The sequence below is a fragment of the Symphalangus syndactylus genome, chromosome 24, assembly GCF_028878055.3.
Source record: "Symphalangus syndactylus isolate Jambi chromosome 24, NHGRI_mSymSyn1-v2.1_pri, whole genome shotgun sequence".
In the NCBI taxonomy this organism is placed as follows: domain Eukaryota; kingdom Metazoa; phylum Chordata; class Mammalia; order Primates; family Hylobatidae; genus Symphalangus; species Symphalangus syndactylus.
Genome location: NC_072446.2, coordinates 26631274 through 26766693, shown reverse-complemented (window position 1 = coordinate 26766693; position 135420 = coordinate 26631274). Strand labels below are relative to the sequence as shown.

At 49.7% G+C, this 135420-nt stretch overlaps 12 protein-coding genes across 40 annotated transcripts in view; 6 read left to right on the top strand and 6 right to left on the bottom strand.

The window, feature by feature from the left end:
* Positions 1 to 7437, bottom strand: part of WFDC3 (WAP four-disulfide core domain 3) — an 18689-nt gene extending 11252 nt beyond the window's left edge. Inside the window, 6 exon segments of the mRNA XM_063634230.1 lie at positions 3519 to 3641; positions 3644 to 3664; positions 4626 to 4754; positions 5590 to 5678; positions 6585 to 6683; positions 7334 to 7437. Coding sequence (XP_063490300.1) covers positions 3519 to 3641; positions 3644 to 3664; positions 4626 to 4754; positions 5590 to 5678; positions 6585 to 6604 — 382 coding nt within the window. The 5' untranslated portion in view covers positions 6605 to 6683; positions 7334 to 7437.
* A 109-nt stretch (positions 7438 to 7546) lies between these two features.
* On the top strand, positions 7547 to 28417 carry DNTTIP1 (deoxynucleotidyltransferase terminal interacting protein 1). The gene is made up of 13 exons (XM_055265757.2): positions 7547 to 7736; positions 8311 to 8381; positions 9552 to 9648; positions 11594 to 11692; positions 17576 to 17644; positions 17905 to 17961; positions 18503 to 18561; positions 19834 to 19879; positions 21646 to 21704; positions 21806 to 21866; positions 26134 to 26205; positions 27875 to 27930; positions 28047 to 28417. Exons 1-13 carry the CDS (start codon positions 7632 to 7634, stop codon positions 28183 to 28185), a joined length of 990 nt encoding a protein of 329 aa, XP_055121732.1. The 5' UTR covers positions 7547 to 7631; the 3' UTR covers positions 28186 to 28417.
* Positions 28418 to 29543: 1126 nt separating this feature from the next.
* On the top strand, positions 29544 to 33981 carry UBE2C (ubiquitin conjugating enzyme E2 C). 6 transcript variants are annotated; one of them, XM_055266055.2, is made up of 6 exons: positions 29544 to 29784; positions 30422 to 30449; positions 31598 to 31684; positions 32446 to 32650; positions 32759 to 32818; positions 33740 to 33981. In XM_055266055.2, exons 1-6 carry the CDS (start codon positions 29684 to 29686, stop codon positions 33796 to 33798), a joined length of 540 nt encoding a protein of 179 aa, XP_055122030.1. In that variant the 5' UTR covers positions 29544 to 29683; the 3' UTR covers positions 33799 to 33981. The 6 variants fall into 6 exon arrangements, with proteins under 6 accessions (XP_055122030.1, XP_055122031.1, XP_055122033.1 ...); XM_055266056.2 differs by lacking the exon at positions 32446 to 32650 and adding an exon at positions 32295 to 32445 and having other exon boundaries at positions 29588 to 29784; XM_055266058.2 differs by lacking the exons at positions 31598 to 31684; positions 32446 to 32650 and adding an exon at positions 32295 to 32445 and having other exon boundaries at positions 29589 to 29784.
* A 6703-nt stretch (positions 33982 to 40684) lies between these two features.
* TNNC2 (troponin C2, fast skeletal type) lies at positions 40685 to 52436 on the bottom strand. Of its 2 annotated transcripts, XM_055265568.2 has the most exons (7): positions 52295 to 52436; positions 51346 to 51418; positions 42258 to 42309; positions 41979 to 42122; positions 41776 to 41890; positions 41475 to 41611; positions 40685 to 40850 (listed from the first exon to the last, which is right to left on the bottom strand). In XM_055265568.2, exons 3-7 carry the CDS (start codon positions 42265 to 42267, stop codon positions 40819 to 40821), a joined length of 438 nt encoding a protein of 145 aa, XP_055121543.1. In that variant the 5' UTR covers positions 42268 to 42309; positions 51346 to 51418; positions 52295 to 52436; the 3' UTR covers positions 40685 to 40818. The 2 variants fall into 2 exon arrangements, with proteins under 2 accessions (XP_055121543.1, XP_055121542.1); XM_055265567.2 differs by lacking the exons at positions 51346 to 51418; positions 52295 to 52436 and adding an exon at positions 44704 to 44771.
* On the top strand, positions 51662 to 60631 carry SNX21 (sorting nexin family member 21). 6 transcript variants are annotated; one of them, XM_055265564.2, is made up of 5 exons: positions 51796 to 52024; positions 52300 to 52567; positions 53056 to 53213; positions 58212 to 58222; positions 58404 to 60631. In XM_055265564.2, exons 1-5 carry the CDS (start codon positions 52004 to 52006, stop codon positions 58420 to 58422), a joined length of 477 nt encoding a protein of 158 aa, XP_055121539.1. In that variant the 5' UTR covers positions 51796 to 52003; the 3' UTR covers positions 58423 to 60631. The 6 variants fall into 6 exon arrangements, with proteins under 6 accessions (XP_055121538.1, XP_055121539.1, XP_055121536.1 ...); XM_055265563.2 differs by lacking the exons at positions 58212 to 58222; positions 58404 to 60631 and adding an exon at positions 56059 to 56162 and having other exon boundaries at positions 51662 to 52024; XM_055265561.2 differs by lacking the exon at positions 58212 to 58222 and having other exon boundaries at positions 51797 to 52024; positions 58404 to 59489.
* ACOT8 (acyl-CoA thioesterase 8) lies at positions 59486 to 77767 on the bottom strand. Of its 4 annotated transcripts, none has more exons than XM_055265566.2 (6): positions 77533 to 77767; positions 75465 to 75598; positions 66614 to 66839; positions 62022 to 62179; positions 61290 to 61484; positions 59486 to 59721 (listed from the first exon to the last, which is right to left on the bottom strand). In XM_055265566.2, exons 1-6 carry the CDS (start codon positions 77658 to 77660, stop codon positions 59603 to 59605), a joined length of 960 nt encoding a protein of 319 aa, XP_055121541.2. In that variant the 5' UTR covers positions 77661 to 77767; the 3' UTR covers positions 59486 to 59602. The 4 variants fall into 4 exon arrangements, with proteins under 4 accessions (XP_055121541.2, XP_063490298.1, XP_063490299.1 ...); XM_063634228.1 differs by having other exon boundaries at positions 59486 to 61161; positions 77533 to 77753; XM_063634229.1 differs by lacking the exon at positions 75465 to 75598 and having other exon boundaries at positions 77533 to 77761.
* A 150-nt stretch (positions 77768 to 77917) lies between these two features.
* ZSWIM3 (zinc finger SWIM-type containing 3) lies at positions 77918 to 100435 on the top strand. Of its 2 annotated transcripts, none has more exons than XM_055265265.2 (2): positions 77918 to 78325; positions 98016 to 100435. In XM_055265265.2, the coding sequence occupies exons 1-2, from the start codon at positions 78171 to 78173 to the stop codon at positions 99949 to 99951; spliced, it is 2091 nt and encodes a 696-aa protein (XP_055121240.1). In that variant the 5' UTR covers positions 77918 to 78170; the 3' UTR covers positions 99952 to 100435. The 2 variants fall into 2 exon arrangements, with proteins under 2 accessions (XP_055121240.1, XP_055121241.1); XM_055265266.2 differs by lacking the exon at positions 77918 to 78325 and adding an exon at positions 93446 to 93801.
* A 2328-nt stretch (positions 100436 to 102763) lies between these two features.
* ZSWIM1 (zinc finger SWIM-type containing 1) lies at positions 102764 to 107221 on the top strand. Of its 4 annotated transcripts, none has more exons than XM_055265278.2 (2): positions 102764 to 102862; positions 104505 to 107221. In XM_055265278.2, the coding sequence occupies exon 2, from the start codon at positions 104564 to 104566 to the stop codon at positions 106019 to 106021; it is 1458 nt and encodes a 485-aa protein (XP_055121253.1). In that variant the 5' UTR covers positions 102764 to 102862; positions 104505 to 104563; the 3' UTR covers positions 106022 to 107221. The 4 variants fall into 4 exon arrangements, with proteins under 4 accessions (XP_055121253.1, XP_055121250.1, XP_055121252.1 ...); XM_055265275.2 differs by lacking the exon at positions 102764 to 102862 and adding an exon at positions 102875 to 103091; XM_055265277.2 differs by lacking the exon at positions 102764 to 102862 and adding an exon at positions 102892 to 102934.
* Positions 106232 to 110645, bottom strand: SPATA25 (spermatogenesis associated 25). 2 transcript variants are annotated; one of them, XM_063634159.1, is made up of 2 exons: positions 110556 to 110645; positions 106232 to 109130 (listed from the first exon to the last, which is right to left on the bottom strand). In XM_063634159.1, exons 1-2 carry the CDS (start codon positions 110584 to 110586, stop codon positions 108586 to 108588), a joined length of 576 nt encoding a protein of 191 aa, XP_063490229.1. In that variant the 5' UTR covers positions 110587 to 110645; the 3' UTR covers positions 106232 to 108585. The 2 variants fall into 2 exon arrangements, with proteins under 2 accessions (XP_063490229.1, XP_055121257.1); XM_055265282.2 differs by lacking the exon at positions 110556 to 110645 and adding an exon at positions 109520 to 110507.
* NEURL2 (neuralized E3 ubiquitin protein ligase 2) lies at positions 110626 to 116284 on the bottom strand. Of its 2 annotated transcripts, XM_055265281.2 has the most exons (3): positions 116174 to 116284; positions 112511 to 114028; positions 110626 to 110871 (listed from the first exon to the last, which is right to left on the bottom strand). In XM_055265281.2, the coding sequence occupies exons 2-3, from the start codon at positions 113250 to 113252 to the stop codon at positions 110828 to 110830; spliced, it is 786 nt and encodes a 261-aa protein (XP_055121256.1). In that variant the 5' UTR covers positions 113253 to 114028; positions 116174 to 116284; the 3' UTR covers positions 110626 to 110827. The 2 variants fall into 2 exon arrangements, with proteins under 2 accessions (XP_055121256.1, XP_055121255.1); XM_055265280.2 differs by lacking the exon at positions 116174 to 116284 and having other exon boundaries at positions 110626 to 110857; positions 112511 to 113252.
* CTSA (cathepsin A) lies at positions 113546 to 121381 on the top strand. 2 transcript variants are annotated; one of them, XM_055265273.2, is made up of 15 exons: positions 113546 to 113640; positions 113830 to 114011; positions 114164 to 114275; positions 114521 to 114571; positions 114655 to 114741; positions 114980 to 115135; positions 115470 to 115561; positions 116234 to 116318; positions 116907 to 116998; positions 117079 to 117157; positions 117250 to 117389; positions 119525 to 119600; positions 120277 to 120366; positions 120565 to 120669; positions 120924 to 121381. In XM_055265273.2, the coding sequence occupies exons 1-15, from the start codon at positions 113587 to 113589 to the stop codon at positions 121005 to 121007; spliced, it is 1485 nt and encodes a 494-aa protein (XP_055121248.1). In that variant the 5' UTR covers positions 113546 to 113586; the 3' UTR covers positions 121008 to 121381. The 2 variants fall into 2 exon arrangements, with proteins under 2 accessions (XP_055121248.1, XP_055121249.1); XM_055265274.2 differs by lacking the exon at positions 114521 to 114571.
* Positions 121317 to 135147, bottom strand: PLTP (phospholipid transfer protein). 8 transcript variants are annotated; one of them, XM_055265268.2, is made up of 16 exons: positions 134558 to 135147; positions 133831 to 133941; positions 133634 to 133733; positions 132445 to 132573; positions 132032 to 132187; positions 130373 to 130436; positions 130224 to 130287; positions 128830 to 128921; positions 127508 to 127684; positions 127365 to 127424; positions 124990 to 125154; positions 124816 to 124883; positions 122399 to 122441; positions 122184 to 122247; positions 122024 to 122100; positions 121317 to 121624 (listed from the first exon to the last, which is right to left on the bottom strand). In XM_055265268.2, exons 2-16 carry the CDS (start codon positions 133928 to 133930, stop codon positions 121502 to 121504), a joined length of 1482 nt encoding a protein of 493 aa, XP_055121243.1. In that variant the 5' UTR covers positions 133931 to 133941; positions 134558 to 135147; the 3' UTR covers positions 121317 to 121501. The 8 variants fall into 8 exon arrangements, with proteins under 8 accessions (XP_055121243.1, XP_063490228.1, XP_055121245.1 ...); XM_063634158.1 differs by having other exon boundaries at positions 122184 to 122232; positions 134558 to 134699; XM_055265270.2 differs by lacking the exon at positions 132032 to 132187 and having other exon boundaries at positions 134558 to 134699.
* Positions 135148 to 135420: the final 273 nt, after the last annotated feature.

Sequence of the window (135420 nt, the reverse complement as noted above, 5' to 3'; positions counted from 1 at the left end):
AATACTTGCCCGGCCGGGCGCGGTGGCTCACGCTTGTAATCCCAGCATTTTGGGAGGCCGAGGCGGGCGGATCACGAGGTCAGGAGATCGAGACCACGGTGAAACTCCGTCTCTACTAAAAAAATACAAAAACTTAGCCGGGCGTGGTGGTGGGCGCCTGTAGTCCCAGCTACTCGGAGAGGCTGAGGCAGGAGAATGGCGTGAACCTGGGAGGCGGAGCTTGCAGTGAGCCGAGATTGCGCCACTGCACTCCAGCCTGGGCGACAGAGCGAGACTCCGTCTCAAAAAAAAAAAAAAAAAAAAATACTTGCCCAGGGACCTGCTGGCCAGTGACTGGCAAACCTCAGGCTTGAACCCAGGACTCTGACAACCCAAACCTAGGATTTTCCACTCTAACATGCCACCACATGCACTCAGATGAGAGAATGGTTCCAGTTCCTTTAGAAAACATAATGAGAGACATTCAAAACAGCAGAGAAGAAAATAAAATACCTAGGCATAAATTTATGGAGAAATATTTTAACACTATAAAACACCCTGAAATATGCAAAATACACTTGATCAACTGGGAAGACATAGGATTCAACATAGGCCAGGCTCATGCCTGTAATCCCAGCATTTTGGGAGCCAAGGTAGGCAGATCACCTGAGGTCAGGAGTTCGAGATCAGCCTGGCCAACATGGCAAAACCCCATCTTTTCTAAAAATATAAAAATTAGCTGAGCATGGTGGCACACGCCTGTAATCCCAGCTACTCAGGAGGCTGAGGCACAAGAATTACTTGAATGTGGGAGTGGAGGTTGCAGTGAGCCAAGATCATGCCACTGCACTCCAGACTGGGCGACAGCCTGTCTCAAAAAAAAAAAAAATGAACATTTCAGAACCATAAAACAGGGTAAGAAAAAAAAAATTCAACATTATAATAACAGCAGTTCTCCCTAAGCTAATTTAATTTATATATCTAACATCACTCCAGTGAACATAGTCTTGGTATTTGGGAATGATGGAAGAAAAATAGATAATATTATAATAAAATATATTTGGAAGCACAAATAAGCAAAAGTAGCCATGAAAATCGTGAAACAAGAGGAAAATAGGAAGGGGTTAGACACAGAAGACATGCCATCAATTTCTAATATGTTTTAGGGGCCTCTCAAGGGAATGGAGAAGGAATAGAGCAGAGACCCCTGTCACTTCTACCTCCAAATTTTCTCAACTATGTCACCTTTCTCCATCCCCGCTGCTACCTCCCTAGTCTCACTGGTCTACATCCTCATCTGCCTTCATTCTCTCCCTCCCATTTCTACTCTAACTGTACTAGCTTTCTTTCCATTTCTCAAATGTGGCAAGCTCCTAGTCATCTTAAGACCTCTGCATGTGCTTCTCTCTCTTCCTGGAATGTCCATCGCACCCTTCACCTGGCTAACTTCAACTCCTCCTCCAAGTTGCAGCTTAAATGTCACTCCAGACATGCCATCCTCAACCACCCAATCCAATGTGAGTTCTCGGCCAGGCACGGTGGCTCACGCCAGCCTTTGGGAGGCCGAGGCAGGTGGATCACTTGAGGCCAGGAGTGTGAGACCAACCCAGCCAACATGGTGAGACCCCGTCTCTCCTAAAAATACAAAAATTAGCCAGGTGGGTTGGCATGTGCCTATAATCCCAGATACTTGGGAAGCTGAGGCAGGAGAATTGCTTGAGCCCAGAAGGTAGGTGGAGGTTGTAGTGAATCAAGATCGTGCCACTGCACTCCAGCCTGAGCAACAGAGCAAGACTCTGTCAAAAAAATAAAAATAAGGCCGGGCGCGGTGGCTCACGCTTGTAATCCCAGCACTTTAGGAGGCCGAGGCGGGCGGATCACGAGATCAGGAGATCGAGACCACAGTGAAACCCCGTCTCTACTAAAAACACAAAAAAAATTAGCCGGGCGTGGTGGCGGGCGCCTGTAGTCCCAGCTACTCGGAGAGGCTGAGGCAGGAGAATGGCATGAACCCGGGAGGCAGAGCTTGCAGTGAGCGGAGATCGCACCACTGCACTCCAGCCTGGGTGACAGAGCGAGACTCCGTCTCAAAAAAAAAAAAAAAAATAAAATAAATAAATAAATAAATAAAAATAAAAATAAAAGTGAGTTCCCCACTTTACTCTGTCTCTCAGCACCCTTCAATTTTCTTTCCCTGTCCTTATCAGAGTTTGAAATTATATATTTATTTACATGCTTGTTTGTTAAACCTCTTTCTCTCCCACGAGACTATGAGCTCCATGAAGGCAGGCATGGGATCTACCGTATTTTCCACAATATACCGAGAGCCCGTCACTGGATGTCGCACAGTACATATTCGATAAATACTTGTTGAAGAAATGAATGTATAAATTGATAATTAGGTCACTGGGACTCTGCAAAAGGGAGAATGAATCTCTTTCAAATACCTCTCTACCACGACCAGAATGAAAAAGAATCTGTTTTCCACAGGAGACGGCCCCGCCGTGTGTGTACACAGGGAACATAAGAATCTCAGGAGCAGGCCGGGTGTGGTGGCTCACGCCTGTAATCCCAGCACTTTGGGAGGCTGAGGTGGGTGGATCACGAGGTCAGGAGATCGAGACCATCCTGGCTAACATGACGAAAACCCGTCTCTACTAAAAATACAAAAAATTAGCCAGGTGTGGTCGCACATGCCTGTAGTCCCAGCTACTAGGGAGGCTGAGGCAGGAGAATCGCTTGAACCTGGGAGGCAGAGGGTTGCAGTGAGCCAAGATCACACCACTGCACTCTAGCCTGGGAGATAGAGCGAGACTCCATCTCAAAAAAAAAAAAAAAAAGAATCTCAGGAGCAAATGAGTGGGGAAATGTGTGTGCTGCCTTCCATAAGCATCAAGATTCTCTTTTTTTTTTTTCTATCTCTGCAGATTCTCAGGATAAGATTTTTAACAGAGAATATCGCAACTGATTATGGGAACTGGGAACTACCCAATGGTTTTCCTTTTTTTTTTTTTTTTTTTGAGACAGAGTCTCGCTCTTACAGGCTGGAGTGCAGTGGCACGATCATGGCCCACTGCAGGCTCCACCTTCTGGGTTCACACCATTCTCCTGCATCAGCCTCCCAAGTAGCTGAGACTACAGGCACCCACCACCACGCCCAGCTAATCTTTTTGTATAGGGAGACGGAGTTTCGCCGTGTTAGCCAGGATGGTCTCTATCTCCTGACCTCGTGATCCGCCCACCTTGGCCTCCCAAAATGCTGGGATTCCAGGCGTGAGCCACCACGCCAGGCTACTCAACCGTTTTCAAAGCAGTCTGCAAATGAGGGTAAGTCGAGGCTGCCCTTCTGGCACCCTCCCTCTGCCTGCCCAGGCCACATACCACAAATGATTATGGTTTGTGCACCCTTTGTATATCTTTTTTTTTTTAAGTTATCAGAATATAGCAGCAAAGTAAAACCAACAAGCTGATGTGTGCATATCTGAGAAATAAACAAGCAGACCAAACACACCATGAGGTGTGGGGACAGCGTTTCTTACCCAGCTTCTGTTTAGAGATTGGGACTACACAGCTCTTGTTGCAGCCAAGCGTGCAGCATTTCTTTACACCTGGACATGTCTCATCAGTGATGAACCTTTTCAAACAGAATTGTTTCCGAATACCCTAGGGCAATCTCTTTTCCTCCCTATAGCAAAAAGGGAGACAGCCAAAGAAAAGAGAAAATAGGCTGAGCGCCATGGCTCACACCTGTAATCCCAGCACTTCGGGTGGCCAAGGCGGGTGGATCACCTGAGGTCAGGAGTTCGAGAACAGCCTGGCCAACATGGAGAAACCCCGTCTCTACTAAAAATACAAAATTAGTCGGGGGTGGCGGCACATGCCTGTAAATCCCAGCTACTTGGGAGGCTGAGGCAGGAGAATCACTTGAACCTGGGAGGCAGAGGTTGCGGTGAGCCAAGATCACACCACTGCACTCCAGTCTGAGCAACAAGAGCGAAACTCCGTCTCAAAAAAAAAAAAAAAAAAAAAAAAAGAGAGAGAGAGAGAAAATAGTGCCTGGTAACACCCATGGGCACAGCAGAAGGGAAAAACAGAAAAAGGAAGCCCTGAGATTCATTTAAGCTTCTCGACCCTGGTGCTAAGACAAAGAGACAATAATAACAACAATAGTAATAGCAAATATTTACTGTAACATTTACTGATGTTTACCTTGTGCCATGAACATCTCATTTGATCCTCACAATTATCCCCATTTTATAGATGAGGAAATTGAGGCTAAAAGCTTAAGATTTATGAAGAGCTAAGGCTTAAGGCTTAAAAAGGTCTGCTTGGCTCTAGGGTCTACTCTCTTAATCATTATCTTACACAGGCTTCCGTTTACAACTCTTCCTCCAGCCTTCACAGGAACTTTGAGTCCAAAGTAAAAGACACAGATAATCAATGGTGTGTTCTTTCCTGATGGAAGGCAAACAACTGGGGACACTGAATAATTAAAAGAGGAGGGACCCTAAAAGAGTAAAGAAGAAGTACTCTAGGCAAGGGAGACTTCAAGAGGCAACCTAGAAGGTGGGAAGCTCCCTACTTCCATCTATCCCAGAGGCAATGTCAGAAAGTATGCCCAGATTTTGCCCCTTATGCAGACATACCCTTAGGAATGTCTCGGCAGATCCGACCACAGCCTGTGGTGCAGCACTTCTGCCCAGCCGGACACAATTCATCGCCCTGGCATAGCTCTTTGCATGAGTTCTTATCAGGAAAGCATTCTCCCTCTTTTGCTGCAAAAGATACCATGTGAGTTTGGTGTAACTAGCCAGGCCTCAGAAATGGGGAATGGACCTTCAGCCCCTCCAGGCATTTCTATCCAAAATATTTCTGCACCACTGCACTCTAGCCTGGGTGACAGAATGAGACCCTGTCTCTTAAAAACAAAAAAAAATTCTGGTTGGGCACGATGGCTCTCGCCTGTAATCCCAGCACTTTGGGAGGCCGAGGTGGGTGGATCACGAGGTCAGGAGATCGAGATCATCCTGGCTAACACAGTGAAACCCCGTCTCTACTAAAAATACAAAAAGTTAGCCGGGCGTGGCGGCGGGCACCTGTAGTCTCAGCTACTCCGGAGGCTGAGGTGGGAGAATGGCGTGAACCTGGGAGGCAGAGCTTGCAGTGAGCTGAGATCACGCCACTGCACCCCAGCCTGGGTGACAGAGCGAGACTCCATCTCAAAAAAAAAAAAAAAATTCTGCAACCACCTTCCCCTCCTAATACACAAATACTAACATACATCCACCACTACTAAAGGAGCAGCCATACTTCAGGTAACGAGAGAGAAAGGCTGGGATGATCCTATTCTCATTTAATGAGTTCTAGGGAAAAGCTAGAACCTCTAGTAAGCCCAACTGGAAGTCCTATCTCCTTGTCCAGAGAGTGTAAAGAAAGCCAGGAAGAACGACCCAGGCCATCCTGAGAATCTATTCATCCAGTCCTATCCTATGGAGATGATCATCTCCACTTACAAGCAACCCTTGCTCTGGGAGAAAGCAGGGGATGACTTCTCCTGTCCTCTAGTCACTTTCTGTTACTGTTGGCCAGGGATCCCAAATGATAGCTCACCATGTTCTCCTGCAGTTATCCAGGATTCCAGGGACCCAAGAGCAAGAAGTGCCTTCAGAAGAAAGAGGCAGCTTAACATCATGATGATGCTGAGAGTTGGGACGAGAGCTCAGTTCAGGCTAGAGGTGTACACCTTGCCCAGAGTATCAGCTGAGGTATGGGCAGGACTAGGGATGGCCCCAAACCCAGTCCCAAAACCTTCCCTTTCACAATACTCCCCAATAATATCTTCTCCTGACAAGAAGAAGAGGGATTGGCTGCTGGAGTGTGGGAAAATTCCTGGCACTACCAAAGGGGACATGTGATGGGAGGATCAAACTCTGTAAGCAATATACACAATATTCCTGGATGATGAGAAACCTAGTGGGTGGCTGGAAAAATGGAGGGATGGCCATTGGAAAAAGAATCAAAGAGAGCCCTAAAGGGCAGTGGAAGGACATGGCTTCAGCCCAAATGATAGAGGGAGGGATTCACGACACTACTTAATAGCCAAAGCTAATAACATAACAAAGCATAATAAAATTGTGGCTCCTGTTCATCCTAACTATCAAATAGGCCAAGGCGGGCAGATCACCTGAGGTCAGGAGTTCAAGACCAGCCTGGCCAACATGGTGAAACCCTGTCTCTACTAAAAATACAAAAATCAGCTGGGCATGCTGGTGCATGCCTGTAATCCCAGCTACTTGGGAGGCTGAGGCAGGAGAATAGCTTGAATCCAGCAGGCAGAGGTTGCAGTGAGTGGAGATCGTGCCACTGCACTCCAGCTTGGGTAACAGAGTGAGACTCTGTCTCAAAAAAAAGAGAGAAAATAAACTATCAAAAACCTACAGAAAAGCAGCAGTTGAGTTTGTTAAGAACTAATGAAAAGCACCAAACACCTACATCTTTGTCCCTCTAACCCACACAGGCCATTCTTGGACTGTATGAAGGCTAGCTGGCAGAACCCAAGAGAAGTTGCTATGTATGACTCAAATAGTCTGCCCACATATACCTACTTTATTTCTTTTTTCTCCATTTCTTTTTTTCTTTATCTGTCCTGGTCATGTCTTTGGTTAGCTGTGATACCTAATGGTGTCCACTGGCACTGCTTAGTCCTATGGGCAGGTACAAGGTAAAACCTCCTTAATAGGACCAAAAAGTTTGGAGCCAGGAAGTTGCCCTTATTGTTAGAAGGCTGATGTTGGCTCATGGAGATAATTAACATTTGATGATGACCTCATATGTGCCTAATATGCTTTTTTTTTTTTTTTTTTGACAGAGTCTCCCTCTGTCCCCCAGGCTGGAATGCAGTGGCGCGATCTCGGCATAATTAACATTTGATGATGACCTACCATGCGCCTAATATGCTTTTTTTTTTGAGACAGTCTCCCTCTGTCGCCCAGGCTGGAGTGCAGTGGCGTGATCTTGGCTCACTGCAACCTCTGCCTCCTGGGTTCAAGAGATTCTCCTGCCTCAGCCTCCCGAGTAGCTGGGCGAGGCGCCCACCACCACGCCCGGCTAATTTTTATATTTTTAGTAGAGACGGGGTTTCGCCATGTTGGCCAGGCTGGTCTCGAACCCCTAATGGCAAATGATCCTCCCGCCTCGGCCTCCCAGAGTGCTGGGATTACAGGCGTGAGCCACCGCCCCTGGCCGAGCATATTAAAATCTAGCTTTCAAAAACTGAACTGCAGGCGCCGCTGTTCCAAACGCTTCCCTCTGCTCCCCAACCCCAGCCTACAGAAACCTGGTCCCCTCCTCCTACCCCGCAGTCATCCCCAGGCCTTGGCCCAGCGGGAAACATCCCGTGACTGAACCGCCACTGAACACCCACACTCCACAATCGAGGCGCAGCCCTCCCGAGAGGAAGCCCCAACGACCTCCACCTACAAGGTCTCTAAGTGTGACTGTCCTGGGCGAGGCGCCGCGGTTCGGTTCCCATGGTAACCCCGCAGCTCCAGCGTCGTGCTTCCGGGCGGACGAGCAGCGCGCTCCAGTGACGTCACGGCGCCACTTTCCGGCCGGTGACAGAGTCCAGCGGAGTTGTGGGGGCCGGGGGCGCCATGGGAGCCACTGGCGACGCCGAGCAGCCGCGGGGACCCAGCGGGGCCGAGCGGGGCGGCTTGGAGCTGGGGGATGCGGGCGCAGCGGGGCAGCTGGTTCTTACGGTGAGGGCGCGCCCGGTGAGGTCTGGGCTTGGGCCGGGCACGGCCTTCGGGCTCCTGGTACCCTGGCCCGCGGGCGAGAGAACGCGGCGGCTGGGGCTGCAGAGGGGGTTGGCGTTTTCGCAGCCCGACGACCTGGATTTAAATTCTGGTGCCGCCCTCCTAGCTAGGTGACGTGGGCCATTCCTGTCAACCCCCTGAGTCCCAGGATCCTCTTCTATAAAATGGAAATGATTAGTACCTGTCTCATAAAAGTTGTTGTGGGATGGGAAGATAAAGGCGGGTACAGCGCCCAGGACATCACCTGACACAGAGTTGACCCTCGGTAAACACTGCTTCCCTTCCTCCTGCGGCGCCAGAAGGCAGGGTCGGGACTTTTAAGGCAGGAAACTTCCTCAGTTCATCTTTGGTGGAGGAGGCCTTACAACTATTGTCGTCCCCCGATACCCCAAGGCGGGAGAGATGGTGACGGATCTGAGAAGCAGGGATGTCCAGGTTTAACTTCATACCCACCCTCCCCTCCACCCCACCCCAGTGTCACAGGCCGCAGTGACATTTGTTCCCTTGGTCCCCACAGAACCCTTGGAACATAATGATAAAGCACCGGCAGGTGCAGCGGAGGGGCCGCCGCTCACAGATGACAACAAGGTAAGGCTGGCCCTGCATGGGACTTATATCCCAGCCACTGGCTTGCATGGCAGCTTGGGATCCCCAGTGCACAAGGCTATGGAGACCTACCGCCGGTAGAAAGAGCACAGGACTGAAAAAGAGGAGACTCCGATTCTGTAACTCTGTGTGATCTTGAGCTAGTCAAGTCACTTTCTTCTCTGAACTCACGTACAAAATGGGGAAGGGCACAGGAGATGGGTTGTGGAATAAACAATACCTAAGATCCCTCACATTCACTGGCTCTGTGGTTGAGGGCTCTAAAGAGGTCAGTTAGCATGGAGTGTAAGAGAACAGGCTCTGGAGTGAGACAACTGTGTTCTCATGCAGACTATGATGAGCCCGTTTTCTCAGCTATAAAGAGGGATTAATAGTATGCATGTCAGGGAAGGGAGAGAGCACAAGGTGGGCCTTTGGGATGCTGGTAGTGGTGAAATGGATGTTCACTATAATTACTCATTAAAGTGTATAGACTTTTCTGTATAAGTATTATATTTCATAAAAACACTTTGGGCCGGGCGCGGTGGCTCACGCCTGTAATCCCAGCACTTTGGGAGGCTGAGGTGGGCGGATCACCTGAGGTCGGACTTCAAGAACAGCCTGACCAACATGGGGAAACCCCGTCTCTACCAAAAATACAAAAAATTGGCCGGACGCAGTGGCTCACGCCTGTAATCCTAGCACTTTGGGAGTCTGAGGCAGGCAGATCACCTGAGGTTGGGAGACCAGCCTGACCAAAATGGAGAAACCTGGTCTCTACTAAAAATACAAAAATTAGCTGGGCGTGGTGGTGCACACCTGTAATCCCAGTTACTCAGGAGGCTGAGGCAGGAGAATTGCTTGAACCCGGGAGGCAGAGGTTGCAGTGAGCCAAAACCACGCCACTGCACTCCAGCCCGGGCAACAGAGTGAGACTCCGTCTCAAAAAAACAAAAACAAAAAAAAACTTTGAAAATAATACGCATTTCATAGAGTTATTATGAGAAAGAAAGTCATGCCTCTGTGATTTGCACAAAATCTGAGCACGTAGCTAGTTTTCAATAAAAGCTGTCTATTACTGTTGAAGAATTCTATGTCCATAATTGACTGGGGAGGCTGGGAAAGAATATGTTTGGGACATGCCCCCTCACCCTGTCTCCCTCCTGAATGCAGTTTCACAGATCCTGCCATCTCCATGGATCTCCTCCGAGCTGTCCTGCAGCCTAGCATCAACGAGGAGATCCAGACTGTCTTCAACAAGTACATGAAGGTGAGAGGGACACAGGATAAAAAATAACAGGGGAGAGACTCATAAGGAGCCCAGTCTTTCCCTGCATCACCAGTCTGTCTCCTTCCTACACACAGATATCTAAAGTTTTCCTTTTTTGTTGTTGTTTTTTTTGTTTTGTTTTGTGTTTTTGAGACAGAGTCTCACTCTGTCACCCAGGCTGGAGTGTAGTGGCACAATATCGATTCACCACAACCTCCACTTCCCGGGTTCCAGCGATTCTTGTGCCTCAGCCTCCCTAGTGGCTGGGATTACAGGTGCCCACCACCTTGTGTGGCTAATTTTTGTATTTTTAGTAGAGACGGGGTTTCACCGTTGGCCAGGCTGGTCTCGAACTCCTGACCTCAAATGATTTGCCTGCCTTGGCCTCCCAAAGTGCTGGGATTATAGGTGTGAGCCAGGGCACCTGGCCAGTTTTCGAATTTTTAATCCCCCAAGAATTTTATTCCCTCCTTGAGGGTAATTCAAATATCTTTTTTTTTTTAATCTGCCCTTGTCACTCACGTATTTTTTTTTTGTTGACCTCTTGTAAGGATGAAGTGACTTAAATGTACTGTGCTGAGCACTGTGCTTAGGACATAACAAGTGTCCAATAGGTCGGGTGCGGTGGCTCACGCTTGTAATCCCAGCACTTTGGGAGGCCGAGGCGGGCGGATCACGAGGTCAGGAGATCGAGACCATCCTGGCTAACACAGTGAAACCCCGTCTCTACTAAAAATACAAAAAAAAATTAGCCGGGCATGGTGGCGGGCGCCTGTAGTCCCAGCTACTCGGAGAGGCTGAGGCAGGAGAATGGCGTGAACCCGGGAGGCGGAGCTTGCAGTGAGCCGAGATTGCGCCACTGCACTCCAGCCTGGACGACAGAACGAGACTCCGTCTCAAAAAAAAAAAAGTGTCCAGTAAGTATTTTTATTAGTTGTTTAATAGTATCACCATTATTGGGGCCATGCACAGTGGCTCACAACTGCAACCCCAGCACTTTGGGAGGCTGAGGCAGGATCACTTGAGGCCAGGAGTTTGAGACCAGCCTGGGCAACATAGTGGGACCTCATCTGTACTAAAAAAAAAAAAATTTTTTTTTTTTTTTTTTTTTTTTGAGACAGAGTCTCACTCTGTCACCAGGCTGGAGTGCAGTGGCACGGTCTTGGCTCACTGCAACCTCCCCCTCCTGGGTTCAAGCAATTCTCTGCCCCAGCCTCCCAAGTAGCTGGGATTACAGGCATCTGCCACCACACCTGGCTAATTTTTTTTTTTTTTTTTTTTTTTTTGGAGACAGAATCTCGCTGTCGCCCAGGCTGGAGTGCAATGGCGCGATCTCGGCTCACTGCAGGCTCCGCCCCCTGGGGTTCACGCCATTCTCCTGCCTCAGCCTCCTGAGTAGCTGGGACTACAGGCGCCCGCCACCTCGCCCGGCTAATTTTTTTGTATTTTTAGTAGAGACGGGGTTTCACTGTGTTAGCCAGGATGGTCTCGATCTCCTGACCTCATGATCCGCCTGCCTCGGCCTCCCAAAGTGCTGGGATTACAGGCGTGAGCCACCGCACCCAGCCTACACCCGGCTAATTTTTTGTATTTTTAGTAGAGACGGGGTTTCACCGTGTTAGCCAGGATGGTCTCGATCTCGCCCACCTCGGCCTCCCAAAGTGCTGGGATTACAGGCGTGAGCCACCGTGCCTGGCCTGATTTTTGGCACTGTTTACACCTCAGTCTGTAGGGCACCTCCACGATTATATCCTTAAGAGGGGGAATAAAGGGAGGAGGTTGAGCCTGAAATGTGAATCTAAATCTGGCTGATCCCAAAGCCTTGCTCATAATCACTTTTCCCTTCTGTATGAGGCTAGGATAAAACCTTATTTTATATTCAGTTTCCTTCAGGTTGATGCACATTAACAGGACTCTGACCTTGTCCTCTGTTGTGCTCCCCTAGTTCTTCCAGAAGGCAGCACTGAACGTGCGAGACAATGTTGGGGAAGAGGTGGACGCAGAGCAGCTGATCCAGGAAGCCTGTCGGAGCTGCCTGGAGCAGGTGAGACCAAAGGGGACAAGAGATGCAGGCACAAGGTTTAACTCTCAAGCCTCTGATAAGAAATGTAATCTTAAGCCGGATGTGGTGGCTCACACATGTAATCCCAGGACTGTGGGAGGCCAAGGTGGGCAGATCACTCAAGGCCAGGAGTTTGAGACCAGCTTGGGCAACATGGCTAAACCCCATCTCTACAAACAATACGAAAATTAGCTGGGCATGGTGGCGCACGCCTATAATCCTAGCTGCTTGGGAGCCATAGGCACAAGAATCTCTTGAACCCGGGAGACGGAGGTTACAGTGAGCCGAGATGGCACCACTACACTCCAGCCTGGGTGAAAGGGCAAGACTGTCTCAAAAACAAACAAAAAAAAGAAATGTGATCTTGTCATCAGTGGTATTTTGGGGAATGCCCAGCAAGCCACATATCGAGATAGGCTTGAGGCTGTTGCTGACAGGGAAGGGAAGGGAAGTAGCTACTATATGTCAGGTACCAGGGTAAATGCATTATTTTTTTATGTCTCAGAAGAAACCATGTACAGAAGATATCTTTTAATTACTATTTTACAGATGAAGAAATTGTGGCTTAGCAAACTCATAGAAGCAGAGAGTAGAATCGCAGTAGCTGGAGGGGAGAAGTGGGGGGATGTTAATCAAAGGGTACAAACTTTCAGTTATAAGACGAACAAGTTCTGGGCAATCTGATGTACAGCATGGTGACTATAGTTTATTGTTTACTTGAAATTTGCTAAGACCGTAGATCTTAAGTGTCCACACACACAAAATGGTAGTGGTGGATGTGTTGATTGATTTCATTGTGGTAATCATTTCACTATGTATATGTATGTCAATTCATCACATTGTACACCTTGAATATATACCATTTGTGTTTATCCATTATACATCAATAGAGCTAGAAAAACATTTTTAAAAGCAAAGCAAAAAAAAAAAAAAAGAGAAAGAAATGGCTTAAGACACACAATAATTAGAATAGCTAAGATCTGTCTTACCCCTGCGGGTACTTGGTGGATCAAGTTATCACGGCCCCATTTGGTATCATGGGGATGAGCATCCTGCTGCCTCCCTGCCTCTCTGGTGTGGTCAGGAGGCGTGACATCAGGTCTATAAATGACTGTTCCCAAGACAGTAGAGAACCTGTTTACATGTGTCAGCTGCTGTTAGTAGGAGGAATTGTTGCCATCACCATTTTATAGGGAGACATCAGGAAAGGTCGCCAATAGTCGCTGGCTCACTTTCTCACCTCCCATTCATTCTGTTCACTTTGTTTTCGCTTCAGTTCCCACTACTTCACTGGAACCCCTCTTGTCGGGGTCACTAGTAACTTCCGTGTTGTCAAACCCTCTGGTCCCTAACTCTCCTCAACCTACTCAGCTTCTCAGTGACATCTGTCACAGTGGATCATTTCGTGTTTCTTGGAACGCTCCTCTATTGGCTTGAGTGCCTTGACTTTGCTCCAACCTCATTGCCTACTCTTCTCCCTCACCCCCGCCTCTAACTTGGTGCCTTCCCAAGTTCAGTCCTCAAACCCCTTCTTTTTCATGGCTCACTGTTTTCATAGGTGTTTTCATCTAGTCCTGTGGCTTGGAAGCCAATTCAGCTGCTCATAATTCACACATTTATATCTCAGTCCAGAGTTACATTCACCATTACCCAGTTCCACAGCAGCCAGCTTCTCACAGCAGCCAGACTGATCTCTTAAAGATGAATTAGATCATGTCGCTCCCCATTTTAAAAACCCTTCAGTGACTTTCTTGTTGCAGGGAGAATAAAGTCTTAATGCCTTACCATGATCCTGCTGGGAAAACTGGCTAGCCATATGTAGAAAGCCAAAACTGGATCCCTTCCTTACACCTTATACAAAAATTAATTCAAGATGGATTAAAGACTTAAATGTTAGACCTAAAACCATAAAAACCCTAGAAGAAAACCTAGGCAATACCATTCAGGACATAGGCATGGGCAAGGACTTCATGTCTAAAACACCAAAAGCAATGGCAACAAAAGCCAGAATTGACAAATGGGATCTAATTAAACCAAAGAGCTTCTGCACAGCAAAAGAAACTACCATCAGAGTAAACAGGCAACCTACAGAATGGGAGAAAATTTTTGAATCTACTCATCTGACAAAGGGCTAATACCCAGAATATACAATGGACTCAAACAAATTTACAAGAAAAAAACAAACAACCCCATCAACAAGTGGGCAAAGGACATGAACAGACACTCCTCAAAAGAAGACATTTATGCAGCCAAAAGACACATGAAAAAATGCTCATCATCACTGGCCATCAGAGAAATGCAAATCAAAACCACAATGAGATACCATCTTACACCAGTTAGAATGGTGATCATTAAAAAGTCAGGAAACAACAGGTGCTGGAGAGGATGTGGAGAAATAGGAACACTTTTACACTGTTGGTGGGACTGTAAACTAGTTCAACCATTGTGGAAGTCAGTGTGGAGATTCCTCAGGGATCTAGAACTAGAAATACCATTTGACCCAGCCATCCCATTACTGGGTATATACCCAAAGGACTATAAATCATGCTGCTATAAAGACACATGCACACGTATGTTTATTGAGGCACTATTCACAATAGCAAAGACTTGGAACCAAGCCAAATGTCCAACAATGATAGACTGGATTAAGAAAATGTGGCACATATACACCATGGAATACTATGCAGCCATAAAAAAGGATGAGTTCATGTCCTTTGTAGGGACATGGATGAAGCTGGAAACCATCATTTTCAGCAAACTAACACAAGAACAGAAAACCAAACATTGCATGTTCTCACTCATAGGTGGGAGTTGAACAGTGGGAACACATGGACACAGGAAGGGGAATATCAGACACCGGGGCCTGTTGTGGGGTGGGGGAAGGGGGGAGGGATAGCATTAGGAGATATACCTACTGTTAAATGACGGGTTAATGGGTGCAGCACACCAACATGCACATGTATACATATGTAACAAACCTGCACGTTGTGCACATGTACCGTAAAACTTAAAGTGTAATAAAAAAAAAATGCCTTACCATGACCCACAGAGCCCACCCTTGACTGGCTTCTGCCTGCTTCTTTAACTTCATTTCATCTCACCTCTTTTTTAATGACTATACTCTGGCCATTCTGAACTCCTTTCTGCTCCTCCAGCACAAGCTTAGGCCATTTCACTTGCTGTTCTTAGTACCTGAAGTACTCTACCCTTAACCCTGTAAAGCCGGCTCCTTCTTTTCTTCAGATCTTAGTTTAAATATCAGAGAGGTCTTCCCCTCACACTCCTACCTCTGCTAAAATCTTGAGCTTTACAAGAGTTGAGGCCTAATCTTGTTCACCACTGTATTCCCAGCCCTGGAATATGACTCTTAGTATATGTACAGAGTTTGCTGAATTATTGAGTAAATGAAGGAACAAACAAATGATAAATGAACAAACAAGCTTCCTGCTCTAATAGAACTTAACAGCCTACTTAAGCAGACAGGTATGAATTAGATTACCAACAAATGTATGCATAATTACACATTGAGACTTGATTACCCTTCAGTGAAAACGGACAAAGTTTGGAGGAGGAGAACATGAATCCAGTTATGGATTAGCAGCTTTGAGCCATCCAAGCATAGACATGGGGCAGACTATATGGTATATAAGTCTAGAGCTAAGAGGATAACCTTTTGTCTACAGCTGAATTATGGAGTTACGGGTTATAGATATTAATTGAAGCTGTGAGGTGAGAGCAGATAGAATATGTAATGAGAGAGGATAGAGGGAAAAGAACCAGATTGAGGAGGAAAAGCCAGCAAAGAAGGCTAAGAAAGAATGGCCAGAGAAGTAGAAGGGCAAGTGTGGCCACAGGAGCCTGTAGAAAAGAGTGTTTCCAGAAGGGGGAGCCCTCAGCACTGTCAAATGCCACCGGCAGAGGTCAGGTGAACCCAATTCTCCACCTGCTGCAATGTTCCTGCACATGCACCATCTGCCCTCTGCCCATTCCATCCTTTTCTTCCTCAAATGAGCCAGGTGTTCCCACCTTTGAGCTTCTGCACTCCTCCCTGCTGCTGAAACACTTCTGCCCAGCTTTTTTTTACAGCGTCCTTCACATCTCAACCTCAGAGGCCACCTTCTCACCAAGGCCTTCCCTGGCCATTCCCTCAAAGTAGCCCTCCCCCTCTGGTGGTTCTCTGTCACATCTGCCTGGGTTTTTTCTTTTTTTCTCACAGCATCTATCATGATCCACAGTTACCTTGTTTGTTTCTGTGCGTATTATCCAGATCACCCACAAACTATAAGCTCCACAAGAGCTTGTCCTAGTTACTGCTGTGTCCACAGCACTTAGGTCCTAGGTACTCAATATTTATTAAAAGAAAAACAGCAGGCCAGGCGCACTGGCTCACGCCTGTAATCCCAACACTTTGGGAGGCTGAGGCAGGCAGATCACGAGGTCAGAAGTTTGAGACTAGCCTGGGCCAGGCGCGGTGGCTCAAGCCTCTAATCCCAGCACTTTGGGAGGCCGAGGCGGGTGGATCACGAGGTCAGGAGATCGAGACCATCCTGGCTAACACAGTGAAACCCCGTCTCTACTAAAAAATACAAAAAATTAGCCGGGCGTGTTGGCGGGCGCCTGTGGTCCCAGCTACTCGGGAGGCTGAGGCAGGAGAATGGCGTGAACCCAGGAGGTGGAGGTTGTGGTGAGCCGAGATCGCGCCACTGCACTCCAGCCTGGGGTACAGAGAAAGACTCCGTCTCAAAAAAAAGAAGTTTGAGACTAGCCTGGCCAACGTGATAAAACCCCATCTCTACTAAAAATACAAAAAAAAAAAAAATTAGCTGGGCGTGGTGGCATGCCTGTAATCCCAGCTACTCAGGAGGCAGAGGCAGGAGAACTGCTTGAACCTGGGAGGCAGAGATTGCAGTCAGCCAAGATCGCAGCACTGTACTCCAGTCTGGGCAACAGAGCGAGATTCCATCTCAAAAAAAAAAAAAAGAAAAACAGCAGCTTACTGAGGAATATGTGTTATACTAATGTATTTAGTTTGAAAAAACATATAGTATGTATTTACATGGGAAAAGCAAGGAAGAATTTACATTGAAACATTAACAGTAGTTTAATGAGATTCCAGGTTTTTCTTATTTTGCTTTTTTACATTTTTAAATTTTTTCAGCTATGATCATTCAAGTTTTTTAAAAAATAGATATCTGTTTCTATGCATATAAATATATATATATATGTGGCTGGGCGTGGTGGCTCATGCCTGTAATCGCAGCACTTTGGGAGGCCAAGGCAGGTGGATCACCTGAGGTTAAGAGTACGAGACCAGCCTGACCAACATGGTGAAACCCCGTTTCCAATAAAAATACAAAAATTAGCCAGGCGTGGTGGCACATACCTGTATTCCCAGCTACTCGGGAGGCTGAGGCAGGAGAATCGCTTGAACCCAGGAGGCAGAGGTTGCAGTGAGCTGAGATAGCACCACTGCACTCCAGCCTGGGCGACGAGAGTGAAACTCCATCTCCAAAAAAAAAAAAAAAAAAAAAAATATATATATATATATATTTGGGAAGTGGGCAGATCACTTGAGGTCAGGAGTTCAAGACCAGCCTGTCCAACATGGTGAAATCCTATCTCTTCTAAAAATACAAAAATTAGATGGGTATGGTGGCGCACCCCTGTAGTCCCAGCTACTTTGGAGGCTGAGGCATGAGAATCACTTGAACCCAGGAGACGGAGGTTGCAGTGAGCCAAGATGGTGCTGCTGCACTCAGCCTGAGCAACAGAGGGAGACTCTGTCTCAAAAAAAAAAAGGAAGTAGGTAGGGTGTGCTTACCCACCAAAATAGTGACTGGTAACACTTGGTCTTTTTCCCTTCAGGCTAAACTGCTATTTTCAGATGGAGAAAAAGTAATACCCAGATTGACCCATGAGCTTCCAGGAATAAAGGTCAGAGTCACTGTATTCTGGGGTATTGGAGCAGGAGGTCCTTCAGGCTGGGAGGCAAGTGAAATATGTGGGCCCTGGAGGTTTCATGTACTTCCATTTGTAGGACCAGGTCCACAGAGCATCATGCTGGATGGGCTTCTTTGGCCTGGGTCAGAGCGGGGCTGGAGAGCTGTAGTCCAGGGCTCTGTCTTCTGCAACTCCAGAGGACCTGTAGCTCCCAGGCACTGGCCTTCCACTGACTCCCTTCCCTTTTCTTTTAGCGTGGCCGTCAGGCAGAAGAAGAATGTGCCCATCGAGGAAGCCCCCTTCCTAAAAAGGTAAACCATTTCTTGTTTTGTTTTCTGGCTGAAAAAAGGCTTGTCAGGCCAGGTGTGGTGGCTCACACCTGTAATCCCAACACTTTGGGAGGCCAAGCGGGGAGGATCACTTGGGCTCAGGAGTTTTGAGACCAGTCTGGGTAACATAGTGAGACCCTGTCTCTAAAATAAAAAAAAAAATTAGGCAGGCATGCTGGCACATTTCTGTCGTCCTAGCTACATGAGAGGCTGCAGTGGGAGAATCACTTGAGCCCAGGAGTTCAAGGCTATAGTGAGCCATGATCATGCCACTGCACTCCAGGCTGAGTAACAGAGTAACACCCTGTCTCTCAAAAAAGGCTTTTCACTCCACAAGGTACTGGGCTTCCTCAAAGCCCTTTTGAGCCTTCCTAGGTATGCAAGGCAATTTTTCTCCCTGTCCCTGTCAAACATAATTTGATCTCTTTGGAAAACCATCTCTGCCAAGTGACCCTGGACCTGCCAGTGGGGTATGGGGAGTAACCACAGGGTCAGACCTCTGACAGCTGTTTTTTTGTGGCAGAGGAAAGGACGGCCTCCTGGACACATCCTGTCAAGCGACCGGGCAGCCGCCGGCATGGTGTGAGTAGGGACCAACAGTGTGGTGAGAGCATAGGGGAGCAGACAGAGAGAGGGGCCCTGAAGGAAAAGAGGCCAGGGTTCTGTGCCTGTCAAAATCAGACCCATCAGCTTAAGTCATCGTGGAGGGGGGTTACCCTGGTTTGAGGGGTGAGGAAGGAGGGTAGTGAGGAGGAAATTGTTTTACCCCCTGAACAGTTTGGCCCAGCTTGATTAAACTCCAGAAGTTTGTCATTGTTAGTATATATTGGATGCTTATAACTGGTCTAAATACGTTACATACTTTACCTTTTAATCTTTATAGCCACCCTCTAAAGAAGATATCATTAATTTTTCAGATAAAGAACAGACTCAGAATTACTTGCCTAATGTCATATAGTTAACATTGCCTCCAAGATGGTCATTTTCAAATATATATATTTTTTAAGACTTAACTTTTTTTTTTAGAGCAGTTTTAGGTTCACAGCAAAATTGAGAGGAAGGTACAGATGTATCCCATATACTCCCTGACCCTACACATGCACAGCCTCCCCCATTATCAACATCAGGCACCAGAGTGGTACATTTGTTACATTTGATGAGCCTACTTTGACGCGTCTTGATCCTCAGAGTGCAAGTTTCCATGAGGGTTCACTCTTGGTGTTGTACATAAACTTAGACAAATGCATAGTGACAGGCATCCACCATTCTAGTATCACACCGAGTGCTTCCAGTGCCCTAAAAATCCTCTGTGTTCTGCCTGTTCATCCCTCCTTCCCCCTCAACCCACCCCCCAGCACCACTTTTTAAAAAAATTCTGAAGCAGCAGAATCTTTCTCAAACAAAACTTTACATGGGAGCCCAGTATTTAAATCAAATAAAGCCACACTGGTCTGGTTCAGGGGCGTGGGGTTAGTTTGGAACAGCTGGCTTAGCAGATGGAATAGTATTAACTGTCATACCTTAGATGTGTCTCCTACACAAAACAGTTTTATTCCTCACAAACACAAGACAGGTAGGGCAGTTGCTGTTTTTGTCTCTTTTGACAGATTAGAAAACTGCCACTCGGAGGTTCTTGGAGTTGCTCATGCCACTATGTAAGAGCAGAGCTAGGCTAGAATGGCTTCTAGTCTAGTGCTTTTTTCCCTTTGTTCCTCCCCTAATGTGTCATCACAAAGGAGGATGTCCGGGGCTAAAGTGAGAGTGTGTGAGGAACTCCTACCACCACCAGCAAGCCAGCATTTAGTCCTAGGTCTCACCTTGGAGAATTCACCTTTATTCTTTCCTTCCAAGCAGATGGAAACCAAAATCCTGTGAACCAATTCGCCGAGAAGGCCCTAAGGTATGATTATGTGAGCATGGCAGAGATCACGATCCTAGGAGATAATACCACTATCTCTAGGACCCACCATGAGGGAAAGGGGCAGGGGGCGAAGGGTGCATGCACACCATTCCAGAGCCATCTCCCCCTCTCCACCTCCAGCCACACTGGCCTCAGAGAGGATCCTGTGTAGGAATTGGAGTTAGAGGCAAAACAGAGAGGGCTTGAGTCTTTGCTGAAGCCTTCTCCTTATAGGAGCTAGTGGTCACTAATACTGATTCAATACTTAGTATGTAATGGGCAGTGCCCTAAATCTTTTGTGTAGACTATCTCATTTAATCTTTATAACAAACTTATGAGATCAATTCTGTGAACCATTCTATAAATGAGGCGTTTCCTTTTCTGCCAGCTTCCCTGTGGTCATAAATTATTTTATTCAGTTGTCTTATACACTTAATGTACTTAAGACTTGCCCAAAGTCACATAACTCGTAAGTAATCAAGCTGAGTCTCAAACCCAAGACCCGCTGACACCAGAGTCTGTGCTCTCAACCATTAGCCTCTGTTGCCTCCCTCTCTCTCCTGAGTTCTTCCTCAGCAGTGACTTATATAAATGGATGTTCCCCAGAATTCTCTCCTTGGCCCACTTCTCCATCTAAAGTAACTCTCTGGATAATCTAAATCATATACTCTTCTGGTTTCAGGGACCACCATGTTCTAAAACTCCCATACCTCTTTGTCCATCCCATGCCTCTCTTTCTACTTTAAAACTTGTGTATCTTACTATCTGCTTGACCACTCTGCTGGATGTTTCATAGGCATTTCAGATTCAGTATATCCAAACATGAAATTAGAATCTTTCCTCACAGCCCTTCTTTACATTCTTTATCTTAATCATCTTTGCCTCCTCCATCCTCTTCCTCACCTCCCTACATCCAGTCAAGTCCTGGACAATTCTTCCTCTTAAATATGTTGCAGTTCCTACTTCCTTCTCTTCATCCTTACTGCTGCCCTAGCTCAGGCCCTTAGCAGCTTTCCAGTGCTTTATCACAGCAGCCTCTAAACTGCTCTCCCTGCCTATAGTCTTGCCCCTTCAAATCCATTATCTACATTGCTAGAAAACTCAGGTATCTTTAAAGTAAATCTGACTCTCACTCCTTGTTTAGAGGCCTTCAGCGATTCTCCATTGCCTACAGAAGAAATAAAATACAGTCCCCTGAACATAACCTCCTAAGACCTCCAACTCCTCTGTGTTTCTCTCTCTAGCCCCATCAGTTGCCACTCCCTAATTTGTACTCTCTCTGTTAGCAGCACAGAATTACTAGTAGTTTCTCCAGCAGGCCAAGCTGCCTCTCACCTGTCTTTGCTCATGCTGCCCCCTGTCTGGAATGCCCTTGTTCCTGACCCCCTTTACCCCAACTTGTGCTCACCCTTTCAGAATTAACTTGGGAAATGCCTCTCTAAGGAAGCCTTCCTGGCTGTACCCTCCCCTCGGCAGCCCTTAGACCCTGCACTCACTTGTGTCATTGCCTCATTGCATAATGGTGTAATTATCTGTACATATGTCGGTGGCATCCTAGAAAACAGAGACTGTATCTTACTCATCTCTTTATCCTCAGTATCTAGCACAGACAGGGCCTAGCATATTGTGAGTACTCAGTGTCTTGGGTAAACTGTTGATTAAATAATAGACAAGGGAAGGGTTAGAAAAGGGCAGGGGGAGGAGTGTTTCTGTCCTACCCATCAGATTAAATTTCACCCTCACCAGCTTCTCTATTTTTTGCACAGTGGGACCCAGCTCGCCTGAATGAATCTACTACCTTTGTGTTGGGATCTCGAGCCAACAAGTAAGTTTAAGAGCTTTGGCACTGATTGAGGAAACAGCTCAGGAGTTCACTAGTAGGACTACACTTTCTGGAATCTTGACCACTTGGCTTTTACTTTTCAGAGCCCTGGGGATGGGGGGCACCAGAGGAAGAATCTACATCAAGCACCCACACCTCTTTAAGGTAGGTGACTGCTGGGAGGAAAGCAGGCCATTGCATTGGGAGTAGACTGGGAACTCCACTCAGCACAGAGAAGCTTAGAACAAACACTGATCTTGGAGTTGGGACATCTGGGTTCTAGTTGCGCCTCTGCCATTCACCTTTACCTTTCATGATTTACTCAACACCTCTGTGCCTCAGTAATAACAGCTACTTTGCCTGCATGTTTATTGGGTGCCAAACACAGTTTTAAATACCATACTTATATTATCTTAAAAAATAAGTTTTGCCATCCTTATTTCACAAATTTGAAACAATCAGAGGTTGAGAAAGGCTGAGTGACTTGCCCACAGTTATTCAGCTAGAAGTGGTGAGTCAGGATTCAAACCCAGGTCTGTCCTCACCAAAGCCTGAGCTCTTAACCACTACCATATTTGGTTGTCTGTAAATTAGAGTTTGGGCCAGACGCGTGAGCTCACGCTTGTAATCCTAGCACTTTGGGAGGCCAAGGCGGGCGGATCGCCTGAAGTCAGGAGTTCGAGACCAGCCTGACCAACATGAAGAAACCCTGTCTCTACTAAAAATACAAAATTAGCTAGGCATGGTGGCTCATGCCTATAATTCCAGCTACTCGGGAGGCTGAGGCAGGAGAATCGCTTGAACCCAGGAGGCGGAGGTTGTGGTGAGCCGAGATCACACTGCCCTCACATTTGCATTTTAAAATAACTCTGGGGCCGGGCACAGTGGCTCACGCCTGTAATCCCAGCACTTTGGGAGGCCGAGGCGGGCGGATCACCTGAAGTCGGGAGTTCGAGACCAGCCTGACCAACATGGAGAAACCCTGTCTCTACTAAAAATACAAAAATTAGCTGGGCATGATGGTGCGTGCCTGTTATCTCAGCTATTCGGGAGGCTGAGGCAGGAGAATTGCTTAAACCCGGGAGGCGGAGGTTGCAGTGAGCCAAGATCACACCATTGCACTCCAGCCTGGGCGACAGAGCAAAACTCCATCTCAAAAAAAAAAAAAAATAGAGTTTGGAGCAAGGCAGGGTCCTGTGCCTTTTCAAAGAGGGTACTCCTTTCCTGAGAGCAGCTATGTTTTGGTCCCCACTGTTTGAAGGAATAATGGAGGAAATCATAAACTCACTCACCCTCTTAGATGATTTTGTATTTTATCAGTTACGAGAGCATCGAAGTAGATTGAAGAATAGCAGTGCATATGTGTTCCACGCATGGTTTTTTGCACTTATACGTAAGGCTTGGCACCTCTTACTAGAACTGCACAGCCCTGTGGGATCCCAGAATCACGGGCTTTCTCTACCACATTCTGTGCAAGTTTTCAAGTTCTTTGAAAGGCATACCTGCTCACGCTTCTTCTCCAGTCTGATATCCTCGAGTCCCAACACTTAAACAGTTTGCCCAGTGGCTCCTTCGTTTTCCGCTCTTAGTGTCGTCACTCTTGCTATTCCCATTACCCGGGTGGCCTTTCTCTCCCACCCTTATCTGCCTGACTGTTCTTTAAGATCCACGTCCTCCAACAGCTTTGTTTGTATCATCCTCAAAATCAATATGCCCTTGGACCTACTTTGAATTCCCACTTCAGTGTGGTTTAAAGTATGGCTTCAGGCCTGGTTCCATTAGTTTACTAGCTGCATGAACTTGAACAAATGGCTCCACATTTCTTTTTCTTTTTTCTTTTTTTTAACTAGCTCAAGTCTGGGAATTGATCCACATTTCTGAGTCTGTTTTTGTCCTGTATAAAATGAGAATAGTGATAGACCAACCATTTTTTTTTTTTCTGAGACGGAGTCTTGCTCTGTCACCCAGGCTGGAATGCAGTGGCGCAATCTCAGCTCACCGCAACCTCCACCTCCCAGGTTCAAGCAATTCTCTGCCTCAGCCTCCTGAGTAGCTGGGATTACAGGTGCCCACCACCACACCCGGCTAATTTTTGTATTTTTAGTAGAGATGGGGTTTCACCATCTTGGCCAGGCTGGTCTCAAAACTCCTGACCTCGTGATCCACCCTCCTTGGCCTCCCAAAGTGCTGGGATTACAGACGTGAGCCACGGCGCCCAGCCCTAGATCAACCTTTTAAGGTTAACTAACAGAGACTGTAGTAAAGCACTCAGCATAAGGCCTGGCACATAGTAAGGGCTCAATAAGTGTTAATCATTATTAGCATAGTTTCCCAATTCTAAAATCCACCATTTGTAATAAACTCCCAACCCACACTCTCATTACCAGTGGTTATTACTTCTCATTGTAATCTTTCCAGTCCAATAACTGGAAGGAAAATTCTTTTGTTGTTTCACTTTACAATTCTTTTTTTTTTTTCTTTAAATGGGACAGAGTGTCCCTCTGTCACCCAGGCTGCAGTGCTGTAGCACGATCTCGGCACACTGCAACCTCCATCTCCCAGGTTCAAGCAATTCTTCTGACTCAGCCTCCCGAGTAGCTGGGATTACAGGCACCCACCACCACGCCCAGCTAATTTTTATATTTTTAGTAGAGATGAGTTTTCACCATGTTGGCCAGGCTGGTCTCAAACTCCTGAGCTCAGATGATCCACAGCCTCAGCCTCCCAAAGTGCTGGGATTATAGACATGAGCCACTGCACCTGGCCCAACTTTACAATTCTCTATTAGTGATTATAAGTATCTTTTCAGTCATTTAGGATCTATTTGTATTTCTTCTGTAAGCTGCCTGTTATATCTTTTGCCCATTTTTCTGTCCTTCAGAAGGCATTATTCAAATTCTTTTCCTTTTTTAAACGTTTTGATTATAGAAATAATACATAAACCTATTCCCGTTGTAAAAAGATTCAGACGATACACAGGAGGTAGTAGAGAGCAAAACAGTTTCTCAGCCAGGTGCAGTGACTCATGCCTGTAATCCCAGCACTTTGGGAGCCCAAGGAGGGTGGGTCACCTGAGGTCAGGAGTTCAAGACCAGCCTGGCCAACATGGCGAAACCCCATCCCTACTAAAAGTACAAAAATTAGCCAGGCATGGTGGTGCACTCCTGTAGTCCTAGCTACTCTACTCGGGAGGCTGAGGCAGGAGAATTGCCTAAACCCAGGAGGCAGAGGTTGCAGTGAGCCGAGATCACACCACTGCACTCCAACCTGGGCGACAGAGCGATACTCCATCTCAAAAAAATATATATCAGTTTCTCTTCACTCCTCGATTTTTTTTTTTAAGGCGCTTAAATTCTGGTTTCTAGGCGCCCAACCTAGAAACCAGAATTTAAGCCTTATTTGGGCTGAGCACAGTGGCTCATACCTGTAATCCCAACACTTTGGGAGACTGAGTGGGTGGATCAGTTGAGGCCAGGAGTTCAAAACCAGCCTGACCAACATGGCAAAACCCCATCTCTACTAAAAATACAAAAATCAGCTGAGTGTGTTGGCACATGCCTGTAATCCCAGATACTCAAGGCTGAAGCAGAAGAATAGCTTGAACCCAGGAGGCAGAGGTTGCGGTGAGCCAAGATCATGCCACTGCACTCTAGCCTGAACAACAGAGTGAGACTTCATCTCAATAAATAAACAGCCAGACGCGGGGGTTCACGCCTATAATCCCAGCACTTTGGGAGCCCAAGGTGGGCAGATCACCTGAGGTCGGGAGTTCAAGACCAGCCTGAACAACATGGAGAAACCCCGTCTCTACTAAAAATACAAAATTAGCCGGGCGTGGTGGCGCATGCCTGTAGTGCCAGCTACTTGGGAGGCTGAAGCAGGAGAATCACTTGAACCCAGGAAGTGGAGGTTGCGATGAACCAAGATCATGCCATTGCACTCCAGTCTGGGCAACAAGAGTGAAACTCCGTCTCAATCAATCAATAAACCAACCAACCTTATTTGTAACTCCAAAACCGAGTTCTTAACCATGATGCTATTATGCGTCCGACAGTACATGAGGTGTCCTGATTTTTGTTTTATTATGGTCACCATAATAATTACAGATGTTATAAGTCACCTCCAATCATTTTTTAAAAGAGGAAGCTCTAAAATAATAGTTATCAGTCCCACCAGTTGCCCGGGGTGCTTTGTTTTGAGAAGGGGGTGGAGATTGGGAGTATACTAAGTCTCTGGGAATTGGGTCCCATGGTCTGCCCTTTGGGCTTGGCTCAGCTTTCTCTGAAGAGATTAGCGAGCCCTCTAAATCCACCACGCTAGGAGACAAGGACTTTTGGTAAGAACTGCTCAACTGGCCAAGAGTATGCTTTGGGACCAAATGAGAATAGCCCCTTACCCGAGGCTAATTCTCTTACAACTTCATCCCTTACAGTATGCAGCTGACCCCCAGGACAAGCACTGGCTGGCTGAGCAGCATCACATGCGGGCAACAGGGGGCAAGATGGTAAGCACTATTCATTTGTGCCACTGCCAGTGACCCACCCCACCTGGGAACCAGGATTTTGGCTGTGGGTGACAGCCTACCTCCAAATCTGACTCCCAAAGCCTGACCAATGTGTGAGAAGAGAGACTTATAAGGCCTATTTCTTCATGCTGAAAAGCAAATTGTAATCTTCAGGTTCCCTTCCCTATCCCTAGGTCTCCCTTCCGCCCCCTCACACTTTCACCTCATGCCTCCAAGATCACATATTTGGATATTATTAGCTGTCCATGGGAATAGCAGTTATAAGACACACAGTACTACTTTTCCCCACTACTGCACCCACTGATAGATTTCACTCATTGATCACTCTTCCACCAGACACAGCTATAGAATCTTTTCTCAACACGGTACTCGAGGCAGCAACCCTTGTCAGTAGGAGTTAGCAATGAAATGTGTTTGCATACCTGGCAGCCTCTTCCAGATTTACCTCTACTTAAAGAGTTCTCAGATCATATGAAACAGCAACCTTAGGAAAATCATCATTGCATGTGTTCAAAAACTATTGCTGAGGGCTTTGTCCATCACACACAATGTCCCCCACCTGAGGACTCACTCACTCCCACCACAGGTACTGCTCCTTTTAGAATCTAAGTGCCTTACAAACTGATATGCCATCTCCTTTCTGGCAGTGAGAACTACCTTTTATTTTATTTTACTACTCTATTTATGCCTATGCTTTACTTCAAAAAAGATTTCAGGTAAGCTCCATGTACATAAAATGCAACATTACATAAATAAGAAATAGATGGTAGGGGATGGGGGCAGGACCTAAAATTAAGCCACCAGTAAAACTAGTTCTTGAAAACAAAAAAAAAAAAGTGTTTTTTATATTGCTGACCTGGGAGACCTGTGCACTTCTACAGATGTTGGCAAATTCAGCTGTAGGCCCCACTCATGGACACCTGATCTGTTATGGTTCATAGTGCCCATAAGATGTAGACAAATTACTCAAGGAATACACAATTATTCCTGACCCTAACATTAGAAAGTCTCCCACAGAAGACCTATGTGTTAAGTTCACAAAAGGGCCCTCACCCACTGTAGACCAAGGCATTGTGACAAAGCATTTCTACAGGCCCCAGTACAATACAGGCCAATTACTAGACAGCAGAGCAGTTTATCATGTTTTCCATTTTGCCACAAAGTTCAAAACCAAGTTATCTTTGTCCTCAGAGGGAGCACATGGTTTCCTCTTCCTGATTTCCTGTTTCCATGTATATTTTGCTGGCTTTCTTGCCATTTTGTTATAACCCACCTTGGGTCCTTTCGTACACTTGATCTTAACCAAAAGGCGTAGGAGCAATGGTGGATCCCTTTTATTTATTTATTTATTTATTTTTAATTTTCACCACACCATTCAAGAGAGAAATGGGTCCTTTTTTAAAAGAGAAGGCTATAAATAAGTCACCAGTCCCTACTCTCCCATCCATGAAGCATCTACTTTAGTAAAAGATTATCTCAAGGAACCATTCCCATCCCTCCCCACTTACTCTTCCGTACTAAATTGTAAACCGCATCCCCCGCTTCCACCTAGTAGCAGGCCTTACATTAAGCAGATGTTTAATCAAGTGTTACTGAGTTGGAGTGAAATGAATCAGGCAATGACCACTCTCCCTTGCTCCTGCCTCAGGCCTACCTCCTCATCGAGGAGGACATCCGGGACCTTGCGGCCAGTGATGACTACAGGTAAAACCAGTGGGTCTCCTGCCCCTTCTCCTCTCCCTTCCTCAAAGTAGCCCCTAGAATGAGGCAGGGCCTACATACTCACTTCCCCCAACTTCTCTCTTCAATGTCTGTTAAAGAGGATGCCTGGATCTGAAGCTAGAGGAATTGAAATCCTTTGTCCTACCCTCCTGGATGGTGGAGAAGATGAGAAAGTATATGGAGACACTACGGACAGAGAATGAGCATCGTGCTGTTGAAGCACCTCCACAGACCTGAGGCCGGGTCCCCTGGCCACACTTGGCAGCCCTCCCCCAAAGCCCTCTTCCTCACATGGCTGAGGCCACCGCTGGGACTGCTCCTAGATGGATCTCAGCGGCATTAAGCTGTGCCTGAGCGAGTTTGTAGTGACTTACTGCACAGCACCCCCAGACTAGCATGTGATTCTATATTTGTAAAGTTATTGGGATAAGAAACAATTAAACAGTTTGTAATAAACACAGATGGTGAACCTGCTGTGCCCTCTACCTTGCGGGAGTTGACAGAACATCAAGGGCTCTAGAAGTGGGTGTAGGAAAAAAGGACGAGATAACCCTCACCCATAACAGTATAGAGCCAGGCTTGATGAGACCAACCTGGGAGCACCATGTACCTTGCCCGTCTTCCCTTTGCCTTTTTGTAGTTTCCTTACCCAGCTAATGTAAGGACATGGCAGAATGCAATGGAGTTTGATGACAGATCATATGAAAAATAGAGTTGGCTTTTATTGCTCCCATTTTACAGGTTAAGATACTAAAGGACCCACCCCAAGGTCACACACTACCCACTGGGGAGGTAGGATATACAGGATATGAACCTGTGTTGTTGGGGTTTTTGTTTGTTTGAAGACAGTCTTGCTCTGTTGCCCAGGCTAGAGTGCAGCCTCTGGCTCAAGCGATTCTCCAGCCTCAGCCTCGCCAGCAGCTAGGACTACAGGCTCGTGCCACCACACCAGCCTTTTTTTTTTTTTTTTTTTTTTTTTCTTTTTTAAGTACAGACAGGGCTCCCTATCTTGTTGCTCAAGCTGGTCTCGAACTCCTGGGTTCAAGCAATTCTCCTGCCTGGGCCTTCCAAAGTGTTTGGGGTTACAGACGTGAGCCACTGCGCCCGGCCTGAACCAATGTTGTCTTTTTTTTTTTTTCTGTTATCTCTGCGGAGATGTATGAACCTATGTTTTCTAATAGGGAGTCTGCTGCTCTGGCCATCAGCCTTTAGTTTTTCCCCTCGCTGGAATTTTCAGATACTTAGGACGCAGCAAAGGTGCCCAGACGATTATAATGGGGGGAGAGTACCAGTGCTGCAGGATTGGAGGTACTCCCTGCCCGAGGAAAATCGAATCAAGGCTGGGCGTGCCGGGTGTTCCCACGCGGAGTAACGCGTGTAGCCTTAAGGAGGGGGTTCATCCCATGTAGACGTTTTCTTGGCCCTTTAATGGTTAGCGTTTTCCAAAGGCCACCAATCCGCTACGGATTCGTTAGTTAATGGCAGCCTCGTCTACCAGTCGGCTGTCAGAAGCGGGATCCTGCCGCCCAATAGCGGTGCGTCAGTGGGTAGGTCTAGCAGTGGCGCAGCAACAGAGCGCTCCGGAGCGTCCCATTGGCTGGATCAAACCCAAGCGAACCGCTGATTGGTCGACGCTCCCAGAGGGTTACAATTCAAACGCGGGCGGGCGGGCCCCGCAGCCCTGCAGTTGCAGTCGTGTTCTCCGAGTTCCTGTCTCTCTGCCAACGCCGCCCGGATGGCTTCCCAAAACCGCGACCCAGCCGCCACTAGCGTCGCCGCCGCCCGTAAAGGAGCTGAGCCGAGCGGGGGCGCCGCCCGGGGTCCCGTGGGCAAAAGGTGAGTGATGCGGCGTACCACTCGCCGGGCCTGCTATGCCCTAGGCATTGGTACCCAGAGCAAAGATTTCTAGGACCCCCCCCGCCGCCACCTCCTGGAGCAGGAGATCTGCGGGTGCAGGAGAACACGCCAGGAGCTCGGGGCCTGGCATTCCCCTGGGCATGGGTGCCGAGGGCGGAGACTTCCGGGACTCCCACCTCCTTGCGCGGGTGAGATTTGAGAGATGGGGGACACGCCAGGAGCTCAAACCGCTCTTTGAGACTCTCCCGAAGGAGAATGGGAGGGTAGGGGCGCTGCCAGGCTCCTTCCCGGGTGGGCCTAGATGAAGACGCACAAGGACCCTCGTGACTTGGCAGTGACAAGGGAAGGGAGAAGTTGAGTCGGGCAAGGAAGAGACGCCAAAGCCTGGGGAATTAAGAACATGCCAGAATCATCCCGAGAGAGTCTGAAATTAGGGAGGGTGAGGACTCGCTAGGATCGTCCTGTGGATCTGGTGAGTGTACCCTGAGCTGAGCCTGACCTTGGTGATGTAGGGCGCCTCCATGACGGCTCCCCCTGAGATTCAGGTGGGAGAAGATGCACCATGGAGGCCTGGCCCATCCAGACTCCCAGATAACCCCGAATACTCTTTTTGCAGGCTACAGCAGGAGCTGATGACCCTCATGGTGAGTGACTAAGTGCCCAGAACCCCAGCCTTCCATCCAATTTTCAGTAGCCTCCTTTCTTCCGTCAGCTTTTTTGCTAGACATAGGGGTAAAATATAAATGTAATTTGCTCCCTCCTGGGAAGAAGTTCATACACCCCACCTACACCATTTCTACCAGCAGTCCCTCCTCCCAATTCCATCCCCCAACACGAAGTTATCTCTAAAACACTTCCCTGAAGTCATACAAGACCCTCCCTGTCCAGTGTGTCCCTACTTCCTAGCCCCAACCAAGCTTTACCCACACCCAACTCCACACCCTTCTTGGTATTTCTAGCCTATGAATTTGGTTGCTTTATTTTGGATCAGAGTGATGAGATTAAGGGGAGGCTGGGCGAGGTAGCTCACACCTTATAATCCCAACACTTTGGGGGGCTAAGGTGGGCGGATCACTTGAGGTCAGGAGTTCGAGACCAGCCTGGCCAACATTGCAAAACCCCGTCTCTATTAAAAATATAAAAATTATCCAGGCATGGTGGTGCATGCCTGTAATTTCAGCTACTCGGGAGGCTGAGGCACGAGAATCATTTGAACCGTGGAGACAGAGGTTGCGGTGGCAAGCGCACCACTGCACTCCAGCCTGGGCGACAGAGAGAGTGTGTGTGTGTGTCTGTCTGTCTCTCTCTCTCTCTCTCTCCCTCTCTCCCCAAGACAGAGGTTGCGGTGAGCCGAGCGCACCACTGCACTCCAGCCTGGGCAACAGAGAGAGTGTGTGTGTGTCTGTCTCTGTCTCTCTCTCTCTCTCTCTCTCTAAGACAGAGGCGGTGAGCCGAGCGCACCATTGTACTCCAGCCTGGGCGACAGAGAGAGTGTGTGTGTCTGTCTCTGTCTATCTCTCTCTCTCTCTCTCTCTCTCTCTCTCTCTATATATATATATATATATGTGTGTGTGAATATATATTTTTTTAGTAGAGATGGGATAACCCCATCTATATCTCATATATATATATACATACATACATATATACATATACATACGTATATACATACATATATATACACACATATATATGTATGTGTATATATATGATTAAGGGGAAAGCTCACCCACTGACCTTTGCTATGCCCAAAAGTGTACTCCACATTCCAGCAAATGTGTTTTCTCCCCAGATGTCTGGCGATAAAGGGATTTCTGCCTTCCCTGAATCAGACAACCTTTTCAAATGGGTAGGGACCATCCATGGAGCAGCTGGAACAGTAAGTGTAGGGCTGGGATGGGTGAGTGAGTCTGGGGAAAGGTGGGAGGTGAGATCCAAGTGCGAGCTCTGCTTCAAGCCTTTGGCGGAGCAAGACACTCCTCCTTTGACTGTTCACATTCTCTGAGCCATGTGGCCTTGTTCTTTCGGTCTGTGCAATAAGAGGGTGGGTTTAAAGCAGGGCTGTCTATCTTTGATGTTTACAGAGGGACAGACAGCAAGGAAATGGATGAAGTGAGGACTTTGGCCAATAGGAGGGCACAGATCTCAAGAAGGCAGCTTCCCACTGCTGCAGATCAGGTTTAAGATGAGTCAGAAGTCCAAATCTGTGCCAAATCTCCTAATTTTTACATATTAGCAACTAATATTCTAATTGAAATAAGCACAGGATGCCAATTTACAATCCTTAGACCAAAGAATCACTGATGTCTCCACTAGGTAAGAGGAAAGCATCAGGCTAGGCCCGGTGGCTCATCACACCTGTAATTCCAGAACTTTGGGAGGCTGAGGCAGGCAGATCACATGAGTCCAGGAGTTCGAGACTGGCCTGGGCAACATGGTGAAACCCTATCTCTAAAATAAAAACTAAACTAAAAAAGCTTTTTAAAAAGGCAGTGAGGAGCATCAGAAGCAGCTCAACAGTTTGTCTACTGTCCACTCCCAGAGAAACTCAAGATTCTAGCAAGCCCCTTGCATGGGGCTTGGGTTGGGATATGAGGCTGCTGCTGGAGCTTACTCTGCGTCTGTTTCTCCAAATGCCAGGTATATGAAGACCTGAGGTATAAGCTCTCGCTAGAGTTCCCCAGTGGCTACCCTTACAATGCGCCCACGGTGAAGTTTCTCACGCCCTGCTATCACCCCAACGTGGACACCCAGGGTAACATATGCCTGGACATCCTGAAGGAAAAGTGGTCTGCCCTGTATGACGTCAGGACCATTCTGCTCTCCATCCAGAGCCTTCTAGGAGGTGACTTTAGAGACCACCCCTCCCCTCCATGCAACTTGGGAACCTGTCAGGACTCCCTGGGGTCAGCCTCTTCTACCCCCTTGACCTTCTCTTTCTCTCCACCCACAGAACCCAACATTGATAGTCCCTTGAACACGCATGCTGCCGAGCTCTGGAAAAACCCCACAGGTGAGTCCTCAGTCCTTGAGCCCAGGGTGATCCCTCCCCCAACCTTCAAAGGCTCCCTCAAACAAAAGGAGCCCAGTGACTTGGGACCGGGTTGGTTGGGACAGGGTGGATTGTTGGCAGCAACCCACTTCTGCTTCTGCCCCAGTGCTCCTATTTGCTATAAAATAGCAATTGTTTTATAGCAGAATAAAAATTTTTGGCTATAAATAATTTTGGGAAATTACTGGGGAGACCAAGGCAGGATAGCTTGAGGCCAGGAATTCGAGGTTACAGTGGAGTATGATCACAACACTGCTCTCCACCCTCGACAACAGAGTGAGACCCTGTCTCAAAAAGGGGGAAGGTGGGATTAACCCCTTCCGTATTAATGCAGGTTAAGAGGTTGCTTAGTAGAGAGCCTTGCCTGTGCCCTCCAGTCTCACTGGAAGCAAGTCCTTCCAGGAGAGCTGCTTGGATGGGCAGTGCAGGGAGAATGCCGGGCTGGGAAACCAGCCCCTCCTGCACCTCCTCCGACCTTTGCATCCCTGGTCCAGCTGCCTCTTGCCCACCTTAATTAATTCATCCTGGGCCAGGCACAGTGGCTCATGCCTGTAATCCCAGCACTTGAGGAGGCTGAGGTGGGTGGATCACATGAGGTCAGGAGTTTGAGACCAGCCTGGCCAACATGGTGAAACCCCGTCTCTACTAAATACAAAAAAAATTAACCAGGTATGGTGGTAGGCACCTGTAGTCCCAGCTACTCGGGAGGCTGAGGCAAGAGAATCACTTGAATCTAGGAAGCAGAGGTTGCAGTGAGCAGACATCGTGCTATTGCAGTCCAGCTTGGTCAACAGAGTGAGACTCCATCTCAAAAATAATAAATAGTAAAGATTAACTCATCCTGTCTCCATCACTCACTGAGACCTGCCTGTTCTCTTCCAGCTTTTAAGAAGTACCTGCAAGAAACCTACTCAAAGCAGGTCACCAGCCAGGAGCCCTGACCCAGGCTGCCCAGCCTGTCCTTGTGTTGTCTTTTTAATTTTTCCTTAGATGGTCTGTCCTTTTTGTGATCTCTGTATCTTGAGCTGTGGTATTTTTGTTTTGTTTTTGTCTTTTAAATTAAGCCTCGGTTGAGCCCTTGTGATGTATATTAAATAAATGCATTTTTGTCCTTTTTTAGACAAGTTGTTGCGTTGTAATTTCACTAGGGTTGGAGGTACTCAGGGTAGGCAGAGGTGGAACTTAAGGATGTGGGGCCAAGCAGTGGGGTGACAAAGATTTATTCCCTTGTACTTTATTTTATGACTCTGCATCTGTTCATCTATAAAATGAGTGTCACAATAATGCCTCCTGTCTATGGAGTCGGTGATGTGTACCAGCAATGTTAGTGAATGTTGGAGCTCCCTCAGCTGTGTTGCAGATGAGGCTAAGCCGGACCTTAGGCTGAAACCTACTCCTATAGCTGTAGAAAGAACAAGCGTGTGTGTTGTGGGGGGATCCCAACACACAGCCACCCATGTTCTGTCCTGAAGAAGAATGCTCAGGTCACCCTAAGCAGGTCCAGGGCCTGGGGAGACAGCCAGGAAAAATGCCCCTTCCCTGGCAGGACTCAGATCTGAGCTCTGGTCTCCAGGCTCTAGCCCAGGTCCCTGTGGAGCTCCACCTCCAAGGGGGCACAGTGACCTCCTGCTGCATATCCCCCAGCGAGCCCCCAGCCCCTTGGGCTGCCTCTTTCCCCTGGCCTGAGGAAGGCTCCAGCCTTTGAGCCCCTAGGAGGAAACACCCCTGCTGACCAGCTGGGTCCCCACAAGGGTCGGCAGGTGGAAGAGTAGGTTGAAGTGATAGGGGCCCCACAAAGCCCTTCAGGAAGATCTCCAAGGTAGATAAGCAGCATCCAGATGTGCTCCAACCTTGCACCCAACTCCTTCAGGTCTGTTAGCAGCTGGTTGGTTGTGCAAGCCTGAAGCGGGAGGGGTTGGGATTCGAAGTTGGGTCCCCTCATGTCTATAATTGTGCTCTTAGGTCTCTCCTCTTGGGTTTTTTCTTTTTTTTTTTTTGAGACAGAGTCTCGCTCTGTCACCCAGGCTGGAGTGCAGTGGCGTGATCTCGGCTCACTGCAAGCTCCACTGCCTCCCGAGTTCACACCATTCTCCTGCCTCAGCCTCCCAAGTAGCTGGGACTACAGGCGCCCGCCACCATGTCCAGCTAATTTTTTTTGTATTTTTTAAGTAATGATGGGGTTTCACCATGTTAGCCAGGATGGTCTCCATCTCCTGACCTCGTGATCCGCCCGCCTCAGCCTCCCAAAATGCTGGGATTACAGGCATGAACCACCGCGCCCGGCCAGGTTTTTTCTTAATCTAACATGCATACAAATACACTTGGGATCTTGTAAAATTAAAATCTTTTTGGTAGGTGTGAAGTGGAGCCTAAGATCCAGTCTGTTTATTTATATTTATTTTGGTTTCTAAATAGTTTCCAAGTGATGTCATTGCTGCGGTCTGGTTAAGAACAAAATTTAGAGCGATGTTCTTAGAATGTGGTCCTTCCAGCAGCAGCAGCATCACCCGGAACTTGTTAGGCAAATCTTTGACCCCAAACTGCCCTCCGGGTTCTGAAGATCTCCCAAGGTTGAAAATCACTAGGTTAGCAGATACTGGAGAAAACCAGAGCTCAGAACCTGGCACGAAATTAGTCAATAAATGCTGGCCAGGGCCAGGTGTGGTGGCTCACTGCCTGTAATCCTAGCAGTTTGGGAGGCAGAGGCAGGAAGATTGATTGCTTGAACTTAAGAATGCAAGACCAGTCTGGGCAACACAGTGAGACCCCCGTCTCAAATAATAAATTTTAAAAGAAAAATAAATAAATCCTGGCCGGGCCTGGTGGTTCACATCAGCAATCTCAACATCTTGGGAGGCCAAGGTGGGAGGATCACTTGGGGCCAGAAATTCAAGGTTATAGTAAGTTATCACTCCAGCCTAGGCAGCAGAGTAAGACCTTATCTCTAAAAGAAATGTTTCAAATGCTAACTGGTGGATGTGTTTTTTTCTGCCGTGTGGTCCTTGGTCATGGTGTTTGGTACCCTAGATGGCCACATGGCCTGCCTTGGGCCAGTCACAGGTCTAAACTGTAGTTCAGATTCAACTGGTGTTCTCTGGAATTAATCACTGGGAGAGAGTAAAGTTATTTTACTAATGGGGTTGCTAAAAGAGAAGGGAGTCCAGTCTCAGCTGCTGGGGGAGCCCGCTGCAGATGGAAGAAAGCCAAGTAGAGACAAACAGCTGGGAGTTGGAGAGATGGCATTAACTGAGACTCTGGCCTCCAGTTCATGCTTTGCCATCCCAGTTCGATGAACTAACAAATCCCTTTTTGGTTTAAGTCCGTTTGATTTAGATTTCTGGCACTTGCAACAAAAAGAAGCCTGGTCAGGAAGTATTTGAATTTCTGATTATTATGATTCCCATGTTATTGAATTCCTACAAGGTAAATGCCCTTTGCTTGGGGCTAGGGACAAAACAGGGAAAATAACACAGCTCTGCCCTTAAAGAGGCTGGAGTTTAAGGGATAGACAGGCCTATCAACAGTGGGGACTGGGGAATAAGTGCCATACAGCCCAGTGATTAAGCTCAGACCAGTCTGGGCGCGGTGGCTCATGCCTGTAATCCCAGCACTTGGGGAGGCCAAAGCAGGCGGATCACTTGAGGTCAGGAGTTTGAGACCAGCCTGACCAACATAGTGAAACCCCGTTTCTACTAAAAATACAAAAAATTGGCCAGGCATGGTGGTGAGTGCCTGTAATCCCAGCTACTCGGGAGGCTGAGGCAGGAGAATCGCTTGAACCTGGGAAGTGGAGATTGCAGTGAGCCAAGATTGCCCATTGCACTCCAGTCTGGGCAACAAGAGCAAGACTCCAACTCAAAAAAAAAAAAAAAAAAGAAAAAGAAGAAAAAGTTCAGACCAGGTAAGCAGAACTGTTTCAGGATCCTGGCTCCACCTCCATGTTGCCCATAAACATGTAGGCAGTTACATTTAACCTCTCTGTAAAATGAAAATACTGGTACCTACCTCATAAGACAGTGGAAGGACCTTAGAACAATGCCTGGTACATAGTAAGCACTCAATAAATGTTGGGTGCTGAACTCACATATTGCTATGAAAGTTCACAGGTGGAGCGCCCAATAGAATAGGAGGGTCAGGGAAAGGTTTCTGGAGAAGGGAATTGAGCCCTGAGGGAGATGCACATTCCTTGGATAGCAAGAAGTTCAGGAGTATGTAAGGAGAGGAATACAGAGCTGGGCGTGGTGGCTCACACTTATAATCCCAGCACTTTGCGAGGCCGAGGAGGGCGGATTACCTGAGCTCAGGAATTCAAGACCACCCTGGCCAACATGGTGAAACCCTATCTCTACTAAAAATATAAAAATTAGCCGGGCATGGTGGCAGGTGCCTGTAGTCTCAACTACTCAGGAGGCTGAGGTAGGAGAATCACTTGAACTCGGGAGGCGGGGGTTGCAGTGAGCCAAGATCATGCCACTGCTCTCCAGCCTGGCTGACAAGCGCAAAACTCTGTCTCAAAAAAAAAAAAAAAGAACACAGGATGGGGAAGTCGCATAGATGTCAGGTCATGATAGGCTGGAAGGCCATATTAAGGTATTTGGGCTAGCCTGGGTAACAAAGTGAGACTCCATCTCTACAAAAAATAAAATAACTAGGGGCTGAGAAGGGAGGATCACTTGCGCCTAGGAGTTCGAGGCTGCAGTGAGCTATAATTGTGCCACTGCACTTCAGCCTGTGTGATAGGGAGATTCAGTCTCTTAAAAAAAAAAACAAAAAAAAAACTTGGACTTTATCTTGAGGCAACAGCCAGCTAATGAAGCCTTGAGCAGGGCAGTGACATGATCAGATTTGTTTTTTTTTATTTATTTATTTATTTATTTATTTATTTATTTATTTCTTGAGACAGAGTTTCACTCTTGTTGCCCAGGCTAGAGTGTAATGGTACGATCTCTGCTCACCGCAACCTCCGGCTCCCGGGTTCAAGCGATTCTCCTGCCTCAGCCTCCCGAGTAGCTGGAATTACAGGCATGTGCCACCACACCTGGCTAATTTTGTATTTTTGGTAGAGACGGGGTTTCTCCATGTTGGTCAGGCTGGTCTCGAACTCCCGACCTCAGGTGATCCACCCGCTTTGGCCTCCCAAAGTGCTAGGATTACAGGCATGAGCCACCATGCCCGGCCTATGTTATTTTTTAAGACAGAGTCTCACTCTGTCACCCAGGCTGGAGTGCAGTGGCATGATCTTGGCTCACTGCAACCTCTGCCTCTTGGGTTCCAGCGATTCTCCTGTCTCAGCCTCCCAAGTAGCTAAGATTACAGGCATGTGTCTGGCTAATTTTTATATTTTTAGTACAGAGGGGATTTTTCCATGTTGGCCAGGCTGGTCTCAAACTCCTGGCCTCAAGTGATCCACCTGCCTCGGCCTCCCAAAGCGCTGGGATTACAGGCGTGAGCCACAGCACCCGGCCTCCGTCTCTATTTTAAAATATGTATATATTTCAAAAAAAAAAAAAGATATCCAGGTAGAACCAATAACAGTTATATGGCATCAGAGTTAAGAGCCTTGCTCCCGTGCACACCACATAGCACATGGCGATACTACCTAGGTTATTATCTGGGTGCCTGTGTACTTCACCTCCCTAGGCCTTAGTTTTCCAACTGTAAAATGGAGACAGCAACATCTGCCTCTAGGGATTTTATGTGAGTGAATGAGACAATGTCTGTAAGGCACAGTATACAGTAGGCACTATAGTAATGATTACCAAACCCCAGCACTGATCCTGGCTGGAAATATAAACAGAAAAACATGAATAGGACAAAAGAGGAAGAGAAAAAGACAGATGGAGAGGAAAAACTAAAGCAATGAGTAAGGTGACAATAGAGGCTGGGCATGGTGGCTCATGCCTATAATCCCAACACTTTGGGAGGCCAAGGTGAGAGGATTCTTTGAGCTCAAGAGTTTGAGACCAGCCTGGGCAACATAGTGAGACCCCATCTCTGCTAAAAATAACAAAAACTAGTGGGGAGGGGTCACTCGTTTATAGTCCCAGCTACTCGGGAGGCTGAGATAGGAGGATCGCTTAAGCCCAGGAGGTCAAGGCTGCAGTGAGCTGTGATCACCTACTGCACTCCAGCCTGGGCAACAGAGCGAGACCCTGTCTCATTTAAAAAACAAAACAGAAGGCCGGATACGGTGGCTCATGCCTGTAATCCCAGCACTTTGGGAGGCTGAGGCAGGCGGATCACCTGATGTCAGGAGTTCAAGACCAGCCTGGCCAACATGGCAAAACCTGGTCTCTACTAAAAATACAAACATTAGCCACTCGTGGTGGTGGACACCTGTAATCCCAGTTACTCAGGAGGCTGAGGCAGGAGAATTGCTTGAACCCAGGAGGCGGAGGTTGCAGTGAGCTGAGATCGCGCCATTGCACTCCAGTCTGGGTGACAAGAGTGAAACTCTGTTAAAAAAAAAAATGCTTGCGCCCGCCCGCCCGCCTGCCTGACGGCCTGCCTCTTTTCCCTCTGTGGCCCAGGCTGGATTCTAGTCGGCTCACTGCAGACCCCCTGCCTCCGGCTCCCGTGATTCTCCTATCCCAGCCTGCGGGCTGCCTGGGATTGCCGGTGCGCGCCACCACCACTGCCTGCTTTTTCTCCTTTGGCTGGAGGCACGGTTTCGCCATGTTGGCCAGGCTGGTCTGCAGCTCCTGACCCCGAGTGCTCTACCCGCCTCGGCCTCCCGAGGTGCTGGGACTGCAGACGGAGTCTCGCTCACTCGGTGCTCGGTGTTGCCAGGGCTGGAGTGCGGTGGCGTGGTCTTGGCTCGCTGCAGCCTCCGCCTCCCAGCCGCCTGCCTTGGCCTCCCAGGGTGCTGGGATTGCAGCCCCTGCATGGCCGCCGCCCCGTCTGGGAGGTGGGGAGCGTCTCTGCCCGGCCGCCCCGTCTGGGAAGTGAGGAGCGCCTCTGCCCGGCCACCCCGTCTGGGATGTGGGGAGCGCCTCTGCCCGGCTGCCCCGTCTGGGATGTGGGGAGCGCCTCCCAAAGTGCTGGGATTACAAGCGTGAGCCACCACGCCCGGCGAGCCTTGAACTACTTTCAACGGGGCAGTGGCCAAGTCAGATATTTTAGCTCGCTGGTGCTGATGACCCTCTGTAGAGTGCACTGGCAGAGACCAGGTGGAGGCAGGGATCTGGGGTCAAATGATGAGATCAGAATCTCCTTAGTGGGTGCCTCCACCCTCCCCTACCACCACCAGTACAAAGCGAGGAATAAGCACTTGGAAGAACAGAGGAAGTAAAAGGTTGAGCAGAAACAATGCTGCCTGGCATGGATGGGCACCTACTTCCCCTCTCTCCAGCTAGGGAGCCTGCAGAAGGTGGCAGCTACGACAACATCTAAGTTGCAAACGTTCCAGAAAAGAAGGGTGGTGGGGAATTGAGGGAGCTTCCCGGCTCCCCAGGGTTCTAGCCTCTCCCACCCCCTCACTCTACCTGCGGTCCCGGGACCCCTCTGCAGTCTGCTGGCTCACCCTGACTCAACTCCAAGCCCCTGCGGCTCCTGGAGCCTCCACTGCCCGTCCAAGCTGCGCACGCCCAGAGCCAGCTGTCGGGAGCCGGCTGCAAACCTGCAGAGCGAGTCAGCGCCCTCCCGACTCGAGCACTCGCGGCTGCCCACTGCGGCTCCGGGGCCCAGCTCCCTTCCGCATCCCGCCGCTCCGACAGCCTCTCCCGGGGATCCCCAAGGGTGCTCCGGGTGGTGCCAGCCGGGATGGCGCCCTGGACCACAGCCCTTGAGACCTGCTGTCCTCATCTCTCCCTTTATTCAGGCCACGAGTTTTGGAACATTTGCTTTTATTCCTTCCAGACAAAGACCCACAAGGCGCAGCGCCTCCCTGGTGGGGACCCGGCAGGACGGAGTCTCCCACATCCTAGGGACACGCGATCTTGGTGGAGGCAACTGTCCACTCCTTACTGCACGCCCTCCATCATCTTCAGGAACTCTGCGGGAAAGGAGAGGGAGAGGGTGGGGTCCCACTGGGGAGCAGAGGCCAGGCCAGGCCAGGGCTCCAGCCACACAGAGGGGATGACTTTTTGTTTTTGTTTTTGTTTTTGTTGTGACAGAGTCTCGCTCTGTTGCCAAGGTCGCCAAGGTCTGTCGCCCAGGCTAGAGTGCAGTGGCACAATCATAGCTCATTGCAGGCTTGATCTCCTGGGCTCAAGCGATCCTCTCACTTCAGCCCCCAGAGCAACTGGGCTGGGACCACAGGTGTGCCACCACGCCCGCCTTTTTATTTTATTTTATTTTTTGTAAACACAGGGTCTCACTATGTTGCCCAGGCTGGTCTCGAACTCTTGGCCTCAAGCAATCCTCCCACCTCATCCTCCCAAAGTTCTAGGATTTTACAGTCCCGAGCCACCACGCCCCCCCTGCCTCGTCATTAATTGATAAACTGCACAGAGTCGTGGAGCGCTTCTATACCTGCCCCCAGGAGACTATGGGGAACTTGGTGAGGTTACGCCCAGCCCAGCCCACACGGCCAAGGACACTGCACCGGAGCCAGGCACCAGTGCCCGCCGTCCTCTGTGGCTCCCACCCGCTCTTCCCAAGCTCCCGTGGCCCTCACCGTCGAAGTCAATGCGGCCGTCGTTGTTCTTGTCGCCGTCTTTCATCAGAGATTCGATCTCCTCGTCAGTAACGTGCTCTCCGGAGGCCCTGAAAATCTCAGCCAGCTCCTCCGGGTCGATGTAGCCGTCTGCATTCCTTCAGGTCCGAGGGACAGGGCAGGGCTCAGGGCCGGGGCGAGCTGCCCTGGCCACCACACTCGACGCGCCGCTTCCACACCCCCAACCCGGGGAAGCTTCCAGCGCCGCCGGCCAGGTTCTGACTGCTAAGCCCCGCCCTCGGCTCCCAGGCCCCCAGCGCACCTGTCGAAGATGCGGAAGCACTCGGCCAGCTCCTCCTCGCTCTTCCCCTTCGCGTCCTCTTTCATCTGGCGCACCATCATGACCAAGAACTCCTCAAAGTCGATGGTGCCGCTGCCTGCGGGGAGCAGGTGGTGGACTGAGCCTGAGCCCAGCGGCTGCTGCCTCTCCCCACCATCCCCTGCCTCCGAGGAACACCCACTCACCGTCCTCATCCACCTCCTCGATGATGGCGTCCAGCTCCTCCTTGGTGGGTGTCTGGCCCAGCATCCTCATCACCGTGCCCAACTCCTTGACGCTGATGTCCCCACCACCATCAGCATCAAACATGTCAAAGGCAGCCTTGAACTCTGCGCAGGAGGGCAGAGGGCAGAGGTGAGGCCGGCTGGACTCTCAGCCTCACACTTACCCCCCTACCCTGCCTAGAGGCCAACATGTCCCCAGCACACATCCACCCAGCCCCCAGCCTGCGGCGCCTTACTCACCAGCAATCATCTCCTCGCTGAGGTAGGACCTGGCCTCAGCCTGCTGGTCCGTCTGCAGGAGACACAGAGAAAGTCTGAGCTGAAGAGGCAGCCCCAGAGCAGTTCCTCACCTCAAACCCATTTTTCCCAACCCTCACTCTGTCAGCGCCCCTTGGTTCTCCAGAAGAACAACTTCAAACTTGCCACATAATTGTGTGCCCGCACAGCACCAAATCAGTTTTGTTTTGTCTCGCTCTGTCACACAGGCTGGAGTGCAGTCGTGTGATCATAGCTCACTGCAGCCTCAACCTCCTGGGCTCAAGCAATCGTCCCACTTCAGCCTCCTGAGTAGCTGGGACTATAGCATACACCACACCTAATTTTTTAAATTTTTTGTAGAGACGGGGTCCCACTATATTACCCAGGCTGGTTTTGAGCTCCTGGGCTCAAGTGATCCTCCCACCTCGGCCTCCCAAAGTGCTAGGATTACAGGCTTGAGCCACTGTGCCCAGCTTCTGACCCCAGTTTTTGTTTTTGTTTTTTGTTTTTGTGACGGAGTCTCACCCTGTCTCCCAGGCTGGAGTGCAATGGCATGATCTCGGCTCACTGCAACCTCCACCTCCTGGGTTCAAGCGATTCTCCTCCCTTAGCCTCCCAAGTAGCTAGGATTACAGGCATGCGCCAACACGCCCAGCTAATTTTTGTATTTTTAGTAGAGACAGGGTTTCACCATGTTGGCCAGGCTGGTCTTGAACTCCTGACCTCAGGTGATCGGCCCACCTCAGCATCCCAAAGTGCTGGGATTACAGGCGTGAGCCACCATGCCTGGCCTGACCCCAGTTTTTTTTTGTTTGTTTTGTTTTGTTTTGAGATGGAGTTTTGCTCTTGTTGCCCAGGCTGCAGTGTAATGGCACGATCTCAGCTGGCCGCAACCGCAACCCCCGCCTCCGGGGTTCAAGCAATTCTTCTCCCTCAGCCTCCTGAGTAGCTGGGATTACAGGCATGCACCACAACGCCTGGATAATTTTGTATTTTTAGTAGAGGTGAGGTTTCTCCATGTTGATCAGGCTGGTCTCGAACTCCTGACCTCAAGTGATCCGCCTGCCTCGGCTTCCCAAAGTGATGGGATTACAGGCGTGAGCCACCGCGCACAGCCTGTTGACCCCAGTTTTGAGAAAAAGAGAGGAGACAACAAATTAAGCCCAAGGCCTTCTCACTTGTCAATTGAAAGCCAAGTTGGGAACCCCCCCAGTGACCTTAGGCAAGTAACTTAGTGTGCCTTCATCTTTTCTCTGTAGCTTTTCAGGGATGAGATATCAGTGGTGTGAAAGGGCTTTGTAAAGGGCTAGCAACATTTCAGCACTATTTTCTAGTTTTCTGTAGCTCCTAATGGTGCCCGGTACTTTAATAGTTGCTCAATAAAATGTTTGTTCTCAAATAAATAATTATGCAACACAAAGTTATTGGGTACTTGCTGCATGTCAGGCCACAGATCAGGCACTAGGACCACCAAGAAGAGACAGAGGACACATCATCCCGCCCCTCAGAGAACTGGCAGAGTCGGAGGCTGTCAGCTTCCTTCTTAGGATTCAGTCATTGGAGAAAAGGCCCCTCATGTGGGGCCGAATGTGATGGAGGCCTTGACATGAAAGTGAGATTTCTGCGGGGGTTTCCAGGTCATATTCAAGCCAGGCCATCTGGGTCAGAGGCTTTGGCTTGAGACTGGCAGTGAGGACGGGGTGAGGCTTCCAAGGAGCTCTTCAGCCAGCTGGCCACCGGTGCTCCTCCTTCTCCCCCTCCTTCCTCTCCTCCTTTTTCCCTGTGCCAGGAGGGCAGGCTATTTTTAGTCAGTCATGGGCAACAGCAGCTGGCCTCCGGGATCTAGTTACTCCTTGAAGTAAGTGGGGAGGGGGATCTCAGACGAAAACAACAGCTCCAAATCAGAAGCCCTCTCTAGGAGAGCAGAGTCTCTCTAACTCTGGTCTGTCATCTTCTGCCCCTTCCCATCATTCTCAGGGCTCCTGGAGCCGTGCATCTGAGCAGGCCTCATGCCCTGCCGGCCTCTTGTCTTCTGGAGGAGCCTTTCTTCTCTCCATGATGACAGGAGGGTTTGGCCAGGCTTCTGGCTCGCCCCTGCCACTGGCCTGCTGGGTGACTCACTCTGATCCCTCAGAGTCCCCACTGTGTGAAGGAAACAAGCTAAGAGCTCTTCACAGGTCTATGAATTACACTGCTGGAAGTTTCCAAAAGTGAGTAGGCAGTCAGCAAGCCTTGAGGATCAATCTCTGGAATATCCCAGCCCTCCCCTTTCAAGAAAAGTCAAAGGCCTTCCTCCAAGACACCTGGGTTCCAGGAACCTCCATGCTCCAACCTCAAACATCCAAGTTACTGACCCACAGAGCACCCAGGCCTGGCCTGAAAGAAGTGCTCCCGTGAGTAAACGCACAAAGTCCCCTCTTGTCCTTACCATGGTTGCTGGTGACCGGGACTCCTCTGTTGCAGGTCACCTCCTTTGCACTCCACCACCCAAAGATGACCTGGCCTGCTCTAGCCCCCGGGATTTGTAGGAGCACCCCTCCCCTCCCACCTCCCTGCTCCCCAGCACTGGAGACCCTGCCCAATCAGATCCTGGGGTCAGCGAGCCCCACCCCTCCCATAGTCTGAACCCATTACCTAATTTAGCCAAGGGCCCTTGCAGAGAAATTTAAGCCTCCAAGCAGGTGGCAGGCCTTGACGTCCTAGATTCTTGTGAGGAAGGCCTGCCGTGTTCCACCGCCTTGGAGTCCCCCCCGCACCGAGGAAGCACACTGGCTCCAAGATGGTAAGGATGATCAGAGTAGTAAAGAGTGAGGCAGCATGGTAAAATGGGGAGAGTACAAGCCTTGAAGTCCAAAACCCAAGATCCAAGGCCAGCCTCTGCGAGTTGTGTGACCTTGGGCAGGTAGCAGTGCCTCTCTGAGCCATTTCTTCATCTGTGGGATTGGACCTCTCTGTGGGGTCTCCCTCAGAGAGAGACCATGGTAAATGGGAACCCGGGTATAAGTCACCTAGCTTGTGCCGGCTACACAGGTTGGTACTCGGCAAGAGGAATGTCCCGTCTTTGAACCATGGTAAGGGGCAGGGGATAGAAGGAGGAGAAAGTGACAGGTAGGCCAGTGTTTACTGAACCTCCACGACGTGCCACACACTGTGCTAAGCATTTTAACATGATCTCGGCCGGGCGCGGTGGCTCACGCTTGTAATCCCAGCACTTTGGGAGGCCGAGGCGGGCGGATCACGAGGTCAGGAGATCGAGACCACGGTGAAACCCCGTCTCTACTAAAAATACAAAAAATTAGCCGGGCATGGTGGCGGGCGCCTGTAGTCCCAGCTACTCGGAGAGGCTGAGGCAGGAGAATGGCGTGAACCCGGGAGGCGGAGCTTGCAGTGAGCCGAGATCGCGCCACTGCACTCCAGCCTGGGTGAAAAAGCGAGACTCCGTCTCAAAAAAAAAAAAAAAAAAAAAACATGATCTCATCTAGTGCTCCTCCTATGAGATAGCAACTATTATTATCCCCATTTGACTGCAGAGCTTTGTCAATTATAAAGGTCTATACTCACTCTGTCACCAAGGCTGATGTGCAGTGGTGCTATTATAGCTCACTGCAGCCTCGATCTCCTGGGCTCAAGTGATCCTCCCACCTCAGCCTCCCGAGTAGCTGGGACTAGAGGTGCACCACCACCCCTGGTTTGTTTATTTTTTTTTTTTTGTATTTTTATAGAGATGGGGTTTCACCATGTTGCCCAGGCTGGTCTCGAACTCCTAGGCTCAAGGGATCCTTCCACCTTGGCTTCCCAAAGTGCTAGAATTACAGTCATGAGGCACCATGCCCACCCATATTGATGATTCTTATTATTAATCCCGACTGGAAGGAAGTTGGGACAGACAGTCCTTGGGGCACCTGTCCAGATGGAAAAATGTATGGAGGGATGGAGGAGAGGAGGATGTGCATTTGGAGGAGAAATAATCATTGAAAGCAAAGATCCTTCTCTCAAAGTTACCTTCTCCAGGGAAAGGGTGTTTGGATTCACTTTTTCGGGGTAAGGAGTAGGCAGGGGAAGGTTCTTTAAGTGGTAAAAGGGCAGCTGGCCCCTTCCTAGAGCTCAGTGAAGAAATCTGGTCATCTGGGGAGTAAACGGGTAGGCAGACCGAGTCCAGAGGGAGCCTACCCTGAGAATCCACAAGGTGCAGGCTGGGCACTGTGGAGTAGGCAAGGCTTGTGGACAGTGGCTTCGTCCACAGAAAGAACACCAAGACAACCGATAGCAGGCTCTGGGGCCAGGAAAGGGGGGCTGGACACCAAGGAATGCAGATGGACAGTGGCAACTGGGCTGCCCCCTTCCCCTATATATAGACATTCCCAAGGAAAGCTCAGCAGGGCTGGGCCAAGCTAAATAAGGCCTCCTCCAGGCAGGCAGAGTGCCAAAGGGTGAGACCCATGGGATTCCAATTTAGTTTTTATTGTTTTTTGTTTTTTTGGGTTTTTTTTTTTTTTTTTGAGACAGACTCTCACTCTGTCACCCAGGCTGGAATGCAGTGGCACAATCTCGGCTCACTGCAACCTCCGCCTCCTAGGTTCAAGTGATTCTCATGCCTCAGCCTTCTGAGTAGCTAGGATTACAAGCACATACCACTACGCCCAGCTAATTTTTGTTTTTTGTTTTTTTTTTTTTTTTGAGACAGAGTTTTGCTCTTGTTGCCCAGGCTGGAGTGCAGTGGTGCAATCTCGGCTCACCACAACCTCCGCCTCTTGGGTTCAAGCGACTCTCCTGCCTCAGCCTCCCGAGTAGCCGGAATTATAGGCATGAGCCACCATGCCCAGCTAATTTTGTATTTTTAGTAGAGACAGGGTTTCTCCATGTTGGTCAAGCTGGTCTCAAACTCCCAACCTCAGGTGATCCGCCCATCTCAGCCTCCCAAAGCACTGGGATTACAGGTGTGAGCCACCGCACCCGGCAAATTTTTTATTTTTTGTAGAGACAAGGTTTCATTGGCCGGGCATGGTGGCTCACGCCTGTAATCCCACCACTTTGGGAGGCTGAGATGGGCGGATCACGAGGTCAGGGGATCGAGACCATCCTCGCTAACACGGTGAAATCCCGTCTCTACTAAAAATACAAAAAATTAGACAGGCATGGTGGTGGACGCCTGTAGTCCCAGCTACTCGGGAGGCTGAAGCAGGAGAATGGTGTGAACCCAGGAGGCGGAGCTTGCAGTGAGCCAAGATCGCGCCACTGCACTCCAGCCTGGGCGACAGAGCGAGACCCTGTCTCAAAAAAAAAAAAAAAAAAGTTGGCCGGGCGCAGTGGCTCACGCCTGTAATCCCAGCACTTTGGGAGGCCAAGGCGGGCGGATCACAAGGTCAGGAGATCGAGACCATCCTGGCTAAACAGGGTGAAACCCCGTCTCTACTAAAAATACAAAAAAATTAGCCGGGCGTGGTGGCGGGCGCCTGTAGTTCCAGCTACTTGGGAGGCTGAGGCAGGAGAATGGTGGGAACCCGGGAGGCGGAGCTTGCAGTGAGCAGAGATCGCGCCATTGCACTCCAGCCTGGGCGACAGAGCGAGACTCCGTCTCAAAAAAAAAAGTGAAAAAAAAAAAAAGTTTCATCATGTTGGCCAGGCTGGTCTCAAACTCCTGACCTCAAGTGATCCGCCTGCCTCAGCCTCCTAAAGTGCTAGGATTACAGGCATGAGCCACTGAGCCCGGCCTTTGTTCTTTTGTTTATTCAAGGGAATAAGGCCCAAATTGCTTAATGTAGCCAAGCAAGGTCCCACTGGCCCTTCTAATCTCCCTCCTCCTCCCCTCCACATCCTGTTGCTGTCTGCTCTGATCAGACTTTAAAATACTGCTCTAAGCTGGGCACGGTGGCTCATGTCTGTAATGCCAGCATTTTGGGAGGTTCAGGCTGGCGGATCACAAGGTCAGGAGTTCGAGACCATCCTGGCCAGCATAGTGAAACCCTGTCTCTACTAAAAATACAAAAAATTGCTGCTGGGTGTGGTGGCGGGCGCCTGTAGTCCCAGCTACTTGGGAAGCTGAGGCAGAAGAGTCACTTGAACCTGGCAGGCGAAGGTTGCACTGAGCCAAGATCATGCCACTGCTCTCCAGCCTGGGCGACAAAGGGAGACTGCATCTCAAAAAAAAAAAAGACTACTCTAAACACCAACTTTTATGAACCTTCAGGCCTTTGCACATGCTGTTTTTTTCTGCCAGAAACTCCCATCTTTCCTCTCTTCATCTGTCTACTTCCCTATCGTCTTTCTCAGCTCTAACATCACTTCCTCGGGGATCCTTCCTCCCCTGTGTCTAGACCAGGGAGTCCAAGGTGGTCTCCAGTAGTTTCCTCAATCATAGCACTGAGCACACCTTATGCTCACAACCCATTCTATGTTCTACAGATCATCACATTTCCCAGTGCTCAGCACTTGCTATGTAGCAGGTGTTCAACAGATATTATTTTCTACATAAGAATAACTGAACTGGATGGTATTTAGTTCAATATAAGGGGGAACTTCCTAATAGTCATAGTTGAACAATAATGGGAACAGGCGGCCTCAGGAGGTAATGAGCTCCCTGTCACTGAGTATACCCAAGCAGGAGATAGATAACCATTTCTCAGGGAGGCTGTAGGGAGATATCCATACAGAGTTAAGAATGGGGACAGTGGCTCACACTTTTAATCCTAGCACATTGAGAAGCTGAGGCAGGTGTATTCTTGAGCCCAGGAGTTCGATACCAGCCTGGGCAACACGGTGAGACCCTGTCTCCAATTAAAAAATTAAAATAAAATAAAGAATGGTGGGTGGTAGCTCATGCTTGTAATCCCAGCACATTGGGAGGCAGAGGTAGGAGGATCTCTTCAGGCCAGGAGTTCAAGATCAGCCTGGGCAACATGCAACCCCACCTTTACAAAAAATAAAATACTAGCCAGGCATGGTGGGCACATATCTGTAGTCCCAGATACTTGGGAGGCTGAGGTGGGAGAATCACTTGAGCCCAGGAGTTTGAGGCTGCATTGAGCTATGATCACACCCCTGCACTCCAGCCTCACAACAGAGTGAGACTCTGTCTCTGAAAGAAGCAGCTGGGCGCACTGGCTCATGTCTCTAATCCCAGCACTTTGGGAGGCTGAGGCAGGTGGATCACTTGAGGTCAGGAGTTCGAGACCAGCCTGGCCAACATGGTGAAACTCCATCTCTACTAAAAATACAAAAATTAGCCGGGTGTGGTGGCACATGCCTGTAATTCCAGCTACTTGGGAGGCTGAGGTAGGAAAATCGCTTGAACACAGGAGACGGAGGTTGTAGTGAGCCAAGAGTGTGCCATTGGACTCCAGCCTGGGTGATGGAGTAAGACTCTGTCTCAAATAAATAAATAAATAAATAAAAAGAAATAAAAAGAAGAAGAAGCAGGAGGAAGAAGGAAGCAAAAAGAAGAAATAATAATAGTGGAGAATGTGCAACCTTCAGATCTCCTAGTTCTGACTGTTTGTATGACCCAGCATAAGCCCTTCCCCTCACTAAGCCTCAGACTACCTATCTGTAAAATGGAGGTGATAGGCCAGACTTCTGAGGGGCCCTCCTGCTCTAACAACCTATGGTTTCATGAAGACCAGCTTTGTGCCCAGACATGTAAGGCATATACTGAAGGACAAGTTATTTTTTAACCAATGGTTGGTGAATGAGTGAGTGTTGAATTAATGAATGAAGTATGCCTTTTTTGTCCCAATATCTTGCCCATAAGCCAAATGAAGAGTAATTCGAGATTTGAAATTGTGCAAACTGGCCAGACACAGTGGCTCACGCCTGTAATCCCAGCACTTTGGGAGGTAGAGGTGGGTGGATCACTTGAGGTCAGGTGTGCGAGACCAGCTTGGCCAATATGGTGAAACTCCATCTCTACTAAAAATACAAAAATTAGCCAGGCATGGTGGCACATGCCTGTAGTCCCAGCTACTCAGGAGGCTGAGGCAGGAGAATTGCTTGAACCTGGGAGGCAGAGGTTACAGTGAGCCAAGATTGCATCACTGTACTCCAGCCTGGGCGACAGAGCAAGACTCTGTCTCCCTCTCTAAAAATAAATACATAAATAAATAAAATTGCACAAACTTAGGCTTAAAATCCCAGCCCCTCTATTTCCCAGATGTGGATCTTGGGGAAGTCACTTTGCCTCAGTTTCTTCATCTTGAAAATGGACCATTAATATCCAGTTACAGCCACTTCCCCAGGACGCTGTGAGGGAGAGATGTGACAGTAAAGTGCCTAGAGCGGGATGTAGAAAGTGGACCCTCAGAAAATAAGAACCCCAGCCTTTCTGCTCACATGGGAGGGCAGGGAGCTGAAATACCTTCTGCTTATTCTAAGGTATTTTCCCCCACCCCTCTCTCCTGTGCCACTCAGAAAAGGTAGGAGCTACTTTGGAGAGATTTTGATTTTATTTATCATATTGTATAATTATCAAAATCTGCCCTAACAACTGATATCTAGGCTTTGTGACAGGAAGCCACAATAACTTTCTCTTGACCTGCAGTTGCCCTGAGGATAAAAGATAAAACAAAGCTGGGGAGCCGCTGAGATTATCAGGCCTGCTGCACAGGAAAAGGGCAGTATGCAGCAGGGGACCTGAGCTCCAGGCCCCATACTCAGAGACCTCTGAGGGAGGCAGAGGCAGGTGGATCACTTGAGCCCAGGAATTCAAGACCAGCCTGGGCAACATGCCCAAATCCCATCTCTACAAAAAATACAAAAATTAGCTGGGTGTGGTGGCAAACGCCTGTAGTTCTAGCCACTGGGGAGGCTGAGGTGGGAGGGATGACCTGAGCCCTGGGAGGCGGAGGTTGCAGTAAGCCGAGATGGTGCCACTGCACTCCAGCCTAGGTGACACAGTGAGACTCCATCTCAAAAGAAAAAGAAAGAAAGAAAGAAAGAAAAAGAAAAGAAAAGAAAGAAAGAGAAAGGAAGGAAGGAAGGAAGGAAGGAAGGAAGGAAGGAAGGAAGGAAGGAAGAGAGAAAGAGAAAGAAAGAAAGAAACCTCTGGCAAGCTGTGTGGTTAAGCCAAGTAACTCACCCTCTCTGGTCCTCAGTTTCCCTGTTTGCCTACTTCCCATGTGTGAGGTTCAAATTGTGCAATCCTGTGAACACTGTAGAAACAATAATCATTATGTAAGTGATCATTTCGTCAGCCTTTGCTCTATGCCAGGCACTGGACGAGGGTTCTTACAACAGCTGCAAAATCAGTTTTAGCAGTATTGTTCCTGTTTTACATATGGGAAAACCTAGGCTCAGCGAGGTCAGATTCCAACGCAAATCACGCGTCTTCTCCTGGCCCTTAGTTTTCTCTCGGGACATGGCCTCCCTAATATTGCATAATTACTTTGTGAAGTTAAAGAGCGTTGGGTGGAAATGAGTGGGACAGATTGGAGATGACGTGGGTGGGGTGGGAGGATTCAAGGAGGGTACCCGCCTGGCCGGACTGGGATGATTCTGCGGCAGGCCTGGGACTCCCTCAGGCCGACCCAGGCTTCCCAAGTCCCTCCTGGAGCCAAGGGCCCGGGATTCTCGGGCGGCTCGGGCGAGCGGGCGGGGCAGGAGGCGGGGCTGCGGCAGGAAGCAGCCCGAGCGGCGCTCTGAGCGGGCTGAGCCCGGCGGAGCCCTGCGGAGCCCGGCCGACCTCCATGGGCTGCGGGGTGCTGCACCCGGACCCTTGGGGCGCAACGCGCCCCTGAATGCACCGTGGGACGCAGGAGGTAGAGGCGCAGGAGGTAGAGGCGCACGAGGCGGCGCAAGAGACGTCGGGAGGGTCCCGAGCCCCTCCGGGGAGGAACGCGGTCCTAGGCTGAGTGGGTTTGGGGGAAAGCGACGCGGGCTGGGTCCCCGAGTTCGCAGGACCTCGGACTGCCAGGGGGTGGGGCCTCACCGCGCCCCTCCCTCTCCAGTCCGGGCCCCGCCCCTCCTCCTCCTGCGCCGGGCTGGGGTCCCCCTCCTCCGGGATCCGGGACACAGCGACGCGCGCTCACCCCAGGGTGCCATGGCCTCCCGGCTCCTGCACCGGCTGCGGCATGCCTTGGCCGGCGACGGCCCCGGGGAGGCGGCGGCCAGTCCAGAGGCCGAGCAGTTTCCGGAGAGCTCAGAGCTGGAGGACGACGACGCCGAGGGCCTGTCCTCCCGACTCAGCGGCACCCTCAGCTTCACCAGCGCCGAGGACGACGAGGACGACGAGGACGAGGACGACGAGGAGGCTGGCCCTGACCCGCTGCCCCTCGGGGACGGGACGTCAGGAGAAGACGCAGGCGAGTGCAGGAGGACGGAGGCGGGAACCCTGGGGCTCGATTAGGCCTCCATCCCAGCCGCGTTCCCAGAGCATCCAGGGCGCTAAGTTGATCCAGCTGAAACTCCCACACTTTTTAAAGCGCCTGGGCCACCTCTTGGCTGTGTGACCTTGAGAGAGTCTTAACCCCCCTCTGAGCCAAGTTTTCCCTTGTGTCAAGTGGGAGAACTCACTCTCATCTCAGAATTGCTGCGGGCATTAAATGTACAGGGCTTGGGATCCGAATGGAAATGATGTATTAACGATATTTTGAGGGTGGAGCTATTAATTTAGCCCCTACTGTCTGCCAGGCACGGTGTTTGGCTACTCGGTGCCTCTCTGTCCCTCAGTTTCCATTTCTGTAAAACGGGGGTAAGTCCTGCCTCACTGGGAGGATGAGTGAGGCCACGTCGGTGGTTGATGTCGACCCTGGCCCTAGGCCCATTGATATGACTGGTCATGTGTCTGCAGAACGGAGCCCCCCACCTGATGGGCAGCGGGGCAGTCAGCTCCTGGCGCGGCAGCTGCAGGATTTCTGGAAGAAGTCCCGGAACACCTTGGCACCCCAGCGGCTGCTCTTCGAAGTGACCAGCGCTAATGTTGTCAAGGACCCGCCCTCCAAGTACGTGGTGAGTGAGGGTCCAGAACCCCTGGGCTGTGAGTCTAGAAGTATGGCTAGGAGCAAGTAGGGAAGACCCCAACTTCCTGAGGGGTCTGTGTAGTTATAAATGGTGACCTTGTTTACAAATGGGGAAACTGAGGTCAGAAAGGGGATGTAACTTGAGCAAATCCTCACACAAGACTTAGTTTCCTTGAGACTGAGTGAAGTGCGGATTAAGGACTTTCCTCTTAACCTGGTTTTGAGACTAAGAGAACTGGTGTGTGCACTTCCCCACCCAGCCCACAAGGTTTCTGCAAATTGTAGCAAGATATGAGATACAGAGAGACAGATGTTATCTGGGTCAAACTTGAGATCCAAGTTGCATGGGCTGGTGGTTAAGGAAATAGGCTTTCCATCCAGACCAACCTTGACTCCCACTTATTTCCAGTTGTTTGACTCTGGGTGAGTTGTTTAACCTTGGTTATCTTCCGTTTCCTCATTATAGCAATGGGGAAAATGCAGAGGATTACAGCAGGAGTTAAATGAGACAATGGACAAAAAGCCCTTAGCAGTGTGCCTGGCATTATGAAGTGGTCAATGAAATGGTAGCTATGTCATCATTATTTAACTTTGGGTTGAAAATGTTTGTCATCTAGGGCCTGCTGTGTCCTTATAACGCACAGGTCAATCAGTTCTCAAGCACCCGACCTTGTCCTAAGGGCTAGACTTAGGGGGTTGGTGGAGGTTAGGATGAAGAGCAATGTTGGGGAGGACCTTGGAGTCCCTTGCTGTTTTCCTTGCTGTTGAGAGACTGACTTGGAGAATGAGGTCTGCTCCTTTAATGCCCACAGCAACTCCTGCTCCAGTCCCTTTTCAGGCCAGGCCTGAAAGCCGGCTGAGCTGGCCACTCCTGTCAGCGGCAGCTCTCCATCTCTCACTCCCCTCCTCTTCACCACCCTTCTCCACCTCTGACTCAGCAGGAGGGGGCCTGGAGCCTAGTCCCACATCTGGGCCTCTCCACCCTTTTCTGTTGCTGTTAGTAAGCAAGGGCCACACCCATGGGGTGACTACTCCAATTTCAGCAGGGACTGACTCTGATTATTGAGTCTTTTAAAAAAATTTTTGAGACAGGGTCTCGTTCTGTCACTCAGGCTGGAGTGCAGTGGTGCAGTCATAACTCACTACAACCTCCAACTGGGCTCAAGCTATCCTCCCACCTCAGCCTCCAAAGTAGCTAGGACTACAGGTGTGCACCACCACGTGTGGCCAGTGATGAAGTCTGAAGTGGCAAAGGTCTCAGAACTCTGGGGTGGACAAGGGTTCATACACTGGAAGGGGACACCAAGGAATAGTTCAGAGGCTGAGAGGAATGGGGGTGACTGTGGGTACCTGGATGGGAAGGGATGACAAGATACAGCAGGATGGCCAAGTATGCCCCGGCCTGTGTCTGGAGAAGCAAGGCACCTCCTGTGTACAATGGGGACCCTAATTCCCCATTTAACTTGTGGGGGTGAAGAGCACAGGCTTTGGAATCAGATCAACCTGAGTTTAAATCCCAGCTGGGCTGTTTTCCAGCTGTGTGACTTACGGCAAGTCTTTAAGCCCTTTTCCCTCTCTTTGAGCCTGCTTCCTCAGCTGTCAGAGATAAGGACACCTTCCTTGCAGTACTGTTGTGATGATTAAATGAAATCATAGATGTAAAGAGTGCTTGGTACAACAGGAGGCACAGGGTAAATGCTTGGGTAATGGAACTACTGTCATTATCACCCATCTGGCTGCATGTTACAAGGATCAATGAGATAATGGATACAAAATGTAAACGAGATGAACATAAAGGCTTATTATACAGACCAGTGTGTCCTGAAGAAAACTGGTGTCCTAAAGTGTGTGCTGCAGAAAACTGGTTCCCTTGAATGTTAATAGCTGTTTCTAAATAAAGGTTTTGCAGGCAATACGTTTTGAGAATGCAGTTAAATGAGAATACAATAAGTTTCTTTACTGTTAAAGTATTTAATCCCTAATAGTAATGTACACTGTGAATCTTCAAGAGGACACAGTAGGCAAACCTAACTGACCAGGAGTGGCTAGAGTATTGTCAGTTCCACAGAACAAATGTGAGAGAAAGATCTGGATATGGGGTGAGGGTGCCCTTAACATCTAACACTGGTTAACTCTCCTTTTAAACCTGTTGGCTTGGCATTATAGGTTAATCCATATTCAGGTTCTCAGACCTGGGAGGCGGGAAGCTTCGTGATCATCTTGCTCAGTGTTTTCCAAACCTCAGTCATTCCAGTACCTCCCTGATTCTTGTCCTATCTAAAAGTGCCACTTGTACCCTTTTCTTCTTAACATTTTTCTTCAAATGAACCTATTTTTTTTTTTGTCTTTTTTTTTTTTTGAGACAGAGTCTTGCTCTGTTGCCCAGGCTGGAGTACAGTGGCACAATCTCAGTTCACTTAAACCTCCGCCTCCGAGGTTCAAGCAATCCTCCCACCTCAGCCTCCTGAGTAGCTAGGATTACTGGTGCCCACCACCATGCCTGGCTAACTTTTGCATTTTCAGTAGAGATGGGGTTTCACTGTTGGACAGGCTGGTCTTGAACTCCTGATCTCAAGGGATCTGCCCGCCTCAGCCTCCCAAAGTGTTGGGATTACAGGTGTGAGCCACTGCGCCCAGCCGAACCTATTTTTTTTCTTAAATAAGTTTATTGAGATGGAGTCTTGCTCTGTCACCTAGGCTGGAGTGCAGTGGCGCGATCATAGCTCACTGCAGCCTCGAACTCCTGGGCTCACATGATTCTCTGCCTCAGCCTCCTGAGTAGCCGGGACCACAAGTGCCCAACTAATTCTTTTTCTTTTTTTTTTTTTTTTTAGAGACAGGGTCTTGCCATGTTGCCCAGGCTGGTCTCGAACTCCTGGCCTTAAGCAGTTCTCCTGCCTCAGCCTCCCAAAGTACTGGGATTACAGGTATGAGCCACTGTGCCCATCCTTTAAGTAATTTTAAAAGACAACTTCATAGCACTACTGTATGTGGAAAGTCTCACTTGTCACAGAGAGAAGCTAGCCATAAAAATAAAAGTAGTGGGCCAGGCACAGTGGCTCACGCCTATAATCCCAGCACTTTGGGAGGCTGAGGTGGGCAGATCACCTGAGGTCAGGAGTTCGAGACCAGCCTGGCCAACATGGTGAAACCCCAACTCTACTAAAAATATAAAAATTAGCCGGGTGTGGTGGTAGGCAGCTACTCGGGAGACTGAGGCAGGAGAATTGCTTGAACCCAGGAGGCAGAGGTTGCAGTAAGTGGAGATTGTGCCACTGCACGTCAGCCTGGGCGACAGGGCGAGACTAAATAAATAAATAAAGTAAGTAGTGAAAATGAAACGTCATTAAATCTTGCCTAGATGTCATTGCCTGAAGGAGGCCCTGACCTGAGATCCACTTTCTGGCTCTTTTCTAAAAATGGAGATGAGAAGTGTTAGAGAAGTACATTTTTTTTTTTTTTTTGAGAGAGTTTCACTCTTGTTGCCCAGGCTGGAGTGCAATGGGTGATCTCGGCTCACTGCAACCTCCCCCTCCCAGGTTCAAGCGATTCTCCTGCCTCAGCCTCCCAAGTAGCTGGGATTACAGGCACATGCCACCACGCCTGGCTAATTTTGCATTTTTAGTAGAGACAGGGTTTCTCCACGTTGGTCAGGCTGGTCTTGAACTCTCAACCTCAGGTGATCCACCTGCCTCGGCCTCCCAAAGTGCTGAGATTAGAGGTGTGTGTGTGAGCCACTGCAACCGGCCCAAGAAGTCCTTTTTTTAAAACCAAACTGAGAGCTGGCTGGGCGCGGTGGCTCACACCTATAATCCCAGCATTCTGGGAGGCCAAGGCGGGCGGATCACGAGGTCAGGAGATTGAGACCATCCTGGCTAACACAGTGAAACCCCATCTCTACTAAAAAATACAAAAATTAGCCAGGCGTAGTGGCGGGTGCCTGTAGTCCCAGCTACTCGGGAGGCTGAGGCAGGAGAATGGAGTGAACCTGGGAGGCGGAGCTTGCAGTGAGCCGAGATCATGCCACTGTACTCCAGCACTCCAGCCTGGGCAACAGAGCGAGACTCCTCAAAAAACAAAAACAAAAAAACCCCAACAAAACCAAACTGAGAGCTTCTCAATTTGTAGTCAGAAAGATTAAAAAACAATTAGGCTGGGTGTGGTGCTCATGCCTGTGATCTCAGCACTTCGGGAAGCCTAGGTAGGAAGATTGCTCAAGGCCAGGAGTGCAAGGCCAGCCCTAGCAACATAGTGAGACCCATCTCTATAAAAAAAAAAAAAAAAAAATTTTTTTTAAATAGCTGAGTGTGATGGTGCATGCCTATAGTCCTAGCTACTTGGGAGGCTGAGGCAGGAGGAATGCTTCAGCCCAGGAGGTTAAAGCTGCAGTAAGCTATGATTGTACCAGTGCACTCCAACCTGGCCAACAGTGAGACCCTGTCTCAAAAAATAATAATTAAAAGGGGAACCACCTCCTGATGCAGTGATATTTACTCTAGTGCACACCACCTAAAAACCTCAGGTACCAATACTTGTACATGTCTCATTTTTGGACAAACACTGACTTGACGGAACACTTCCTTCACTAGAAACAGAAGTGGACCCAGAGGGGGACTGCCTTGCCTGAGGTCACACAGAGAGGGAGTAGCTGACCTGGGGTTAGAACTTGAGTCCTAGGCCAGTATCCTTTTCACAGTTATGGCAATTGTGGCTGTCTACAGACCTGTCCTTTGGGTCTAGTTTGGAAAAGCCTGACTAGGGATGTGGAGGCCAGGTGTCCAAAGTGGAACAAGCTCCAAGCTGGTCCTAAAGGAGACCCAAGAGATTGGCCAGGGTTTCAGCTTATGTCTGGTTTTCCAGCGGGGGCTGTCAGAAGAACTAACTGCTCTATGGGAAGGGAGTACAAAAAAAGGGGCAGCAGCCCCGGGCACGGAAGCTCATCTCTGTCTTTCTCTCTTCTTGCTGCCTTGGGCCTGGGTCATTTCAGACAAACCTCAGGTAAGATGAGACTGGGCTTCCCCGCCACTGCGGCAGCAGCTCCGGCCCTCCTGGATGCTGTCCCAGGGGTGAAAGGAAGAGGTGGGGAGGTACAGCTGGGAGTGTGGGGGATGGGGAAGGATGGGGAGGGAAAGGGCCTGTGGACAACTTGCATTTGCCCTGACACCCACCCTCCCTGCAGCTCTACACCCTCGCCGTGATAGGCCCAGGGCCGCCAGATTGCCAGCCAGCCCAGATCTCTCGCCGTTACTCGGACTTTGAGCGGCTGCACCGAAACCTGCAGCGGCAATTCCGGGGCCCAATGGCTGCCATCTCCTTCCCCCGTAAGCGGCTGCGCCGGAATTTTACTGCAGAGACCATTGCCCGCCGTAGCCGGGCCTTTGAGCAGTTTTTGGGTCACCTGCAGGCAGTGCCTGAGCTGCGCCATGCCCCAGACCTGCAGGACTTCTTCGTGCTGCCGGAGCTGCGGCGGGCACAGAGCCTCACCTGTACTGGCCTCTATCGTGAGGCTCTGGCACTCTGGGCCAATGCCTGGCAGCTGCAAGCCCAGCTGGGCACCCCCTCTGGCCCAGACCGCCCCCTGCTGACCCTGGCTGGGCTGGCCGTGTGCCACCAGGAGCTGGAAGACCCTAGCGAGGCCAGGGCATGCTGTGAGAAGGCCCTGCAGCTGCTTGGGGACAAGAGCCTCCACCCTTTGCTGGCACCCTTTCTGGAGGCCCATGTCCGGCTCTCCTGGCGCCTGGGCCTGGACAAACGTCAATCAGAGGCTCGGCTCCAAGCCCTGCAGGAGGCAGGCCTTACCCCCACACCACCCCCCAGTCTCAAAGAATTGCTCATCAAGGAGGTGCTGGACTAACCCTTGCCTAGATTTAAGGCCACTGTGAGGAGAGGGGCTGCCCCAGAATGCAAGGGAAGGACATGATGAGGACAGAACAGCTGGGAGGCTGCAGAGGGTGCTGGGAGCCCCTAGAAGTTCCAAAAGAGAATGTGAAGCAGATCAAGCAAACTTCTGTTGAGCTGGGCTCAGGATGAGCTTTGGCTGGGGCTGCCCTTGTGTAGTACAGGGAAATCTGACACAGCCTCTCCAGCTTAAAAACAGCTGGGGGGCTGTGGCACAGGTCAGGGCAATGTTCCCTTGTTGGTGGGCCCCCAAGCTGGCAAGGCCTCTTGGCTGAAGGCCAGGGACTCTGCCCCTGGAGTCCTGGAGTTAAGGGATGAAGGCAAGGCTGCAGGTCTGGCCCAGGGGAATTAAAAGCCAGCCACTCCAGTGGTATCAGTCTCTTTATTGGATGTGAGGGCCAAAAGGGACTGTAACTCCTGTCTCAGAAATGGGGATAGATGGGAGGTTCTTGAAGCCCCAGGTGAAGCTGGTACCTCTGGCTACAGCTTGCTGTCTGAGACCCGGGGCTTCACTCGGATCACGCCCTCCTGGGCACAGGTCACAGCTAGGACTCCATCCTGACGCCACAGCCGCCCATGGACCAGCCCCCGAGAGCCACCTGTGGGTGAGGTGAAGGGTGACGATGGCCTGCTTCAGAACAGCCAAATACACTTTTTATTTTTCCTGAAACAGAGTCTCACTGTGTTGCCCAGGCTGGTCTCAAGCTCCTGGGTTCAAGGGATCCTCCTGCCTCAGCCTCCTGAGCAGCTGGGATTACAGGCACACATCACCAAGCCCGACCTCCAAGTGGACTTCTTGCAAAGGGTCTGGCCCAGGGCAGGGCTGCCCCACACAAGGGTGCACTGAGCATCGTGGCTGCTCCAAATGCCCCTTCATGAGCTTATTATGGACTGTCATTGAGCGGTAACTCCTCCCACAGGAACCCCACTTGACAGTTTAAAAGCACTTTCACACCTCTGCTCGCTTCCTCAAAAAGATCACAGAGGGAGGAGCTCTGAGAACAGTCTCCTTCAACAGCTCGGCCAAGCAGAACTGCTGTACCTCTGGCCACTTGTGTTAGGAAAACTATCAGCTCCCTGTATAATAAATCAAGCCAGGTCCTCCAAGTGGTAATTCATGAAAAATATTCCCACTACCACCACCAAGGGGAAGAAGGGACTCAGCAGAGAGGACCTGAGGCCATGAGGTCTGGCCTCTTCCCTCCCCACCTGGAGACTCTTTCTCCCTTGCTGGCTTTGGGTCCAAGTTTGATGTTTATGAGGATGACTGCTGGTTTCCCTTACATATAGCAGAGCTCACTCAGTTCTCACAGCAGCCAAATGAATCAGTTATGCGTTGCCCAGTTTTCCAGACCAGGACTGAAATCCAGAGAGGGTCAGGAATTTGGCCCCATGATAAGGCCAAATCTGAACCCATGTCCTCAATTCAAGGTTATCAATCTTGGATTGTGATGCTATTGGTACTTGAGAATACCCCTTATCTGAGTATAAAGAGTCCTTAATTTTGTCCTTGGTTTATCAAGCAAAGCTTTTCTTCATTTGAAATGTACTCCCTTGGAAAGGAGGTCAGGGTTCTGAAGCTAGATATTGATGAATGAGTCTTGTTTCTCTCCCCTGCAAGGAAGGTCCAAGCAGGCCCTTAGGGACCACTGAATGCCCTGATCCCAATCAGGTTAATCAGAATCACTTAGAGAACTTAAAAATACAGTTTCCTGGACCTTATCCAAGACCTACTGAGTCAGAATCTTGAGGGTGGAATCAGAATCTATTTTGAAAAGGCATCCCCAAATGGCAGTCTGATGGGCTGCGAGTTTGGATACCACTGCTGTAATGTAACCCTCTTTGTTTAGATGAGGAAACTGAGGCTCAGACAGAAGATATGATTTGCCTATTGTAATACAAAGAATCTGAACTGGTTCTGGGACTAGAACTGGGTCCCTGGGAGAAGGTGAATCACATTTCCAGCACATTCTAGAAATTTAGAGCAGAGCGGGTGTCCCAGCCTCACCCTCTCATTTTGAAGATGAAGATGCCAAAGCCTGGGAGGGAAGGAAAGGAAGTGACCTGTGCAGTGCCACACAGGAAGTCAGGAAATCAGCATCACCTAAGAAAGCAGGCTTCTGCCACCCAAGGTCAGTGCCCTTGTCCCACACGGCCCCACACTCACCGGCCCAGGGGCTCTCGCATTCATAGAGCATCCAGTGGTCAGCTCGGAAGGGGGCGTGGAACCACATGGAATGGTCCAGTGAGACCATGAAGTGCACCTTGTGCTGCCACTGGTGAGGCAGCAGTGCAGTGCCCAAGAAGGCATAGTCGGAGATATAGGCGGCCACGCAGCAGTGCATCTTCATGTCGCCGTCGCCTGCAACAGGTCCCCATCAGCCCTGGGCTCCTGGGCTTTCCAGCTCAGGACCTGCAGGGAGGTAGGGGAAAAAGGGACTCCCGTGCATAGGTGTGCAGACTGGTTGCTGCACAAGAGCACCTGGCCTACAGTGTGTGTGTGTGATGGGGGATAAGTGAGATGGTGACTTGGGGAGGGCAGGGGTGAGCAGGGACTGAAATTCAGTCTTCACCACCCAAGTCTCCCATGCTAGGCCCCAAAAGGGGTGTCTTCTTCCAATTTGCACAAAGACACTTTATAGTTAGCAGCAAAGCTGGACAACAACCCCAGCGAGGTGCCTTTTGCCTTCCTCAGGCCTTGTGTTGGGATTATAGTCACCTCCACATTCTCCCCATGCAAAGGGCTGAGAGGGCCCAGGTGAGAAGCTAAGCCAACTTCCCCATCATGCAGATAAGGAAACAGGCCCAGAGAAGGGAACTCATGTGCCCAAGGCCACACAGCAAATGAGTAGTAGACCCCTTGGAGAGTGGTTTCCTCCCATCCATGGGGTCCTCTTACCAATATAGCCACGGGCTCGCACCCAGAACATCTGTTTGGGCTCCATTCTCTGCAACTGGCTCAGGGGGGATGGGTTTACTGGCTTGATCTCAATGGGGACCTCCTGAGCAGCAATTCGGTTGAGCGCCAATGGGTACCTCTTTTGGAGGTTAGGGTCCCTGAAAGTAAAGGGAAGAGGGTAGGGGTGAGACCCAGGAAGAGAGGGAGTCACATCTGCATTGCCTCTTCTGACTCCCCTCATTCTTCCACAGGGACCCCTGATATCCCCAAAGCTCCCCTCCCCTCGTGGCAGGCAGGATAGTGCAGCGTTTGAATCCCTTCTTGGCCACTTACGAGCCATGTGGTCTCGTGCTAATTAGTAATCTCTCTGAGTCTATTTTCCCATCTGCAAAATGTGGATAATGATAGTAACCTACCTCATAACCAACACTATGAAGACAAGATCATGAATATCTAACCAACACATCATAGTAATAAGGCATACCCTATAATATGCACTATTCTAAGCATTGTACATACGATAGTATTCCTCACAACAACCCTGTGAGATAGGTACTATTATCACCCCCATTTCATCAGTGAAATAAGCACAGAGTCCAGGTAGCTTGCTTAAAAATTGGAGAGACAGGATTTGGACTCAGGCAATCTGGGTCCACAGTATGATTATTTTCTATTTTTTTAGAGACAGGGTGGTCTTCTCACCCAGGCTGGAGTACAGTGGCGCAATCAGCTCACGGCAGTCTCCAACTCCCAGGCTCAAGCCATCCTCTTGCCTTGGCCTCCAGAGTAGCTGGGACTAGAGGTGTATGCCACTGTGCCTGGCTAATATTTTTATTTTTTCTTTTTTTTGAGATGGAGTCTAGCTCTGTTGCCCAGGCTTGAGTGCGGTGGTGCAATTTCAGCTGACTGCAACCTCCACCTCCCAGGTTCAAGCGATTCTCCTGCCTCAGCCTCCCGAGTAGCTGGGATTACAGGTGCCTGCCACCATGCCCAGCTAATTTTTGTATTTTTAGTAGAGATGGGGTTTCACTGTGTTGGTGAGGGTGGTCTCGAATTCCTGACCTCATGATCCGCCCGCCTCAGCCTCCCAAAGTGCTGGGATTATTTTTACTTTTTTTTGTAGAGATGGGGTCTCTTTATGTTGCCCAGGCTGGTCTCAAAATCCTGGCCTTAAGTGATCCTCCTGCTTCAGCCTCCCAAAGTGCTGGGATTACAGGAGTGAGCTGTTGTGCCCAGCCACTTCATTATTTTAAACACTCAAGAAACAGGCTGCCTGACTTGGCCTGAGTTACCAAACCCTACACAGTAGGGAACATTGCATCCCCCCAGGGGGAGGAGCCCATTCCAAGGAACTCCCTTCAATAGAGTGACAGCCACCCATAGTGCTCTGCACAGGTCCTGCCATTTTCACCCCATGCTCTGGAGTGCTGTCGGACAGAACCTCCTATGATGATGGAATGCCTGTCTGCACAGCACACTATGGTAGCCACTAGCCACATGTGACTATGGAGCACCTGAAATGCGGCTAATGCAACTGAGGAACAGAATTGTTCATTCTACTGACTTTGGTTTTTTATTTTTATTTTTTTATTTTTATTTTTATTTTTTATTTTTTTTATTTTTTTGAGACGGAGTCTCACTCTGTTGCCCAGTCAGGAGTGCAGTGACTCGATCTTGCTTACTGCAACCTCTGCCTCCTGGGTCCAAGCGACTCTCCTGCCTCAGCCTCCTGAGTAGCTGGGATTACAGGCATGCGCCACCACGCCTGGCTAATTTTTGTGTGTGTGTATTTTTAATAGAGATGAGGTTTCACCATGTTGGCCAGGCTGGTCTCAAACTCCTGACCTTGGGTGATCCACCCGCCTTGGCCTCCCAAAGTGCTGGGATTACAGGCATGAACCACTGTGCCCGGCCCTATTTAATTTTAATTAATGTAATATAGCCACGAGTGGCTACAGACTACCTTATTGAACAGCACAGATATAAATTCAAGGTCCTAGGCCGGGCGCGGTGGCTCACGCTTGTAATCCCAGCACTTTGGGAGGCCGAGGCGGGTGGATCACGAGGTCAGGAGATCGAGACCACGGTGAAACCCCGTCTCTATTAAAAATACAAAAAATTAGCCGGGCGTGGTGGCGGGCGCCTGTAGTCCCAGCTACTAGGAGAGGCTGAGGCAGGAGAATGGCGTGAACCCGGGAGGCGGAGCTTGCAGTGAGCGGAGATCGCGCCACTGCACTCCAGCCTGGGCGACAGAGCGAGACTCCGTCTCAAAAAAAAAAAATAAAATAAAATAAATTCAAGGTCCTTTAACAATGTCTTCCTTTCATTTCAGCAAACATTTGTCGAACTGCAACCACACACCAGGCCCTGTGTTTTTTCTGTTAATAATGATATAACTACAATTCACTGCCATTTTGCTAGTTAATACTAGCACGCTAAGTGCCCTTATCTCTCTTATCTCATTTAATCCTCACAGCAGCCTTATGAGGTAGGAATATGATTAGCACCATTTTATAATTGAGAGTACTGGCTCAGAGTGGGAAAGCAACTTGCCCAAACTCACACAGCTAGTAGGGACAAAATCTAGAATTGAATCCAGGCCTTTCAGGTTCCCAAACCCCCATCCATCCCGTCATACTCTGCTGCCTCCCCAGTATCTAGCACGAGATAGAGACACTCTCTACTTATGACACAGCTAAGAAGTAGGCAGGGCAGAAATGAGCATTCCCATTTTTTAGAAGAAGAAACTAGGGCCTTAGGGAGTTGGGCACTGTCCCACAGCAGGTGAGCGTTAACAGAGGCACGGCCCTGGCTAGAATCCATGTGTCTGTCCTTTGTCTGGACCCAGAGCTCTTTCCACTGCACCAGCATTTTTCAAACTTTATTAGGTGTGATCCAAATAAATATATTTTACCAGGTATTCAAAATATCTAGCATGCTCCCTGGTGATCTAATGGTTAGGGGAAAATACATATTTGTATTTTTGTACATATGTTTTATATACATAAAACATGCGGCCGGGCACAGTGGCTCATGCCTGTAATCCCAGCACTTTGGGAGACCAAGGCAGGTGGATCACTTGAGGTCAGGAGTTCAAGACTAGCCTGGTCAACACAGCGAAACCTGGTCTCTACTAAAAAAATACAAACATTAGCCGGGCATGGTGGCGTGTGCCTGTAATCGCAGCTGCTTGGGAGGCTGAGGCACGAGAATCGTTTGAACCTGGGAGGCAGAGGTTGCAGTGAGCCGAGATCACGCCACTGCACTCCAGCCTAGGCAACAGAGTGAGACTCTGTCTCAAAACAAACAAACAAACAAACAAAAACATGCACTAAGGCAAAGGCAGTGACCAAACACAGGCCATTGCGCTGCAGCTCTCCAGAGGACACTCACTCCTGGTGCACATTAAGTCCTAAGTTGCTGGACCAGGGGCCTGAGGGAAGAGAGGGAATCACTTAGGGGACTGGGGAGGTGATACTTAACAAGTGGTTACGGAAGTATTTCTATATATATATATTTATGTATATATAAAACGCTTTATATATATATATATATATTACGTTATATATATATATTTTTTTTTCCTGGGTATGGTGGCTCATGCCTATAATCCCAGCACTTTGGGAGGCCGAGGTGGGTGGATCACCTGAGATTAAGAGTTTGAGACCAGCCTGGACAGCATGGTGAAACGCCATCTCTACTAAAAATACAAAATTAGCTGGGCATGGTAGCGGGTGCCTGTAATCCCAGCTACTTGGGAGGCTGAGGCGGGAGGATCACTTGAGTCTGGGAGTCAGAGGCTGCGTGAGCCGAGATGGTGTCACTGCACTCCAGCCTGGGCAACAAGAGCAAGACTCTGTCTCAAAAACAAACAAACATATGTATATATAAACAAACAAACAAACAAAATATATATATATATATTTTTTTTTTTTCTTTTTTCAGACAGAGTCTTGCTCTTGTTGCCCAGGCTGGAGTGCAATAACACGATCTCAGCTCACTGCAGCCTCCGTCTCCCAGGCTCAAGTGATCCTCCCGCCTCAGCCTCCCAAGTAGCTGGGACTACAGACGCATGCCCCCACGCCCGGCTAATTTTTGTATTTTTTGTAGAGACAGGGTTTCACCATGTTGCCCAGGCTGGTCTTGAACTCCTGGGCTCAAGTGATCCTCCCCCTTGGGCTTCCCAAAGTGTTATTATAGGTATGAGCCCCCACACCCAGGCCCAGCCTTATTTTTAAATTAGAAATGGAGTCTTGCTATGTTGGCGAGGCTAGTATCCAACTCCTGATCTCAAGCAATCCTCCTGCCTTGGCTTCCCTTGGGATTATAGGTATGCACCACTGCACCCGGCCAAGCCCTTCATTTTATACCATGACCCAGTACAGACACACACCAGAAACACACACAACTAAACCTCAAGTTTCACAAAAGGATTCTTGCCCTTAATACATACATATTATTCACTCCAGTATCTTCTTTTCTAATCTGTATTTTTAAAATGCTGGTCAAGACCCACTAAAGGATTCTATGACCCACAAACAGGTATCAGCTGCATTTTGAAAAGTCTGCCATGGAGCCTCCAGGTCTCTCACCTTAAATACTGGTCAATGAGGGTCTCACAGTCAAGCAGCTCTTCTGGTGGTGGCACAGTGGGCATGGAGAACTGGTGCTGCATGGGGCTGGGCTGGGCCTGTTGGAAGGAGGCTTGGCAGATGAAGATGGGCTTCCCATGTTGCACGGCCTTCACAGAGCGCACCGAGAAGCTCGACCCTGTTCGTGTCCGCTCCACTTGGTACAGTACTGGCACATTCGGGTCCCCTGCAGTGGGCACAAGGACACAGTGGGTCCACAGGCCCTGTCATCATCACAACGCCTGACAGGCACTCTACTACTCATCTTCCATTCCATTTCATCTCAGTGACTACTAACTGAGGTCTGCTAAGGTCCAGGCCCAGGGATAGAGAGAGACCACCAGGCCCTGTCATCAGGCTTCTCCCTGTGCAGGTGGAGCTTTTCTCTAACAGCACAAATAGCAGAGACATTGACAGATTCCTTGCATTCAAATCCTGGCTCCACCACTCACCAGCTGTGTGACCCTTCACTTCTCTGAGCAGTGTGCTCATTTGCAAACTGGGGATCATCATGGTGCTCATCACTTACAGGATTTTAATGATAATGAAATGAGTCCATAGTTGTAAAGTGTTTAGAATAATATCTGGCACATAGCGAGGGCTCTGTATGTGTTTGTTAAATAAAATTAATACTCCTTGCTTCTATCTTGCTCCATCTATGCCTGGGATCTTGTCATCGGTCCAAAACCATTATTCTAGATCAGGGAGCAGTAAATCTAGCCTGCAGCCTGTTTACTATTTATTCTGCTGTTGTTTTCTTTTTTGAGAACAAACAAAGGCTATTTATTCAGAGCTTGTTCTTTTTTTTTTTTTTTTGAGATGGAGTCTTGCTCTGTCACCCAGGCTGGAGTACAGTGGCGTGATCTCGGCTCACTGCAACCTCCATCTCTCAGGTTCAAGCGATTCCTGTGACTCAGCCTCCTGAGTGGCTGGGACTACAGGGGTGCACAACTACACCCAGCTAATTTTTTTTTTTTTTTTTTTTGAGATAGTTTCGCTGGGTCACCCAGGCTGAAGTGCAGTGGCACTATCTGGGCTCACTGCAACCTCTGCCTCCCAGGTTCAAGCCATGCTCATGCCTCAGACTCCTAAGTAGCTGGGACTACAGGCGTGCGCTGCCACACCCAACTAATTTTTGTATTTTTTTGTAGAGATGGGGTTTCACTATGTTGCCCAGGCTGGTCTCAAACTCCTGACCTCAACTGATCCACCCACCTTGGCCTCCCAAAGTGCTGGGATTACAGGCATGAGCCACTGCGCCCAGCCAATCAGAGCTTGTCATAGCAGGAAGTCAACCACCATCACTTGCTTTTGGCAGAGACTTAGAGGCAGGCAAAGGAATGGGAATGTTCTGTAGTGGAAAAAAAGGCTTCAGGGATGCTCCGATTGCAGGCTGTTGGCATGGGGAAGCTGTTGGTGGGCTAACTAAAAGCACGACACCTGGCTGGGCATGGTGGCTCACACCTGTAATCCCAACACTTTGGGAGGCTGAGGCGGGCAGATCTTCTGAGACCTGGAGTTCAAGACTAGCCTGGCCAACGTGACAAAACCCTGTCTCTACTAAAAATACAAAAAATTAGCCAGGCCTGGTGGCACACACCTGTAATCCCAGCTACTCGGGGGGCTGCAGCAGGAGAATTGCTTGAAGCTGGGAGGTGGAGGCTGTGGCAGGAGAACTGCTTGAACCTGGGAGGTGGAGGCTACAGTGAGCCGAAATTGCGCCACTGCACTCCAGCCAGGGCAACAAGAGTGAAACTCTATCTCAGAAAAAAGTGGGACATCCTATGTGATTGGTTAGGGGTACATATTTGGCTTTCTCTAGTTGGTCCTAAGTTGGAAGCAGGGGCAAAAATTAGGGCAGCTATCAGTTATTAATCAAGTCCTGGCTTTGGAGGCCCAATTGTTACAGTGGTCATTATTTGGCTTGCTGGACTGGTTGGTAAAGATAGTGGTCTGACTTCCTACAAGTCTGACTTGTGGATAGTAGGCTGGCTTCCTGTGCTGGTTGCTGCTATTGTGCATCAGAGTTCTGTTTTTCTACATGGTCTAGCCATTGTCTGTTTGTTTTGTTTGTTTGTTTTTTGTTTTTGTTTTTTTTTTTTGAGACGGAGTCTTGCTCTGTCACCCAGGCTGGAGTGCAGTGGCGCGATCTCGGCTCACTGCAAGCTCCGCCTCCCGGGTTCACGCCATTCTCCTGCCTCAGCCTCTCCGAGTAGCTGGGACTACAGGCGCCCGCCAACACGCCCCGCTAATTTTTTGTATTTTTAGTAGAGACGGGGTTTCACCGTGTTAGCCAGGATGGTCTCGATTCCTGACCTCGTGATCCGCCCGCCTCGGCCTCCCAAAGTGCTGGGATTACAGGCTTGAGCCACCGCGCCCAGCCCATTGTCTGTTTGTATATTCAGACTCTCCCAGGCAAGGGCCGCTGTCAGTCACTTCACCCCTGATATATATGGAAGCCATTTGGTCCTTCACTGTCAGGCGTCTCTGCTCCAAAGCAGAGTGGAAGAGCCTGGGCAACGCAGGGAGACCCTGTTTCTACAAAAAATAAAAATTAGCTGGACATGGTGGCATGTGCCTGTGGTCCCAGCTAATCAAGAGGCTGAGGCGGAAGGATCACTTGAGGCCAGGAGATCAAGGCTGCGGTGAGCCATGACTGCGTCACTGTGCTCCAGCCTGGGTGACAGAGCAAGACCTTGTCTCAAAAACCACAAGAACACCACAATCAGAGTAGAAGGCACTGGCCAGGGATAAGGCAGCCAACAACAAGCAGGTGAGGGAAGATTTGGAGAGGAAGGGAACTTCCCTGGTTTCCCTGAAGTTCTCACTTTGTCTGAGTCAGGCTGACCTTGGGGAACCCTGACATCTGGGCCATGAGACATCTTGGGGATGACTTTCAACCTTCAGATGAAAGAAGCAGGTCTAGAGAAGTGTTGCTTCCTTCACTCTGATTCAAATGGGGAGTCAACCAGGTACCAGGGCTCAAGCAACAGCAATAAACATCACTGTCTGAGGTCAACTGGCTTGCTCAGCTCTCTGTTATCAGGCACTGCCGCCAGCAGCGCTTCTGTCAGACTGGGAGCTCCTCAAGGTTAAAGGCATTTGAGGAGGGCTTACCAAGAGTCCAGACACTAGACAGAGCTACTTTTGCAGTCTGCTTTCAGACACTGGGAAGGAAGTCTCCCTCCCTACCACCAAACTTGGGGGGAAAAAACAAAAAAAAAAACCCCTCTAATCCAATCCTTGGTCTGCAGGTAAGCTAAAGTGCAGATTCCTGAGGAGGATCACTTCAGTACTCTGGTCTACTTTTCAGTGTGAATGAGTTCCAGCCCTATTCTTGAAAATTGTTATTGGAACAGAGCAGGTAGGCCCTGAGGCATATTGAAGGGAGTTAACGATTATGGAGTGATGCAGGGTGCCAGACAGCATTGGACAGGAGGGTATGTTTTCTCATGTTGGTCTCACAATAACTATGTAGAGCCACTCTTACCCCCATTGTACAGATGAGGAAACTGTTGCCTTAAAATACAATTTTTTTGTAATAAAGTCATGCTCATTTGTTTACATATTGTCAATAGTTGCTTTCACTGGCAAAACCTAAAATGTTTACTATCTGGCCCTTTCTAGAATATTTGCTGACCTCGTTCTGAATTCTTCAAGCTCTAAATTTACCTCTGTAGAGAAAAACTAAAAACAAAACAAAAACCCAACTAATTCACATTCTTTCCTGGACTTTTAGAAAAAGAACTGATTTGATAAATGGCCAAGGACCAACCCTCCCCCTCCCCCATAACATCTTTTATTTAAAAATGTAATTGAAGGCCGGGCGCGGTGGCTCACGCTTGTAATCCCAGCACTTTGGGAGGCCGAGGAGGGCGGATCACGAAGTCAGGAGATCGAGACCACGGTGAAACCCCGTCTCTACTAAAAAATACAAAAAATTAAAAAGCCGGGCGCGGTGGCTCACGCCTGTAATCCCAGCACTTTGGGAGGCCGAGGTGGGCGGATTACGAGGTCAGAAGATCAAGACCATCCTGACTAACACAGTGAAACCCCGTCTCTACTAAAAATACAAAAAATTAGCGGGCGAGGTGGTGGGTGCCTGTAGTCCCAGCTACTCGGGAGGCTGAGGCAGGAGAATGGCGTGAATCCCGGGGAGCGGAGCCTGCAGTGAGCCGAGATCGCGCCACTGCACTCCAGCCTGGGTGACAGCGAGACTCTGTCTCAAAAAAAAAAAAAAAATTAGCCAGGCGTGGTGGCGGGTGCCTGTAGTCCCAGCTACTCGAGGCTCAGACAGGAGAATGGTGTGAACCCGGGAGGCGGAGCTTGCAGTGAGCCGAGATTGCGCCACTGCACTCCAGCCTGGGCGACAGAGCGAGACTCCGTCTCAAAAAAATAAATAAATAAAAATGTGGCCAGGCGCGGTGGCTCACGCCTGTAATCCCAGCACTTTGGGAGGCCGAGGCGGGCGGATCACGAGGTCAGGAGATCGAGACCATCCTGGCTAACACGGTGAAACCCCGTCTCTACTAAAAATACAAAAAATTAGCCGGGCGAGGTGGCAGGCGCCTGTAGTCCCAGCTACTTGGGAGGCTGAGGCAGGAGAATGGCGTGAACCCCGGGGGGCGGAGCCTGCAGTGAGCCGAGAACGCGCCACTGCACTCCAGCCTGGGTGAAAGAGCGAGACTCCGTCTCAAAAAAAAAAAATTAAATAAATAAATAAATAAATAAATAAATAAATATGTAATTGCAACATCTTTTTTTTTTTTTTTTTTTTTTTTTTTTTTTTTTGAGACGGAGTCTCACTCTGTCACCCAGGCTGGAGTGCAGTGTTGCAATCTCCTCTCGCTGCAAGCTCCTCCTCCCGGGCTCACGCCATTCTCCTGCCTCAGCCTCCGGAGTAGCTGGGACTACAGGCGCCCGCCACCACGCCCGGGGAATTTTTTGTAATTTTTTAGTAGAGACAGGGTTTCACCGTGTTAGCCAGGATGGTCTCGATCTCCTGACCTCGTGATCCCCCCGCCTCGGCCTCCCAAAGTGCTGGGATTACAGGCGTGAGCCACCGCGCCTGGCCTTTTTTTTTTTTTTTTGAGACGGAGTCTCGATCTGTCGCCCAGGTGGGAGTGCAGTGACGCAGTCTTGGCTCACTGCGACCGCCACCCGCCGGATTCAAGCGATTCTCCTTGCCTCAGCCTCAGCCTCCCGAGTAGCTGGGATCACAGGCTCAGGCCACCATGCCCGGCTAATTTTTTTTTTTTTAGATGGAGTCTTGCTCTGTCACCCAGGCTGGAGTACAGTGGCACAATCTCAGCTCACTGCAACCTCCACCTCCAGGGTTCAAGCGATTCTCCTGACTCAGCCTCCCTAGTAGCTGGGATTACAGGTGTGCGCCACCACGCCCGGCTAATTTTTGTGTGTGTGTGTTTTTTTAGTAGAGATGCGGTTTCGCCACATTGGCCAGGCTGGTCTCGAACTCTTGACCTCAGGTGATCTGCCCGCCTGGGCCTCCCAAAGTCCTAGGATTACAGGCGTAAGCCACATGCCCAGCCAAAAAACAGCATTGGTTTTAATATCTGATATAGCTGGCAGAGTCACACCACAAAGGGATAAGAGCTCTCCCCTTTTTGCCTTGCAGCCAGGAAGCTCAGAACTAAACGTATGAAACTGCAACAATATGGCTTAGCCAAATTTTTTGACATGATCGCTTCTCCCAAATCCCATTACTACTGGCCTGATGTCCTTTGACTTTCAATATTCCCATAATAACTACCAATTATTTTAGTATCTTGCAGCCTTTCAAGACACAAGCAAGGGCACAAATAATTATTTTTATTTTTATTTTTTTGATAGAGACAAGAGTCTCGCGCTGTCGCCCAGGCTGGAGTACAGTAGCGTGATCTCAGCTCACTGTAACCTCTGCCTCCTGAATTCAAGCAATTCTCCTACCTCAGCCTCCTGAGTAGCTGGGACTACAGGCACATGCCACCACGCCTGGCTAATTTTTAGTATTTTAGTAGAGACTGGGTTTCACCATGTTGCCCAGGCTAGTCTCGAACTCCTGAGCTCAGGTGATCCGCCCGCCTCGGCTTCCCAAAGTGCTAGGATTACAGGCGTGAGCCACCACGCCCGGCCAAATAATTATTTATTTTGAAATGGTGGCTCGGACACAGCTCATTTCACGCTGCTCCTGGATGGAGAATTTCCAAGAAAGAGGATCTTCTCCCCAGAACCTGGGATGGGTACCCTGGCAGCTCTCTCATTGTTTAGAATTATCGCCCAAGAGCGAAGCAAAGAAGCAGGAAAGAGTTTGGCACTCGAAGACACATAAACCAGGTTCAAATCCTGGCTCTGCCTCCTTGGGCACTGTGGGAGCTGGTTCCAAACCTCTTCGGGTCCCAGTTTCCTTAGGTAAGAATGATGGCAGGAATGCCTGCCACCCATGTTTACTTATGAAGACTAAACAAGATAATGCACACAACTATGCTCTGTATCATGCAAATTTTAATTATTCCCATAAGTTAACCATCAAAAACTAATAATATTTATGGAAAACTAGATTATGCCAAGCCCTGCACTAGATACACTGGCAAAGACTCATAGAATTCTTCCATCACAGGATGAAGAGATTCAGAGTTCAAGTAATGCCCCCACCCACACAAAACAAAACAGCCAGGTATTTCACTAGGCTGGAAGGATTACAATATCAAAAGGCTGGTACTTACAAACAAATTAAAGAAACAAAGCACATATTTACTCCCAACTAGCATAAAGATAAGAACCTGGCTGAGCCCAAGGTAAGTATTCAAATACTTAATAGCAGTGACTGGGGGCCAAGAAGAGGGGGGCCAATCAATACTCCTTAGGGATGAGGAGTAAGGGACACGGGACAGTATGAAAAAGTGTATTTACCATTACAGGGATAACTTTCATATTTACAAAATGAAGGGGGAAACCCCACGGTTTTCTTAATACAAATCACATACTGTAAAGGTCCACAAACTCTTCTCAGCTGGGGATCTATGCAGAACACATGGGGGCATCTGCTCTGGGGGTAACAGGGAAGGAAAGAAAACAGTGAGGGTTTTTTTGTTTTTGTTTTTTAGCATAGGTTTTGCTTTTATTTTCCTTTTATTTATTTTTTTGTAAAGACAAGGTCTCGATTTGTTGCCCTGGCTGGTCTTGAACTCCTGGCTTCCAACAATCCTCCGCATTGGCCTCCCAATGTGCAGGGATTATAGGCATGAGCCACCACACATAGGTTTTTTGTTTTTTTGATGGAGTCTCGCTCTGTCGCCCAGGCTGGAGTGCAGTGGCACCATCTTGGCTCACTGCAAGCTCCGCCTCCCAGGTTCACGCCATTTTCCTGCCTCAGCCTCCCGAGTAGCTGGGACTACAGGCACCCACCACCACACCTGGCCAATTTTTTTATATTTTTAGTAGAGACAGGGTTTCACCGTGTTAGCTAGGATGGTCTCGATCTCCTGACCTCGTGATCCGCCCGCGTCAGCCTCCCAAAGTGCTGAGATTACAGGCGTGAGCCACCGCGCCCGGCCTCACACATAGGTTTAAAGTTACATTATCTGACCCCAGAGCTGTAATAAGCTGTAGAGATCATCCCACTAAAATACCCCTGGTCCCACCCTTCTCCATTTTTTTTTTTTTTTTTTTTGAGATGGAGTCTCGCCCTGTCACCCAGGCTGGAGTGCAGTGGCGCGATCTTGGCTCACTGCAAGCTCCGCCTCCCGGGTTCACGCCATTCTCCTGCCTCAGCCTCTCCGAGTAGCTGGGACTACAGGCGCCCGCCACCACGCCTGGCTAATTTTTTTTTTTTTTTATTTTTAGTAGAGAAGGGGTTTCATCGTGGTGTCGATCTCCTGACCTCGTGATCCGTCCGCCTCGGCCTCCCAAAGTGCTGGGATTACAAGCGTGAGCCACCGCGCCCGGCTGCCCTTCTCCATTTTACAGCTTAAGTAAACCAACCTGTAGGGTGGGGAGCTAACCTCACAAGGCTGCATGGTAAATTATGGACAAAGCTGAAGCTAGGCCCTACATCTTTGGTTTTTTTTTATTGACCCTATGCTCAGTTGACAAAAGAAGCCTTAGATCCCTTGACTCTCAGGCTGGTGCTCTCTTCTCCAACCCAAGCTGCCCCACCTCCGCACCTCTAGCAGAGGTTACAGCACGCTGAGAACCTAGCACAGCACTCGGCACCAGGAGCTATGTTAAGAATGGAAGAACAGGCCGGGCGCGGTGGCTCACGCTTGTAATCCCAGCACTCTGGAAGGCCGAGGTGGGCGGATCACGAGGTCAGGAGCTCGAGACCACGGTGAAACCCCGTCTCTACTAAAAACACAAAAAATTAGCCGGGCGTGGTGGTGGGCGCCTGTAGTCCCAGCTACTCGGAGAGGCTGAGGCAGGAGAATGGCGTGAACCCGGGAGGCGGAGCTTGCAGTGAGCCGAGATCGCGCCACTGCACTCCAGCCTGGGTGACAGAGCGAAACTCCGTCTCAAAAAAAAAAAAAAAAAAAAGAATGTTAGAACAAAAGCCCACAAGGAGCAGTTAAGCAACAAAGTCTTGTGTCATTATCAGCCAGACATCAGGTACCCAGTGAGTCCCAGCAGGTGTGAGGTCCAAGGCTCATTGTTAGCCCCAGACCTTGTTCCACCCTAGACACCTCTTAGGGTGGTAGTGTCCGCCACCCCTCCCCTTGTCTTCCAGTCTCCCTCTCTTCCCTTTTGGCCTCAGCCCCCAAGGCCAGAAATGGCTGCTGGGCCACCAGGGTTGGGTTGGGGCAGGAAGTAGGGGGTTTACCTGCCCGAACAAAGTAGCAGTGCAGGGAGTGCACATGGACGTCTTCACTCACAGACTTGGCTGCAGCCACCAGGGCCTGGCCCACGATCTGACCACCAAACAGCCTCTTGGCCGGTACCCAGTAATGCCTTCCTCTGTAGGGAGAGGGGGAAAGAGGGAAAGACTTGGGAACTAGGCCAAATTCTACTACCCTCGCTAAGACTCTAGTGCATGATCTCTTCACCATATTGGGGTTTAAGATCCTTTTGAGAATATGGTAAAAGCCATAGGTCCTTTCCCCAGGCAAATATCCTTATGCATAAAAATCCTCTGGGCCAGGCACAGTGGCTTACGCCTGTAATCCCAGCACTTTGGGAGGCTGAGGCAGATGGATCATTTGAGATCAGGAGTTCAAGAGCAGCCTGGCCAACATGGTAAAACTCCATCTCTACTAAAAGTACAAAAATTAGCTGGACGTGGTGACATGCGCCTGTAATCCCAGCTACTCAGGAGGCTGAGGCAGGAGAATCACTTGAACCCAGGAGGCAGAGGTTGAGGTGAGCCAAGATCGCACCACTGCACTCCAGCCTGGGCGACAGAGCAAGACTCCATCTCAAAAAATTAAATTAAATTAATATATAAATGAATAAATAACAAGAGCCCTCAGACATCAAGTCTAACTCCTTCAGTGTACAGATGAGAAAACTGCAGCTTGGCCCCAGAGATGAAAATGCTTGCCCAGAATGTAGGCCCATTGGAAGCTGAATAATTATGTCTCAAGCCTCCCACGTCCCACCTGTTTGGCATTTTCTGTAACAATGAGTTACGAACAGCCCTCCGTGACCTGGCAGGTGGCTCTCGCCTGTAATCAATCCCAGCACTTTGGGAAGCCGAGGTGGGAGGATCGCCTGAGCCCACGAGTTCAAAACCAGCCTGGGCTCCAAAGTGGGGCCTCATGTCTACTAAAAATAAAAAAAGTTAGCTGGACGTGGTGGCAAGCACTTGTGGTCCCAGCTAAATGGGAGACTGAGGCAGAAGGGTCACTTGGGCCCAGGAGGTCGAGGTTGCAGTGAGCCATGTTCGTGCCCCTGCACTCCAGCCTGGACAACAGGGCCAGATCTTGTCTTCAAAAACAAAAATCAAATAGCCCTCCAAGAAGTTATTTATAATTCCTTAAGTGGAAGGAAGGGAGCTCAAAGTAAGATAATTCCAGTAAAGCCAGGAGAAGCCTTGGAGGTCAAAGCTGTTAGAAGCCTTGCTGCAGAGGTCTGGCCGCCGTGGCTCATGCCTGTAATCCCAGCACTTTGGCAGAGGTGGGCAGATCACAAGGTCAGGAGTTCGAGACCAGCCTGGCCAACACGGTGAAACCCCGTCTCTACTAAAAGAAGTTAAAAAATTTGGGCCGTGGCGCGCCTGTATATCCCAGCTAATCAGGAGCCTGAGGCAGGAGAAATGCTTGAACCCGGGAGGCGGAGGTTGCACTGAGCCGAGATCGCACCACTGCACTCCAGCCTGGGCAACAGAGCAAGACTCCGCCTCAAAGAAAGAAGAAACCCTTGCTGCAGTCAAGTCCCAGCGATGCTGGGAAAGAAAAAAACATGCTTAGTCCTCAGAATAAGTAATGAGATACCAGACCCACCAAATGGTACTGGGGACGGGATATTGTGAGAAGAAAAGGATACTGAAGACGCAAGGAGCTGCGGCGTCTGTTTTAAGGCTGATCAATCAGCTGTGTGCTCTTGGGCAAATCACTGCCCTCTCTGGGCTAGCTCTCTGGGCTAGCTACCCCGTGAAGGCTTAGGGCAGGCTGCCGAGCAGGGTCTCTCAGGTCACCACTATATTTGCTCAGATCTCCAGGACTACCTAGAGATGGGGCTGCGCAGACCTCGCGGCGCGGAGAGGAAAGGAGGAAGCCAGAGCAGAGAGGACAGCTCTGTTGGGGGCGAGTTCTCTCCTGATCGTGGCAGAGGGTGCATCCCACGCAGAGCCTCATTCAAGACCTATGAGGAGCCAGGGGCCGCGGGCGACGGCAGTCAAGATCAAGTTTCTGCCCTAAAGGAGGGGATGCTGGGCAGGAGCTGCCGGCTACCTGAAAAGATCCTCGTCCAGCGGCTCGAGGTTGAGCACGGTCGTGACCAAGACGCTACGGAGGTCCCTAGGGGGATCGCCGCGGTCGCCACAGCCCTGCCCATCTTCTGGGGCCTGCGGGGACGACATCTAGTTCAATGCTGCAGGCCCTGCACACCCGCTCCGCGGAAGACGCGGAGACATACCCAGAACCTGACTCTTCCGGCAGATTGCCCTAGTAACCGGAAGTCTCCTGCAGACCCCGGGAAGGCGGAATCTAGGTTATGATTGGTCAGGACTCCTGTCAGTCCACTGGTAGCTGTGGCCCTCTTTCTCTAGCAATTGGAGAAAATGAATGCCAATCTGCGAATCCTGTGTGTGACTGGATATGTCGCTGAGGGGGCGGAACCTCGGGACTGGATAATATGGACTGAGTGTCATTTCCCCTGTCAGATAGCAAATACCCCCCCTTCCTCTTGTAACCCGGTCAGGCCTAGGGCTCCTCCCTGAGTTCCAGAATAGGCCACCCAGTTGGGGCGGACCCTTAAGGCATTCTGGGCCCACGCCTGCCTATAAACCCTCATAGTGTGACCTTTGACCCCTGGTGTGATATTGGGCCCGGGTTGGGACCATCCCCTAGTGTGGGTTGTGGGGGCGGCCATGGAGCTGGGCAGCTGCTTCAAGACCTATGAGGACTTCAAGGAGTGCTTCAGCGCCTACAAAAGGGAGAACAGGTGCTCCTTCATTCTCAGGGACTGCGTCTCCGTCCGCTTCCACAACCTCAACCATGGCACCTCCATCCGCGAGGACATCCTGTAAGGGCGGGCGGGGTTGGGCGGGGCGGGGCAAGAGGGTGGGGAGGAGGCTGGACCTCCGGAGGGCTGCGTGGAGGAGGAGGGGTGCATAGGCACGCATTGGGCTGCGTGGCCATTCATTCAACAGGCACTCATTGAGCACCTGCTGTGTGCCTTGTGAAGAGAGCTAAGCCTCCACGGCCATCGGTTTTTGACCACCCACTTCACTTTCGCTGCATTCACAGGCTTTTCTGGAATTTTAACTGCAGTTTCTCCCATTGTTTTGAGCAGCTGCAGCAACCCAAATACAAAGTATGGCTTTCATAAACGGATAAAAACACCTTGGCGATAATTTCCTTCATCACTCTCCTCTTTACAAAACAGTCACATGGTCATTTGAATGTTCGTTCGTTCATTCATTAAGTTTTTAGTTCTTATATATTTGTTGAAACAGGGTCTCAGTCTGTCCCTCAGGCTGGAGTGCAGTGGCACAATCAGCTCACTGAGCCTTCAACTGCTGGGCTCAAGCGATCCTCCCACCTCAGCCTCTCAAGTAGTTGGAACTGGAGGTGCACGCCACCATGCCTGGCTAATTATTTTTGATTTTGTACTGACTAGGTCTTGTTATGTTGGCCAGGCTGTTCCCAGACTCCTGGACTAAGCGATCGTTCGGCGTCTCAAAGTGTTAGGATTACAGGCATGAGCCACTGTGACTGGTCTATTCGTTCATTTTGTAAATGGTTTTTGAGCTCCTTATATTAACCGTTTTCAAACACTTTCCATGTGCCAGGCAGTGTTCTCTATGCATGCTTTACCCTGCAGGGCTTTTTTTCAGAATTACAGATAAATGTTATTTTTTTCCGTTTGACAGATGAGAAGATTTGACAGGTGAGAAGTCAGGCTTAGAGGTTAAGACAGGAGTTGAAAACTCAGATGCCTTTAGGGATTAGGTGAAACAGCCCAGTGTAAGAAAGTTTTAACTTTGAATTTTACTTTAAGAAAAAGAATGATGAAATAGCAACCAACACCAGGTCTTTGTGCTAGGGACAACAGAAGTGTGAAATGGGCAAAATGGAGAGTAGATGCCATCTAATCAGCTCCAGCTGATGGCCGCCATATGAAAATAAAGATCTAGTGTTGCCAGAATTTTGGGCAAGAGTTGTCAGAAATCCACACTTTACGTGGATTTTCCCATTTAAAAAAATTGAATATCAGTTCGAATTTTAACTCAGAGCATGCGGGCCAACTCAGAGTTAAACCATATCCGAGTTTGAGACTTGGATTGAGATGCTCAACCAAAGCTCCTCAATTAGAGAGCCAGGCTATATTCTTTCCACTGTTCTGAAGTCTAGTGCTATGCTGGGTATAGATGACATAAAGATGAATGTGTTCAAACTATCCCCAGAGAACTAGGATAAACTTGAACTCAAGCAAACTGGTATGTGATAAATGCTTTAAAAGGAATGTGGGGAAAAAAAAAAAAAAGAAGAAATGTACAGAGAAAGAAATGACAAATGCCTGGGAGGTGGGGAAAGTCTTCACACTGGAATTGATGGTTTCCCTGGGCTGTGAATGAATGTAGAGTGCTAGAGTAGATCTGTGGTTAATTACTGAGTACCATGGAGGCATTTGACCAGAAGTTGCTGTGCAGAAGGACCTGCAGGAGCAAAGACAAAGATACATGAAAGAAGGTTGGCATGTTAGAGTAACAGTGAGGGATACCATGTTTGGCAGGAGATGAAGTCATTTGCAGTCTAAGGGTCTTTAGGGACCATTGTGAGGTGTTTGGACCTTGTCTTTTGTGGGTAGGACTTTGCTAAGCAATGAGAGGAATACAAAAAAAAAAAAAAAAAACACAGTTGCCCCTAAACACCCTTCAGGAAGACCATCTCCGGTGTCTATCGCAAGGTGTGGCCCATAGCAGGCATTAAGTAATTATTGAATGAGTGAGTTATCAAGTACTAACCATGTGATTCAGGGAAATAGGTGCTGCAGGAACTCAGAAGAGAAAAATCACTGCGAGCTAGAGACGTAAGAGTGAAAGGGAGGCTTGAGCTGGGCCCCCAAAGATGGAGAGCTGTCAGAAGGTGTATTGGTTTTCCCTTTGCCCCTCTAGCGAATTACCACAAGTTTAGTGGTGCAAAGCAACACAGATTTATTATCTTAGAGTTATTTAGGTTAGAAGTCAGGCACAGGTCTTACCAGGCTAAATCAAGATGTCTGCAGGGCTGTATTTTTTTCTGGAGTCCCTGGGGAAGAATCCATTTCCTGCCGGGTGCGGTGGCTGATGCCTGTAATCCCAGCACTTTGGGAGGCCAAGGTGGGCAGATCACTTGAGGTCAGCAGTTCAAGACCAGCCTGGCCAACATGGTGAAACCCCGTCTCTACTAAAAATACAAAAATTAGCTAGGCGAGGTGGCACATGCCTGTAATCCCAGCTACTCGGGAGGCTGAGGCAGGAGAATTGCTTGCACCCGGGAGGTGGAGGTTGCAGTGAGCCAAGATCGCGCCATTGCACTCCAGCCTCGGCGACAGAGCAAGACTCCGTTTCAAAAAAAAAAAAAAAAAGAATCCATTTCCTTTCCTTTTCCACCTCCTAGAGGCTGCCCAACACACCTTGGGTCATGGCCCCCTTCCTCCATCTTCAAAGACAGCAGTAGCAGGTTGAGTCATCACATCACTCTGACCTTGCTTCTGTCATCACGTCTCTGACTCCCTCTTCTGCCTCCCTCTTCCACTTTTAAGGATCCTTGTGATTATATTGGGCCCACCCAGATAATCCCAGATAATTTCCCTATTTTCAAGTCAGCTGATAGCAACCTTAATTCTATCTGCAACCTTAATTCTCCTTTGCCATGTAACCTAACATATTCACAGATTCTAGGATTAGGACAAGGACATCTTCAAGGGACCATTCTGCCTGCCACAAGAAGATTAATATCCTGGAGGGAAAAATGGTGTGAGTCAGTACAGACGTAAACATGATGTGCTTCTATTAGAAAACAGTGATGGGCTGGGCACAGTGGCTCACACTTGTAATCCTAATACTTTGGGAGGCTGAGACAGGGAGATTGCTTGAAATCAAGAGTTCGAGACCAGCCTGGGCAACAAAGTGAGATCCCCGTCTCCACAAAACAAAATTTAAAATTAGGGGCCAGGCGTGGCAGCTCACACCTAGAATTCCAGCACTTTGGTAGGCTGAGGCAGGCAGATGGCTTGAGGCCAGGTGTTCTAGACCAGCCTGGGCAACATGCCAAACCTCGTCTCTACAAAAAATACAAAAAGTAGCCAGACATAGTGGTGTGTGCCTGTAGTACCAGCTACTCTGGAGGCTGCGGCAGGAGGATTGCTTGATCTCAGGAGTCGGAGGTTGCAGTGAGCTATGATCACACCACTGCACACTACATTTTAGCCTGGGCAACAACAGAGTAAGATCCTGTCTCTAAAAAAAAAAAAAAAAAAAAAGCAAGCAGTGATGAATGTATGTATGTTTGCACACACATACAAAAGCCATGAGGAGACCTGCTTAGCTAGAAGGAAGGATTTATGATGGAGCAACAGGAAAGGAAATTGGAGGGTTGATAAGCAGGTTGGTGGGTTGGGGTTTGTTTTGTTTGTTTTAGGAGACAAGGTCTCGCTCTGTTGCCCAGGCTAGAGTACAGTGGGAGGATCATAGTTCACTGTAACCTTGAAATCCTGGCCTCAAGTAATCTTACTACCTCAGCCTCCTAAGTAGCTAGGACTACAGGCATGTACCCCCGTGCCAGGCTAATTTTTTTTTAAATTTTTTGTATAGAGACAGGGTCTTGCCATGTTGCCCAGGCTGGTCTTGAACTCCTAGCCTCAAGCTGTCCTCCTGCCTCAGCCTCCCAAAGTGTTGGGATTACAGATGTGAACCACCATGCCGGACCTGTTTTTGTTTTTGAAGGTGAACAATTTTAAAAGTGTTTTTGGGCCAGACACAATTCAATCACTTGAACCCAGGAGGCGGAGGTTGCAGTGAGTTGAGATCATGCCACTACACTCCAGCCTGGGCGACACAGCGAGACTCTGTCTCTAAATAAATAAATAAGTGTTTTTGAGTGGTTAACATAATTAAAAATTTTTTCAAACAGTACAGAAGGGACTAAAAGGGTCACCTCCACTGCATTAGCTTTTGTGTTTTTTGGGGGTTTTTTTTTTTTTTTTTTTTTTTTTTTTTGAGAGATGGAATTTCTGTCGCCAGGCTGGAGTGCAGTGGCATGATCTTGGGTCCCCGCAACATTTGACTCCCTGGTTCAAGTGATTCTCCTGCCTCAGCCTCCCAAGTAGCTGAGATTACAGGCACGCACCACCCCATCCAGCTAATTTTTGTATTTTTAGTAGAGACAGGGTTTCACCATGTTTGCCAGGATGGTCTCGATCTCCTGACCCCATGATCTGCCCGCCTCAGCCTCCCCTGCTGGGATTACAGGTGTGAGTCACCGTGCCCAGTCTGTATTATCTTTTTTATCTATTTATTTATTTCATTTTTATTTATTTACTTACTTATTTTGAGATGGAGTCTTGCTCTGTCACCCAGGCTGGAGTACAGTGGTGCGATCTTGGCTCACTGCAACCTCTGCCTCCTGGGTTCAAGTGATTCTCCTGTCTCAGCCTCCCAAGTTGCTGAGACTACAGGCATGCACCACCACGCCTGGCTAATTGTTGTATTTTTAGTAGAGACGGGGTTTTGCCATGTTGGCTAAGCTGGTGTTGAACTCCTGACCTCAAGTTGTACACCCATCTCTGCCTTCGAAAGGGCTGCAGTTACAGCTGTGAGCTGCCACGCCCAGCCTATGTATTTATTTATTTTTATTTTTGTAGAGGCAAGGTCTCACTATGTTGCCTGAACTGATATTGAACTCCTAGGCTCGAGTGATCCTCCCTCCTCGGCCTGCAAAGTGCTAGGATTACAGGCATGAGCCACTGTGCCTGGCCCACTGCATTATTATATAGAGGCAATCAGCGTTACCTTCCTGAGAGATACTGAGGCTGAACAAACTTTTTTTTTTTTTTTTTTTTTGAGACAGAGTCTCGCTCTGTCACCCAGGCTGAAGTGCAGTGGCGCAATCTCGGCTCACTGCAAGCTCCGCCTCCCAGGTTCACACCATTCTCCTGCCTCAGGCTCTGGAGTAGCTGGGACTACAGGCGCCCGCCACCACACCCGGCTAATTTTTTGTATTTTTAGTAGAGACGGGGTTTCACTGTGTTAGCCAGGATGGTCTCGATCTCCTGACCTCGTGATCCGCCTGCCTCTGCCTCCCAAAGTGCTGGGATTACAGGCGTGAGCCACCGCGCCCGGCCATCTTTTTGTTGTTTTAACACAAGTGGCAGCATGCTATTTAGACATAGCCTTCTGTACCTGCTGTACCTGGCTCTTCTCACTTACCAATATATCTTGGAAATTATGCCACTGTATGGGCAATTTGATTTGACTTTTGTCGATTTCCTTGTTTTTTTGTTTTTTTTTTGCAATTGTTGACTAAAAAGTTACTTCATGCTGGTGTCTGGAGATACGTTGTTGAAAAATATAAATTGAATCTCTGCTCTTGTGGAGACAAATACTAATCTATAATCACAGAAATAATAATTTCCTTAAAGTGGTAGTAGAGCTCCAAAGGAAAAACCCAGGGTGCCCTGTGGAGGGGTGTGGTGACACTTATTCTGGTTGTCAGGAACAGGGTGGGAGTGCTGGTTGACACCCTAAACCAATGCAGGCTCTTGCTCAGAAAAAACTATCAGCCCTGAGATTTTGCAGATACTTTATAAAGCACATTCACCTTTATTACCTGACCTGGTTCTCTGAATAACCTTGTCAGAGGCACATTTTGCTGTTCCCATTAAATTAGTTAATACATGTAAAGTGCTTACAACAGTGCCTTTCTCTACTAAAAATAAAAAAATTAGCCAGGCGTGGTGTTACGTGCCTGTAATCCCAGCTACTCAGGAGGCTGAGGCAGGAGAATCACTTTAACCCGGAAGAGGAGGCTGCAGTGAGCTGAGATGGCACCACTGCACTGCAGCCTGAGCAGCAGAGCGAGACTCTGTCTCAGAACAACAACAAAAATAACTGAAGATTAGACCCAGCCTATTTACTGACAGAGCTCTTAATTGTTGTACTTAGCCACTGGGCTCTAATAGTCTTCTAATGTCACTTGTCCATTTTTCCCTCAACAAACTTGTAGTAAGAGGCTAAGTGTTTACTGTGGGCCAGGAGTACAAAGATGAGCTGGAGTACAAAGATGAGGAAATTGTAGGCTCCACCCCTGAGGACAATAGCGGACTGAGATAGCTTAGGAGGCGGTGAATTCATGAGCAGCACAGGTCTTTAGCAGAAACAAGTTGACTGCTGGTTGTGATGTTATAAAGGACATTCTTGGATCATTTATTGCACACTGGCTCTGTGCAGAGCTCACTGTATTGGGCTTTTTGAGTGATACGTGGGTGTCTTGGGGGACTGGAGGGTTGGTGGGGGAAATGTTTTTAGGAGGTAATTTAGTACATGTTTCTGCAGCCAAATACACATATTACTGGGTGGTCAGGTGAGATGATATTAATACTTATGTGAATATGTAGACATGAAGTTCCTTGATAAGCAAAGCAAAGCAAGTGAACTAATTTAAAGAAAACCATTTACAGCTGGATGTTGCTCACGCCTATAATCCCAACACTTGGGGAGGCCGAGGGGGGTGGATCACTTGAAGTCGGGAGTTTGAGACCAGCCTGTCCGACATGGTGAAACCAACTCTACTAAAAATACATAAATTAGCCAGGCGAGGTGATGGGCATCTATAATCCCAGCTACTCAGGGGGCTGAGGCAGGAGGATGCCTTGAACCCGAGAGGCGGAGGCTGCAGTGAGCTGAGATCACGCCATTGCACTCCAGCCTGGATGACAGAGTGAGACTCCATCTCAAAAAAAATTTTGAAAATAATAGTGCAGGGCTGGGCGCGGTGGCTCACGCCTGTAATCTCAGCACTTTGGGAGGCCAAGGCGGGTGGATCATGAGGTCAGGAGATCAAGACCATCCTGGCTAACACAGAGAAACCCTGTCTCTACTAAAAATACAAAAAAATTATCCAGGCGTGTAGCCGGGCGCAGTGGCTTACACCTGTAATCCCAGCAATTTGGGAGGCCGAGGCGGGCGGATCACTTGAGGTCAGGAGTTCAAGACCAGCCTGGCCAACATGGCGAAACCCCATCTCTACTAAAAATACAAAGAATAGCCGGGTGTGGTGGCTCACACCTGCAATCCCAGCTACTTGGGAGGCTGAGGCAGGAGAATTGCTTGAACCTGGGAGGTAGAGGTTGCAGTGAGCCAAGATCATGCCGTTGCACTCCAGCCTAGGCAACAAGAGCAAAACTCTGTCTCAAAAAAAAAAAAAAAAATTATCCAGGCCTGGTGGCGGGCACCTGTAGTCCCAGCTACTCGAGGCTGAGGCAGGAGAATGGCGTGAACCCGGGAGGTGGAGCTTGCAGTGAGCCAAGATCGTGCCACTGTACTCCAGCCTGGGTGACAGAGTGAGACTCCATTTCAAAAAATAAAAAGAAAATAATAGTGCAAATATTATATGGGTGGCTATGGCAGATGTAAAGGTGATTGGCAATTCTTTTTCTGGAAAAGCAATTCTTTTTCTGGAAAAGCTGGCCTAACGGTTAAAAGGAAGAGGTCTGGAGTGAAAGAGACTGCCTTTGCCCTTGACCTTGGGTAAAACTTAACCTCTTGACATAGTTTCATCGTTTACAAAATGAGAAGGGTGTGGCAATGATTAAGAAAATTCAGGGCCGGGCGTGGTGGCTCATGCTTGTAATCCCAGCACTTCGGGAGGCCAAGGCTGGTGGATCACGAGGTCAGGAGATCGAGACCATCCTAGCTAACACGGTAAAACCCCGTCTCTACTAAAAATACAACAATTAGCTGGGTGTGGTGGCAGGCACCTGTAATCCCAGCTACTCGGGAGGCTGAGGCAGGAGAATCGCTGGAACCCGGGAGGCGGAGGTTGCAGTGAGCCAAGATCACGTCATTGCACTTCAGCCTGGGCGACAGAGTGAGACTCTGTCTCAAAAAAAAAAAAAAATTCAGGCTAGGGGGCAGTGGCTCATGCCTGTAATCCCAGCAGTTGGGAGGCCAAAGTGGGAGGATTGCTTGAGCCCAGGAGTTCAAGACCAACCTGGCCAACATGGTGAAACCGTCTCTACTAAAAATACACAAATTAGCCGGGTGTGGTGGTGGGCACCTATAATCCCAGCTACTCAGGGGGCTGAGGCAGGAGGATCACTTGAACCTGGCAGAGGTTGCAGTGAGCTGAGATCGCACTACTGCACTCCAGTCTGGGTGAGAGAGCGAGACTCCATCTCAAAAAAAAAAATTGAAAATATTGAGTGCAAATATTATATGGGTGGCTATGGCAGATGTAAAGGTCATTGGGAATCCTTTTTCTAGAAAAGCTGGCCTAACGGTTAAAAGGAAGAGCTCTGGAGTAAAAGAGAACCCCCTTGGCCGGGCGCGGTGGCTCAAGCCTGTAATACCAGCACTTTGGGAGGCTGAGATGGGCGGATCACAAGGTCAGGAGATCGAGACCATCCTGGCTAACATGGTGAAATCCCGTCTCTACTAAAAATACAAAAAATTAGCCGAGCGTGATGGCGGGCGCCTGTAGTCCCAGCTACGCGGGAGGCTGAGGCAGGAGAATGGCGTCAACCTGGGAGGCGGAGCTTGCAGTGAGCTGAGATCGTGCCACTGCACTCCAGCCTGGGCGACAGAGCAAGACTCCGTCTCAAAAAAAAAAAAAAAAAAAGAGACCCCCCTTGCCCTTGACCTTGGGCAAAACTTAACCTCTTGACACAGTTTCATCCTTTACAAAATGAGAAGGGTGTGGGGATGATTAAGAAAATTCAGGCTAGGGGCAGTGGCTCATGCCTGTAATCCCAACACTTGGGAGACCAAGGTGGGAGGATTGCTTGAGTCCAGAAGTTCAAGACCAGCCTGGGCAACATGGCGAGACCCCGTTTCTACAAAAAATAAATTAACTGGTCATGGTGACATGCTCTTGTGGTCCCAGCTACTCAGGAGGCTGAAGCCGGAGGATCACTTGAGCCCAGGAGTTTGAAGCTACAGTGAGCCATGTTTGCACCACTGCACTCCTACCTGAGCAACAGAGACCCTGTCTCAAAAAAAGAGAGAAAGAAGAAAAGGAAAGGAAAATGCTTGTAGCAGCTAAAACAGTGCTCAGTAAATGTTGGCTGAAGCTGTAACTATAGTATGTAATAGAAAGTGGTAGTTATTTGAAAGAGAGTCAAAGATACATGCTCTGGGAATTACCACTAAATGACCAAAAGTTCATGTCAAAAAAATAAAATCAGATCAAGTTAGAAATTTTTTTTTTTTTTTTTTGAGACAGAGTCTCATTCTTGTCGCCCAGGCTGGAGTGCAGTGACGCTATCTCTTCTCACTGCAACTTCTGCCTCCCGAGTTCAAGCAATTCTCCTGCCTTAGCCTCCTGAGTAGCTGGGATTACAGGTGCTTGCCACCACGCCAGCTAATTTTTGTAGTTTTAGTAGAGACAGGGTTTCACCATGTTAGCCAGGCTGGTCTTGAACTCCTGACTTCAAGTGATCCACCCACCTCAGCCTCCCAAAGTTCTGGGATTATAGGCATGAGCCACCGCGCCCGGCCAGAAAAATTTTTATTATGCACACAAAAGAACAGTTGGAGATTGGTAAGATGCTCCAGTCACTGTAGTGAGGGCAGTGTTAATAAAGCCTAAGGAAGGATTTTGACCTTTTTTGTGATTGGCTGTTATACATTAACATTTCTGTTTACAGCCAGTAGAGCTGTTCATACTGTTTTGTCTGTAGCTGATTCCTTTAATTTTACTGAATCATGCTGACAAGGATGTAAAGCTTTGTGTTCTGTTTATGATTGATTGGAGCTAGCATTTCAGGGAATCAGGATATCTTAAATTCTGGCTATGTGGCTGTGGGCAGTTGGCCTTGGAGTATATCTAAACTGTGGCCTCCACTTTCATTTTTCTTGAAGCATCGCTATCAACTGGGAAGAGTCTGTGACTTTATGCCCAGTTTCCCCTCTCATATTTTTATGACGGTAGTTTTTCTTGTTGTTATGCCATTTGAGGGATTGATGTTTCTTAAACTATGAAGTACTTGGCTGTCCCTCTCCATTGCTGTTCAGGTTAACAGCCACCATTTGTAAATGCTTTGTTGGAGCTCATTCCTTCTCTGCTAGGAACTTTACAAGAATTGTCTCAATCCTACCACACCTTTGGCAGGACCCTTGTTATCAGAGTTTTCATTATCCATGTATCCATAGTTACAAGGCTATATAGAAAAGCAAAAGTCATCACACAAAAATCTTGCTAACAAACTACTTATAAAATTAGTCACTACTTAACCATCCGTCTGCTTATCCCTGCGAGTCCCATTAACATGTTTGGTAGTCAATTTCTGGCCGATGAAGAGATACATTAAGCATCAAGATAATGCACATGTAAATAAAACTGACTGCAGACTGAAATGGCACATCTCCCAAAAGTTGTAGGACTAGACGAAATCCCTGAAAGTGATGACAGAAAACCTTCAGCCTTACACCAGTTAACAAAGGAAGAAGGGACATCAACAAGGATGATGAGATGATAAAAACTTGAAAAGTAGAGGATTTGCCTAGGAAAAATTAAGCCCTTGGGAAACTTAGTAAAGCTAAGGAATATTCTGGAAAACCATCTTTTGTATGTTGCAAAAGTGAGACAGGAAATGAAGTAAGTATAGTGTTTGGGAATTTTTTTTTTTTTTTTTTTTTTTTTTGAGATAGAGTCTTGCTCTCTTGTCCAGGCTGGAGTGCAGTGGTGCGATCTTGGCTCACTGCAGCCTCAGCCTCCTGAGTAGCTGGGATTACAGGCATGCACCACGGCACCTGGCTAATTTTTGTATTTTTAGTAGAGACGGGGTTTTACCATGATGGCCAGGCTGGTCTTGAACTCCTGACCTCAGGTGATCCACCCGCCTCGGTCTCCCAAAGTGTTGGGATTACATGCGTGAACCACTGCACCTGGCCTAGTGTTTGGGAAAACTATACTAGGAAAAGAATAGTTGCTTTAAGTCATTCTTTGATTATTCTGAGAATTGACATATAGCTGCCATTATAACCTACTTTTGCTAAATATAATAATAATAATTATTATTATTATTTTTTGAGACAGGGTCTTGTTTTGTCACCCAGGCTGGAGTGAAGTGGCGCGATCTCGGCTCACTGCACCCTCCACCTCCCGCTGCAAGCAATTCTCCTGCCTCAGCCTCTCAAGTAGCTAGGATTACAGGCACAAGCCACCATGCCCAGCTAATTTTTGTATTTTTAGTAGAGACAAGGTTTCACCATGTTGGTCAGGCTGGTCTTGAACTCCTGGCCTCAGGTGATCCACCTGCCTCTGCCTCCCAAAGTGTTGGGATTACAGGCGTGAGCCACTGCGCCTGGCCCTGCTAAATATAATACTAACTTTATAATTTTAGTCTCATTTTTAAAGGTAAAGTTCCACCCAGATCTTGTGTATCACTATTCCCTATGAAATGTTTCTAGGCCGGGCGCGGTGGCTCACGCTTGTAATCCCAGCACTTTGGGAGGCCGAGGCGGGCGGATCACGAGGTCAGCAGATCGAGACCACGGTGAAACCCCGTCTCTACTAAAAATACAAAAAATTAGCCGGGCGTGGTGGCGGGCGCCTGTAGTCCCAGCTACTCGGAGAGGCTGAGGCAGGAGAATGGCGTGAACCCGTGAGGCGGAGCTTGCAGTGAGCCGAGATCGCGCCACTGCACTCCAGCCTGGGAGACAGAGCAAGACTCCGTCTCAAAAAAAAAAAAAAAAAAAAAAAAAATGTTTCTGGGTGGCCGGGCGCAGTGGCTGATGCCTATAATCCTAGCACTTTGGGAGGCCAAGACGAGTGGATTGCTTAAGGCCCGGAGTTCAAAACTAGCCTGGCCACATGGTGAAACCCTGTCACTACTGAAAATACAAAAAATTAGCCAGGCATGATGGTGGGCGCCTGTAATCCCAGCTACTCGGGAGGCTGAGGCAGGAGAGAATCACTTGAATCAGGGAGGCAGGGGTTGCAGTGAGGTGAGATCATGCCACTGCACTCCAGACTGGGCAATAAGAGCGAAACTCCGTCTCAAAAGAAAAAAAAAAAAAAGAAATGTGTCTGGGTATGTTTTTGGCTGCAATTAGCTGAAAACCCTGACTCAAAATGGCTTATTGCAGATACTTAGAAGCCCAGAGGTGGGCCTCCAAAGGTCGTTGTCTCAGCGGCCTGGACTCTGCATTTTTCCACTCTGCCATGTTCAGGTCTCAGCTTTGTCCTTAGGAAGGCTCCCCACGTGGCACAAATGCAGGAGTCACATCCAGAAGAAAAAGCCTTCCTTGCCGGGCGTGGTGGCTCACACCTGTAATCCCAGTGCTTTGGGAGGCCGAGGTGGGTGGATCACGAGGTCAGTAGTTCAAGACCAGCCTGGCCAACATGGTGAAACCCCTCCGTCTCTACTAAAACTACAAAAATTAGCCAGGCGTGGTGGAGGGCACCTGTAATCCCAGCTACTCGGGAGGCTAAGCCAGGAGAATCACTGGAACCCAGGAGGCAGAGGTTGCAGTGAGTCGAGATCTTGCCACTGCACTCCAGCCTGGGCAACAGAGCAAGACTCTGTCTCAAAAAAAAAAAAAAAAAAAAAAAGCCGAGCGTGGTGGCTGTAATCCCAGCACTTTGGGAGGCTGAGGCAGGCAGATCACGAGGTCAGGAGTTTGAGACCAGCCTGACCAACATGGTAAAACCCCGTCTCTACTAAAAATACAAAAATTAGCCAGTCATGGTAGCGTGCCTGTAGTCCCAGCTACTCGGGAGGCTGAGGCAGGAGAATCGCTTGAACCCGGGAGGCAGAGGTTGCAGTGAGCCAAGACCATGCCAGTGCACTCCAACCTGGGTGACAGAGGGAGACTCCGTCTCAAAAAAAAAAAAAGGCTTCCTTGGTTTCCTGCCAATTTCCTATCATGTTTCTTTGTCCCTAATTGGGCCAATATCCACGCCCATTCCTAATACAGTTACCTTAATTGGCTTAGATTAGCCCTGAAGCACATAGCGACGTGGGGGAGGAATGACAACTGAAGAAAATAGAAAAGAAGGGACAAAGGATGTTGAGTTGGCAACCAACAATTCCTGTTATAGCTTTTTAAATTAATTCACTTTAAGTGGTACTGATTATTCATATTATTATTTCCATATATAGAGAGATAAGATATTGGAGGCTTAGAGGAAGTGAAGTGACTTGTCCAAGGTCACATGGCTAAGTGGAATTTTTTTTTCTTTTTTTTTTACTTTTTTGAGACAGAGTCTCACTCTGTCACCCAGGCTGGAGTGCAGTGGACTCACTGCAACCTCTGCCTCCTGGGTTCAAGTGATTCTTCTGCCTCAGCCACCCGAGTAGCTGGGATTACAGGTGTGCACCAGCATGCCTGGCTAATTTTTTGTATTTTTAGTAGAGATGGAGTTTCTCCATGTTGCCCAGACTGGTCACGAACTCTTGGCCTCAAGTGATCCACCTACCTCGGCCTCCCAAAATGCTAGGATTACAGGTGTGAGCCATGGCGCCCAGCTACTGGAAGTCATGATGCAAGCTGTTGTTTGCATCATGAATTCCAAACTTAATGAGTGCTAGGTTGAAGTTATTTTTTTTCTGTTTCCCTTGATCTTCTATTGAGATATAACGTATTGAAGCACAGAAATCTTTTGCAAGAATTCATTGAGCACTATAGGTATATTCATCTGTACTTACTGTCTCCCTGGTAAAGGCATAAACTCCCTTCAAGATGGGGACAAGATTTCATACTTTCCTGAATCTTCTTTAGTGCTTATATCTAACAGCACTTAACCAGGATCTGGAGGGGGTCAACCAGTCTTGCTTCCTTCCAATCTACTCTGTAGATGTTTGTGTTTTTCTACTGTAACTACAGAGGTAAAGGAGCCAATGGTGTTTCCAGTGTCTGGCACATAATAGGTGCTCTATGAATGTCAAATGAATGACTGAGGCATAAAAAATTCTTCCTATGACATAAGTAGTATAATAGGAAGATCACTGGGATAGAATTTTCTTAGAAGACGTGGCTCCTAGTCCTAGCACTATTACTCTTACTAACTATAACTTTGGACAGGTCATTTGTTTACTTTCAAACATTTACTGAATTCTATGTACCAAATACTGTACAAGTTGTTCAAAAGGCTATAGAGTCTCTACTCTCAAAGTCTACTCAGGGGAGAGATTACACAGGAGTGAAACCCCATCTCTACTAAAAAAGAAAAAAATAGCCAGGCATGGTGGCAGGCACTTGTAATCCCAGCTCTTGGGAGGCTGAGGCAGAAGAATTGCTTGAACCCGGGAGGCAGAGGTTGCAGTGAGTCAAGATCACACCACTGCACTCTAGCCTGGGCAAGAGAACGAATATCTGTCTTAAAAAAAAAAAAAAAAGGAAAAAAAAACAGTATGTTTAGAGATCCTTAAGGAAGTTTTGAACCTATCCAATGTGTTGGGAGTCAAGATGAGGAGGGTAAAAGTGGTAACTCAGAGAAAGGATAAATATTTTGAAGGAAGACAGGCAGCATAATGGTTAACTAGTCAGACTGCAGACAAGCAAGCAGTACAAATCCCATGTCCCCAGGTCTTAGCTGGAGGATTAAATCCCAGATTCTCATCCTTGAGAACCTCTTTAAGCTTGTTTTCCCATCTATAAAATGTAGATGATAACAGAATCCTTTTCCTACTGTAAAATGATGCACATTGGGGGCCTAATGTAGCCGGATATGTAATAAATCCTCAATACATGTAGCAGTGGTAGGGGAGAACTAAAAGACTTGTTAACATATTGGATGTAGGTGAGAAAGAAGAATCAAAAAGAATATCCAGGTTCCCGCCCTGGGAGGGGCAGACATAAATGGAGCCAAGAATGGTACAAGGAGCTTTGTGGTGGGCACTCACTAGTACCTTTCTTTGGAATAGCTCAACAAATGTTCACTAAGTACACATAAAGTCAATATAACTTGATGAGCTGGAGTTAGGCTAAGATGTCGAGTCAGCAGAAGAGTAGTACCCAACTAAGGGCTTGAGGAAGGCTTCCTAGAAAAGATGATGGGTGCACGTAGTCCTGAAGGATGAGCAAGCTTTGTGAGGAGGGAAGGTAGGAAGGGCATTCCAGACAAAGGGACAAACATGCACAAAGGTGAGACAGAGCATGGTGAACACACAAAGTTGTAGGCATTTTGTCTTTCTAGGACACAAAAAACAAGGTGATGAAAACAAGGCTGGAGAGACAGGCGGAGACCACACAGTGGTCACCCCTCACTGGCCTCGCTATACTACTAGACTGCTCCAGCCCTTCCTGGCCCAGAGCTAGAGATGGCACCACCCCCACACTGTGCACGCAATAGGTACAGACACTCTCAGCCCCAAGCCCCTCCACCCTGTTACTGTGAGACTCACACATCCTGTTTTCCCAAGCTTGCCCCACAGGATGAGCAAACTGGACCAGCTGGATTAAAGTATTTGGAAAAGTACAGGTGGGGCTTCTAGGCTATGCCATGTCAGGCCAGGGGGTGAAATTTTTTTCCCTTCCCCTGGTCTTTGGGCTGGGGCACTCCCTGAGGAGGGAGGGGTGTGACCCGTCCCACCCATTGGTGGTCCATGATCCATTCGTCCAGTACATCATCCATAAGCATCTGCTGGGCCGGGTGCAGTGGCTCACGCCTGTAATCCCAGCACTTTGGGAGGCCGAGGTGGGCGGATCATCTGAGGTCAGGAGTTCCAAGACCAGCCTGGCCAACATGGTGAAACCCCATCTCTACTAAAAATACAAAATTAGCCGGGCATGGTGGCGCATGCCTATAATCCCAGCTACTTGGGAGGCTGATGCAGGAGAATCACTTGAACCCAGGAGGCGAAGGTTGCAGTGAGTCAAGATCGAGCCATTGCACTCCAGCCTGGGCAACAAGAGTGAAACTCCGTCTCAAAAAAACAAAAACAAAAACAAAAAAAACAAAAACAAGCATCTGCTGAAGGCGCAGCATTGTGTTAGAGGCTTGGACTACCATGAGGAATAATAGTCCTGACACTTGAGGACATCCCCATCCAATTAGAAAGGCACTTGGATAAACATCTAAGAAAATGTCACAAGGCATAAAACCTGTAATAATAACAGCTAACTTGTATTTAGCGTAAACAAAAGGCTGAATCAGGCTTTAGACTAAATATTTTGCCTGTGGCTCATTTTTTTTTTTTTTTTTTTTTGAGAAGGAGTCTCGCTCTTTCACCCAGGCTGGAGTGCAGTGGCGTGATCTCGGCTCACTGCAGGCTCCGTCCCCCGGGGTTCATGCCATTCTCCTGCCTCAGCCTCCCGCGTAGCTGGGACTACAGGCGCCCACCACCTCGCCCGGCTAATTTTTTTGTATTTTTAGTAGAGACGGGGTTTCACCGTGTTAGCCAGGATGGTCTCGATCTCCTGACCTCGTGATCCGCCCGCCTCGGCCTCCCAAAGTGCTGGGATTACAGGCGTGAGCCACCGCGCCCAGCCAACCTGTGGCTCATTTAATCTTAATAACAACCGTAATGAGATTATCTCATTTTATGATGAGGAAACTGTATACAAAGAGGTGATTGACTTGCCTAAGTTTGAACAGCTTATGAGTAGTAGAGCCAGTATTCAAATCCAGTCAGCCTCCAGTGTCCCCTCTCTTTAGCCATTAGATATAGTGCTACCCAGAGAATGTGCTAAGCCTTATAGATAAATGCCATTAATTCAGAGGCAGGAGCAATTACTGTGGCTTGGGGGCATCCACAAAGGCTTTCTAAGACGGTGACACCTGATTTGGACCTTGAAACTGGTTGAATAGAGATAAGAAAAGAACAGATAACTCAATTTAACTGCCCTGTCTTTTGAATCATCACTTTAAGCCTAGAATGACAAAGCTGGAAGAGACCCTAAATATCATCTAGCCCGGTGGTTATCAAATTTTCTTAGGATGTGGACATTTTTCTTCAAATGAAACATGAGCAGAAGCCAGATGCAGTGGCTCATGCCTGTAATCCCAGCTACTTGGGAGGCTAAGGTGGGAGGATTGCTCAAGCCAGAAGTTCGACACCAACCTGGGCAACAGTGAGACCTTGTCTCAAAAAAGAAAGAGACTGAGCATGGTGGCTCACGCCTGTAATCTCGGCACTTTGGGAGGCTGAGGCGGGTGCATCACTTGAAGTCAGGGGTTCGAGACCAGCCTGGCCAACATGGTGAAACCCTGACTCTACTGCAAATACAAAAATTAGTCAGGTGCAGTGCTGCACGCGTGTCGTCCCAGCTACTTGAGAGGCTGAGGCAGGAGAATTGCTTGAACCCTGGAGGTGGAGGTTACAGTGAGCCGAGATTACACCAGTGCACTCTAGCCTGGGTGACAGAGTGAGACTTTGTCTCAAAAAGCAAGATGAGCAGTAATCTTGTCTCTTCAAAAGGAGGACCAAACATTCCCTAGCCCCAAAAGGCCCTGAAAAGTTCAGTTGAGAACCACTGATCTAGTCCAATGTCCTTGGAGCCTCGCTTTTATCTTTGCTATCGGAGAAGGAAGAGACAGCAGTAGTTCCCAAAAGACAAACAATGGGGACATTTTAAACAGGAGAGTAACCAGCTAAGCACTCTGCTGCTGCTCTTTGTCTATTTGCCCTCTTGTCCTGCCTCAGGGTGAATTGTTGGCAGCTGCAAATGGCAACCAAGAGAGAATGGAGTCGGGGCTTAGAAGTGCGGTAGAGCGATATGAAGGGAGCTGGAGTTGGAGAGGCTCTTAAAGAAAGAGCTGACTACTTTGGGACTGGAGAGTTAATGTAAATCTCTTCTTGGTTCATGGGGATTTTGTTGTTGTTGTTGTTATTGTTTTTTTCCCCACAACACAACCCTCAGGAGATCCTGAGAACACGTGCCCTGATTTGGGGGGTTTTAATTTTAACTTTTTTTTTTTTTTTTTTTTTTTTTTTTTTTAGACAGAGTGTCACTCTGTCACCCAGGCTGGAGTGCGGTGGCGCGATCTCGGCTCACTGCAAGCAAGCTCCGCCTTCTGGGTTCACGCCATTTTCCTGCCTCAGCCTCCCAAGTAGCTGGGACTACAGGCACCTGCCACCACGCCCAGCTGATTTTTTGTATTTTTAGTAGAGACGGGGTTTCAGTATGTTAGCCAGGATGGTCTCAATCTCCTGACCTCGTGATCCGCCCGTCTCAGCCTCCCAAAGTGGTGGGATTACAGGAGTGAGCCACCACGCCTGGCCAAAAATTTTTTTTAATTAGAGACAGTCTCTTGCTGTGTTGCCCAGCCTGATCTCAAGCAGTCCTCCCACCTTGGCCTCCCAAAGTGCTGGGATTACAGGTGTAAGCTACAGCGCCCAGCCTTCCTTCTTTCCTTAATTCTATTTGTTTGTTTGTTTGTTTGTTTTTGAGACAGGGTCTTGCACTGTTGCCCGGGCTGGAGTACAATAGTGTGATCTCAGCCTGCAACCTCTGCCTCCCAGGTTCAAGGGATTCTCCTGCCTCAGCCTCCCGAGTAGCTGGGATTACAGGTGCCTGCCACCACACCTGGCTAATTTTTTGTATTTTTAACAGAGACAGGGTTTCACTATGTTGGCCAGGCTAGTCTCAAACTCCTGACCTTGTGATCTGCCCTCCTTGGCCTCCCAAAGTGCGGGGATTACAGGTGTGAGCCACCATGCCCGGCCTTCCTTAATTCTATTAATATATAAATCCTTTTCCTTTTAAAAAAAAAAAATAGATAAACTCTTGGTCTGTTGCTTAGGCTGGAGTACAGTGGCACAAATCAGAGCTAACTGCAGCCTCAAACTCCTGAGCTCAAGCAATCCTCCAGCCTCAGCCTCCCGAGTAGTTGAGACCACAGTTGAGAACCACTACACTTGACCCTATGGGGTTTTTTCTGTTTGTTTGTTTTTTGTTTTTTTGTTTTGAGACGGAAGTTTGCTCTTGTTGCCCAGGCTGGAGTGCAATGGCGCGATCTCGGCTCACCACAACCTCCGCCTCCCGAGTTCAAGCGATTCTCCTGCCTCAGCCTCCTGAGTATCTGGGACTACAGGCATGCACCACCATGCCTGGCTAATTTTGTATTTTTAGTAGAGTCGGGGTTTCTCCATGTTGGTGGTCAGGCTGGTCTTGAACTCCTGACCTCTGGTGATGTGCCCATCTCGGCCTCCCAAAGTTCTGGGATTACAGGCCTGAGCCACCGCGCCCAGCCGTTTGTTTTTTTGAGACAGGGTTTCACTCTGTTGCCCAGGCTGGAGTGCCGTGGCATGAACATGGCTTACTGCAGCCTTAACCTCCCAGGCTCAAGCGATCCTCCCTTCTCTGCCTCCTGAATAGCTGGGACCACAGGAACACACCACCACACCTGGCTGATTTTTAAATCTTGCCATGTTGCCCAGGCTGGTCTCAAACTCCTGGGCTCAAGTGATCCTCCCGCCTCGGCCTCCCAAAGTGCTGGGGTTATAGGCATGAGCCACTGTACCCAGCCTCCTTCAGGGTCTTATCTTTATAAGGGGTGTCTTATCTTTATAAGGGGTGGGGGGTGGTCAGCACCTTTCTCATTGTCACCTCTACTTTCCCTAGGTATGTGCAGGTGAAATTTGTCTGCATTCGGACCCAGTCAAACAGGAAGAGAACGCGAGAGGCAGACATGTGCCCAGCGTACTTGCTCCTAAGGTACAACGAGAGACTAGATAGACTATTTATCAGTGAACTAAACACACAGCACATACATGGTGACTCTAAAGTGGCTAGTCCTGGAGGAGACACCACTGGCAAATCTCAAAAGACAATGTGCCTGCAGAGACTCCAGCCTGTGCAGCCCACAACCAAAAAAGACCTTGACACTGCCGAGAAGTCCCTGGTTGAGCCATTGTTTTGCCTAGATAAGGTACAAGTGTCCTCAAAGCCAGAGCAGGAAGGCATCACTCCTTCTGACCTGGCCAAGATAGCAAAAGTGATGAAGAACTTTCTTAAGGTAGATGAGGGTTCCATGGCTTCCTTCAGTGTGGGTGACAGCCAACACCTGGACCGGCTCAGCTTCCAGAGCAGTAAGATGAGCGACCTGTTCATCCGATTCCCAGAGAATCTCTTGCTACACCGGGTGGAGAACACCCAGGGCCACATCCTCTATGCTTTCTTGGTGGAGAATAAGGAACGAGAAAGTCGAGTGGTGCACTTTGCTGTGCTCAAGGCGGAGACAGCCACCTCTGTGGCCAAGATGCTGGGCATCTTCACAGAGTTCAACTCCGATTGGCCCAAGGTCAAGGTGGTCTTTGTGGACCCTTCTTTCCATTACCGGGCTATCCTGCAAGAGATCTTTCCTGCTGCCCGCATCCTCCTTTCCATCTACCACACAACCCGACTCTTGGAGAAGAAGTTGCATCGTAGTTCAGCAAATCCATCCTTTAAAAGGCTCATGAAGGAAGCCCTGCGGGAGGCTGTGTTTGTCACTTCCGAAGCCAGCCTGAAAAATCTCTGCAAGATGTCCCAGGCCCTACTGGATGAGGATCTCTTCAACTTCCTGCAGGCCCACTGGTTCACCTGTGAACTGCTGTGGTACATGCATGTTAGGAAGGGCCTGCTTGCGTGTAACACCTACATGGACAGCCTAGACATTGTCACCAGCAAGGTGTCAAGCCTCTTTCGGGAACAGCAGTCCCTGCTGGACTGCATCCTCTGCTTTGTGGATTACATAGACTTCTTTAACACCAAAGGCTTGAAGAACTTGCCCACAGCTCCTCCCAAGTTAAAGAGAGCTCGGCCGGCAAGCATGCCACTGAAGTCCAAGAAGGCTTTTCGAATCTGTGGAGAGAGCCTTACCAGCCTCCCTGTAGAAGAGACCAAGCCAGACCCACAGCAGGTACAGGTACAGCAGCAGTCACAGGTGCCGCCCTCGCAGGTTGGCATGCTGGACACCTTGCACCAGAGTGGCTCTGAACTAGCCTACAAGCTGTGCCACAATGAGTGGGAGGTGGTACAGAACTCCACCCACCTGGTGGACATGGCTGGTTCTTCAGTGGATGTTCAGTTGCTAGAGGACTCTCACCAGGTTAGCAAAGATGGCTGTAGCTGCAGCTGTTCCTTTCAACAATGGTACCACCTGCCATGCCGACACATTTTGGCTTTGCTGCACACCAGCCAGCAGCCGGTTGGTGAAGCCATGGTGTGCCGCCGATGGCAGAAGAAGTACCAGCACCTCCTTGGGCCCAATGGGGAGCTCCAGGATTGTGGCGTGGTCCCAAACACAGGCCAGCCTGAGAAGCAAGGACGGAATGACATGATTCAGGACCTAAGCAGAGAGTTAGCAAACCTGCTCATGCAGACCGAGGGGCCAGAGCTGGAGGAACGCTACTCCACCCTGCGCAAGATTGTGGATATCTGGGCCGGCCCCTCCCAGCCATCTGAGTTCCTTCAGCAGCCAGGAGACTTTAAGGACGTGGGCTGCCTCCCTTTCCTCTGGGGAAAGCAAGAAGAAGGGGAGGGATTCCTTCCTGCTACAGCTGTGATGCATTATTGAAGCACTTTAGCTGAAGCATTGGACCACAAACACTTCTTGGAAGTGTGAGAGTTTAAAGTGAGCAGGACATACTAGGGGTCAGCATTTTAGCCAATGTCTTCCTAGGTAGGGCTAGGAATATTGTTACGGTAGAGAGGAAAGGAACTCCACTGTGTGACAGTCCTTTCAATCTGCCCCTTTTCAGCCCTACTTTTGGCATTCCTTGGGAGCCTCAGTCGTTGTTCAAGGCCAAAGTTATCTCCGTGCTGCAAGGTCACCCTCTTCCTCTCCCAGCCCCTGAGATCAGATCTTATTTGCCCTGCAAAGATGAATCCCTGCCTCAGGATAGGGTAAGACAAAATTGGTCTGGTAAAAGGGCCTGTTTTCAGGGACAAAGGGAATGAGGATGATCTTTGGCTGTTGCTGCTCTTTATGAAGAAATCTTATTTGTAACTTTTTATTCATATTAAAGTTGTTTTTAATAAAATTAAATAAACAAGAGAAATGTGTTCTGCTTGATCAGGGAAGGAAGAGGAATTGCATAGCAATAGGACTTGACTTTACAGTTAGGAAGTGGGTGCTCTAGGTGGATTTATTAATTTTAAAGAAAATTGAGGCCGGGCGCAGTGGCTCACGCTCGTAATCCCAGCACTTTGGGATGTCGAGGCGGGTGGATCATCTGAGGTCAGGAGTTCGAGACCAGCCTGGCCAACATGGCGAAACCCTGTTCAACTAAAAATACAAAAATTAGCCAGGTGTGGTGGCGCACCTGTAATCCCAGCTTCTTGGGAGGCTGAGACAGGAGAATCACTTGAACCCAGGAGGCAGAGGTTGCAGTGAGCCTAGATCGTGCCACTGCACTCCAGCCTGGGTGACAGAGTGAGACTCTATCTCAAGCAAAAAACAACAACAAAAAAGAAAAAAGAAAATTGAGTATTAGCAACCTAATGGGGTTGTGGAGCCAAATAGAACCTGATGCCTCACATTCAAGGATTTGGCAATCTGCGTCTTACTTTGCCCCCTTCCTACAACCAAGCCTTCAAGGTTGATTTCAGGTTTCCTTATATTCTAGTGGGAAGAGGCCAAATAGACTGGAGGGTGTGGGGGAAAAACCTGAATCTTAGACTTGACTGCCAGCAACTTGCTGGGGAACTGTGGGCAATTTCTTTGACCTCAGTTTCTTCTTTAAAAATTAGCATGTTGGCCTGTTCTAATCCCAAATTTCCCCTCTAAGTTTACATAAGCACCTTTTTTTTTTTTTTTTTTTTTTTTTTTGAGATGGAGTTTCGCTCTTGTTACTTGTTGCCCAGGCTAGAGTACAATGGCAGAATCTCGGCTCACTGCAACCTCTGCCTCCTGGGTTCAAGCGATTCTGCCTCAGCCTCCCGAGTAGCTGGGATTATAAGCATGTGCCACCACACCCGCCTAATTTTTTGTATTTAGAGATGGGGTTTCACCATGTTGGTCGGGCTGGTCTTGAACTCCTGATCTCAGGCAATCCACCTGCCTCAGCCTCCCAAAGTGCTGGGATTAAAGGGGTGACCTACCACACCCGGCCCAATAACATTTTCAATGCGTAAGTACCAACACTGATTCGATGTTGCTAGTTGGTAATCTTAATCCTCCAAGGCCTGGTAAACACCCAGCTTTCTAAGTCTGCCATCTTCAAGGGAACTGAGGACAAGAGACCAGTCAGTAGGCCCTTGCACTAGTGTAGTAGGACCCTAAATAAGTCATGGCACCATTCTGTAGAATACTGGAGGGGGTCGGGCTAGAGAATGCCAAGTTTTGGCTTGTTTAAGGGGATCTGGATTTCCTCAGCTCTAAAGGTAGGGCTCCTGATCCCCGAAGGAGGAGTAGAATTTGAGACCTGGAACTCAGTTTCCCCATAAGGTAGAATATGCGTTACGAGTATATATGCACCGTTTCCTAAACTCCAGGGGCTTTAGAGTTTGACACACACACACACACAAAACAAAACCCGCGGTGGCTCACGCCTGTAAACCCAGCACTTTGGGAGGCTCAGGTGGGCGAATCACGAGGCCAGGAGTTCGAGACCAGCCTGGTCAACAGGGTGAAACCCTGTCTCTACTAAAAATACAAAAAATTAACTGGGCGTGGTGGCGGGTGCTTGTAATCCCAGCTACACAGGAGGCTGAGGCAGGAGAATCATCACTTGAACCCGGGAGGCGGAGGTTGCTGTGAGTCGAGATCTTGCCACTGCACTCCATCCCAGGCGATAGTGCGAGACTCCATCTCAAAAAAATATATATATTATATAAAATATATATATATAATATATATATAAAATATATATATATATAATATATATATAAAATATATATATATAATATATATATAAAATATATATATTATATATATAAAATATATATATAATATATATATAAAATATATATATAATATATATATAAAATATATATTATATATATATAAAATATATATAATATATAAAATATATATATAATATATATATAAAATATATATATTATATATATATAAAATATATATATAATATATATATAAAATAGATTATATATAATATATATATAAAATATATATTATATAAAATATATATATAAAATATATATTATATAAAATATATATATATAATATATATTATATATTATATATAAAAATATATATAATATATATATATATAAAACTATTTATTTTCCTTTTCATTTTCTGCCTTTGAGGGAGTTTCCATAGTAACGTGTCCTTCCAGTCGCCTAGCCTGAAGGGAGGCCCCAGAGCTCCAGCTTCAAGGCTTTACTTCCAGCCAGCTCCTTGTAACCCTGGCAACACGGCCCGCCCGCAAATCGTCACGCTACGATTGGTCCGTGGCGCTAAAGCGTGAACGCGAATTCCTCAGACATTGGTCCGAGTCACTGCGATGCTGACGCTGTGGTTGGTGAGTTTGGATGTCAGTCAGAGTCGGAGGCAGGGTCAAATAGGGAGAAATGGCGACGGAGCCTGGCTGTGGGTGAGTGCTTCCTGAAGGGGTGGAAGTGTGAGACAGCGGATCACCGCAGTCAGCCGTCACACATCTCCCAAAGGGGTAGGAGGGAGATTTTCTTCTCATCCGGCTCCAGCTGGACTCTGGGAACGTCAGACATCCACATCTGCCACCCAGGTTAGAGGTGAGAAGTCAAAGGCCGTATTCCCTCTCTGTTGGTTTTTGGACCCCAGGTACTGTGGACAGCGGTCAGGATCCCGAACCAAAGACTCAACTTTCAGCTACTTACAGAGTAATGGTGGGCAAGTCACTTAGCTTCTTTGAGCCTTAGTTTATCATCTGTAAAATGAGGACAGTAACTCGGTCTGGGGCCAAACAGAGGAAACAATGGAATAGAGTATTGCTGCTAAAAGAGGGATATAGTAGAGGCAGGAGAAGCTATGTACATTTGTTAGCCATATTTTATGGTGGAAGGGATTGAGGCTCAGAGAGGGTCATTGACTTGCCCAAGATAACACAGCAAGTTTGGAGCAATTGCAGTTCTCTTTTTTTTTTTTTTTTTTTTTTGAGACGGAGTCTCGCTCTGTCACCCAGGCTGGAGTGCAGTGGCGCGATCTCGGCTCACTGCAAGCTCTGCCTCCCGGGTTCACGCCATTCTCCTGCCTCAGCCTCTCCGAGTAGCTGGGACTACAGGCGCCCGCCACCACGCCCGGCTAATTTTTTTGTATTTTTAGTAGAGACGGGGTTTCACCGTGGTCTCGATCTCCTGACCTCGTGATCCGCCCGCCTCGGCCTCCCAAAGTGCTGGGATTACAAGCGTGAGCCACCGCGCCCGGCCTGCAGTTCTCTTATACATACCAGGACCAAAGGAAAGAATGGATGCCAATCAATTATTTATAAATATAAAATCATATTTTTATTTTATTTTATTTTTGAGACAGAGTTTCACTCTGTCACCCAGCGCTGGAGTGCAGTGGCGCAATCTTGGCTCACTGCAACCTCAGCCTCCTGGGTTCAAGCAAGTCTCCTGCCTCAGCCTCCCGAGTAGCTGAGACTAAAGGCATGGGCCACCAGGCCCAGCTAATTATTTTTGTATTTTTAGTAGAGACAAGGTTTCACCATGTTGGCCAGGCTGGTCTTGAACTCCCGACCTCAAGTTATCTGCCCACCTCGGCCTCCCAAAGTGCTGGGATTACAGGTGTGAGCCACTGCACCTGGCTAGAATGCTATTTTTTTAAAAGGCCATATGCAGCTCTGGCCGTACCTATTTAAATCCCCTGGAACCATATCTTTCCATAGCTAACTTCTTATCATTTAGATTTCAGCTCCAATGTCATCCTTCTCCCCTGAGAGGCCTTCCATTACCACTTTAAGTATCCCTCCCTTCCCCAGCTTACTCTTTGACATGTTACTCAGGTTTATGGTCTTTGTAAGCTTCATTATTGGATATATCTTTGCTTATTTGTTTACATGTGTATTGTGTGTCTTCCTCTAGAACAGTGCTGACATATAGTAAGTGTTCAACAAATATTGTGTGGATGAATAATTGAAGAGCCAGGTCCCTGCTGTCTCCTTAAACCTCTGTTCCTCTCCATAGGCCCATCTTTGGAAAAAGATCTGGGAATGATTGTCTAGCCTCCAGCCTCAACTTACTTGATGCTTGAGAGACTCAAAGCCTCGTGGTCAGCTGCCCTGCAAAGAAAGTATTTTGACCTTGGCATTTGGACAGCTCCCATCTCTCCCATGGCCCTGACAATGCTGAATGGGCTCCTGATTAAGGACTCAAGCCCACCTATGCTGCTGCACCAGGTTAACAAGACTGCCCAGTTAGATACCTTCAACTACCAGAGCTCCTTTATGCAGAGTGTCTTTGACCATTTCCCTGAGATCTTATTTATCCACCGGACCTATAACCCAAGGGGTAAGGTCTTATATACCTTCCTGGTGGATGGACCTCGAGTACAGCTGGAGGGTCATCTTGCCCGAGCAGTCTACTTTGCCATCCCTGCCAAGGAGGACACTGAAGGCCTGGCCCAGATGTTCCAGGTATTCAAGAAGTTTAACCCAGCATGGGAGAAAGTCTGTACCATTCTGGTGGATCCTCATTTCCTTCCACTGCCCACCCTAGCCATGGAGTTCCCGACAGCTGAGGTCCTGCTCTCAGCCTTCCACATTTGTAAGTTCCTCCAGGCCAAGTTCTATCAGCTGTCCCTTGAACGGCCCGTGGAAAGGCTGCTTCTGACCTCCCTGCAGAGCACAATGTGCTCAGCCACAGCAGGCAACCTGAGAAAGTTGTATACACTCCTGAGCAACTGTATCCCTCCAGCCAAGCTGCCTGAGCTTCACTCACACTGGCTGCTCAACGACCGCATCTGGCTGGCTCACCGCTGGAGAAGCCGAGCTGAGAGCAGCCGCTACTTCCAGAGCCTCGAGGTCACCACCCGCATCCTCAGCCAGTTCTTTGGTACCACGCCATCTGAGAAACAAGGTATGGCTTCTCTGTTCCGTTACATGCAGCAGAACTCTGCAGACAAGGCAAACTTCAACCAGGGCCTGTGTGCCCAGAACAATCATGCTCCCTCAGACACCATCCCCGAAAGCCCCAAAGTGGAGCAGCTGGTAGAATCCCACATCCAGCACTCCCTCAATGCCATTTGCACAGGGCCAGCAGCCCAACTCTGCCTAGGCGAGCTTGCTGTGGTCCAGAAATCCACACACCTCATTGGCTCTGGCTCAGAAAAGATGAACATACAGATCCTGGAAGATACCCATAAGGTGCAGCCCCAGCCCCCTGCCAGCTGCAGCTGCTACTTTAACCAGGCCTTCCACCTGCCCTGCCGCCACATCCTAGCCATGCTCAGTGCCCGCCGCCAGGTGCTCCAGCCCGACATGCTGCCGGCTCAGTGGACGGCAGGCTGCGCTACCAGTCTAGACAGCATCCTGGGCAGCAAGTGGAGTGAGACCCTGGATAAGCACCTGGCAGTGACTCACCTCACCGAGGAGGTGGGTCAGCTGTTACAGCACTGCACCAAGGAGGAGTTTGAGCGGAGGTACAGCACCCTGAGGGAACTGGCCGACAGCTGGATTGGGCCTTATGAGCAGGTCCAACTCTGATTATTCTCGATGACCAGAGATGCTCATGCACCTGTGCACACTCACATCCACCCATACACACACACACTCACACACACACACACACTCCCTTACACTGTTGTACTTCCGTGGGCCCTCCTTCCAGAACAAGGACAAGGTTCAAGGGTCTTCTCATCTACCATGGCCTGCTACCTAGTATGTGTCTAGCTCAATGAGACAGGAGTCAGCAAATCTTAATCTGTTTAGTTTACTCAGGTGGCCACATACAGTCTCTGTTGTATATTCTTGGTTTTGTTTTAACATTTTCTTTTTTTTTTTCTTTTTTTTTTTTTTTGAGAAGGAGTCTGGCTGTGTCGCCCAGGCTGGAGTTCTGTGGCGCGATCTCTGCTCACTGCAAGCTCCGCCTCCTGGGTTCACGCCATTCTCCTGCCTCAGCCTCCCGAGTAGCTGGGACTACAGGCGCCCGCCACAACGCCCGGCTAATTTTTTGTATTTTTAGTAGAGACGGGGTTTCACCGTGTTAGCTAGGTTGGTCTCGATCTCCTGACCTCGTGATCCACCCGCCTCGGCCTCCCAAAGTGCTGGGATTACAGGTGTGAGCCACCGCACCTGGCCTGTTTTAACATTTTCATAAGGTAGAAACCATTCTTAGCTCAAAGGTCATACAAAAACAGGCAGTCCAGCTGGCCATGGTGGCTCACGCCTATAATCCCAGCATTTTGGGAGGCTGAGATGGACAGATCACTTGAGGTCAGTAGTTCAAGACCAGCCTGGCCAACATAGTGAAACCCCGTCTCTACTAAAAATACACAAATTGGCCAGGCGTGGTGGCGGGCACCCTGTAATCCCAGCTACTCGGGAGGCTGAGGCAGGAGAATCGCTTGAACCTGTGAGGCAGAAGTTGCAGTAGGCCAAGATCCTGCTGCCACTGCACTCCAGCCTGGGAGGGCGAGACTCCATCTAAGAAAAAAAATAAAATAACGGCAACCCCTGGTCTAAGATAAGAGATAAAACATCAGGTGGTGAGATTGAGGTTTGGGGCTTGGTAGCAGTTGCCCCAATCATGAGATGACTCACTTAACCCATCTCCTTTAAGTGAGCTGGGCTGGGAGGCTTCCTACAGGGGAAGAGGCCCCTCTGGGGAGCTGACTCAGCCAGGCTCCCTGAACTTTTTTCCTTGTCCCATGCTGGGGTCAATAAAACTGAATGTTGCATATTCTAGCACTTGTCTAGTTTTTTTTTGTTCCATAGAAGGCAGTTTAGGGTATATCATGGAAAGAATAGACTTTAGAGTGTTATACAACATGTGAATCCTGGTTGGTTCCTTCCCTGCTTGATTTTTGTGCCTGGTTCTGCCTTTTACTAGCTATAAGACTTACTAGGATAAGTTACCCCTCTAAACCTCAACCTGATTATCTGTAAAAATGGGGATCTCCACAGGGTATGTTTACAGAGCAGGCATACCTAGTGGGTGCTCAATTAAGTATTAATTTTCCTTCCTTGCCTATGGTCCTATTACCTGCCTTCAACATATTGGGAAATTTAAGGCAAGAGGAGAATTAAAATGCCTAGGACTTAATATAAGAAATTGTGGCCAGGCGTGGTGGCTCACACCTGTAATCCCAGCACTTTGGGAGGCCGGGGCATGCGGATCACCTGAGGTTGGGAGTTTGAGACCAGCCTGACCAACATGGTGAAACCGTGTCTCTACTAAAAATACAAAAATTAGCCGGGCGTAGTGGCAGCCACCTGTAATCCCAGCTACGCGGGAAGCTGAGGCAGGAGAATCGCTTGAACCTGGGAGGCAGAGGTTGCAGTGAGCCGAGATCATGCCATTGCACTCCAGCCTGGGTGACAGAGCAAAACTCTGTCTAAAAAATAAAAATTAAAAAAAAAAAAAAGAAATTCTGGGTAGGCCAGGTATGGTGGCTCACGCCTGTAATCCCAACACCTTGGGAGGCCAAAACAGGCAGATTGGAGCAGCCTGGGCAACATGGCAAAACCCCTTCTCTACAAAAAATACAAAAATTAGCTGGATGTAGCACGTGCCTGTAGTCCCAGCTACTCAGGAAGGCTGAGGTAGCACGATCACTTGAGCCCAGGAGGTCAAAGCTGCAGCCCAGGAGGTCGAAGCTGCAGTGAGCTGTGATCGTGCCACTGCACTCCAGCATTGGTGACAGAGTGAGACCCTATCTCAAAAAAAAAAAAAAAAAAATTCTGATCAAGTCTTCAAAACAACATAAAAGCAGCCTCAACTCTCCAAGCAGGGGCCCCTACCTCAGATATTTACATTATATCTACCCAACAAAACCTATCTCCTGTCTTAGTGGTATCTGGAGAAACTTTAGGGTCTGGAAGTCCCTGATGAAGGACTGGAATTTGTCAGAATGGCTCAACCACCAGCTGTATCCCCATCCCTGCCATAGGCCCTCCTCCCAACCCTGTCTGCCCAAGAACCATACGGAGAAGCCACCCTACATATCTGGTGCTATTTCATCCATCTACAAGCAGGAGCCAGGAGGCTGGCCCCTCTTAGGTCTCACTAGGGGCATCTTCCCAGAGGCTGTGTGGGCATGCGCCTGCTCCTACTGCGCCCCCTCCACAGCACCCTCTGGCTCCGGATGGGCCATCATGAAAGCTTGAGCGGCCCAGATTAGGTCCTCTTCCCGAACGCCTGGGACAGGCACGGTGGGGATGCCAGCGATCATCATAGCGAGGGTGAGGATGCAGATGTCAGGCTGGGAGCTGGCCTCCTTCCCCACTGCCTCAGAGGGTACCGGTAGAACCCGTGGTGACAGCCCACACAGCATCAGGGGCCTAGGCCTGCTGGGGCCACCCAGGTCGGGGGCTCTGCTTCTGGAGTAGCCATCGTCCCAGCCCAAGCTCTCCAGCTGCCTCACATGCGGGAATTTGTGGCAGTTTCGGCTGTATTCCTTCCGTAGTGTCTCCCAGCTAGTCCCCCCAGGGCAGCCCCTGGCTTGTGGCATTGCCAGGGCTGGGCCCCAGGCCTGGGCAGCAGGTGCCACCTGCTCAGCTTTCTGGCTCAGTGGGCCTGTTCCACCAGAGGCCGCCACCACTGGCTCTACAGGACTACAGAGGCCAAGGGACAAGCCTGGAGAAGCAGCCCCACCTGCAGAGACAGGAATGAAATGGAACGTTATTCTCGGTTCTTTGAGGAGGGGGTCCTGAGGGGCAGGGCATGGGAGCAGAGCTTGGGGGAGTAACTAAGACCAGCCCCAGTGGACTGTCTAGAGGTTGGGAACTAGGTGTTACTCATATCCACACTCCCAGTCCCCAACACGGAGTAGGTGATGGAGAAGTGTTTTTGAATTAATGAATAGTGAGCAAGCGGGTAGTTATTGATTGGCAAGGACGTTTGGAATGGCTTTTCTTCTAAAAGAATTGATTCTAGGGCCAGCCCCCAAATGCCCAGCAGAACCACCACCTCCCCAGAGCCAGAAAGGAACTTCTCAGGGGAAGCTGCAGCACTCCCTCCAATTGTAGGTGCCCCCCGCTCACCTTGGCCAGAAGGCAGAGGACCTGGATGAGTTTGTGGAGCCCTGAAGTAGGACATGGCTTCCCCAAAGCCCCAGTTTGTGAGGGAATAGTGATCTGCCTCCTGTCCTCCCTTCTTTGCCCTTCTAGAATGTCACCTCATAGACCCTCCCCTTTACACTTGGAATCCACTTTACAGCATTGACCTATTCATTCTAGAACCTGGACATGACAACAGGTTGAGGTTAAAAGAGCACCAGACCAGGAGCTGGGTGTTCTAGGTTCTTGCCCTAACCTTGAACGAGTCACCCAGATAGTTTTGTTCCTTGATATCCTTATCTGTGAAGTGCGTCTGATGACTGCCCACTACCTCATTAGGAGTTTTGAGGATGAAATGAGATCATTTGTATGGAAGCAAATGACCAGAGATGGAAATACAGGAGCCAAGTGCTTCGTGCCTTGTAGAGTAAGACTTGGGGTCAGACACAGTATTGATATTTTTCTTTTTCTTTTTTTGAGATGGAGTCTCACTTTGTCACCATGACTGGAAGACTGGTGTGCAGGGAAAAGACCTCAGCTCACTGCAACCTCTGCCTCCTGGGTTCATGCCATTCTCCTGCCTCAGCCTCCCGAGTAGCTGGGAACTACAGGCACCTGCCACCACGCCTGGCTAACTTTTGTATTTTTAGTAGAGACGGTTTCACCATGTTGGCCAGGCTGGTCTCAAACTCCTGACCTCAAGTGATCTGCCCACCTCGGCCTCCCAAAGTGCTGGGATTACAGGCCAGGTATTGGTATTTCTCAAAATTCCTTAAGTGATTATAATATATGACAAAGTTGGAACCTCTGTTCTAAGGACATACTTCTCAATCCTGGCTGTACATGAGAATCTCTTGAGAAGCTTTTACAAAAAAGAGTGTCTAGGCCTAATTTCCCAACAAATCAAATACGAATCCCTAGGGATGGGATGTGGGACACCAGCACTCTTTACATATCCTAAGATGACTCTTAACAAGCAGCCAGCCTAGGGACCCCTGCTCTCTTGCTTCGACCTGCTGACCTGCAGTGATTCTAAACGAAGTGCCTCTCATAGGCTGTAGGGGCAAGGAGACCTTCCAGTGATCAAAATGTCAGCATCAGCTGTTTATTTCTGGTCCTGGCTGGCAGCAATGTGGCCAACTTCGGACCAGCCAGCCACAGGTCTGTTGCCCCAGGATGCAGCTCTGCTCTGATGCGCTGTGGGTCTTCACTCATACTTGCAGAAATCCTTAAGTTCTCTGGGCAGGTGGAGTCCATCAATGGCCAGCCGGTGCACCATGCTCCTCTGTATCACTAGGCGGCACAGAGTCTGCAGGGACGGCACTGTGGGAAGAAGACTGTGAAAGGCAAACTGAACTGGAGGGTGGGTCTGAGGCCAAGACCCAGATGATCTAGGTCATGGTCCCCACTTTGTCATTAAATGTGGGCAAGTCCTTACTGTTCTCTGGGCCCAGCCTGCTTCATGGGGCTGTTCATGGGGCTGAGAGAAGCACCTTTTCCCGAGAGCTATCACAAAGCTGCAACCCTGTTTATATCATAACACTTAGCACAATCCCTTCCCCGTTCACTTAGCAGCTTCTGGGTGCAGGGGTATTGTCTGATTTGCCTGTGCAACTGAAGCCTCCAGCACAGGCCTGGCACAAAGAGGGTTCTGGTGCATTGAAGTCATGAAATGTGATGAGAGGTATAACTACAATGCTTACCAGGGCTATAATGAATCATACCTCAGCATTAAGAAGCTCTCAGTCTGGGGTTTGTTATGCCTCAAAGCCAATATGCCCAAGTCTATGAGCATGTTTCTTTCTTTTCTTTTATTTAAAGAGAGAGGGTCTTGCTATGTCATCCAGGCTGAAGTGCAGTGGTCAGTGAACTGCAGCCTTCAATTCTGGGGCTCAAGCGATCCTCCTGCCTTAGCCTCCCAAATAGCTGGGACTACAGGCATGCACCACCATGCCCAGATAATTATTTAATTTTTTGTACAGATGGGGTCTCACTTCGTTGCCCAGGCTTGAGCTAGCTTGCTTGCCTGCTTGCTCGCTTTCTCTCTCTTCCTCTCTTTCTTTCTTTCTTTCTTTTTTTTTTCAGAGTCTCGCTGTGTTGCCTAGGCTGGAGTGCACTGGTGAGATCTCGGCTCATTGCAACCTCCACCTCTCGGGTTCAAGTTATTCTCCTGCCTCAGCCTTCTGAATAGCTGGGATTATAGGCACATGCCACCACACCCAGCTAATTTTTGTATTTTTAGTAGAGACAGGCTTTCACCATGTTGGCCAGGCTGGTCTCGAACTCCTGGCCTCAAGTGATCTGCCTGCCTCGGCCTCCCAAAGTGCTGGGATTACAGGTGTGAGCCACCGTGCCCGGCCAAGCATGTTTCTAAGAAAAAGGCAAACAATTCTTTTTTTTTTTTGAGACGGAGTCTTTCTCTGTCCCCCAGGCTGGAGTGCAGTGGCGCGATCTCGGCTCACCACAACCTCCACCTCCTGGGTTCACGCCATTCTCCTGCCTCAGCCTCCCGAGTAGCTGGGACTACTAATTTTTTGTATTTTTAGTAGAGACGGGGTTTCACCGTGTTAGCCAGGATGGTCTCGATCTCCTGACCTCGTGATCCGCCCATCTCGGCCTCCCAAAGTGCTGGGATTACAGGCTTGAGCCACCGCGCCCGGCCCAAACAATTCTCAAAGAGGCCCCTAATATCTAAAATTGGTTTAGAATCCCTGCCCTAAGTGAATACAGGAAACACTATCAAAACTGAAAGGGAATTTGTAGGGCATCTTAATCAATCAGCCAAGATGGGTACTAAGGCCCAAAACCAGGTAGAGGCTTGTGCAAGATCACAAGCAGAGGTGCAGTTTGAAGCTAGATTCTCCCGCTCTTAAACTAGTGCCGGACAGACCAAGGCCTAGCAAGTTGGCTACGGAGCCCTAGTAGATTCCTGTCCCCACACTGAGCCAGGAGGGGTCGCTGCCCAGGGATACCTACAGCCATACTCGAGCTGGACAAGGCGCACGCTCTTGGTGGAAGCAAACACGTCCACCACCGCGTAGAGGGGCTGCGCAGCTGGCAGTCCCCGGGCGCTCGGGCCCATGTCCTCGCCGTTGATGATGATGTGCATGTCGGCCGTGCCATCGGGGCGCGGGCAAAAGAGGACGCCCAGGCGGCTACGGCGCGCGGTCGGAGGCAGCACGTTCAGCTCATAGAGCTGGTCCAAGAGATGGCTGTAGAGCCCTGGCCGGCTGCGGCCCACCAGGCGGTCCCGGGGAATGCGAAACTGCTCAACGCGCAGATATGGTTCCACCAGGAGGGTTGGAGGTCGGCTGGGGGCCGCTGACTCCGCCTCCGGGCGGCCCTCCCGGGGCACGCGGTTGTGGTGGCGCGTGATGGCGAAGACCCAGGTGTGGCCCAGGTTGACCAGGTCGGGCAGAGAAAACTCGGGAACGGGGGCCAGACTGGCGGGGTCCAGCGCCGTCAGACCCAGACGCAGATGTCCGCACCAGCCCAGCTCTTTCTCCTCGATCTCCACCAGGAAGATCTGGCCCGGGGCCAGCGGCTCGCGGCTGAAGCACACGCCGTGGGCGAAGCTCTCCACGCGTGTGGCCCGCGTCCCAGAGGGGTCCACGCGGATGTTGGCACCGTGCACCCGATGGAAGCGGGTGGTAGGGGGCTCGGGGCGCGAGGGTCCCCAGAGTGCACCCGAATCCACGGGCTCGGAGGCAGCAGCCATCTCTCAGCCATAAGGCAGGCCAGCGGGCGCCGGGGGCTATTTTGGGCGGCGGGCTCAGATGGTGACCGCAAGGGGACCTTGTAAGGCATTTCCCCCCTGACTACCTTCCCCGAGACTCTGCCCGGGGGTCCTAGCGCCGCTTGCTCAGCCAGCCCGCCTACAACTTGGCTGTCCACACCAGGATCATCTGATCGCGTGCGCCCGGGCTACGATCCGCGAGGCCGGCGGACCTTGACCCGGCATTGACCGCCACCGCCCCCCAGGTCCGTAGGGACCAAAGAAGGGGCGGGAGGAAGACTGTCACGTGGCGCCGGAGTTCACGTGACTCGTACACATGACTTCCAGTCCCCGGGCGCCTCCTGGAGAGCAAGGACGCGGGGGAGCAGAGGTGAGCTGGCACCGGAGGCTGGAGGGGCTCCCCGAGCCCGGGATCGGTGCGCGGCAGAGGAGGCTCGCGGGTGGGAGCTGGCGCTGGGGTCGGGGCTTCCCTCGCGGAGGCACCGCCAGCTCCTCCCCGGGGGCTGCTGCACGGAAGCGCTGAGGAGGGAGTCAACAGCCCCTCTGCTGCCTCCCGTAGATGATCCGAGCCGCGCCGCCGCCGCTGTTCCTGCTGCTGCTGCTAGTGTCCTGGGCGTCCCGAGGCGAGGCAGCCCCCGACCAGGACGAGATCCAGCGCCTCCCCGGGCTGGCCAAGCAGCCGTCTTTCCGCCAGTACTCCGGCTACCTCAAAGGCTCCGGCTCCAAGCACCTCCACTACTGGTCTGCCGCCCTGCCTCCTGGGCGGGATTGGGAGAAGAGATGACAGATGAGGGGTGGGGGTAGTTCTGCAGACCCCTGAGGACTCCTGGGAGCCAGGAGGGCTGGAAAGGGCCCCCCCAACTGCGCCAACCCTGCCCTGACACCCCTCCCAGGTTTGTGGAGTCCCAGAAGGATCCCGAAAACAGCCCTGTGGTGCTTTGGCTCAATGGGGGTCCCGGCTGCAGCTCCCTAGATGGGCTCCTCACAGAGCATGGCCCCTTCCTGGTGAGTGGACAGCAGGGGGAAAGCACAGTTCCCAAAGCAAAAGGCTGGGGAAAGCGAGAAAGGGACTTTGTGATTTTCCAAAAAGTTTCCTTCTTCCTAAGCCTTGGGATTTTCCTCTATGCCATTGGCTTTGCTGCCTGTACCTCTCAGAGGTTTTGCCCACATATAAAGTGCCTCTCATGGTGGCCCTTTCCCTCCACCTAGCTGGCCCTTGGGACTTACTCAGCCATCTCTTTCCTCCTCAGGTCCAGCCAGATGGTGTCACCCTGGAGTACAACCCCTATTCTTGGAATCTGGTATAGCTGGAGCTGTGGGTCCTGTGGGGCTGTCTGGGCACTTGGATGGGGTGGCAGTTAGCTAACTTTTCCCTCCCCTCTAGATTGCCAATGTGTTATATCTGGAGTCCCCAGCTGGGGTGGGTTTCTCCTACTCCGATGACAAGTTTTATGCAACTAATGACACTGAGGTGAGTCCGGTGCCTGCCCATCTGCCCCAGGCTCCCCAGTCCTCCATCCATGGCATGATGCTGGGAGAGAGAGCATGGCCTTGGAGTGCACTTTTCGCTCTGTCATATGCTATTGTGATATGGTGGCCAGTCACTTCCTCTTGCACAAATAGGGTGGGTTGATGTCATTATCTCTGAAGTTCTTTCCAGTTCAAATACCAAAGCTTCCTGATTCCCTGTCTTGCTCTCCCATCCCCAGGTCGCCCAGAGCAATTTTGAGGCCCTTCAAGATTTCTTTCGCCTCTTTCCGGAGTACAAGAACAACAAACTTTTCCTGACCGGGGAGAGCTATGCTGGCATCTACATCCCCACCCTGGCCGTGCTGGTCATGCAGGATCCCAGCATGAACCTTCAGGTGCAGGGCAGCTGCAGGAGGGAAGGGAGGCACCTTGAGGCTGTGGCCTTGCAGTTAGCAAGGTCAGACTGGTCAACGTCCCCATCCAACCCAGCTTCCTGCATAACCTCCCCACCACCGGCTGCCCTAGGTCTGTCTGTGTGCCTCCCACACGGGAAACTCACCTGTCAGGCTGCCAGCTCTGTGTTTTGCATTGAGTGGCCTCCCATACCCACCCACCCCATAAACCACCCTGGGTTTCAGCTTCCAGATTGCTAAAGGTCTGGGTGTTAGGGTGAGGGAGGCTCCTCCTCTTCACCCTCCACATGAGCTGAGTGCCCTGGGTGTTTCACAGGGGCTGGCTGTGGGCAATGGACTCTCCTCCTATGAGCAGAATGACAACTCCCTGGTCTACTTTGCCTACTACCATGGCCTTTTGGGGAACAGGTATGGGATAGGGCAGTTGGGCAATCTCTAGGGTGGTCACATGATCTCGGGTCTGTCCTCTAGGCACATGATATGACAGGCCCAGCCCAGGTTTATGAGCAGCAGGTGGGTTGCAGAAAGAACCTAGTGCTGAAAGGCCAAAGAATAGAGATCAGATTTTCTTTCTTTCTTTTTTTTTTTTTTTTGAGACAGATTCTCACTTTGTCATCCAGGCTGGAGTGTAGTGGCACGATCTTAGCTCACTGCAACCTCCACCTCCTAGGTTCAAGCAATTCTCGTGCCTCAGCCTCCCAAGCAGCTGGGACTACAGGCGCATACCACCACACCTGCCTAAATTTTTGTATTTTTAGTAGAGATGGGGTTTTGCTGTGTTGGCCAGGCTAGACTCGAACTCCTGGCCTCAAATGATCTTCCCAAAGTGCTGGGATTACAGGCGTGAGCTAGAGCACCCAGCCAGAGATCAGATTTTAAAAGAACTAAGGAGACCTGTCTGTATGGCCCTGGGGCACCTCTTTGGGAGCTAGCTTAGATGACCTACAGACCACACCCTGTGATATCTTTCCTAGTCTCCTAGGGTCAGGGAGGTTGGTGGGAGGTTGGGGGTATGCTCACCTCCTCTGCCTTCCTCTTCCCACCAGAGGCTGATGCACTTTTCACTCTCATCTCCTACAGGCTTTGGTCTTCTCTCCAGACCCACTGCTGCTCTCAAAACAAGTGTAACTTCTATGACAACAAAGACCCGGAATGCGTGACCAATGTGAGGTTCTGCCGTCACTTTGCATCAGCTCTCCCATCCCTAATCCTGAGAACGGGACCACATTCCCTCCTTGGGGACTCCTTGTTCTCCATCCCTCACTGCTTTCTTGCACCTTTAAGCAATTTAGTGTTCTCTGGGACATGTGTCTAAGTGTGTATTCCCACCACCACCACCTCCTATGGTGGCAAATCCCATAACCTCTGTGAGGGAGAAATGACTTCTTCACATTTATCAAACACCTGCAACGTGGCAGGCACTGTGCTGAACTGCGTCTATGTAGATTATTTAAGCTTCAAGATTCCCTCTCAAATGAGATCGTACTACCCAAATTTTCCAGATAAGGTAACTGAGGGCCATGAATTTTGAAATCACTGTCTGAAGTCACACTGTTGGGAGGCAGTGATGCTAGGATTTGGACCCAGGTCTGGGAAGATTCCTGCCACTGAGCCTCAGTTTCCCTACCTGTGAATAAAACTGGGTGAAGGGTGAAGAGGTAAAATCCAAGAGCAGTAAATCTTGGGACAACTTGGTGGGGTTGTGGAGAGGCCGGGGATCTGTAAAGCATGGTGGCTTGGTGTATCATTGCAGCTTCAGGAAGTGGCCCGCATCGTCGGCAACTCTGGCCTCAACATCTACAACCTCTATGCCCCTTGTGCTGGAGGGGTGCCCAGCCATTTTAGGTAGGTGCTGTTGGGTGCCCCTGGGGCCAACCCCAGCCCCATCTGGAGGCTCCACACCCATCCCCCCACCTCACATGCAGGTATGAGAAGGACGCTGTTGTGGTCCAGGATTTGGGCAACATCTTCACTCGCCTGCCCCTCAAGCGGACGTGGCATCAGGTGTGCAAGGGCATGGGCTTCCTCCTGGTGAGGTGAGGGCAGAGGGAGGGGCAGGGAAGCAGAGGCTGTGACCCTCTGTCTGTGCCTTCCAGGCACTGCTGCGCTCAGGGGATAAAGTGCGCATGGACCCCCCCTGCACCAACACAACAGCTGCTTCCACCTACCTCAACAACCCGTACGTGCGGAAGGCCCTCAACATCCCGGAGCAGCTGCCGCAATGGGACATGTGCAAGTGAGGTTCTGTGGCCACCTGTGACTTGGGGTGGCGGGTTGCTGGGGCTTATAGGCATCAGCAGGTTCTCAGGGATCTTCTATGTAGAGTTTCTCAATGAACGATGAGCTGTAGAGGATGTTTAACATCCATCCCTGACCCCTCAGTGGATTGAGAGTCAGCTAATTCATTCTTTTATCTTTTTTAAATTTAAAATTTTTTTGTTTGAGACAGGGTCTCACCCTGTCACTTAAGCTGGAGTGCAGTGGTGTGATCACAGCTCACTGCAGCCTCGAACTCGTGGGCTCAAGCAATCCTCCCACCTCCCCAGTAGCTGGGACTACAGACGCACACCACCACCCCCAACTAATTTTTGTGTTTTTTGTACAGATGGTGTTTTACCATATTGCCCAGGCTGGTTTCGAACTCTAGGGCTCAAGTGATCTGCCCATTTCAGCCTCCCAGAGTACTGGGATTACAGGCATGAGCCACCCCGCCCAGCCCCAATTCATTACATAGCCACATTGGTTGTTGTTTCACAGTTCACTACAGCCTCAACCTCATAGGCTCAAGCGATCCTCCCACCTTAGTCTCTTGAGTAGCTGGGTCTACAGGCACATGCCACCATTCCTGGCTAATTTTTTAAAAAATTTTTTGTAGAGACAGGGTCTCACTATGTTGTCCAGGTTGGTCTCAAACTCTTGGTCTCAAGCAATCCTCCCTCCTTGGCCTCCCAAAGTGCTGGGATTACAGGCGTGGGTCCCCACACCCGGCCATCACATTGGTTAATAACTATTATTTCTGACTGGGCGCAGTGGTTCACGCCTGTAATCCTAGCACTTTTGGAGGCTGAGGTGGGGGAATCACCTGAGGTCAGGAGTTCGAGACCAGCCTGGCCAACATGATAAAACCCCATCTCTACTAAAAATACAACAATTAGCCAGGTGTGCTGGTGGGCACCTGTAATCCCAGCTATTCAGGAGGCTGAGGGAGGAGGATCGCTTGAACCCAGGAGGCGGAGGTTGCAGTGAGCTGAGATCATGCTACTGCACTCCAGCCTGGGCAACAAAAGTGAAACTCTATCTCAAACAACAACAACAAACTGTTACTTCCATGTCCAGTCTCCTGTGACCGCCCCCCCCACCCCTCCCAAGTAAAAGGGTGACACTGGGCCCAGCAGGGCTGCTCAGGTCCATTTTGATTGGTCAGTGCTCACATTCTACCCTGTTATATGTTGTTACTCTCACACCTGCTGGCCTCTAGACACTAAATGCCAGATGCATTCCAGTCCTCATAACAATCAAAATGTGTCCCTTGCACGTTTTTTTTGTTTTTTTTGTTTTTTTGAGATGGAGTCTTGCTCTGTCACCCAGGCTGGAGTGCAGTGGTGTGATCTTGGCTCACTGCAACTTCCGCCTCCGGGTTCAAGTGATTCTCCTGCCTCAGCCTGCTGAGTAGCTGGGACTACAGGCAGGCACCACCACGCCTGGCTAATTTTTGTATTTTTTTTTTTTTTTTTTGAGACGGAGTCTCGCTGTGTCGCCCAGGCTGGAGTGCAGTGGCGCAATCTCGGCTCACTGCAAGCTCCGCCTCCCGGGTTCACGCCATTCTCCTGTCTCAGCCTCTCCGAGTAGCTGGGACTACAGGTGCCCGCCACCACGCCTGGCTAATTTTTTTTGTATTTTTAGTAGAGACGGGGTTTCACCGTGGTCTCGATCTCCTGACCTCGTGATCCGCCCGCCTCGGCCTCCCAAAGTGCTGGGATTACAAGCGTGAGCCACCGCGCCCGGCCTATTTTTTTTTTTTTTTTTTTAGTAGAGATGGGGTTTCACCATGTTGGTCAGGCTGGTCTTGAACTCCTGACCTCGTGATCCACTCGCCTCGGTCTCCCAAAGTGCTGGGATTTACAGGCGTGAGCCACCGCGTCCAGCATCCCTGTACATTTCTAAATGTGGGTGAGTTGAGGCTGTCTGAATCCCAGCCCATCCAGCCCATCATCCAAGTCAGTCCTAGAGAGGTGGCCCCCCAAAAGGGGAGTGGAACCCAGATGTCTGCCTTCTGGGTTGGAGCTTGGAGATAAGAGAGAAGGTCTGATCTGTTGACTACTTTTCGCCCCTACCTGGTCTTCCTGGGGCCTGGTCGTATGTTCCCGGCAGCTTTCTGGTAAACTTACAGTACCGCCGTCTCTACCGAAGCATGAACTCCCAGTATCTGAAGCTGCTTAGCTCACAGGTGAGTGGGGACAGCATAGCTGGATCACCAGCAGCCTTAGGACCCCAGAGTAGCACAGCAAGCTGGGGGCCCTTTAGACTTCCTGTCAGGACAAGGGAAGCTGAAACTCTGAAAGGCAAAGCCCAGGGTCCTGTGATTGGTGGGGTCAGAATTTGAACCTGGGTTTGTCCCCACCCATGCTGTCCTGCTATAGGAGGCCAAGGGGTCTGCATCAGCCAAGGAGCCTTAAGGGTGAAAAGAGCTTCATTCATGCCAAAAATGGGCCAGCAGAGGTCCAGGGTGGGAGGAGACCTTGTACAAGGTGATATAGGAGGCACTGGCAGGGCCAAGTTAGGACTAGGTTCTGTCCAGCACAGTGGTTAATAGCATGGGCTCTGGAGTCACATTGCCTGTTTGCAAGTCCCTGTACTGGCCACATAATCTTGGGCAAATTTCTTAAATATGAGCCTCAGATTCCCCATCTGTAAAATGGGGATAATAATGGTATCTACCTTCATAGGTAAAACATTTAGTAGAATACTGGACATGCAGTAAGTCGTTAGAAAACATGAGAATTCCCTGGTTCGTGCTATCTAGCTCAGCCCCTTGAATTCCCTGAGGGGTAGGCCTTGAACTAGGGAAGGGCTGGGGACTGTGCTTGTTCCACACCCCTCATTTTTACCCCATCCTGCTTTAGAAATACCAGATCCTGTTATATAATGGAGATGTAGACATGGCCTGCAATTTCATGGGGGATGAGTGGTTTGTGGATTCCCTCAACCAGAAGGTAAGGCAGAGATTCCTGGCCCTGGCATAGGGGCTGCTGTGGAGGATTGGGGGCGGGTATGCCTGGGAGTGGCCGGCTGGCTGCCTGGCTCTGGCCCACAGAGGGCAAGTGTGGAGGAATTCCCAGCCCTAAGGTCTTGCTGGTAGCTGTGAGCAAGGATGCAGCTGCTGTAGGCTGATGTCTTTCCTGGTGGGGCAGATGGAGGTGCAGCGCCGTCCTTGGTTAGTGAAGTACGGTGACAGTGGGGAGCAGATTGCCGGCTTTGTGAAGGAGTTCTCCCACATCGCCTTTCTCACCATCAAGGTAGGGTCTGGGCCTGCTGAGGGATAACTGGGCCGGAGGTGAGCAGGACCCACCCGTCCTTTCCCTCCGGCTGCCTTTTAGGCTGGGTCATGGGTCACCATCTGGCCCCTGTATGGGCAAGTTTTTTTGGAGAGGGGTGGGGAGGGTTCTGGGAAGAATAAAGGGCTTGGGATGAAGGAATTCCCCACGAGTGAGCAGTTACATGAGGAGGAAGGAATGATGGGGGTCAGGAGCTCACGAACATTGCTCCTCAGGGCGCTGGCCACATGGTTCCCACCGACAAGCCCCTCGCTGCCTTCACCATGTTCTCCCGCTTCCTGAACAAGCAGCCATACTGATGACCACGGCAACCAGCTCCACGGCCTGATGCAGCCCCTCCCAGCCTCTCCCGCTAGGAGAGTCCTCTTCTAAGCAAGGTGCCCCTGCAGGCCAGGTTCTGCCTCCAGGACTGCCCCCTTCCCACAGCCCTGTACATCCCAGACTGGGCCCAGGGTCTCCCATAGACAGCCTGGGGGCAAGTTAGCACTTTATTCCCGCAGCAGTTCCTGAATGGGGTGGCCTGGCCCCCTCTCTGCTTAAAGAATGCCCTTCATGATGCACTGATCCCATCCCAGGAACCCAACAGAGCTCAGGACAGCCCACAGGGAGGTGGTGGATGGACTGTAATTGATAGATTGACTGATTATGGAATTAAATTGGATACAGCTTCAAACCCCGTCTTCTCTGTGGCAGTGGGGGTTAGAGGGGGCACTACAGGCTATGAATGTGGGAAAAGAGGGGCTGAGAGGGGTTGGAGTCCTGAATGACAGCTGCCAGCGTGGGGGTTGAGGGCTCAGACAGCTGCTGTGGAGGGTGGGGGGGCAGTGGACGCCCTGACATTGGCAGGCCGGTTCTTCTCAATCACCTCTCGCAGCCCTTTGGCAAAGTGGAGATCAGCCCCGATGGTGAGGAATCCCTGTGTGGGGGAGAGGGGAGCCTCATTTATTCATTCAGTTACTGAGGCCAGAGTTTAGAGATCAAGAGACAGTCTTTGTCTTTCAGGGATTCAATCTAATGGATAATTCCATGTCAAGGTGCTAAAATGAGGCTGTAGGAGTGTAGACTAGGGTGTCAAGGAGGGCCTCTTGGAGGAGGTGACCTCTGAGCTAAGACCTGAATGATTAGTATGTATTGGGATGGGAGAAGAGTGCTCCAGGGAGAAGTCACAGTGTGTGCAAAGGCTTTTGGGAGTCTAAGATTAAAACGGTAGGGGGCGACTGTTAATGGGGGAGCTGGGGTCAGGTAATGGAGGGCACTGGGGAGCTATAGAGAGGGGGGAAGGCCCTCCCTCCTTCCCCACCCTGCCCCCACTCACCGCATGGTTCATCACCACCTCACGCACAAAGTTGATGCCCTCAGGTAGTGGGATCTGCACCCCACGCCAGGTCCGCTCTGTGGGTGGGAGCACCCCGCTCAGTCTGGGCCCACCCAGTTCACCCCTCCTTTCTTCCTCCGTCCTCACACCCCAGCCTTACCGTTGAGCATGGGCATCACCCCAATCTGCAGCATGGTCTTCAGAGGGGCCTGTAATGGGATCAGCTGGGAGGGGCAAGGGGGGAAATAGGGCAGCGAGTCAAGGGTGGGTTTGCCTTTAGCTGCCCACAGGTGAGCAGTTATATGAGGAGGAGGGAAAGGTGAGGGTCAGGATCTCAACAAACCCAGCCCAGCCCACCCACCCTTCCCCACTCACAGCCAGCGACTCCAGTGCAGAATGGTTGGAATAGATTCGGAACCTGCGGGAGAGAAAGGAGCCCTGTGGGCAGGAAGCCTGGAAGCTCCCCTTCCTCAGGCCACCCAGGCCTACCTGCCAGAGGTGCCTGAGTTGCAGGCTCAGATGTCCACCTAGGCACCTTTCCAGGTGCTACAACTTTCCAGGTATCCTCGGGGCAGTCATTGCTGCCACTTGGGTGTCCTTTTCTCCAAGACTGCTACTTTTTATTTATTGAGCACTTCTTTTTTTTTTTTTTTTTTTTTTGAGACAGAGTCTCGCTCTGTCGCCCAGGCTGGAGTGCAGTGGCGTGATCTCGGCTCACTGCTCCACCTCCCGGTTCATGCCATTCTCCTGCCTCAGCCTCCTGAGTAACTGGGACCATAGGTGCCTGCCACCACGCCCAACTAATTTTTTGTATTTTTAGGAGAGACAGGGTTTCACCATGTTAGCCAGGATGGTCTCGATCTCCTGACCTTGTGATCCACCCGTCCCGGCCTCCCAAAGTGCTGGGATTACAGGCGTGAGCCACTGCGCCCAGCCTTTATTGAGTACTTCTAATGTGCCAGACTTCTGCTGGTAGCTTTGCAGGTGTTATTTATTTTATGTAACAAAACTTCACATTGCTTAGTTCCTATCAGACACTAAGCATATTTATTTTCTTTTTATTTATTTTTGAGACAGCACCTCACTGTGTTGCCCAGGCTGGAGGGCAGTGGTGCAATTTCACTTGGCTGTGGCTTTGACCTCCAGGGCTCAAATCAGCCTCCCACATCAGGCTCCCAAGTGGCTGGGACCACAGGCGTGCATCACCATGACCGACTAACTTTTAAATTTTTTTGTAGAGACAGGATCTCACTTTGTAGCTCAGGCTGGTATCAAACTCCTGGCCTCAAGCAATCTACCCGCCTTGGTCTCCCAAAGCGTTGAGATTACAGGTGTGAGCCACTGCACCCAGCCAAAGTGTTTAAAAAGTTAATATTAGTAAACTGTTTTAAAATACAGTACCAACTGGTTTAGTCCTCATAACAAGCCCAAGGAGTGGGCACTATTAGGATTTGCACTTTATAGATGAGGAAAATGAGGCCCCGCAAGGTTAGGTAATTTGCCTGAAGTCACACAGCTGGGAAGTGTCAGAACCTGCCTCTAAAACCTAGGGTCCTAACCTACATTATCTCCTTTAACCTTAGAACAGCACTGTCCAGTCAGATTTTCTATGAAACGTTTTGTATCTGCACCGTCTACTATGGTAGTCACTAGCCACATGTGGCTAATGAAATGTGGCTTAGTACAGCTGAAAAACTATTTAATTATAATTAATTTAAATGTAAATAGTCACATGTGGCTAGTATCTACCATACTGGACAGCACAGCCCTAGAAGGCAGATGCTACTTTTGCCTGTATTAAACACATGGAGAAAATGAGGCCTGGAAAGACAAAATGGGCTGGGTGCAGCAGCTCATGCCTGTAATCCCAGCACTTTGGGGGGCTAAGGTGGGACAATCACTTGAGCCCAAGAATTGGAGACCAGCCTGGGCAACAAAGTGAGACCCCATCTCTACAAAAAATAAAATACTCAGGCATGGTGGTGCATGCATGCAGTCCTAGTTTCTCGGGAAGCTGAGGCTGGATGATCACTTGAGCCCAGGAGGTCAAGGCTGCAGTGAGCTATGATTGCACCACTGCACTCCAGCCTGGGCAACAAAGTGGGACTCTGTCTCAAAAATAAATAAATACAATAAAATAAGGCCAAGCACAGTGGCTCGTACCTATAATCCCAGCACTTTGGGAGGCCGGGGCAGGTGAATCACCTGAGGTCAGGAGTTCGAGACCAGCCTGACCAACATGGTGAAACCCCGTCTCTACTAAAAATGCAAAAATTAGCCGGGCATGGTGGTGCACACCTGTAATCCCAGCTACTCAGGAAGCTGAGGCAGGAGAATTGCCTAAACCCGGCAGGCAGAGGTTGCAGTGAGTCAAGACCACACTATTGCACTCCAGCCTGGGCAACAAGAGCGAAACTCCTTCTCAAAAAAAAAAAAAATAATAATAACATTTTTAAAAAAGAAAGATAAAATGGCCTCAAGGTCACAAAGCTGTGTTGTGCTGAGGTTTTTGTCAAAACCCATGTTCTGATCTTTGCTGTGTGACTGTGGGCATGTTATTTAACATTGCTGGACCCGTTTGTTCATCTCTCATAATACCTGCCCTGCCTGCTTCTGGGACATGCGAGAATGCAGAGGAGTTAGACTTTACCAAAGCACTTTGGGATGCATTAACAAAGACAGACCCCAGCTTTCAGTGGCTTATAGGTATCACTGAACTTTAGCTCAACATCCCTGTGGACAGGTGTGATTGTCCTCAAGACACTGAGGTGCAGGGAGGTGCACCTGCCTACCTGCGCAGGTCCAGCTGCGTGCGCAGGGCCTTCCCCCGGAGAGCCATCTTGGCGCTGAGACGGGCGTCCTGCAGGAACGTGGGGAGGAGGATGTTACTGACCCAGAAGGTCAGTAACCCACAGCCCATTTTTTCCCTGACCCCCAGCCAGCAGCCCCCACTCCAGGACCCGTACCATAGTCATGCTGGACAGCTGGACCTCAGGCTGGTCTGGTGGAACCAGGGCGATGGTGACGCTAGCAGTGACAGAGATGGTGGTGCCAGAGGGCTTGATGGTGCAGCGTGGTGGCGCCAGTACCCGCAGCTCCAGCTTCAATGGGGAGTCAATCACTGCTGGGCTCTGGGGGATGAGCAGCAGGGGTGGGTCAAGTCCCTGCCATTTCCTGTGGAGCCCCCAGGGAAGAAGGGGAAGGAAGGCAGGTGCAGCTTCTGTCTTCTGGGGACTCTCATATTGCAAATACAGAGACAGCTCTGGCTTCCAAAACCCTCAAATCTGCATCTAGCCTTCATGCCATTGCCACACAAAGAAACAGGAATGTGTTCTTCTCTTTCTGCTTCCTAAATACATCTCAATATTCAGGTCCATCTCCAATCCAGACTCTTCATGGATGTCCTTTTTGCATTAGTATCTCAGCCCCTTGCCATGTCTTCTGTTTTTGATATGGAGTCTCACTCTGTTGCACAGGCTGGAGTGCAGTGGCACAATCTCGGCTCACTGCAACTCTGTCTCCCAGGGTCAGGCGATTCTCCCGCCTCAGCCTCCCAAGTAGCTGGGATTACAGGCGCCTGCCGCCATGCCCGGCTAAGTTTTGTATTTTTAGTAGAGACAGGGTTTCGCCATGTTGGCCAGGCTGGTCTCGAACTCCTGACTTCAGGTGATTCCCCCACCTCGGCCTCCCAAAGTGCTGGGATTACAGGCATGAGCCACCACGCCCAGACCCCTTGCCATATCTTTTTGCTCTCTCCTTTTTTTTTTGAGACAGGGTCTCTGTCGCCCAGGCTGGAATGCAGTGGCATGATCACAGCTCACTGCAGCCTCAACCTCCTCAGCTCAAGTGACCCTGCCACATCAGCCTCCTGAACAGCTGAGACCACAGGTTCATGCCACCACGCCTGGCTTATTTTTGTATTTGTTTTTTGTTTTTGTTTTTGCTTTTGTCTTTTTGTAGAGATGGGGTTTGGCCATGTTGCCCATGCTGGTCTCAAACTCCTGGGCTCAAGCGATCTGCCGGCTTCAGCCTCCCAGTGTTGGGATTACAGGCGTGAGCCACCGTGCCTGGCCATACCTTCTTTCTCTAAACTGCTATGCTTTCTTCTATAGGCAGTGAAGGAATACTATAAGATGCAGCTGCCTAATCTTCACCAAACATGATTCTAAACACTGTATATGTGTTGGCTCCTTTAAACCTCATAATAACCATGTGAGGCAGATATTATTACTACCAATTTTATTGTTGTTATTTTTTACAAACTTATTTTTCAGGCTAAGTGTCATGGCAGAGAATTGCTTGAACCCGGGAGGCACAGGTTGCAGTGAGCCAAGATTGCGCCACTGCACTCCAGCCTGGGTGACAGAGTGAGACTTTGTCCCCCCACCCAAAAAAAAGATCTGACTAAAAATTTACTTTTCAATAGAGACAGTGTCTCACTATGTTGCCCAGGCTGGTCTCAAACTCCTGGGCTCAAGCAATTTTCCTACCTTGACCTCTCAAAGTTCTCAGAGTATAGGCGTGAGCCATCATGCCCAGCCATATCCCCATTTTTGAGATGGGGAAATTGAGGCACAGAGAGGTTAAGTAACTTGTAGAGGTTATGTAGTTATTCAGTTTCAGAACTAGGCTTGAAGCCCAGGCAGTCTGACAATAGAGACCCTGCCCTTAACTGCTTAGCCATAAATTGGATGATGATAATAACTGAATTATTTCTTTTAAAATTTGTAATTCTGCTGGGTGTGGTGGCTCACACCTGTAATCCTAGCACTTTGGGAGGCCAAAATGGGTGATCACTTGAGCCCAGGAGTTCAAGACCAGCCTGAGCAACATGATGAAACCCTGTCTGAACAAAATATAAAAATTAGCGGGGCGTGGTGGCACAAGCCTGTAATTCCAGCTACTCAAGAGGCTGAAGCAGGAGGACGGCTTGAGCCCTGGGAGGCAGAGGTTGCAGTGAGCCTAGATTGTGCCACTGCATTCCAACTTGGGTGACAAAGTGAGACTCTGTCTCAAAATAAATAAATAAATAAAATGTGTAACTCTCACTCTCCTCCCCGATACACAAATAAACAAAAGTACATGTGAATTATTATTAAAGCCCTCACACTTGCAAAGCTTGGGTTCTCACTAATCCTCACAGCAGCTCTGCGAAGGAGACGGGGCAGGAAGGAGCAGCCCGATTCACCGACGGGAACAGCCATGACAGGGCGAGGGGGATTGGCCACAGACAAGAGGCCAGGGCCCTGTCTGCGTGGCCGCCACTGGGGGCCCTGCCTGCACCCCTCCCTGGTCTCACTGGTGTGCAGGTGGCCCTATCCCTGCCCCCACCAGCACTCACCAGCAGGACAATGCTCCCAAAGTAGGTGGCCCTCAGCAGCATGTCCAAGTCGTGGGGCACCTGAACAGGGAGAATCAGGAGTAAGGGAGTGAGCTCTGTCACAGACCCTCTCTTGCCCATCCCACAAACAGGCCGTGGCATACCTTGTCCCCCACCAGCGACAGCTGCAGGGCCCCTGCCCGGAAGTAGCTCTCCATGGCAGAGTCGAAGAAGAACTCAGAGAAGGCCACATACACCATCCGCTCCTCCTCCTGCAGCTGGGGCTCCACCGCCCGGTTGGGGAGGCTCCAGTTCCTTTCAGTCAGGGGGAAGAAGGCCCCCTGGAGTGGAGCATTCACGGTCAGGGTCAAGGCAGACTGGCCCGGAACCTGGACTGACAGCAGGTGTCTCCCGGCCCCGTGCTAGACACTGTGGGGGGATGGCGGGAACCCAGCTGCTGTTCTTGGAGGACTCACAAGCACATCTCTTAAAAGGCATTGGAAGGAGGACACCTGCTACCAGGGGGCAAGCCTGTCAGACTGGAGGAGGGAGGGTCAGGAAAGATTTCATGGAAGAGGTGACATCTGAGTGGGCCTTGAAAGCTAGAGGCAGTAACAACAGCTACTGTTTACATATATTGTGCATACTCATGCTTCTTTGCCAAGTACTCTAAGCTCTTCACATAGATCAGCTCCTTTAATCTGCATAACAACATGTGCTTTCTTACTAGATTATTGCCATTTACATGTTAGGAAACTGGCCAACTGAAAACTTATGCTTAGGGCCATGCAGCTAGTCAGTGGCAGAGCTAGGATTTGAACTTCAGGCATTCTTTTTCTCTTTGTAGAGGAGGTCTCACTATGATGCCCAAGCTGGTCTCAAACTCCTGGGCTCAAGCGATCCTCTTGCCTGGGCCTCCCAAAGTATTGGGATTACAGGCATGAGCCACTGCACCCAACTGATTCTAGCTCCCGAGTCTGCACTCTGAAACTGCTATACTTCTCTGGGAGACCAAAGGTAGTGGCTACACACTAGCTATGTGGCCTTGGGCAAGTGATGTCACCTCTATGAGTAAGTCTCCACATTCCTAAAGTTAAGATGATGTTAGTACCTGACTCACAGGGTTGTGAGAGAATGAAATGAGATTATTTGTATAGAAATCTATGTCTAGACAATTATGTCCAGTTGGGGAAAGGCCGTGCATGAGCAAAGGTCCTGAGGTGGGAAGCGAGGGTCCAATTTGGGAAAGAGCAGCTGCATAGAAACAGGATGAGATATAAAAGGTGGGGCCAGGTAAGATTAACAGGGCTCAAATGCCAGACCCAGGGGGCTGAACCTAATTCTGTAGTAATAGGGAGCCATAGCACTCTCAGTAATGAGAGTGGCCTCATCAGAGCTGTGCTTTAAGAAGTAAAATCTCGCAACTTAGTGGAGAAAGAGGTCTTGTTAGGAGGTCAGAGGTCATACACCAGCCCAAGCAGCTCACCCGGAAGTCCATGTCCAGGTTGCTGGTGGAAGCCACAGGATCCTTCATGAGGGAATAGTCAATGCCAACAAGCTCATCCACAGAACTGCGCACTGCAGGAAGGGGCTCAAGTCACTCACAGCTGTGTGATGTGGGACAAGGTGCTTAATCTCTCCAGGCTCAGAGTCCCACCCATAAAATGAGGACACATCCCTCACAGGGTTGTCATGAGGGTCAAATTAGTTTTATGTGGAAAGCACTTAGGGCCTGGTGTGTAGTAAGTGCTCATTAATGTTAGTTATTATTATTACTACCACTACAGAGGTTTCAAAAAAATAACTAAACAAGATGGCATGGGGGGCCGCGCACAGTGGCTCACACCTGTAATCCCAGCACTTAGGGAGGCCAAGGCGGGCAGATCACCTGAGGTCAGGCGTTTGAGACCAGCCTGGTCCACCATGGTGAAACCCCATCTATACTAAAAATACAAAAATTAGCTGGGCATAGTGGTGGGCGCCTGTAACCCCAGCTACTCAGGAGGCTGAGGGAGGAGAACCGTTTGATCCTGGGAGGTGGAGGTTGCAGGGAGCCGGGATTGCACCACTGCACTCCAGCCTGGGTGACAGAGTGAGACTCCATCTCAAAAAAAAAAAAAAAAAGATGACATGGGGTTCCTTTCCCTTGGTTTCTCCTACCTCCTCCTTCCCTTCCCATGCCTGTGTGTTGGGTGTGATGGGACAATACCTTTGCCCCACAGTAGACAGAGGTCATGGCTTAGAAAAAGGGAATTCATGGCCAGGCACAGTGGCTCATGCCTGTAATCTCAGCACTTTGGGAGGCCAAGGTGGGCGGATCACAAGGTCAAGAGATCGAGACCATCCCGGCCAACATGGTGAAACCCCGTCTCTACTAAAATACAAAAAATTAGTCGGGCATGGTGGTGCACGCCTGTGGTCCCAGCTACTCGAGATGCTGAGGCAGGAGAATTGCTTGAACCTGCGAGGTGGAGATTGCAGTGAGCTGAGATTGTGCCACTGGACTCCAGCCTGGCAACAGAGTGAGACTCCGTCCAAGAAAAAAAAGAAAAAGGGAATTCATGTTAATTGAGCACCTATTAGATGCTAGGTGATGAAGACAAATGGGATGCCAGTGATCAGCACGCACATATTGAGGACCTTGACGACTATTCTCTCAGATAATCCTCACAGCAACCCCAGGAGGAGGCACTGCCAGCCAAGTGAGGAAACAAGCACTTTGCCCAAAGAGAAATGAGCACTTTACCCAAAATCACACAGCAAGTCAGCTCCAGGGGCCACATTTGAACCCAGGACTGTTCAACAGCAGGGTTCGGAAGGGGCCTGCTCTGAGGTGCTGCATGACAGCTGCACACCTGGCCTCACCCGCCACCAACTCACCAGGCACGGTGTCCAGGAGGGAGTTGAGCAGGACCATCCCTGCATGGTAGAGTACGGGGCAGATCTGCGAGGTGGGAGCCAGAGTCAGGGCCTTCTCAAAGTGACAGCATGCCCACCCTTGCCACCCTGCGACCTGTCGCTGCCCACACCTGCTGGTTGAGGAGGAAGCGCATCCCTGAGGTGATGAACGTGGAGAGAAAATCATACACCTTCCTGCGAGGAGAGGAGAGGCCGGGTGAGCCCAGAACCTGCCTCCACCCCAGTCCAGGTCCAGGAGAAATCAGTGACTAGGGAAATAGTGGCAGTGGGAGTCCTCAGCTTCAGCCTAAATAACAGCTCCTCCACGTAGGTTTTCTAAGAACCAGGCCCAATTTCCCTTTCCAGCCTAATTCTCAAGACCTCCTGACCTACTCGCTGGTCCCATCAGCCAAATGAATCCACCCACATTGCCTCAAACCCACTCTGAGCATCCCCACATCCATCTGCTTACTGATGCCCTCCCTTCCACCCTCTGCATTCCTACCCTGTATTTTCCCATCTGAGCTCAGATGCTTCCTCTTCCAGGCAGTCTTCCCAGATTCCCCTCCTCTGAATCCCCAAAGCACTTTCTTAGTCCTTCTCTCCAGGCCCTGATATCAAATTTTTTTACTCCAGATAGGCTCTGAGCTTCTTCCTGCATCCTCAGGGCCTGGCATACACTTTGTTTGATGAATAAATAATACTGACAGTGTACCAACACCAGGTGATAATCCATCATCTTCTCTCTCCCACCCTCTTCCAGAACAAGAACAATATCCCCTTCTCAGCAGCAAAAATAAAAAAATAGGCTGGGCACAGTGGCTCATGCCTGTAATCCCAGCACTTTGGTAGGCCAAGGTGGGTGGACCACCTGAGGTCAGGAGTTCGAGACCAGCGTGGCCAATATGGCGAAACCCTGTCTCTACTAAAAATACAAAAAAAGTAGCTGGGCATGGTGGCGCATGCCTGTAGTCCCAGCTACTTGGGAGGCTGAGGCAGGAGAATCGCTTGAACCTGGGAGGTGGAGGTTGCAGTGAGCTGAGATGGCGCCACTGCACTCCAGCCTGGGTGACAGAGTGAGACTCCCTCTCAAAAAAGAAAAAAAAATTATTATTTTTGTTGTTATTATTTAGAGATACCGATTATTGAGAATCCAGTACATGGCCAACTGTGCATATCAGTCCTCACAGTTACTCTTATCCAAGTGGCCAGCACTTAAATATACATTTATCATATGCCAGGTGCTGTTCTAAATTTTTTTTTTTTTTTTTTGAGATGTGCCAGGCTGGAGTGCAGTGGCGTGATCTTGGTTCACTGCAACCTCCGCCTCCCGGATTCAAGCGATTCTCCTGCCTCAGCCTCCCACGTAGCTGGGACTACAGGCACGTGCCACCACACCCAGCTAATTTTTGTATTTTTAGTAGAGACAGGGTTTCACCATGTTGGCCAGGATGGTCTTGATCTGTTAACCTTGTGATCCGCCCACCCTGACCTCCCAAATTGCTGGGATTACAGTCATGAGCCACCACAGCCAGCCTTGTTATAAATATTTTTTACATATACCAACACAAATAATCATGGCAACGATCTTATAAAATAGTATCTTATAAAATGAGGATATTGAGGCATCAAGCTTCAGTGACTTGGCCAAGTTCACACAGCCAGGAAGTGACAGAGCTGAGCTTTGGACCCAGTTGGTCTGATTCCCAGGCCTATGCACTTTGCATTGCGCTAGGCAGATGAGCTGTGGGGCTCGAAAGGGGTGAGCTGGGGTTGGGGCTGGGGCTTACTTGAAGGTTCCCCCGAAGGCCGCGTGCATTCTGGAGACAGAGGCCTGGCAGGAGACATTGGACACTTTCATCCGTCCAGCGGGATCCCGGGACAGCTCCAGACCAGTGCGGATGGACACACCCTCAGCTGAGGCGTTGATGTAGCCCCCATCATAGCTGCCAAGGGGGTTAATATTCACTCCAGGTAGGAGCTCAATTGAGTCTTCAGTACTCCCATGCATCACCACACCTCTTAATAAGATTTCACTTCTTTCCACACATCCTACCAACTCTTAAGAAATGCATATGCCTGTTCCTATTACACAGATGAAGAAACTGAAACTCAGGAAGGCTAAGGAGGCTGCTCACAGCCCCACAGCACCTCCAGCCCTCCTGACCCACTCTCCACTCCCCTGAGGGTGCTGGGTCCTTACAAGAACCAGTAGAGCAGCTGTCTCCGGAAGCGCAGGCCCAAGGAGGCATTGGTGATTTGTAGCATCAGCTCCTGCTGTGGCTGGAAATCGAGCTCGGAAGATGTCAGCTGCAGCTCTGTGACCTTCACCCTACGGGAGGCCTCAGGGTCAGATCCAGGGCCAAAAAGAGGGAACTCCCCCAACGACAGGAAATTTGTCTGCTTCCCTTTCAAGTCCAGGCCTGGGGAAGCGGGAGTGGGTGGAATGAATTCTTCCATTGTCCCTCAAGTGCCCAACTTAGACTTGGGTGGCTCAAAGTTGAATTTGGGTGGCTGAGAGATGAGGTCTTCCTGATCCAGGTGTTAAAAGTGAGCTTCACCCCATCGCTTAAAAGTCTTGTTTGTTTGTTTGCCAGGTGCAGTGGCTCATGCCTGTAATCCCAGCACTTTAGGATGCCGAGGCTGGCGGATCACTTGAGGTCAGGAGTTCGAGACCAGTCTGGCCAACATAGTGAAACCCCTGTCTCTACTAAAAATACAAAACTTAGCAGAGCGTGGTGGCACGCGCCTATAGTCCTAGCTAGTCGGGAGGCCAAGGCAGGAAAATCGCTTGAACTCGGGATGCGAAGGTTGCAGTGAGCCAAGATCGCGCCACTGCACTCTAGCCTGGGCAACAGAGCAAGACTCCCTCTCAGAAAAAAAAAAAAAAAAAAAGTCTTGTTTGCTTGCACCCCCTCCCCTCCCACACCCTGGGGTTGCTACACCCGGTCTTTAGAGTCCGTTCACTTTGCCTCCATCATCTAAGCTCCGCCTCACATCTCAATTCCCTTATTCCCCCTCCCTCATCCTAAACCATACTTAGAGCCTTCAGTTCCCCCACCCCTCCCATTAGCTTCACCCCGTGCCTATTGGCAAGTTCCTTGACTCCACCTTTCTGGTGCTCTTCGGCCACGCCTCACATCCACTGGTACTGCTTCCTTCTTGGCCCCCTCTACATTTTCAAGGCCACGCCCATCTGCCTGGGCCCGCCTATGATGGCTGGCTTGGCCTTTATCTTTTCGGCCCCATCCGGTTTCTTAAGTCTTGCCTCATCGATTTGGCCACGCCCCATCCCACTCAGCCTCCAGTCTCCCGAGACCCTGAGATTTCTCGGGCCCCGCCTCCACCGCCGAGGCCCCGCCCCGGATCGCGAGGCCCCGCCCCCCACTTACTCAGAGATGTTGTAGTAGAAGTGGCCTTCTTTGCCCCGCAGGTCCGGAATGGTGATGGTCTCCAGCTCTTGTTCCAGAAAGCGCAGCCCCTCCTGCTTCACTGAGGCAGCAACGAAACCCTTAGCTCCCGTGCCCACTGTTGGGGCGACCCCAATCCCGTCCGCTCCCGTCCGTCCCTGTCTGCCCCTGAGCCTTACCCAGCTCCAGCGCCTTGGAGGTGACGCGGATCTTGCAGCCTGGGAACTCTGCGTGAGCGCCTGCCAGCAGCGCTAGGAAGAGGGTCCCGAAGAGGGCCATGGCGAGCGGGCCTGGGGGTGGGGTGGGGTCGCAGGAGTTATCTGAGCCGCTTAAACCCATTCCTTGGACGTCTAACCATAAGTGGGGACTAGCTTGGATCGTTACCCTCCAGATAACTCTTCGGGGAACTTGGAACCAATATTCTTGCCTCCATTTGGCAGATGTGGAAACTGAGGCTCACAGAGGCGATGCGACTTGCGTTCTGGCTCCCAGAGGATTTGGGACACGGGGGAGGGGACGTCCCCAGTTCCCTCGTGCTACCGCCGCGTGATGAGTTTGGACCTCCAGGGGACCAGCCCCCACACCCCCAACAACCTCCCCTTTCCTTTAGCGGTGGGCCCGCGCAGGCTTGCACGTTGCCACGGCAACGACTGCACGCGCATTCCTGGAGGGTGGCTTGCGGTCTCCTAGGCCTCGCGCGCGGGGAGGAGAGGAGGTGGCCGACCAGACCGTGGGCTCCCGGGTCTCCCGGCTCCCTCAGGTCCTAAATCTCTCCCATTAGAGATTCTGCCTGGAGCCCCCCATGTTAGCGTTCTCCTTCATCGGCTCTCCTCCCCACCCCGGCTTCAGTGCACCACGCGGCTCGGCGAGGGACTAGGGACGGGATGGGGACGCGCCCCAACTCACTCAGCGGTGGAGCTGGGGGGCGGCGCGGTCACGTGGGGTGGCGGGCAGCTCAGGGGATCCGGGCGACGGGGTCTGGCGGGCAGGGTTGTTCCAGCCGCCTTTATAAAGCCGGGCCTCCCCGACCCCTCCTCCTCTCTGCAGCTCTCCCCTCCTCCCTTGGGGGCTGGGAGGGGACGGGGCGGGACGCTGGCAGCCGGGAGAGTAGAAAAGGCTGTACAGAGCCCCGTGACAAGCCCGGCCGCTGTCTGGACAAGTGGGGTACCCAAGCCCAGGGAGAGGGAAGGAAGTGCAGGAGCCGGCCCACTCAGCCCCAACAATCCCGCTTTGCTGGGACCTTGGTTCAAATTACAATTACCCATGTCTTCCTGCATGATCTTGGGCAAGTCACTTCACTTGGGTCACTGACCCTCAGTTTCTTCCCTCAGCGAAATGTGCACGATGATAGGAACTACCTCTTGGGCGTTTATTGCAACCAGGTCCAGGCACAAAGTCAAGGAATATTTTTTCCTTCCCTGCCACCCACAATCATCTCGGGACCTCCTTGCCTGGCTTTGCTATGGGCCCCCCTACCTGTCTCTGTGTCACCACCTGGGGACCTTAAGTTCCCAGAGACCTTTCCCACTTGGGAAAGCAAGTCTAGACAAGTGCTGTCAGCCCAGGAACATACCACACCGGCTGAAACCACCCCATAAGGAGGTCTGCCATTTCTCGTGGCTGGTGGATTTTTTTTTTTTTTTTTTTTTGAGACGGAGTCTTGCTCTGTCCCCCAGGCTGGAGTGCAGTGGCGCGATCTCGGCTCACTGCAAGCTCCGCCTCCCGGGTTCACGCCATTCTCCTGCCTCAGCCTCCCCAGCAGCTGGGGC

Excerpts from the sequence above, each read along its gene's own strand:
- DNTTIP1 (XM_055265757.2), top strand. The coding sequence starts at position 7,632 with ATGGGAGCCACTGGCGACGCCGAGCAGCCGCGGGGACCCAGCGGGGCC. Across the intron at positions 7,737-8,310 it reads CGGGGCAGCTGGTTCTTACG|AACCCTTGGAACATAATGAT; the intron begins GTGAGGGCGCGC and ends TGGTCCCCACAG. Across the intron at positions 11,693-17,575 it reads GTCGGAGCTGCCTGGAGCAG|GCTAAACTGCTATTTTCAGA; the intron begins GTGAGACCAAAG and ends TTTTCCCTTCAG.
- UBE2C (XM_063634231.1), top strand. The coding sequence starts at position 29,684 with ATGGCTTCCCAAAACCGCGACCCAGCCGCCACTAGCGTCGCCGCCGCC. Across the intron at positions 29,785-30,421 it reads CGGGGTCCCGTGGGCAAAAG|GCTACAGCAGGAGCTGATGA; the intron begins GTGAGTGATGCG and ends CTCTTTTTGCAG. Across the intron at positions 31,685-32,445 it reads TCCATGGAGCAGCTGGAACA|GTATATGAAGACCTGAGGTA; the intron begins GTAAGTGTAGGG and ends TCCAAATGCCAG.
- TNNC2 (XM_055265567.2), bottom strand. Across the intron at positions 42,123-42,257 it reads CAGCGAGGAGATGATTGCTG|AGTTCAAGGCTGCCTTTGAC; the intron begins GTGAGTAAGGCG and ends CCTCCTGCGCAG. Across the intron at positions 41,612-41,775 it reads TGCTTCCGCATCTTCGACAG|GAATGCAGACGGCTACATCG; the intron begins GTGCGCTGGGGG and ends TCGGACCTGAAG.
- SNX21 (XM_055265560.2), top strand. The coding sequence starts at position 52,004 with ATGCACCGTGGGACGCAGGAGGTAGAGGCGCAGGAG. Across the intron at positions 52,040-52,299 it reads AGGAGGTAGAGGCGCAGGAG|GGTGCCATGGCCTCCCGGCT; the intron begins GTAGAGGCGCAC and ends CGCTCACCCCAG. Across the intron at positions 53,214-58,403 it reads ACCCGCCCTCCAAGTACGTG|CTCTACACCCTCGCCGTGAT; the intron begins GTGAGTGAGGGT and ends CCCTCCCTGCAG.
- ACOT8 (XM_063634227.1), bottom strand. The coding sequence starts at position 77,660 with ATGTCGTCCCCGCAGGCCCCAGAAGATGGGCAGGGCTGTGGCGACCGC. Across the intron at positions 62,180-66,613 it reads CTCATTGACCAGTATTTAAG|GGACCCTAACCTCCAAAAGA; the intron begins GTGAGAGACCTG and ends CTTTACTTTCAG. Across the intron at positions 61,485-62,021 it reads GCGAGCCCGTGGCTATATTG|GCGACGGCGACATGAAGATG; the intron begins GTAAGAGGACCC and ends GACCTGTTGCAG.
- ZSWIM3 (XM_055265265.2), top strand. The coding sequence starts at position 78,171 with ATGGAGCTGGGCAGCTGCTTCAAGACCTATGAGGACTTCAAGGAGTGC. Across the intron at positions 78,326-98,015 it reads TCCATCCGCGAGGACATCCT|GTATGTGCAGGTGAAATTTG; the intron begins GTAAGGGCGGGC and ends TACTTTCCCTAG.
- ZSWIM1 (XM_055265278.2), top strand. The coding sequence starts at position 104,564 with ATGCTTGAGAGACTCAAAGCCTCGTGGTCAGCTGCCCTGCAAAGAAAG.
- SPATA25 (XM_055265282.2), bottom strand. The coding sequence starts at position 109,574 with ATGTCCTACTTCAGGGCTCCACAAACTCATCCAGGTCCTCTGCCTTCT. Across the intron at positions 109,131-109,519 it reads TCCTCTGCCTTCTGGCCAAG|GTGGGGCTGCTTCTCCAGGC; the intron begins GTGAGCGGGGGG and ends CTGTCTCTGCAG.
- NEURL2 (XM_055265280.2), bottom strand. The coding sequence starts at position 113,252 with ATGGCTGCTGCCTCCGAGCCCGTGGATTCGGGTGCACTCTGGGGACCC. Across the intron at positions 110,858-112,510 it reads TGTCCAGCTCGAGTATGGCT|TGCCGTCCCTGCAGACTCTG; the intron begins GTAGGTATCCCT and ends TTCTTCCCACAG.
- CTSA (XM_055265273.2), top strand. The coding sequence starts at position 113,587 with ATGACTTCCAGTCCCCGGGCGCCTCCTGGAGAGCAAGGACGCGGGGGA. Across the intron at positions 114,572-114,654 it reads ACCCCTATTCTTGGAATCTG|ATTGCCAATGTGTTATATCT; the intron begins GTATAGCTGGAG and ends CCTCCCCTCTAG. Across the intron at positions 120,367-120,564 it reads TGGATTCCCTCAACCAGAAG|ATGGAGGTGCAGCGCCGTCC; the intron begins GTAAGGCAGAGA and ends CTGGTGGGGCAG.
- PLTP (XM_055265267.2), bottom strand. The coding sequence starts at position 133,990 with ATGGGTTTAAGCGGCTCAGATAACTCCTGCGACCCCACCCCACCCCCA. Across the intron at positions 130,288-130,372 it reads GCTTCCTCCTCAACCAGCAG|ATCTGCCCCGTACTCTACCA; the intron begins GTGTGGGCAGCG and ends CCCACCTCGCAG. Across the intron at positions 124,884-124,989 it reads AGCTGTCCAGCATGACTATG|GACGCCCGTCTCAGCGCCAA; the intron begins GTACGGGTCCTG and ends ACGTTCCTGCAG.